The sequence below is a fragment of the Hemiscyllium ocellatum genome, chromosome 20 (assembly GCF_020745735.1).
Source record: "Hemiscyllium ocellatum isolate sHemOce1 chromosome 20, sHemOce1.pat.X.cur, whole genome shotgun sequence".
Taxonomy (NCBI): Eukaryota; Metazoa; Chordata; class Chondrichthyes; order Orectolobiformes; family Hemiscylliidae; genus Hemiscyllium; species Hemiscyllium ocellatum.
The window spans coordinates 29,845,649-29,989,827 of record NC_083420.1 but is presented as its reverse complement, the minus strand read 5'-3'; the positions used below and the strand labels follow the sequence as shown (position 1 = coordinate 29,989,827).

General features: G+C 39.8%; 1 protein-coding gene across 1 annotated transcript; it reads right to left on the bottom strand.

The window, feature by feature from the left end:
• Positions 1-52,217: 52,217 nt before the first annotated feature.
• LOC132825596 (transmembrane protein 114) lies at positions 52,218-141,598 on the bottom strand. The gene is made up of 4 exons (XM_060840977.1): positions 141,415-141,598; positions 141,115-141,195; positions 116,246-116,383; positions 52,218-52,447 (listed from the first exon to the last, which is right to left on the bottom strand). Exons 1-4 carry the CDS (start codon positions 141,596-141,598, stop codon positions 52,218-52,220), a joined length of 633 nt encoding a protein of 210 aa, XP_060696960.1.
• Positions 141,599-144,179: the final 2,581 nt, after the last annotated feature.

Below are 144,179 nucleotides of genomic sequence, written 5' to 3'. Positions count from 1 at the left end.
AGTGAAGGTTGAAGCAAAGTATTTATTCAACAGATGTGCTATTTTCTGGTTTTCCATTATTATTCTACCAGCCACATTCAGTAAAGGGGTCTGTGTTCACTTTGGTCTCTCTCTTTCTTTTTATGTAATTAAAGAAGCTCTTCCCATTCATCTTGATATTACTTGCAAGTTCCACATCCGCATTCTTTTTTCTGTTTTTGTTCATGAAAGAATTCCCTGTTCTGTCCCATATCCTGTCATTTGCACGAGTTGAAATAAACAAAGCCGCAGCCATTTTCTCTTAAGCAGTGTTTTAACTATGACTTGTTTCATTGACCTTTTTCTTTCTACTGGTAGCTTACAACTCTGCATTCACCTGTGTCTCCCTGCCAGTCACTATACTTTCTTACAACTCTGCATGTACCTGTGTCTCCCTGCCAGTCACTGTACTTTCTTACAACTCTGCAACACTTAGTTCCTCTTCTCCTACTATGTTTCGAGTATATAAATGCAGTAATGCATTCAAAACAAGATCTTCAGTGAAATGAACTTAAGATGTCTGCCTACAGTCTGTATGCCTCATGGTGGGGGTCACATAAATAAACAGCCTAGGATAAAGTTAAAAATCATACAACACCAGGTTACCTGATGAAGGGTCAGTGGTCTGAAAGTTAGTACTTCTAAATAAACTCTTCAACTATAACCTGGTGTTGTGTGATTTTTTTTTAACTTTGTCCACCCCAGTCCAACACCGGCACCTCCACATCAGCCTAGGCTAGACGTTTGTACATGATTACCTTGCAATCAAAATGATAGCCAGTTTATAAAACCTTGCATTTCCAACAAAATCAATAATCTGATCACATTACTATTAATCATATTTATTTTGTGAGTTATATTACATAATTTAATCACATTTATCTGCTTAGTTTCAATTCACAATACGGTATCAAAATCATTTAGTTTACAGTTTGGTATCAAGTTAAATATATCTGTTTGTTACAAAGGAGATTCCAGCACTTCCAAAATACTACTGAATCATGCATCTACTTCAAAAATAAATATTTCTTGACAAACTAGTGATAGTCATTGCAGCATTAAAAACTCATTCAGTTATTATGCATTCTTGATCCTTCATTCAGTGTTCTTGCTCTTTCTGATGTATTTTAATCATTTTCCTCTATTTTCCTTTAACTGTCATTACTTTATTCAACCTTTTTTTATTCCTTTCTTATTTGTCCAGCCTGAAGTCCCCTTGTTCATTTGGACTTGTTTTTAACCTCACTATCTACCTGTGGTAACTGAGATGACAAAAACTGTCCTCTTTGAGTTAAATATACTTCCACTGCATCTTTGCAATCCTTTTTGAAAAAAAAGCTCGCTGTTGTAGATCAGGTGTTCTAATGTGTCCTGTAATCTTGAGTTTAAGTTATTCATAATTATGTATCCTAATGAGCATTCTGGATGTCTTCGCCAGTTTTAGTCCTCATTTGCAAGGTTGCTAATTACAGCCTGTAACTTATACAGCTGTTTAATCCTGATAAATCCCTTCTCTAGCCTCGACTGGCAGGTAATGAATTTTGTTTTGGAATCTGAATATTTGATGTTGAATTGCATTATTTATCTTAAAGCTGTGTCAACTTCATTTCCAAGTCTTATTTGAATTTGTTCTACATAGTAATTTGAGGATACAAATATATTATTAAAAGTTTGTTTTTTGCTAATGAAAGTCAATCTCCTTGTTACCAAACATACAAATGTCAAATATATTGATCTGAATGGCCTTACGGTATGATATAGCTAATGTCTTCTGACTGAGTGTGATTATCCTTAATTTCTTCTATGCCAATTTGTAATCTTATTAAATGATGCAGTTGTTCATGGGCTGCTGATGGCTAAGCACAAAATTACAAGTTATTACTCTGCCAAGTCATTTTATCATCAGTTTGCTCTGAGCTCTATGCCAGAAACCAACATCATTAAAACTCCCTGGTTAGCCCATATAGTCTGAGACTATTGATAATTAACTGCTTGATTGAGCTGAAAGGTTTTCCAAACCATTATTGCAATGGTACAGCTTCTGTCAAGAGATAATCAGACCTTCTTTAGTCCTTGGGCAGTGGCCAATTGTACCATTTCTATTCCATCATCAATTTAAATAAAATAAAATGTCTCTCGCTCATCTAAATGATAGCTATAATATACAGTGATTCTGAGTGAACTGTTCTGTGACTTTTCTGTGTAAAAGTTCACCTTTCCCTTGGACTTGATACAAAAAAAATGCGATGGCTGGGCATTTTTAAACATAATTAATGTTTCTTAATAATAAAGAGTTGCAACGTGATAGTCTCAGCTCTGACTAAACACTGCTTCACTCCACTGTTTGGGGTATTTTAATATTTGTGCAGCTGTTGCACATGGTCAATCTGTAGTTGCTAACCACCCTTAACTGTATTTGCCAAAAAATTATATCTTTGTATTAATTCCAGCTGTGGTAAAAAAAACATTTTAATGTGATTTTTCTTTACATTCCATAATGATTTTCATTCTGTGTTAGTTATACTTTAACAGAGTTATTTCTTAATTTGATATGAATGATTTTAATTCTTTCCTTTGATAGAATTTCTTAGTCCAGCTTGGTTCTGCTCATGTTCAGTGGTTGGTATGCACTCTACTTGCAGGGCAGACAGCACACTCATGAAATGACTTCATCATTTGTGGTTTTGTCCATTTATCAAATTCTAACAATGGACCTGGTGGAAAGCATTCTAGAGCTTTGATGGGACATCAATAGCAGAAGGCTTACATTGTACAGCAGAGTGGGAAGGACATTGACCTAGTAGAGGTCAATCCTAGTCTTCTGCTTAATGTCATGCTGCTTTCAGATATAACCATGGAGTCAGCCAGAGACAGAACCAGTTTACTGGGTGTGTGCACAGATATCTTCATAAGTAGTGACCTCCCTAAAGACCACACAATAGATGCTGCTTATGCTATTCTTAGATTTCGTCCTTTATGAGGAGCAAGATAACCAGCAACAATAGCAGTTGCATCCTGATGCTCATAGCCCCATAGCTCCACAGGACAGATGACAGCAATAGACTGAAAGAACACTTGAATAATGTTAAAATCAAGATTCCTAAATGCCTGATCAAAAGAAAAGTCCTGATATCATCAGTTTTTCCAGCACCACATTTTTCAACTCCTGATATCATTATACAATGTCATCTGATGTACACACAGAATTCCTTTACAAAGAATTTGAAATGTCACTTCAGAACTTCTGAGATTGTGGAAAGGAGCAGGAAATGGGATTAATCAGGTGGTAAGTTGGGAACTGGCATCCATGTAACAATGTGATTCCTATTTCAGTTAAGTCATTTGATGGGGAAGAATTATTCATCCACACACAGAAAAGTCAAATGAAACCCAATGCCAGTTCAACTTTGGCTGAAGACAACATTCCACTCTCTGTCTCTGACAGGTTATTTTTGAGTATATCTGGCATAATATGGAGAAATACAAATGTACAAATAAGAATAGGCCATTTGTCATCTCTAGCCTGTCCTGCCATTTGATAAGATCATGGTGGATCTGATTGTGGCCTGAACTTACTTCCCTGTCTACCCTTGTAACTTACAACTCCCCTTGTTAGTCAAAAATCCATCTCAATCAACCTTCAAAATATTCAATGACCCAGCCTCCATTTCTCTCCAGGAAACAGAATTCCACAAACTAACAACCCTCAGATGGAAAAACAATTATTCTTATTTCCACTTAAATGGGAGGCCTCTTCTTTGGAAACTGTGTCCCATAGTTTTAGTCTCTCGCACAAAGGGAAACTGTGGTGAGTGTAATGAGGTCAGCCAGGTGAACCACATAGAATATGAGTTCCCTGATTGGGGCTGTTAATCTGGTCAAATCAGGGAGCACTGGCTGTAAGATTTAAACAGGAGTGCCAGAGGTTCTGCTCATTGAGAACTGGCTCTGAGGGAGCTGGATCAGTGTCAAGGAATTTCCACATGTAAATACTCGAAAGAACACAGGCCCAGTTTGCTCAATCTCTCTTCATTAGACATTCTCACCATCCCAGAACATGTCTGTTGAAGCTTTGATGCACTCCATCTTGGGACAATGTAATCTTCAGAACTTTAATAACTGTTCATGGATGGAATGGATCAACAAAAGATAAACTTACACATGGAAAGAAGCAACCTAAACAACCTGTTTCCTGGAAGAAGAAAGATAACAATTGCTTTGACACTGTATGAGAAATGGTTGCTTTATTGCCACAAAGGATAAGGATTGCCCTGCAGAAGAATGTAAGGAATTAATCCCAGGAAAGGTTTTGATTGAACAGTTAAGGCGAAACATAGCAAGAAACAGGGGAGCTACTTCTGGTAAGAAGGCAAGCTACAGATCTGAGGTCTCCAGAAAGAATAGTCAATGTTGGGGATAAAAGAACCTATTAAATCATCAATAACATCACACCACAGACTTGAAAGAGAGAATACTGTATAAGAATCCAATACCAGAAAAAGTCACTGGCAGAACTTTAAAGATCAACACTACACAAGGACCAAATCCTAGAAATTTCTAGAGAAAGAGACTGTTGGTGAAATCCTGGCCAAGTTCTTTAATTATTCAGGTAAATTAGATAGTTATGCTTAACTTCCTGATTAGCACTGCTGCCTCACAGCACATGGGACATGGGTTTGATTCCAGCCTTGGGTGACTCTTTGTGTGGAATTTGCACTTTCTCGCTGTCTCTATGTGGGTTGCCTCCTTGTGCTCTGGTTTCTTCCCACAATCCAAAGACGTGCAGGTTAGATGAATTGGCCATGCTAGATTGTCCATTGTGTTCAGAGGATTGGTGTGGACCTGTTGGGCCAAAAGGCCTGTTTCCACACTGTCGGGTTTCTATGAAAATAAAAGATGTTACTTTCTTTGCTACAAGCAATAAAATTTAAATTACTGCTTCAGTATTTGATTGACTGTGAGATTTCTTAATTTAGTAGCCAAATTAAGGGTAATTTGTGGTGGTTAACTCACAATGCTCTCTGGCAATAATATCTTCCTTGAAATAACAAGATGAACATTGCAAAATGCACTCCTGGTGTACTCTAACCAAGCTCCTGTACAATTGAACAAGACTTCACTACTCCCGAACTCAAAATGTGGATTGGAGGTTACAATCAGATTAGCCATGATTTAATAATTGGCTGAGTAGGTCCAGGAGGCTGCATGTTCCTTGTTTGTGTTTGTTTGTAAGAGTAAGTTGGGAGAAACTATTTCTACAGGTAAGCATTAACCAAAGCTCATCAATTGAAACAACCAGCCAAGCCACAAGATGGAAAACTAGGAGATATCTCACAAAAATTTGTTAAGGGTCTAGAATGTAGGCCACCTAATGAAAAGAGGTGAAATATAATTTTCGTGCACAACTTTAAAAAGACAATTGAACATGTACTTAAAGAGGAGTAACTTATTGCATTATTGGGGAAAAGAAGAGTTGTGGGACTAAATTGATCAACTCTCTCAAAAAATGGCACAAATACCACAAACAAAATAATCTCTTTCTTGGCTGCCTGATTCTCCACTTGAATTCACCTTTTCATATGTAATGTTACTGTTCATGAACAGCAAAATGCAAAGTAATGAAGACTGCACTTTTTTTAAGAAAGGCTGCAGCACTTCTATACCGAAGTCCTCTGGAGCCCACATATAATACCTTTATACAACATTGCAGCAATTTTCCAGGCAGCTTTACACTGTTTTGGTCTGTGACTTATTCAGTCATATAGCCACCAGAGGGAGACAGCAGCCACAATTGTTCCCAATAATCTCTCCGAATAATTTTTCAGAGCTTTTATAATACACAGAACCTTTACATCTGGAAAGTTATGTCCAATATTATGTGGTTTCTAGCTCTCAATTTTATTTGCAACAGTCTGTTTGAGATATGCACAATATGTAAATCTATTTTTGAAGTTGAAAATATATGAATGTAATTGTTTTTATTACACAAATTAAAGCAGAACAGAACAGTAATATATTCTCATTTTTAATATCATTCACTAAACGTCACATTAATTTATTCTGAAAGCATAAATAACCAGTTTATTTCATAATACAATTAATATTAATTTCACTAAGTGGAAGAAATTGTCTGATTTGAAATGAGCATACACTTCCCAACAGCATTTATACTTCTCTACAATTGCCTGCTTCGACAGTGTGTTAGTAATGGTTCGTGTGTACTTCAAAATGCATGGGAAAATTTTGCATCTAGTGAGCATAGGTCACACAGTAAGTACCATTCCTTAATTATTCCTTAAGAAGTCACAAATACAGTTAAGTTTCTTTTGTGTAGTTACATTTTTTTTCCCAATGATCACAGACAGACAGCAAGATCAATTAAATAGCACAATCGAGGCTTGTAATTAGCTCTTCCATATATGACTTGATATAGGATGATATTCTCTCTGGATAGGCTCAAGGTATAGGAGGGACCAATTTAAACACATTCAAGTAATTAAATATGCATTCATGTAATATTAGGTGTGCGATGTACTTTAACTTGAAGGTTTAACACCCATTTGGCAGGAACATGGCAGCTGCAGTGTTAACATTGCACAGAAGTATTTACTGCTCCATTCCCTCAATCTTACAGTGTTTTATTTGTCTGAGAGATAGGTGGGGACTCCTTGTGAATGCAGATAGGAGTCCTGTAATAATATTAAGTCACACAAGTGCTGCTGGATGAGTGACCAACCAATAAAACTAAATTGCATTGGTCTGTCAGCACAAGTGCAACTTAGACGTTGTGTGTAACAACATCGCTGCGCACAGACAGAATGAGAATCATTGGGAAAATCCCCCCTCAATCCACTCCAGACTTTCAATAGTTTTCTGCACAGATATGGAGGCAAAGCTGAGGGGTGCTGGTATTGGCATTTTCTTTGCAATGCAGTGAGAGCCTGAGAAATGAAGGGCTGTATCTTCATTTGAGGTCGGATTCAGTTGACCATGGAAGCGTAAGGTACTGTCCATCCTTGAAGTTTGGCTTTGTTTGACCCAGTGCCCTTAGTGCTGGTTCAGTTGATAAATTCTGTTTGCACTTCTCTACCAGTAATTTCGAGTGGGCATGATAATGCACTTCCAACTCGTTACTCACACTATACATACACATAGCTATATTCCTGGTTAGAACTGTGACTCACCAGTGAGAAACTTGTGCTTCTCCCTCAGTCTCCAGTTCTGCTCATGTCAGTGAATATCATCAGTTATATCTTTGATTTATTTACAGTAATGCCCTCACTCGACATCTCAGGTGTAATCTCAAATCTGTATCTGGGAAGCAAGGTCATTGGTGTTATGTACTCACAGGAGGTTAGCAGTAGGAATCCTTCCAACTGAATCCATTTCTAAGCTGATTAGGGATCAGAGGTTAGTCTCTACAACAATGTCCTGAATCTATGACATCTAATATGTGCCCATTTGTGGATATTCATTTCTCTCAGCTATACTTTCACATTAATACTTATGAAATAGAATAAAGAATCACTCTTTTGTAATCTTTGTTTGGTACATGTGTTTAAATTGCTGGTTACATATGGCATTATGAATCCAGATCCTGAGGGTGATTCTTTGTATACTGACCCTCTCAGTTCTTGCTGAGTCCCTGGTTTGTTCCTATGGGGCTGAGGAATGGCACCTCCCTCCATTCCTCCTTCACCAAGACTTCCAGAAAATTGGGGATGCCTCAATATACTAAACTATAGGGTACCATTTATTTAATGGTGAGAGTTTCAATGACAGTTTTGACCTGTCCTCATGCTGGGAATGTGTAAGACTTGTTTGTGCATCAAGAAATGCAGACCACTTCAAAACTATCTTTCAACTTTAAATAGACCAGATATCTCAGGGGAACATGAGCAAATGAATGGTTGGGTTCCTGTGCTCCGATGTGCTCAACGGTCCAATCCTCATGCTGACAATGTGAGTGAAGTGGAGGGTATTTGGAGGAGGAGGACTATTGGGGGGAGGAGAGGCTCATCCCACTAGTTAAACAAATTACTCTCCAGCCCAGAAGTTGAAATTCTTGTGCCTTGGGCCAACTCTGGAAACACCAGGGTCCCGAAATTCTGTCAGCAGACCTCAGCAACTCACAATCTCACCAGCCAACTGTTTGGACATTGCAATATGTTGTATAAAGTAACAGCTCTGGAAGAGTTCATGTTTAGCTGCATTATCTCCAACCATTCTGTTGATGTCATACACATTCTATGGAGGGGTTGCAGGGAATTCTATACAAGACGACTTGGGGAACATATGTATTCTATATAGCTGCCAAGGGTCTGAGTAATATTCTTTTATTTAAAAAATATACTTCATTCATAAAAAAAACTTTATATACATACATAGACACAAGAGGAGTTCAATTCTGTACAGTCTTTCCATATGGTGAACAAACCCAAGGCATCTCTTACTTGTACAAGATTATAGTTGCACACATCTTTGACACCAGGAGGGCACAGTAATTGAACAGAACTTCATTGGAGTTTGGCCAAAAGACATTACACAGTGGGCTTTCCTCGCTGCAACTTGGCAGCAGCTGCCCCAGGCTTTAGTGCATCCCTCAGCAAGTAGTCCCGGACCTTCGAATGTACCTGTCTGCAAAACTTAGTCAAGGTCAACTCCTTGCTCTGGAAGACCAACAAATGCCGGGCAGATCAAAGAGTATCTTTCACCAAGATTACCATTCTCCAGTTAATGTTTGTCAATGTACATCCCGGGGAACAGAGTAAATGTGTCAGACTAGTAACACAGTTATACATATTGATACCATGCAATAACCCATCTTATTAACTGGGACCAGTGCCTCTTTTGTACAGACTGTATGGTCATATATCCTCTCCCATTGGTCATTAGACAAATAGACCTGGGAGAATGTATAGACAAAGGAGGATTGGTGGCAGCAATCTACCTCAAACAGCATTTACTTTGAACTAAAAGCTAGCAATTGTCGCAAGATGCCAGTGTTTGAAAATGGCGGAATACCACACAACAAATCGTGATGGCACAGACCCATCCACTCTTTAGACTGAGGGTAGAAAATGGCAGGTGATGCAGGGATCGAGTGACTGGGTGGCTCAAGCAAACATAGTGTGAGGTGCAAAGCTGCTGGATTTCTCTCCCTATGTTTTCTATTTCCATCACTATCAGTTTACTTCTCCACCCCTCTCTGTCACTATCTCTCCATCTCTGAGGGTAGTTGACCAAGTGGTTGCCCTGAGGAATGACCCAGTGAATGGTTGTCACTCATTTTGTTGAGTTGAAACAAGCATAGTGTATGTACATGTTCATTCTGCCTGCAAGGCACAAGACTCTGTGTATTAAAATTTGTAGCTAACCCTAATCATAACCCCATCTTAGTACACACAAGTGTACCACACTGCAAACCTGACTGGCAATCCTAAACTGGTTCTCAATGCAATTCTTCAGACACTCAGGATAATCCAATAAATGCTGTCCAATCATGGAAACAAATCTAATGTTGGCCTATGTCTTGGTAATTTCTTGACCAATCAAACTCAATCTACCCAGTTTAAAATTTAAACAAAGCTTGGCAATTAACTGTCAGTCGCCGTTAGCAGGTACATTCACCATGCCTTGACCATATAGAGTCTACTTCCCAGCCAATTAGCACCCCTCTCATAAAATATACATGTGGTTTCCCTTTACATTGGCAATTTTGCAGATTGTCCTTATAAATATAAGCAACCAGCTTTGACAATATGCATGTTTTTTTTCAGTAATTCTCATTTTGTAATAGTGGACAATCAGCTCAAGTTCTCACCTATATCGTTTCTTCAGTTTTAACCCATTCTAGAGCAGTGCAGAATGGTCCAATGCAACCTGTAATTTATAGGTTACAATGTGCACTCCTGAGTTGGCTGGATCTCAGACAAGTGCGATGATAATGACAGCTGACAGCTTCACTGCCTTTATTGCATAAAATATGGATAAGCCTCTCTGGAATTCATGAGGTGGCTGCCGTAAACAGTATCCCAGAAATATCTAGCAGAAATTATATTCAAAATGGTTGTTTCAAGGTAAAAATGTAAATCCTTTTATTAAAAAAAAGCATAAACAGTCTCCTAGAGAATTTATTTCATTGCAAAATGGGAATATATTTGAACCAAAGTATTTTCTTCATAAAAGTAAGATTGGCGTTACCTGCAGGTGATATTGGAAAACTTAACAGTTTACATAATGTGAACTTCTTGCTCTTTCCAGTTTAGGAACAGCAATAGATTAAATTGACCACAACAAGAAAATATTACTTTCAAGATCATTTTGAAGACTGCAGAAGTTTAGACTTCCAGCAGAGGGCAGACGAACTGTATGTGTCCTGTTATTTTCATGATGTGGAGGAGCCGGTGTTGGACTAGGATGGACAAAGTTAAAAATCACACAGCACCAGGTTACAGACAAACAGGTTTATTTGGAAGCACTAGCTTTCAGAGCGCTGGTCCTTCATCAAGTAGCGGTGGACAGGACCATAAGACAGCTATAAACAACCGTCAAACCTTAAACAGACTCTTGTTCACAGCAGACTGCCCAGCCTTCAGGACAACATCGACCACAACACAGTGCAACCCTGTCATGGCAACCACTGCAAGATGTGGCAGAGAGTCGACATGGATACCACCATTACAAGTGGGGACACTTGTTCGCGGCAGGTACTCATGTGACTCAGCCAACATTGTCTATCTCATACACTGCAGGCAAAGATGCCCCAAGGTATGGTACACTGGTGAGACCAAGCAGACACAACAACAACGGATGAATGGACACCATGCAACAATCACCAGACAGGGGTATTCCCTCCCAGTCGGAGAACACTTCAGTAGTCAGGGACATTTGGCCTTGGATCTTCAGGTGACCATCCTCCAAGGCAGACTTCAGGATACACAACAATGTAGAGTGGACAAGCAGAGGCTGATAGCCAAGCTCAGTACCCATGAGGATTGCCTCAACCGGGATCTCGGGTTCTTGTCACATTACACATGACCCCACTATACTTAATACTCTCTCTCTCTCTCACTCACACACACACACTCACTCACGCAGACCCTCTCTCATACACACATATATATACCCCCACACTCACACTCATGCGCACACCCTCTCACAGGCTTATTCTCCATCACACACACCCTCTATCAAGCATGCATACTCGCAAACACATGCTCCCTCACGCGCACTCACACTCACATGCACATACTCACATGTGACCACTCTCTCTCTCTCTCTCTCTTTCATGCACGCACACACAAATATAAGTCTATGGGGTGAATTTACATTTGCAGAATTATATTTGCAGATACATTCTATTTTGCTCAAAAAAAACACAATCTGCAGAATGTCAATGCAGGCGGTCAATCCATGTAATATTTTATAAATTCCACTTTGGAAGTAGAGCCAGCCTGACTCAAGACTGGGATACAGATAGACTCTGACCTCTCATGTTTAAAGCATCGCATGAGCTGAGATGTCACCTTTTTTTAATAAAACCTTAAGTTATCTCGAGAATGTGACTTAAAAGAAGTTCTGGGATTTACATATTAATGAATCAAAACCTGCAACCCATTCTAAAAAGTAAAAGACTTAAAAGCAATCTAGGTTTGTTCAATATATCATTTCAGTTTCATGACACTGTAATCTTTTGCTATAAATTCTGTATCTTATGAGCCTGCTCCACAGTTACCTGATGAAGGAGCAGCGCTCCAAAAGCTAGTGCTTCCAAATAATCCAGTTGGGCTATAACCTGGTGTTGTGTGATTTTTAACTATTATTTTCAGGCAGACTCTACAATCGAGGTTTACACATTAAGGTTTTGCTTCGCAGCATATGTTCTGTTTTCGAGCAAAAAAATCTATTAGAACAGAACATTTTCCATGATTACTATGATAGCTGGAGATTCAAGAGAGTCAAGAGTAGCTTTTTTTTGTCATTTCTACCAAATACAACTGTTACAGTAAAAATGAGACAGCGTTCCTACCGGACCAAGGTACTACTTGGACAGCACAAACTACATGATCATACACAGGGCAGCATAAAGTGCATGAGAAGTGCAAAACACGCAAGACAGCACAGTAATTCCTGATATGTAAAGACAATAGGCCAAATTGCAGTGTAATAAAAGAATGATAATTAATAAAACATTGTTCTAGCAGCAATTCGAAGTCATGCAAAGAATTTCAGATGGAATAGAGTCTGATGACTTGGGGGAAGAAACCCTTGCACAGTCTGGCCATGAGAGACCGAATGGTCCAGTTTCTTCTGCCAGGTGGCAGGAGGGAGAAGAATTTGAGTGAGATATGTGTGGGATCTTCCACAATGCTCTTAGCCTTTCAGATTCAGCGTGTGGTGAAAATATCTGTAATAGAGGGAAGAGAGACCCCAATGATCTTCTCAGCTGTCCTCACTATCCATTGTAGGGTCTTACGATCCGAGACGTTGCAATTCCCGAACTAGGCAGTGATGCAGCAGCTCAGGGTACTCTCAATGAACAATCTCTCTGTAGAATGTGGTGAGGATGGAGAGTGGAAAGTAGGCTTTCCTCAGCCTACACAGAAAGTAGAGATGCTGCTGGCTTTCTTGGCTATGGAGCTGATGTTGAGGACCAGGTGCGATTCTCCGCCAGGTAGATGCCAAGCAATTTGGTGCTGCTCATGATCTCCATGGGGGAGCTGTTGATGTCCAGCGGATAGTGGTTACTCCGTGTCCTTCTGAAGTCAACAACCATCTCTTTCATTTTGTCCATGTTCAGAGACAGGTTGTTAGCTCTGCACCAGTCCATTAGCTGCTGCACCTCCTGTCTGTATACTGACTCATCGTTCCTGCTAATGAGACCCACTACAGTTTTGTCATTAGGAATGTATTCAGTTGTTCGTGGAAGAATGGGGAAGGGGAGGATAGATTCCATTCAACACAAACAAAGAAGCAGCACAAGAGAGTGAAGGAGTTTCGAGGTCCTTAGACTTCATGTGGTTAAGGGCATCCCTGGTTAAAGCAGGTTATGTCCCATGGTTCCTGGCTATGATGGCCACCTTCATGGCAAATGTGACGTCAAGTCTGGGTTAGAACTATGGCCCCTTGAATATCTGAATCAGGGACCCCTTGACTTTATCTCAGCAATAGGAGTGAGGGAGAACTGGATGCTGTGGTGGAACTAAACATCCATGAATCTCTATTCCAAAAAAATCCAGAAATATTTAAACATAGGAGCCGGAGTAGGCCATTCAGCCCTTTGACCTGGCTCCACCATTCAATATTATCATGGCTGATCCATTATCTCAGTACCCATATTCTCACTCTCTCTCCATACCCCTTGATGCCTTTAATATTTAAGAGCTTATCAATCTCTCTTGAATATACTCAGTGACACAGCTTTATAGCCTTCCGTGCTATCAAATTCCACAGGTGAAGAAATGTTTCTTAATCTCAACCCTAGATGGTCTATTCTGTATCCTGAGACTGTCCTATTCTACATTCCACAAACAGAGAAGACATCCTCTTTGTATCTAGCCTGTCTAGTCCGGTCAAGATTTCGTGTTTTAATCAAATTCCATCTCATTCTTATAAACTCTAGTGCATACAGTCCCAATCAAACTAATTCTTCCTCATAGGGGAGTTCTGCCATTCTCAGTATTCACCAAGTGAGCCTCCACTGCATTCCCTGTATGGCAGGTACATCCTCCCTTAGGTAGGGAGACCAAAACTGCTCACAATACCCATGGCGCACCAGCCTCTTATGTAGTACCTTATTCAAAACCTTCTGAAACATCACATCTATTGGTTCTCCCTCATCTGTTCTGTTAGTTACATTCTCAAAATCTCCAGTGAATTACTTAAGAATGATTTCCCTTCCATAAACCCAAACCAATTTTATTTAATCCTGTTAAGATTTTCCAAGTTTTTTTTATTATCTCTTTACAATAGTCTCTGGCATTTTCCCCATTACTGATTTGACTGAACTGTACCTACCAGGGGCTTCTTCATGCAGCCACTTCCTTCACATCTCATTTTCAGGCTTAAAGTCCAATTAGCGTCAACAAGAATGTTGGCGACCCACAAAAGGTGATTTACGGCATTAATAGGGACAATCTAAATATGTTTCACGAATCAAAGTGGAGGTTGACAGGAGATGTAAAGAAAATGTTTTCAGGGAAAGTTCCAACCTGCTTCACCAACACTCGAATGGCTGGGCTGTTGGGGTCTTAAGGACTCAAAGAAATGAACATAGAACATAGAAAAATACAGCGCAGTACAGGCCCTTCGGCCCTTGATGTTGCGCCGATCCAAGCCCACCTAACCTACACTAGCCCACTTTCCTCCATATGCCTATCCAATGCCCGTTTAAATGCCCATAAAGAGGGAAAATCCACCTCTGTTACTGGCAGGGCATTCTATGAACTCACGACTCGCTGAGTAAAGAATCTACCCCTAACATCTGTCCTATACCTACCACTCCTTAATTTAAAGCTATGCCCCCTCGTAATTTCTGACTCCATACGTGGAAAAATGTTCTCATGGTCAACCCTATCTAAATCCCTAATCATCTTGAACTGTTCCCTTGCAACAGGAAAAAGAAGGTAACCGAAGAAACCAAGGAGTCACTTGTCCACCATGCACACTCAAGGTTACCCTTATGCCATACCATGACTGTTCCTCATAGTTACCGTAACAAAAATGCATTCCATGCATTAAGTGAACATTTCCTTACGCTCAGTCATAGATCTCTGTACTCCTCCTTCCACATGTGTAAGGATTTAGTCCCGCTATCATATTGGGTTTGTTATGCCTTCTCTGCACACACACACACATTCTATATTACCAAAGAATTACAAAACCAAACTGTAGCAGCACTGTGTCAATAAATTTGAGGACTTCCAATAGATGGCAGACTTTAACCAATAATGAAAATCTAACTGGCAGCATTCAAAATACACTGCAGGTTCACAAAAATATAACAAGACCAAAACTGGTTTGTAATTGTCTTTCCGAGTCTTTTGAAACAGACAACTCTGGTTGATCAAATGCCTGCCCGTCTCATGATCTAATCTCCCACTTCCATTTGTCCTGTCAGTCAAACAGCCATTCTTCCCATTTCTAATATTTTCAGGACAAATACGCAAAAATGTTCAAATCAACTAATTTTTGCATGGCCTTCTGAATTTATGCGGCATTGCTCACCAGAGCAAAATGCAAAGGAATCTGAAATAAGCACAGAATTTGCAATAAAGGTTTTACCTATACTTGGGTGAACGTGAGGACTGCAGATGCTGGAGATCAGAGTCGAGTGGTGCTGGAAAAGCACAGCAGGTCAGGCAGCATCCAAAGAACAGGAGAGTCGACGTTTTGGGCAGAAGTCCTTCATCAGGAATTCCAGATGAAGGGTTTTTGCCCGAAACATTGATTTTCCTGCTCCTTGACTGCTGCTCGAGCTGCTGTGCTTTTCCAGCACCACACTCTCAACTTTAACTATACCTGTTCTTTCTCACATAGGCAGCTCTGAGACTTTGGGATGCTACTTATTTAAAAGATTACAATTGGCTTCTATCGATAAATGCACTATTAAGTCATTGTGTGCCCAATTTCCTGTGAGCTTAGCACCATTTGAAACTAATCGAAACCATTTTAAAATGCCTGCACCTCTGGTGCATCTGGCTGCAGTAAGTGCTGGAAGTGGCTGAGCAGCAAGAAAAGAGAATGTGGCCAAACGGTGCAGACAGGATATCCCAAGACTTTCTGAGGCAGCACTGGCGGTCTTGGTGTATCGAAGGAATGAAAGTTTCGATCCACATGTGTGAAAGCGATGAGATCAGATAGCCATTGCTGTCAGTGCAAACTGTGCAGCTTAAGAACATGGACACAAAGCATGAAAACAGTTTAACGGCTTCATGGGAGTGTTCAGGGTTAATGATGGTATCTTCAAATGCCGTATCTCACAAATGCACTGCTTATCTCAAGGAAAACTGAGAAAGTTTAAACTCAGCTGAATGAAGACACTGGAAAGGACTATCAGGTTCTCCAGGTTCAGAGTGAAATTAACCCTATGGAGGTGACAGAGATGCAGATTCTTTCTGAGCTGAGCACTGTAAAGGGCCGTTTTGCCAAGTAATCCCTGTGAGATTAGTGGGATTGCTTTTTATTATGAGTTTAAATTTGTGTAAATGTGAATTGTTTAGTTAATTCTATTTTACCTTTATTTCTTTTGCATTAAAAACTTCTGCTTAATTGTTAAAACCAAATCTGCAATATTGGGTGCTTATGTTTCAGTGAGAAATCACCTCGTTAAAACCAACAAAACTAAAAATGATCTATCAAGCTGGATTTCAGACTAGGATCTGACTTGTCTAGTACTAACATCAATTGGGACCATAACAATTTAGGGCACTTGGGAGTTTTGAATTCACTAGACATATATAAGAGATCTGTGTCTTTCTTTTTAAAGCAGTGGTATTGTGATGAAGTTGTTACACAGAATTGAGGATAACTTTTAATGGTACTAAGAGTTTTCTGAGTTGGCGTATTTGAAAGTCTTGACTCAAGCTAAACTAAGTGAAGATAAATTGAAGGTAGAAGTAAAAGCAGGATCTCATGAGGATGAAATGCTTCGAGTGATTATTCAACCTTTACGTTAGAAGGAGGGAAACCTGAAAATGGATGTCACAATTGGAATTAGCTAAGAGAAAGCTAAAGACTAGAACGGAAAAGACTTGAATTAAAGGAGAGATATAAGCAGACTTTAACATACAAAGGGTAAAGAAAACATGAGCTGAAAAGAGAGAGGAAAGAAAATTTGAGAGAAATGAACAAGAAGATGAAATTAAAAAGAACTCGAACTCTCATGAGATAATGAAATAATTTGGCCATGGAACAGCTTAGAGCAAAGACGATGGAAAATAACTAATTTTATTGTCCAGGATTACATAAAGATCAGTTAACTTTTGCCAGACATGCCTTACATATCAGTTAGTGCAGAAATATTGACACGCATTTTATAAATTCCAGCAACAGTTTTTGAAGAACCATTTAGCAAGATCTTAATAGATTGCATAGCACCACCCTTCAAAAAAAAATGGAAACCAAAACATTTTAACAATTATGGATACTTCCACAATATTTTCTGAGCCAATGACTTTAAGGGAAATTACTGTAGGAGTAGTGGTGGAAAGGTTTGTTTAATTTTTGTACAAGATCTGAATTACTCAAAGGAATACAATCAAAAAAGGCTCAATTTTTATGCTGCAAATATTTACAGAAATGATGACAAGTTTTGGAATTAAACAATTTCCATCTTCTGCTGATCATTGATAATCTCATGGGGCACTGAAAAAATTGTATCAAATTTTAAAGGCCACGATTGGAGCTTATTGCCAAGAATGCACTAAAAATTGAGATAAGGGAATTCCTTTGTTACCATTTGCCATTAAGGAAACTCCTAATAATCCATTTGATTTAGTCTTTTTTGAACTAGTATATTGACATGTTGTAAGGGTACCTTTATAAAATTGATTAAAGAAAATTTGATAAACGACAGCTCAGAGACTGCACTTTCTACCTATACTTCAATGTTCTGAGAGAAATTGACCAAAGCATATGAATTGGCTAAAAAGCATTTTAACTGTACTCAGTGAAGAATGAAAACTTGAGTAAATAAAAAGGTCAAAATTTGAAGTTTTGTTCAAAGAGTTAAAGTGTCACCTATCTCTATAGGATTATTAAAACCAATTTTCCCTGGACCATATTAAATCAAGAAGCAAATTAATAATGTGAATTATGTTGTAAGTACTCCAGAGAGGAGAAAGAATCAACAAGTGAGTCATGTCATCATGTTACATACATATTAAGACAGGGATTATAGCCAGGAGAAAACGTTTATGGCATATAAAGAATTAGGATGTGAAATAAGATCATCAGAACAATTGGATAATGAATCAAGAATTGAAAATTCAAAAGTTGACCCTCCAGCAATTAGATTAGAAAATGTAGAGGTGCCTAATAGATTAGATAGCAGCATTATGTACTTTCTATAAAACACTGCTGAGGTGGCTCACAAAGGAATTTACAAAATTATAACCCAATTTGTGATGCTTCATATCAAGAGAGCAGAAAAAGGCTTTTTTTCTTTAATTTTTGTTTTCTTTACATTTGAGAACTGCCAGCACTTTGAGGATGATGAACACATTAATTTAACTCAAAATTCACGGGTTCTTCAGAACTTGACATGAATGACATCTTACAGCAACACCTGCAAATGGTTTTATTATTCCTTTGAAACATCAGGCCAAATTATCTTGAAAACTTTGAAAACTGCAGTTGTAACTAGAAAAAGCTTCCAACTTAAGTAAACTTTAAATCACTCAGTGGACTAAATGTGTGTTGGTGAGCAACATGTAAGTACATAATCATTCACAGACCTACTTCGAAAAGAACTTCTTCAATTACAATATATTTTTCGAGCCATAAACATACCTGAAGCTGTTTGCACTAATTATGGAACAGAGGTTAGCTTTCCAAAAGGATAGTGAAATATCTCCACGAAGGCCAGTGTCCTGTTACCCTTTATTTACATGTGCCTAATACATGACACTGACCCATCTAGCTCAGTGCAGGCTCCTAGAGTGAACTGAAACTCTGACACTCCTGTTTATATCTGTCAGCCAGGACTCCCTGATTGGGCCAGGTTAACAGCCCCAGTCAGGGAACTCATACTCTATAAGGTCCACCTGGCTAACCTCATTCCAATCACTACAGATACTTTCTCAGAATATGAATATAATTACAGCAATTTGATTCCCCATGTAGTATAGTGCCGATCTCCCCCCCCCCCCCCCCCCCCCCCCCCCGCCACAAATTGAAATTCTTACAAATTGTAGTTTTAAATTAGGCTCCATTTAGAGCCACATTATGTTAAGCTCTTTTAGCACCTTGTTCAATTACTGTGAGTTTCACTAATTATCAGATTTTGAGGTGCCTTGTGCCAGTGGTGAGATGTAAGCTCATGCTTACAATGTTTCATTCCATAGGAACAACTGACTGACATTCTGGATTATGATGATTCTTATTAAAGCTGATGCAAGAAGGTGAAGCTTTTCTTTTAACTTGAAGGCTACCTGCTCTGATGATACAATTCACATAGTGCCAAAAAGGCTTTAAATCAGACTCCAAAAAAAACTTCAACATATCATTTTGGCAATTTTAGGTTCCTGGTGAGAGGTTTTACCCATCACAACTCATTATGCTAATTCAGGCATGAACTATACATCATTTTGCATCCCTTTGAATTCATGCTTGGCTCAGGGAGTTGCTGGTTCTGCTGAGCTGGCATGAAAGACGAGTTGAGATCAGGAGCAGATCAGCCATGGTGGGGTAAGCTTGAGAGGCCAAATTGCTTACACCTGCTCCTATTTCTTGCATTCTCATGAATGCAACAGATTCTTCAATTTCCAACAGACCACCTTTTAAGAAGATAGGAAATGATCAAGAAGATTATGAGATTCTCCCATTAAAAATTATTTTGCCAAATCACAATAGGACCAATTTTATGTTTTTCCTATGTTAGATTTAGAATGAGAAGATCTATCAACCCCATTACTTAAATGAACTTGATTTTTCCATGAAAGAAATCTGTTCAATGAATATACAGAATTAGTTAGCACACAGAGTTAGTAACATGATGATGTAAATGTTTAGTCCTCTGAATCAGTGATTTTCAACCATTGTGCCAAGGTGAGAAGTGTGACCAGGAAACAGCATTGCTGAGTATTGAGGAGATTCTGATCTCCTCGGGAATCTCGGTGTCTATTACTGAAGGCTGTGTCTGCTATCACTGTGCCCCTATCCAATCCGCATGCACAACCCTTTAGAATCAGTGCGCAAAGATTTCTGACTTTAAAATAGTTGAGTTGAGAAGATTTTGAAAACGTGTAAAAGACAGTGTATTTTTGCCAATGGATTTGAAAGGTTAATGTTTTCCCTGCTTCTTCAGCTTGTTGTATGTGCTATGTCGTAAAACATTCCAGTAAGGCCATAACCAGAGTTAATGCACGTGCATGTAATATTTTTGATCAACCAACCTTGCTGAGGAAAGTGGGTGTGCCATTGAATTCTTTGTGTCTTTCTTTTATTATTCATTTGCGGGACTTAGACATCATTAGCTGGCCACCATTAATAGCCCATCCCTAGTTGTCCGTGAGAAGGTGGTGGTGAGCTACATTCTTGAATCATCACAGTCCACTTGCTAAGTTAGTAAAAGTCTCATTAAGTGTAGTCTCATTAAGCTAAGTCTCATTAAAATATATGCCTTGTTACAGAAAATGTTCAGAATTACTATTCTAAATAATCCAAAAATAAACACACACACACACACACACACACACTCTCTCTCTCTCTCTCTCTCACACACACACACACACACACTCTCTCTCTTTAGGTAAACAAGAAGAAATAGATTCCTCTCTACAAGGATGCATAATAAAAAGAAAAATCCTTTATGGACAACAGTTGTTCTCCTTGAAGGCAAAAAAGATAAGGTGTGGAATGTTTTAGAATCTGTTAACCTGGTGGTCATGCATATTTGGTCAAATCACTTAACATGCACAAGTGAGTCTGGGGCCTTGACAATACTAATAATTAGGAACTACAATGTTGAGAAGTTTAGTTGATCACTTTCTTCCAGAAGGACAATCAAGCTTCATTCTGAATTCACCACAAAGGTGTTTCAAAAACAGGAGACACAAGCAAGAAAGTTTGTTCTTAGCAGGCTTTCCCCAACTAACTTGCGAAAGAGAAAATTCAAGTCTGCAAACACTTTCAAACCGGACAGCCATAAAGCCTGTTAATAAAAGAGTCAGATGACTCTCTTGAAGTGAGTTCAAGGAACTGAGACCATGTCACATGTCACATAATGTCCAAAAAGCCTTGATAAAATAGGTACCATGGCTTCTCATTAAAGAGAAGTCCAGGGATTTCAATGTTCCTTTGAACTTAGATCTGCAAAGACATGTTAAATATGAAGGAGTTTTGTAAAAAATAGTACAATCTCAAAATGTTTCCTGTATTGGTGGGTCTTAATTAGTTGCCTCTCCTTTGTAACTCTATGCATTGTCTTGTCCCCTCTCTGCTTTCTTCCATTGTTTAAGATCCCCATACAAGTGTAAGGTTGGCAGCATGACTCACAACTCTAATGCATGGAATGTGTATGTATCTCACTGTTAAGAGGGCACACTGTTAACCATCAGCTGTATGCTGAGGAGCAAGAGGGAGAAAAGCAGGCAGGAGAGGATAAGGAGAAGCAAGAAAAGGAACTGAAAGACAGAATAAAATCAAGCCAGGCATACTCCTGCTGCACTTAGATACATAGAAACTATTTTAAAATACAGAAAACTGCCAATTGTGGCTTTGTCAGCTATAAAAGAGCTCTACTGCCTCATCTTAAATTTCATCTCTTGATCCATAGCCCTGCAGGTTATGATATTTCACATGCAATTCCAAGTTTTTTTTAATTGAGGGGTATATTTTTGCCTTTACTACTTTCTCAAACAATAAGTTCCAATCCTAACCAGCTTCTAAGTGAAAACATTTCTCCTCAGCTTTCTGTCATGCTTCAGCCAATTAATGTGCTGCTTGGTTCATCCAACATCACTGCATCAATTGAATTCTCTCCATTTGATGCAAAGAGACAGCTGAAGACAGTGGACACTGTAAGGGCTGTAATCCTGACAACATTCCAGCAATAAAACCAATAATTTGTGCTTCAGAACTGGCCATGCACCTTAGACAAGCTGTCTCAGCCTAACACTGTCATTGATCTGACGAAGTTGGAAATTGCCTCGGTAGGACCTATATATAAAAAGTGGAACAAATCCAGACTGACTAATTGTCACTGATGAGAAACAAAGTGATGGAAGGGATCACAGACAATGCTATCAATCAGCATTGACATATTGTCTGTTTCACAGTGAACAGATATGAGATAATCATATACTGCACATCATAAGCCTTATCCCTTTGTTTAATGGGCTTTCTAAGTTAGACCACCCATAGGACTGACCTTCCCCAAAATTATCAGGAACCTTATAGCAGGGCCATCTGAGAATCTGGGCCTGCTCCTTTTGAAACCACCATTCTTGATTTGCCATCCAGTTCAGGATAGAGGGTAGCACACAAACTGGCTGGGCCAACTGGAAGGACTGTAAGAAAGGCTGACCAGTAACCCCACTGAGAAAGGTGGGCACTGTTCAAGTACTTCGGCACAGACAGAGAGGTGGCACTATATGATGGAGGCCCTCAGACCTTCTGCCATGAAGCAGCCTCCAATGTATTAGTAACCACCGGCCATGCCAAATGCGCTATCTGTAAAAGGTCTTTGAAGTGCTAAAATACAGGTTAATTGCCTGTTCATTGCTGCAGAGCAGATAGCTGTTGGTACTGGAAATCCTTCTCCAGAAAAAGCACAGGAGCAAAGGAAGTGTCAGGCAGCTGAGCCGGAATGCTGTAATTTAAGTTTCCATTCTCTCCTATCTTCAAAGCTGAGAAAATTCCAGTCATAATTCCCTACCCTGTACGCACAAGATCCCATAATGCCATTTAAAAACGGGCAGCATTCTGTTTAAGTGTCTGGACAATAGGAATTTGCCAAGCCAAAGTCTAAATATGATGAATGGGGTTTGATTCCAAATTCTGACCAGTTATTGTAGGTGGCCATCAAGATTCATCATTAATAAATATTGCTCCCACTTTGCTAGACTGCACAGTGCACAGCCCCGAAATGAATCCAAGACCAGCACATCAGACAGTGTCAGAGGCTCCATATTAACCTTCAAATTGTCCTATACCCCATTCCTTTGCCACACCAATGGGAGATGTATAAATAGAAAACCTGAAACTCATGAAAACATATTAATACTGGACTGATTATTAAATAATACAAGTTTCAACATGGTTTCCAAAATTTTTAAATGTCATCCAGATAAATGTGACAAAAAAGATAAATAATCGGGTAAAGTCAAATGTTCCATGTGTATTTCATTCAACCTGACACAGTAATTTATTATCAGCAAGGCCATCATCAAGTCCAAATTACTGCTTTGCAATGATTAAGAGACTTGTTTTAAATCTGTATGGTTTCCACTTATTTTGGGGATCTCTGTCACATAGACAAATGTGTATATTAAAAGGCCATTACTGCATTTATCAACAAGCAGGTTTGATGTATTGAAGATGCACTTTCTATAAGTCCATTGTGAGGGTGAAATTACATGCAAGGAAAAGCACAAGATGCTTTTCTGGCTGAAGAAGTGACATTACCAATCTGCTTGCTCATCTTAAACATCGTTTATTCCACAAATTATTCCAATTTTGAAAACTACCATGAATTAATTTGCTGTTATAACTAGGTAAACCACGGCACAACTGTTTTCTATCAATACCAATATGCACAGTAACAGACTGAAGACTATTCACTTTATGCAGAAGAAAGCAGTATTAGATTCAGGGACAGTAGACCAAGAGATAAATCACCTAAGATTAATGTTCAAGCTTGTAGCTTACAGGTGAATTTGATGAAGAGATGAATATTTGATATCTGAGCATTGCTCACTGGCTTCTTGTACCATTCCTGCTTTGCCAGCAGCACAGTCAGACCAGTCATTATCCTCCCCAGCCAGATCTGCAGACTGACCATCAAAAGAGACTGAGGATTTGAATATCCTGGATCCCTCCACCAGTCAGGGCCTGCTCCCTCCTGCTGCGGATCATCATGTACACCAAAACAAAATGAAAGAGAAAAATTGAGTGTGTTCACAATTCAGTATGATTGCACCACATAACATGTATAACCATACAGGCCCTGAGCCCTCAGATGGTTGAAACATTGATCCATGTCTTGACACTTCTACACTGACTGTCATCCCTTCAGAACATATCATCCATTCAATGCTGAGATATGCAAACAATCACGCAATGATAGATCAGTATAAAGTTAAAAATCATAACACCAAACAAAGAAGCAGTGCTTCGAAAGCTAGTGCTTCTAAATAAAGCTGTTGGACTATAACCTGGCATTGTGTGATTTTTAACTTTGTCCAGCCAAGTCCAACACCAGCTCCTCCAAATCATAGATCAGTATATTTAGTCTGAGTGATGATCTCATGAATGGTGCCTCTTAGACTTACAGAGTGAAGGAGATAGTTCATCCTCTTCCTGCAACTGAACAGGTTCCTTTTGTGAGGGACACTGGCACTGACCTCCATTGTGACCTTGCTCCATTTTCATCAGGCCTAGTGGGAGGTCTTCGTCCTTCCTCACTGGTGAAGATGATTTCCTTGCTTTTATGGATGACCGGCACCAAGGATATACTGTGGGGCCAGTTTTAGTCTCGTCTAAGACATCTCTGGGGTTTTGGGACTGACTGAAACAAGTCCCAATCTGTGGCTTGCAGTGAGCAAAGGCCTGTCAATGACGTTTAATTATGGCATTGGGGCAAGGCTAGAGGCTTCCTGGTCACTTGACCCATAAGCTTGTCTGATCAACTTGCACAACTCACATGAACAAGAGCTGAAAAGTGCATGATGACATGCTGGATGGAAGTAATGGCCTTTAACACACATGGCACCAATGCGTACAGCCCAAAATGAAAAACACTGCCTTAGCTAAGCACAATCAATCTACAGTAAATTTAATATCAATGATTGCAGTCACTGGACTTCCTGGGCAGAATTTAAATACTATTTCACAAATGACTGATCGTCTGCTGTACACGGTGCAAACTCAAATTGGTTTGAAACAGCCTCCTGCAAAGGTGGTTCGCAATAATTGGCTATTGTATGCTTTGGTGTCAGAACAAGATCTGGCTTCTGAGTTCTGTCATTTTCACATCACCACACAGCTAACACATATTACATTGATGTGAAAGTCTTCGTAAAAATTGAACAGCTGAATTCATTGCAGCTCATGACTGAGAAAGAGCAATGAACTATCACAGTAGAAATGTTAACCATCAGTACAATGAAGGAGATACTATCAAATTGTTTACAATTTCTTTAGAGTGAGTTCACAGGCAGCAGGACTTCAGATAAACTCACGTTTCAGAAGGGGAATAAAAAGTCGGAAATGCTGGAGAAACACAACATGTCTGTTTGGGTCTGTCATGAGAGAATCAGACTTAAACCTTTGAGTTCAACAAAGTTCAGTTCTTCCCTGGAACTGAAGGGCACACTGGTCAAGACATCATTGCAGCAGTTGAATCTAGTGGTGACAAAGGCATGGATAAGGATTTCAGCTGTAGATAGGCTATGGTAGGCTGGAGAAGTACAATGTACCAGAGGTACAAGTGGGGAATCATGGTGATTGAGGCAGTATGGAGCCTGAAGGTCAAATAGAAAAACAAACATTCAGTGTCAGAGAGCTGCCAAAAGAGAGAGACATAGTCAATGGCTAAAGAATGTTTTTTTGGCTTGGTCCAAAGATGACGGCTTTCAGCTTTCCAAAATTTAATTAAAGGAATTTTTTGTTTATCCATCATTAACTCTCGATAAACAACATGACAAATCAGTGACAGCAGAGAACTCAGACTTACCATTGTGCATGTGGAACCTGACTAAGTCGAATGGTGTTGCCAAGTGAGAGCATGTAGACATGAACAGAAACCAAAGAGAGCCAAGAATAGATCCTTGAGAAACTCGAGTGCAAGACTGGGTGAGGAGCTATTATAGGAGATTATCTAACTATGACTATATAGATAGGATTGGAATCAACAAGATTATTTGTGTCTTCTTATTTTACACAATTTCAGAATCAATCAGATAGAACCCGATCAGCCAAAGGTGCTAACGGGCTGCGTGTGGTTTTCTGGCTGAGATGTATAATAGGGGATACAAAGGCTTCTTCAACAGCATCTTCCAAACCTATCAACTCTGCCACCTGGAAGGACAAGGACAGCAGATTCATGGGAGTACCACTTACATGTTCTCCTCTGAGTTACACAATATCCTGAATTTCAGCTCTATCACCATTCCTTCACTCTCACTGGGTCAAAAGTCTATTTCTCCTGTTCCAAGAGTACTGTGTCTACATGACTAGGACTGCAATAGTTCAAGAAGGAAACTAGCCACCACCTTCTCAAAGACAGTTAGGAATGGGATTGCAATGCTGAATGCATCCTTATACTCCAGTCCTCTAGACATAAAGTTCAGTACCAAGAGATGACTATTTCAGTTGCGCATGTGAGAGAGGCATTTGTTCACTTTTAGATTCTATTTTAATAATTTGACAAAAGATAAATTGAATTACTAGGGGTGACTCAAGGCAAAGCAAGCAATCTTTTGTTTGAATTTGACAAGCTTAAAATGGAAAGAACAAAGGAGGCTTTTTTTTGTCTTGATAGAATTTGTTGTGAGCAAGTTTCCCAAGAGTTGATCTGTGAGTGGGTGGGTTAGAAAACGAAGCAGTAAATAGGAGAGAAATGGCAAGTGGGAGGGACAGGGAAGGAAACGGCAAATATAAGGGTAGGAGAGCAAAAGGGTCAGCTAGTGGAAACATTGGGGCAGGAGGACTGGGGAGCAGGAGGGTGTGGGAGGAAGTGGCCAGAAGAAGGGTCAATGAGCAGGTTCCAGGAAAGACAACTATTGACATAGACTTCAAGTCCAAAAACAGATATGAGTAAATTAAGAGTATTACTTCCACCTAATTAATCATGCCAGGGTTGGTTCTTGTCCACTATTATCTTTTGCGTGTGGGTTAAAATTCAGTAAACCTTATTTAACTACCAGAATGTGTGTGTGGCTGTCATAATTAAATGTGTAGCACTTGATGATGTTACAAGGTCTTGTAGGTTCACAGCTTAGAGGCAACAATGCTACCGTGACTTTGCACCAAATGGAATAAGCTGGAATTTATATGCAAATTATAGGAATCTTGTACAGATCTTCAATTTTTCATATCTTTAGTAAAGAAAATACACATCAACATTGGATTCAAGTTCAGAATTTTAGGAAAATATAATTTAGTCATAAATTTAAACAGATTATTTAAGATTAGTGAAATTTAAACAATGAATTAATAGACAGGCATGCCAAGGATATCACAGAATTACAGCACTCTTATAGCACAGAGAGAAACTATTTGACTCTTTGAACCTGTACCAACTCTTCAAATGAGCGTTATTACCTAGAGCCCATCTTCTGCTCGTCAGATCCTTGCCCATTATTTTTCTCCAAGTAATTGTCCAGTGCTGTGTTGAATGCCTCAGTTGAACCTGCCTCCACCACATTTCCATGTAGTGCATTTCATTCTGAAAATACTCTTCCTTCTTTTGAAAATCACTTTAATTCTATGCCCTTTCTTTCTTCTTTCATTTTTACAATTTCATTTCTCCCTGCCCATTTATCCAACCTCTTCTTGATGCCTATCCTCAAAACTGAAGCTTCTCATCTTGGGACCATTCTTTGGCTCACTTCTGCACTTTCTCCAATGTGATCATACCTTTCCTAGAAAGAGACGCATATAACTACATAAAATGAATAATATAAAAATGTATAACATGGATAAATACTGAAAATGCCTCCAAAGATATCATGGGACGCATTGTTGACACACTGAATATCTAAAAGTAAAATAGGTAAAAGCAAATCAGAAGCCTGCTTTACACATATTCCGATTTTTAATTCTGTTCAAGAGTCGATCCCAAATACGGAGGAACTTCGATTATCTAGCATTCGATTATCCGAATTTCAGATTGTCCAGACAAGATCATAAGGTCCTGATGCTTGGCTAAACTGTGTTATCCAGCATTCGATTATCCAAACATTCGATTGTCCGAACAGAATATTCCCTGCCCGTGTCATTCAGATAATCAAGGCTCCTCTGTACTATTAAAAAGAAAGAGGGTAAACTTTGGTCCCTGAAGGAATAAGTGGGATATCGAGTCATTGAGGTCGACAGTGTAAAAACAGGGTTTTCAACTCAACTTGCCCATGCTGCTGAATTTTCACAATTTAAACTAGGCCCATTTCCTGTGCTTGTTTCATACCCCTCCATCCATGTCCCATCTATGTCCCTGTCTAAATGTTTCTTAAATGACAAAATTGTACTCACTTTCACCATTACCTCTGGCAGCCCCTTCTAGCCACTCTCTTTTAATTTAAACAGTACAATAAACTATCCCTGTCCATTCTTTAAAGATACAGCACTCATATGGGGAAAACCATGCCTCTAAAATACATCCAGTTGCAGTCAGCCAAGATTTGAGAAAAGGGAGTGGGGATTTATTCCTGATCTTTCCCTGTCCTTAATAAAAGTCATATCAATTTGAAGCACTGGCCTTATCAACAAGTTACATCCTGCTTGGAGTATCATGTAAGCACATAGGAAACAAATGCTAGCCTTCTGAAAACTGAACAATTGATTGATTTATTGTTGTCACATGTACCAAGATACAGTGAAAAATGTTGTTTTGCGTGCTATACAGGCAGGTTGTACAATACATGGTGCATCAGGGGAGTAGAACAGAGAATGATCCTTGACTTCAGGATAAAATCCTTCAGGGGATACTCTGAAGTGTGTTGTGGTAGTGAAGAGGAAGAGATCGAATGAGAAAGAAGGTCTGAAATTTCCCATGCTTCCCCTGTGCTATTAAACAGTTGGAGGACCTCTTTACCATCCCTGTTTTTTTCACATCTTCAACTGAATAGTGAGTCTCACAGTGAAGATAAAATTGTCGTCAGAGTCTGATTACATCTTTAGCTCTGTTTATTTTATTTCAATTTGATTTCAGTCACATTTGGCTGCCTATTTGGTCATGTTATTTAATATTGGCAGTGTGGACCGTTGTTATTAGTGACTTACATCATTTTGATTGCCTATCCTGACAGTTACTGAGGGTTGATTAGAGAAAAGTTCCTGACTAAAGCAAGGCAATCCTTTTAGGAAATATCAGAAATTGGCCAATTAATATAATTTTACAGAATTAGGTGGTGTGGTGCGGTGATCATGTTCCTACCTCATGGTCAGAAGGTTTAGATACAAGTCCCACTTCAGGATGCAATAACAACAGAGATGTGTCATAACATAGTCAAAAAGATTTATTTTAAAACATTAATAAACTGGTCAATGCAGTAGCAATTGTAAGAACCATGGGGTAATTAGCATAGGGATAACAAGGTGACTAAAGTTTACATCTTGAAGAGATGTATATTGTAAATTTTGGAATAAAAAAAATGAAATATTTTTGTTCCTTGGCGTAACAAGCTTCTCACGATCAATGGGAAGGCTTTGAAGTACCATGAAAAGGAATAATGTTTCTACTTTCAGTTTCAGAGTATTATATATGAAGAATGCTTCTGCAAGGAAATATGTGACGGAAATAACATCAATTGTGAGTGCATAAAACATCATCTTAGTGACAAGAATAAAATGCTTAGATACAAGGATCTGTTAATTAAATATAGAAAGACAATGATTAGAAAACTTACACTTCAAAGTATTTGAGTTTAGTAACGTTAGGGAAACTTGTTTGATGAAAGTATCTTATTAGAACATGACTTTGACAGTTTATGTTAAAGTTCAAGGGTTTCAAGAACAAATATCTTGAAGTCTTATTTGTAAGTGCACCTTTGATGTATAAAGTAGCATGGTTTTTAATACTTATATAGAGGTCTTAAAAGATATAATGATAGAAACTGAAAAGCTACTCTCTGGCATGGTTAGGTCATCTATGCTTTGTACATGAATAAAATCTGTACAGTTTGCTGCACCATTAGATGTCTCTTATTTACTCAAAGTATATCAGAGGGAACCAAAGAAAGAAGCATGGTATATGGATGAAAGGATCTGAAAGAGTTCCTACTGAGGAGTGTCTTAAGGATCACCCCTATGATAATGTCACACAGACCTGTCAGCAGAACAGTTTCAAATCTTGAAGGAGTAAAACCTAACACTCAAGTCACATTCATAATCTCTGCAGCAATCATGGAATCATAGAATCCCTACAGTGTGGAAACAGGCCCTTCGGTCCAACAAGTCCACACCGACCCTCTGAAGAGTAACCCATCCAGACCCATTCCGTTATTACTCTACATTTACCCCTGGCTAATGCACCTAACCTTCACATCCCTGAACACTATGGGCAATTTTCCATGGCCAATCCACCCTAACCTGCACATCTTTGGACTGTGGGAGGAAACCGGAGCACTCAGAGGAACCCCACACAGACACAGAGGGGAGAGAGTGTACTAGAATCTGAACAGCCCTCCCATACAGCCAGGTAAGACTCAATGTTGGATCAAACCAATGAGAAGTCTCAAAACAAGAATGAAATCTGACAGAGTCATCCTCAGGCCTTACAGACAATGTCTATCCTATGAGTGCAATTTGTTCATAATTACTATCACGCAATAAACCAAATCTTGTTTAAGACAAGAACCTATTCTCATTAGATTAGCAAGCAGTTTTCCCCTTCCACAATACACCAAACAAGTCATATAGGTCAATAATATCAAATAAAGCATTGAACTATGAATGTTGGAACTCTGAAACAAAAACAGAAATTGCTTGAGAAACTCAGCAGATTTGGAAGTATCTGCGGAGACAAAGTAGAGTTAACTTTTCGGATCCAGTGACCTTTCTTCAAAACAGTTCCGTATCCTAAAAAAAGATGGTGGCATCAAACCTATCGCAATGAAAGCAAACGTGCATATAGCCTCAAACAATATGGTGGTCAGGGATGATAATTGCTCACACAACATGGTGAGCAATGGTATGGATTCCACTTGGCTACCTACTGCCACATGGTACAGTGGTGAAGGTGGAAGGGCTGATCATTCAAGAACCCGACTGAAAAAAGATTAGATTAGATTCCCTACAGTATGGAAACAGGTCCTTAGGCCCAACAAGTCCATACCAACCCTCTGAAGAGTAACACACCCAGACCCCTACCCTATATTTACCCTTGACTAATACACCTAACACAATGGGCAATTTAGCATGGCCAACTCACCTGGCCTGCGGGAGGAAACTGGAGCAAACCCACACAGACACGGGGAGAATGTGCAAACTTCACACAGACAGTCGCCTGAGGCAAGAATTGAACCTGGGTCCTTGGCGCTGTGAGGCAGCATTGCTAACCACTGAGCCACTGTGCCACCCTGATTGTAGGAAGATTCAACAAGGTAGAATTGAAATCAATGGTAAATCATGGCAGAGCTTATAAGAGACATGCAACAGAAGGAGAGTGTTCAAATTCCCTGGAGCTATTGTTTTATCATACTAAGGCTGTTACAAATTGCATGCGGGCCAATGTTCTACAGGAGCAGTCCCAAGTAACAATTCAAACAGAGAATGAATGAAAATTGAAAGGTGTGTAGATAAGGTTAAAATTCTTGGTGAGCAATGGAAAACATTTTTAAAAATTCAATTCAGAATTGTAAGCTGGGAAAGTGAGACATCGACTATCTCAAACAAAAGAGAATTTAATAATTGCCTGTTGACATTCAATGACAATCCCCAAAATTCCCCACTATCAATACCCTGAGGTTACCAATGACTAGAAGCTGAATGGAGCCAGCCACATAAACACTGTGATTACAAGAACAGGCCTGAAGCAAGGAATTCTACAGCGAATAACATGCCTTCTGTTTCCTCACTGCCTGATCATGATCGATAAGATAGAAGTCAGGTCTATGATGGAATCATTCAGAAGCAACTATGAAAGAAGCATGGACTCTAATTAGAGTCAGAGATGGTAGGAATCAGCCAGAAAAAGCAATGATTATAGCAAGCATTATTGCTAAAGCCACAGGCGTCAGAATTAATTCTGCAAAAATGTTAAGGAACTGGGAATAATTTATTTAGGCTTCTCCAGATTTATCTTTAAGAAGTAAGACTACAACGATGATCTAGAGAAACTATGCAGAAGATAGAAATCCTCCCATTATTCCTCTAACAGCTGAGAATCCTCATTTTGGTTTCAGGAAACAGATAGCTTCCATTTTGAATGGGAAAAAAATGCAGGAAAATCTCTTCAGTAGCTGCAAAATTAAATGCTTTTAAGCTAGGAAATGATCACATTAGGAAGATCTGATATCAGAAATAATATTGCCTGGGACATTTAACTTCAGGGATGAGCCAAATAGAAAACAGAATTGAAGATCATGGAGGGAACATTTTTGAAGTTACAAAATTGCTTTCAAATGGGATACAAAATCAGGATATGAACAAGTAAATATACTTATGAGCACAATTGGGAGTATAACTCATAATGTTATAACTTGTGTAAAAGAAGCAAAAACTTGACTGATGGTCTATAATGTGGGCAAATGTGAGGTTATGTGTTTTGTCAAGAAAAACAGAGGAACTAAGTATTACTTAAATATTATTGACCAAGCATCATAGTTTAAGGATAAGGAGTAAACCTTTTCAGACTGAGATGAGGAGAAATTTCTTCACCCAGAGAGTGGGGAGCCTGTAGAATTCACTGCCACTGAAAGTAACTGAGACAAAAACATTGTGTTTTCAAGAAGGCACTTGTGGTCAAAGGGATTAGGGATATGTGGAGAAGGTAGATTTAGAGTATTGAGCTTGATGGTCAACCATGATCATATTGAATGCAGACCAAGCTCAAGGGGTTGAACGGCCTACTCCTGGTCCTATCTTCCTTGTTTCTATGTTAAACAGAGAAAGACTGCTGAAAGCTGCAACATAGAAATCACAAAATCCCAGCATAGAAGTTCAGCAAGTAAAATGAAAAGCAGGTGGAATATCATCCTTTATTTCAATGTGAGTAAAGTATAAAAATAGGTAAGTCTTGCTAAAACTGTGCCAAGCACTCGTTAGACCACACCTAGAATTTTGTGAACAGTTTTGTCCCCATATCCAAGGAAAGATATCTCACATTAGAGAAAGGCCAGAGAAGGTTCACTGCATTGATTTTGGATATTGAGGGATTTTCTTATGACAAGAGATTGTGTAGGTTGGCCTGTACAGATTGGAGTTTAAGAGGTGACCTTACTGAAACATATCAAACTCTTTGGGAGTTTGACAGCATGAATGCACAGAGATTGTTTCCCCACATGGGACAGTCTAGAACCAGAGGCCATAATTTCAGAGCAAGAATCTGCCCAGTAAGGGCAGAGATGAGGCAGAATTTCATCTCTCAGAAGATGAATTCTTTATCTCAGTGTGCTGCAGAGGTTGGGTCATGAAAGTATATTCAAGGATGAGTTAGACAGACTTTTAATCATTAAGGGAGGAAAGTGGAAGTGAAGACTATCACATCAGCCATGATCCAATTGAACAGCAGAGCAGATTTGCTCTTACATTTTATGGTCTCATGCTAGTCAATAACTACCATCTATTGCTGAACAGAGTTAAGTGTAAGTTGAAATGAATAGCAATGCCTAAGTTCATCGACAATAAAAGACAGATCATAAAAGGGAATATAAAGAATTTCTTGAGTCCTTGAGTTTCTAAGTTGCAAAAAGAGCATGGAAACACCTTACAACTGTATGAGCACTTGCCTATTTGAACTTTACCCGTGATAATAGATTACTAAGGCAACATGTCAATTTTAAATGCACTTGAGTATAAAATATATTTTCACTCTTTATATCAATTAACAAATCCAGTAACATTCATTAACAAATAGTATAGTGCTACTTTCTTCAATTTTTATTTGCTTTTAGGATGCTGTATGTATACCTTCTTGAGCTTTCTTCATTTATTTAAGAGTTTCATGAATAGAACAGTAAATTATTGAAATTCGACTAGAAGTCAATATTTCTTCCTTGTATTAAACAGAATACTCTAAGATGCAACAAGTTATCAATGAAAATCACAAAGCCAAAATATGAAAGTAATTTCTTTCATTGCTCGACGCAATCAGAAATTGAAACACCATCAATCTAAAATTTATTTTAAACATCAAAATAAAATTTTCAAACTGCTATTGATTTATTTTCAACTGTTGGTTCCATCTTGAAACATAAAAACATAAGAAACTATTTGATTTGTCCTTTGCTATCTTTACCTTTATTGAAGATATACCATTGTCACTAATTTCAATTTACCTCTGTTCAGCCATAGTTTGCTTGTTTGTTATTTACAGAGATATATTTCTCAGGAACACTGTTGATCACTATTTTAAATATTTCTCACTGCTACTCTATCTCTTTGTCTTTTTTTTATTGAGCTTTTAAGTTGAAGAATTCCAAAGAAAATTTTGCATAAATAAACTTCCCCATCTCAATCATAAATGACTGTGCCCTTATTCTGGGACTGTGGCCCATTTTCTCCATTAGACAGCTAAGAGAAATTTTTTGATACAGCCACCCCGCAAAGGCTCCAGCTCAGCGGTGTTGAGCTGTGATGTGATAAATAAACAATGACTATTCTTTCCAGCAGGCAAGGAGAATTAACAATTGTTAATAATAATTTTGTGACAGGAACATTGAAGGAACAGTGATATATTTCCACATCAGGATGATGAGCGGCTTGGAGGGAAAGGTGCAGATGGTGATGTTCTCATATATCTGTTGCACTTGTCCTTCCAGATGGAAACGATCATGGTTTGAAAGATGCTGTCTAAGGAAACTTGGTAAATTCCTGCATTGTCTCTTATAAACGGTACACACTTCTGCTAATGGTGCCTCAGTGTTGGAGGGATTGAATGTTTGTAGACGCTGTGCCAATCAAGTGAGCTGCTTTGTTCCGGGTGTTGTCAAATGTATCGAATGTTGTTGGAGCTGCACTCATCCCGGAAAGTGAAGAATATTCCCTTTTGTTTGTAATTTGCGCCTTGTAGATTGTGAGCAATCTTTGGGAGTTAGGAGGTGAGTTAACCATTGCAGGATTCTTAGCCTCTTACCTGCACTTGTTGCCACAGTACTTATCTGATTGGTCTTGTTTGGTTTCTGGTTAGTGATAACCCCAGGATGTTGATAGTGGTGGATTCAGTGATTGTGATATCATTGAATGGGTTTAGGAGCAATGGTTAGATTCTCTCTTGACATTCAAAGGCATAGGACTTTTATCCACTGTAAGGAGCGGGATATTCCTCATCCATGCTTGAGTCTTTGAATTTATATTACATTCAGTTACTGATAAATGAAAGCAATAGCTATTGGTATAATAATCAGGATTGTAGAAGGACCTGCCAAGAGTTAGCACAGGGTTTATTTCAGAACTGTTTTGTTTTGTTCATTCATGAGATGTAGACATTGCTGCTGGGCCAGCATTTAATGCCTATCCTTAGTTGCCTTGAGAAGGTGGTGGTACGCTGCCTTCTTAAAATACTGCAATCCAATGAGGTGTCAACCTGGTGAAGTGACACTCTGGACTGTGTGCATGCTCAATGCAGCTTGCAATAGCCAGAACAGAATGATCCCACAACCAAAATGGAAGATATGCTGACCAGCCACACCTAATTATTGATGAAATTGTTGGTGGAGAATTAAACAACTAACCAGAGGAAAATAATTCATGAACACCACCTGTGAACATCTCAATGGCGGCTGTACTTAGATGGGACTAGGTTTATTTAGGCTATCTGGTCAGCATGGTTAAGTTGGACCGAAGCATCTGTTGCTGTGCTGTACAGCTCTATGACTCTATAACTGAATGTTGAAAATGTTGTCACCCTCCTTTGAGCTTATAGTCAGGAGATAGCTTTGAAGTATCCAGAGGTGAACCATTCATCACTGGGGTCACACTGTTTTTTGCTTTTATTCTCAAAAAGGAAATGATAAACAGGATGAATAATTACTTTACAGCAGTATATACAGTGGAGGAAGAGGATCATATGACAAATATCAAAGGAAATGAATATTTCATTGTGAGACAGAACTTACCAAAATTAACATGAGCAAAATTGCTGTCATGCTGCTATTTAACAAATGGAAAATACATAGGAGGTAGAGGCTGTGAGCTTCTAAGCTGTGGTCCTGGTGGTTGAAGCTTCATGTTGTCAATACAAATGAGTTACCCTTTATATTCACACAGTCAATGGGTAGCAATCCATGAGGTTGGTAGGGCACAGTCAGGTCCACTCTTATGTCTTATGGTCTTATCGGGGAGAATGCTGATAAGTGGAGTTGAAATGCCCATCAGCCATGATTGAATGGCAGAGTGGACTCGATGGGCCGAATGGCCTTAATTCCACTCCTATATCTTATGGTCTTATGGTCTTAGGTCTGCGAGGTTCCTATCCGAGTGCAAAAGATCTTCCCTCCCAACCACGTTCTCTCCCACTGCAGATAATTCCTGAAAAGAACAGAATAAAATTCTGTAAAAGGAGGAGGGATGGGGAGACGAGGTGAGGGGGAGGGGAAGATTTGTATAAATGATGTTGGGAAGTGTGTGTTTTTCTTTAAACTAAATTCTACATGATCTGATAGTATTTTTTCTGGTTCCTTTATCTTTTTGACCTATATTCGTCCATGACTTGCATGTGGTTTCTGTGCTCTGCTTCCTTCAAAGCTTATTTCCTACATCCTGACAATCAAGTAATGATCAGTTATAGGAAAATTGAGTTAAATGTAATAATCCTCTGAATAATCCTGAGCTAAAAGCAAAAAAGAAGCCTGTAAAGGCAACATAACTTCAACACATTAAACATGAAGATTCTTCTTTCGCTGTTAACACCTATGGATATTGATAATAAAAAGTCAAAATGTTGAATGAAAAAATAGAAATGGTCATTTATATCTGAAGATCCACCTTTTGCATTTGTTGTGTCAAAACTATTTGTGGGTGGCACAGTGGTTAGCACTGTTGCCTCACAGCGCCAGAGACCTGGTTTCAATTCCCACCTCAGGTGACTGACTGTGTGGAGTTTGCATGTTCTCCCCGTGTCGACGTGGGTTTCCTCCGGGTGCTCCAGTTTCCTCCCACAGTCCAAAGATGTGCAGGTCAGGTAAATTGCCCGTAGTGTTAGGTAAGGGGTAAATGTAGAGGTATGGATGGGTTGTGCTTCGGCGGGTCGGTGTGGATTTGTTGGGCCGAAGGGCCTGTTTCCAAACTGTAATGTAATCTAATCTAAACTAATTTTCTTAGCATCAATGTCACAATTTGTTTACCACACCATCAATTCCAATTAGAATTAATGTTTGTAAATGTTCCAAATGCCAACTGATGTCATACATTCTTCAATGCTCATAGCTTGAAGTCACAATCAATGAGTTTGGGGTGTGGACATTTCCTGAGGGCACCTTTGTTATACATTCATCAAGACGATAATTAAAAACCCATTTAAATATGCCAACAAGAATCTCGCTGCTCCTACTAAAATTGGACAGCAACGTAGTGGTAACGTTACCGTGCTGGCAACTAGAACCCTAGATTAGTACTCCAATATTGTGAGTTTAAATCGCACTATGAGCTAGAGGAATTTAATTTTGACTAATATTCTGGGATAAAATGCTAGTCTCTCTAATAATGAACATGAAATTACTGGATGGCTCCAGAAACCTATTTTGTTCATGAATGTTCTTCAGAGGAAGAAAGCTATTATTATTAAATCTGGTCTTGATGTAAATTGTCCTCTGGAATGGTTCAATTAGACTTTTCATTGTATCAAAACATTACATGAAGAATAGTACCATTGACATACCAACAGCATGTGGACTGCAGAAGTTCAAGAAGCTGGCTCATCCATTTCTTTTCAAGATCATTAGGATAGTCAATTAAACCTGGTCTTGCTGGCCACACTCACAAACTATAAACAATTGAAAAAATTTACCATGTTGCAGCAGAAGAAACTCTTGGGAAATTCACTTTCCAAGTATATGTGCCAAGAAGTATCTACAGTACTGATGGAGGCGCACTGCTGTATTACTGACCTGCCAACTGATAAAAGATAAGCTGCATCCTCCAGCCAGGCTTGACTTTCCTGTGGAAATAAAGTACTTTTCGAATGATGGTAATGAAATGATAAGGGTGACTGACTTCACAATCATATGGCAAATGATTAATATATTCTTGAACATGAACTTCACAACAGCGTCAACACTACACAACTATTTCTACCAACTTGCAGGCTTACGAGATTTGAGTGATTGGTGTTGGCTTTTTGCGCACTGACCATCAATTTGGAAACATACACAAGTTAAAAGATTTTTCAATCCATGAAAATGTGAAAGTAGGATGTTACCTATCAAGGAGACTTTCCTAATGTGCTGCTGGGACTCCCTGTACCTGATTTAAAGTAAACAGGTGACATACATCAGTTAAAATGCGAGGGAATTCTGAAACCAGATCAAAGTAAACCAGGAAGCCAGCATTCATGATACCCCCAAACCTATAAATGATTTTGTCCACTGTACACAATGCCATGATATGGAAAAATGTCAGCATTAGTAAACTAAATCAAGTCTTCACAAGTGTCCCAAAAATTGAAATTTAAAATACTTACAGAAAGCTTTGTTTAAGAAAACTATACAAATAAATATTCTGCCAAAATCAAATGTAGGTTTCAAGAGAAATGAATAAAGGGAACGGAGCATCTTGAAGCAGACTTGGAAGATAAAATTCAGGTTCCATTTTAAAGGCTTTAGAAATCGTCATCACTGCATCATCTTCTGCTGCAGATTGGTGTCAGCATCACCGACTAATATCCACATTCCACCATATCTATATGGATATCATTAATTAAATTCAGCTTGAGCTGCTGAGATGATGTTCTGATTATGAAAATGTTTACACAGATATGGTCTGAAGATGTGTCTTGAAGATTTCAAATGATGTGGCTGTGACTATTTCAGGAACAAAGAAAAAAGAAAATTACAGCACAGGAACACAGTCTTCAGCCCTCCAAGCCTGTACTAATTCAGATCCTCTATCTAAACCTGTCACCTATTTTCTTAGAGTTTGTATCCCTCTGCTCCCTGCCCATTCATGTATCTGTCTAGATACATCTTAAATGATGCTATCATGCTTGCCTCTACCATCTCTGCTGGCAATACATTCCAGGCACCCACCACCCTCTGTGTAAAGAACTTTCCACATATATCTCCCTTAAACTTTTCCCCTCTCACCTTGGACTTGTGACCCTTAGTAACTGAGTCCTCCATTCTGGGAAAAATCTTCTTGCTATCCACCCTGTCTACGCTTCTCATGATTTTGTAGACATCGATCAGATCCTCTCTCAACCTCCATTTTTCTAATGAAATTAATCCTAATCTACTCAACCTATCTTCATAACTAGCACCCTCCATACCAGGCAACATCCTGATTAACCTCCTCTGCACCATCTCCAAAGCATCCACATCCTTCTAGTAACATGACGACCAGAACTGTACACAGTATTTCAAATGTGGCCAAAACAAAATCCTATACAATTGTAACATGACCTGTCAAGTCTTATACTCAATACCCTGTCCAATGAAGAAAAGCATGCTATATGACTTCTTGACCACACTATCGACCAGCATTGCCACCTTCAATATGCAATGGACCTGAACACACAGATCTCTCTGTACATCAATTCACCCCAGGACTTTTCCATTTACTGTATAGTTCGCTCCAGAATTGGATCTTCTAAAATGCATTTCTCTACCCAAATCTCCAATATATCTATATTCTGCTGTAATCTCTGACAGTCCCCTGCACCATCTGCTACTCCACCAATCTTAGTGTCATCTGCAAACGTGCTCATCAGACCACCTATAACTTCCTCCAGATCATTTATGTATATCACAAACAACAGTGGTCCGAGCATAGATGCTTGTGGAACACCACTACTCATAGTTCTCCATTTCAAAAATCTCTCTTCCATTACTACTCTCTGTCTCCTGTTCCCCAGCCAGTTCTTTAACCATCTAGCTAGTACACCTTGGACCCCATGAGACTTCACCTTCTCCATCAGCCTACCATGATGAACCTTTCAAACGCCTTACTGAAGTCTATGTATATGACATCTACAGCCCTTCCTTCATCAACTTTGCCACATTCTCAAAGAATTCTACTAAGTTGGTAAGACATGACCTTCCCTACACAAAACCATGCTGCCTATCACTGATAAGCCCATTTTCTTCCAAATGTAAATAGATCCTATCCCTCAGTATCTTCTCCCGCAGCTTCCCTACCACTGATATCAGGCTTACTGGTCTATATTACCTGGAGTATCCCTGCTACCCTTTTTTAACAAGGGGACAAAATTAGCAATTCTCCAGGCCTTCGGGACCTCATCTGTGTTCAAGGATGCTGCAAAGATATCTGATAAAACCCCAGCTATTTCCCCTCTCACATCCCTCAGTAACCTGGGATTGATCCCATCTGGACCTGGGGACTTGTCCAACTTAATACCTTTTAGAATATCCAACACTTCCTCCCTCCTTATGCTGACTTGACCGAGAGTAATCAAACATCTATCCCTAACCTCAACACCTGTCATGTCCCTTTCCTCAGTGAATACCGATGCAAAGTACTCATTAAGAATCTCACCCATTTGCTCTGATTCCACACGTAACTTTCCTCCTTTGTCCATGAGTGGGCCAACCCTTTCTCTATTTACTCTCTTGTTCTTTATATACGAATAAAAGTCTTTGGAAGTTTCCTTAACCCTGTTTACTGAAGATATTATAAGAGATTGTAAGAGATAAGATTTATAATCATCTAGCAAGCAACAATTTGATTTCAGATAGTCAACTTGGTTTCGTCAAGGGCAGGTCATGTCTCACAATCCTCATTGAGTTTTTTGAGAAGGTGACCAAGCATGTAGATGAGGGTAGGACAGTTGACACGGTATACATGGACTTCAGTAAAGCCTTTGATAAGGTTCCACATGGTAGGCTGTTGGAGAAAATGCAGACGCATTGGAATTGAGGATAATTTAGTAGTTTGGATTAGAAATTAGCTTTCTGAAAGAAGGCAACGGGTGGTGGTGATGGAAAATATTCAGCTTGGAGTCCAGTTACTAGTGGTGTGCCATAAGGATCTGTTTTGGGACCATTGCTGTTTGTTATTTTTATAAATGACATGGACGCAGGCATAGGTGAATGGATTAGAAAATTTGCAGACGACACTAAAGTCGGTGGAGTAGTGGACAGTTTGGAAGAACGTTACAGATTGCAGGGGGACTTGGATAAAGTACAGAATTGGACTGAGATGTGGCAAATGGAGTTCAATGCAGCTAAATGTGAGATGATGCACTTTGGGAAGAATAACAGGAAGCAGAGTACTGGGTCAATGGAAAGATTCTTGGTAGTATGGATGTGCAGAGGGATCTTGGAGTCCATGTACATAGATCCCTGAAAATTGCCACCCAGGTTGATAGTGCTGTTAAGAAGGCATACGGTGTATTAGGTTTCATTGGTAGAGGGATTGAGTCCTGGAGCCGCAATATCATGCTGCAAATATACAAAACTTTAGTGCGGCCACACTTGGAATATTGTGTACAGTTCTGGTCATCATATTTCGGGAAGGATGTGGAGGCATTGGAAAAGGTGCAGAGGAGATTTACCAGGATATTGCCTGGTCTGGAGGGAATGTCTTATGAGGAAAGGCTTGAGTCTGTTCTCAACGGAAAGAAGAAGGCTAAGAGGGGATTTGATAGAGACTTACAAGATGATTAGATAGGGTAGACAGTGAAAGTCTTTTTCCGAGGATGATGACACCAGCTTGTACGAGGGGGCATAACTACAAATTGAGGGGTAATAGATTTAAGACAGACATCAGAGGCAGGTTCTTTTTGCAGAGAGTGGTAAGAGCATGAAATGCCCTACCTGCTAATGTAGTCAACTCAGCCACATTAGGGAGATTTAAACAATTCTTAGATACGCACATGGATGATGATGGGATAGTGTAAGGGGAACGAGCTGAGAATAGTTCACAGGTCAGCGCAACATTGAGGGCCGAAGGGCCTGTTCTGCGCTGTATTGTTCTATGTTCTATGACTCCTTCTAGCCCTCTTAATTCCTCATTTCAGATTGGTCCTACTTTCCCGATATTCTTCCAAAGCTTCATCTGTTTTCAGTCTCCTAGACTTTTATGTATGCTTCCTTTTTCTTCTTCACTGGTCTCACAATTTCACCTGTCATCCATGGTCCCTAATCTTGCTATTTCTATCCCTCATTTTCACAGGGACATGCCCGTCCTGCACTCTAAACAACCTCTCTTTAAAAGCCTCCAACATATCGAATGTGGATTTACAATCAATTAGCTGCTCCCAATCCATATTCCCCAGCTCCTGCCAAATTTGCTATACTTGGCCTTCCCCCAATTTAGCACTCTTCCTTTACGACCACTCTCATCATTGTCCATGAGTATTCTAAAGTTTACATAATTTTGATCACTATTCCCAAAGTAATCTCTTATTGAAACTTCAACCACCTGGTTGGGCTCATTCCCCAACACCAGGTCCAGTATGGCCACTTCCTGAGTTGGACTATTCACATACTGCTCTGTAAGCCCTCTTGGAAGCTTCTTACAAATTTTGCTCCATCTAGACCTATAACATGAAATGAATCCCAGTCAATGTTGGGAAAATTAAAATCTCCCATCACCACTGCCCTGTTGCTTCTCTATCTTTGCATAATCTGTTTACATATTTGTACCTCAATCTCACACTTGCTGTTGGGAGGGCTGTAGTACAGCCCCAACATTGTTACCGCACCCTTCCTATTTCTGAGCTCTGCCCATATTGCCTCACTGTTCCAGTCCTCCATAGTGCCCTCCTTCAGCACAACTGTGATATCTTCTCTGACCAGTAACATAACCCCTGCACCCCTTTTGCCTCCCACTTTAACCCACCTGAAGCATTTATACCCTGGGATATTTAGTTGCCAATCTTACCCTTCCCTCAATCAAGTCTCAGTAATAGCAATAACATCATATTCCTAGGTATTAATCCAAGCCCTAAATTCATCTGCCTTACCTACTAAACATCTCACATTAAAACAAATGCACCTCAGACCACCTGTCCCTTTATGTTCATCATCTGCTCCCTGCCGACTCTTCCCCTTAGTCACACTGACTTATCTGGGTCCTTACAGACTTTAGGTACTACTCCTTACTGTCTACTAACCTCATTTGACTCCCATTCCCCCTAGTACATCAGTTTAAACCCTCCCCAACAGCATTAGCAAATGCACTCCCAGGACACTGGTTCCAGTCCTGCCCAGGTATAGATCTTCCAATTTTTACTACCACTTCCCCCAGAACCAGTCCCTATGTCCCAAACATCTGAACCCCTCCCTCCTGCACCATCTCTCAAGCCACACATTCATCCGCCTATTCTATCATTTCTACTCTGACTAGCATGTGGCACTGGTAGCTATCCTGACATTACTACCCCTGAGGTCCTACTTTTTAACTCAGCTCGAACTCCCTAAATTCTACTTGTAGGATCTCATCTCATTTATTACCTATATCATTGATGCCTACGTGCACCATGACATCTGGCTGTTCACCCTTCTCCTTTAAATGTCCTGCAGCCAATCCTAGACACCCCTGACCTGTGCACCTGGGAGGCAACACACCATTCGGGAGTCTTGTTTTCAACCACAGAACTGCCTTTCTACTTCCCTTACAATTGAATTCCCTATGACTATAGCCCTTCCACTCTTCTTCTCACTCTCCTGTTCAGCAGAGCTAGCCACAGTGCCATAAACCTGGCTACTGCTGCCTTTCCCTGGTGAGCCATCTCCCCCAACAGTATCCAAAATGGTATACCTGTTTTAGAGGGAGATTACCACAGGGAACACCTGCACTGCTTTCCTGCTCTTTCTCCGCCTTTTGGTCACCCATTCCCTTTCTCCCTCAGCAATCCTAATCTATGTTGTGACCAATTCGCTAACCATGCTATCCACAACCTCCTCAGCATTGCAGATGCTCCAAAATGAGTCCAGAGCCGTCATGCAGTCTAACAAAAGCTGTAGCTGGGCACACCTCCTGTAGGTGAAGGAGGCAGGGACATCAGCCGCATCCCTGAGCTCCCGCATTGACCAAGAGGAGCATAACGTGGGCCTGGGATCTCCTGCCATTTTTACTCTTAAGCTTAACTTAGTCCAACTATAATATCAAATAATAGATAAATGAAATTTTAAAAATTACCAATCACAATACTTACCAGCACATGATAAAAAAGACAAAGAAAAGCCTTACCTTATCAACACACCACAGCATCTTCTCTTTTGGTTAGAAGAGGAGTGCTGCTGGGAGCCACTACCCACGTACTGCTCCTCGGATGCTGCCTGAACTGCTGTGCTTTTCCAGCACCACTAATCCAGAATCTGGTTTCCAGCACCTGCGGTCATTGTTTTGACCAAATATATCAGTTCACGCACCTTCCTAGAGTGTGATTCGACCACCCCACTCAGCTCCTCACTCTCACTGTTCGGGTTGCTACTGCAAAATGGAGGCCTCTGATTCCATGAGACAAGTATTTAAATGGGAAATTTACTTTCCCGGTAGCTCCCTGGTCCTCACTTTCACTGCTCCTGCTCCTGCTGCAAAATGGCAACTTGTTCCATTGTGGGATTATCCTTTGAAAGACAGATCATTTATGTCTATCTTATAATGAAATAATCTTTCTATTTTGCGTGGATGCCTACCACAATTTGGTGTAGCTGGAGGGCACCTGGTTTCTGTCCATTTGAGCCTGTTTTCATAGAACGTACTCAGAGTATCTTTCTCCCTCCACTGCTGCAGTGATTCCTATCACAGACCATTAATTGAGGATATGACAGTGGCGTATTTCCATCATGTAGAATAATGCAATACATTTTTGGATCATTCTTTTTTATTTATTTCTCTTGTAATGTCAGGATCCCACACAAAGCTTGCTTATTCCAGATTGGACAAACAAATGCAACTCTGCTATTTTTATTACAGTTTGTATGATTCCTTCTCAGGAATCCAAGAACCATTTTCACTTTAGATATTATCTGCTGAATGTAGATTGTCCACCATCTCACAAAAGTTCTTCATAAACTCTATATTAGTCTTCCCCAACCAGAGTGATAACCTGATACCTACCCATTACCAACTACTACCACCTTAAATAATACTGCTAACCTCTATCCCCTACTACATTTGGACTGAAATTCTTATCCAGGTCTTTGTCACCTTTAAACTTCATTATTCCAATGTTTCCTGACAATTTTCACTCTTCCAAATCTATAGCAATGCAGTGATTTTTAATTCTGAATTGGCTGAGGAAGTGACTCATTCATGTGTAAGTGGATAATAAATGCTGGCCTTGCCAGCAATGTTCAAGTTCTGTGATCTTTTTAATGTCTGTCCTCCTTAGCAATCACTCTGTCTTCTATCAAACATGCATATCCTACCCTATATCAGATTAACATTATCTTGTTGGAGACAATCTGCAGACACAGTCCCCAAAACTTAGATAGTTGTGATATAAAAACATAGCAATGGACATAGGCTATTCAGCCCACTGACCCTGTCCTGCTAACCAATATGATCATAACTGATTGAAAACATCAATGCTTTTTAACCCGAAACTCTAACCCTGTAATTTATTTGTAATCAGAAATCTATCAATCTCTTTTTTAAACAATTCAAAAATTCCACAGTCCTCTGTAATAGAGAATTCCAAAAGCTCACATCCTCCTGAGTGAAACATCTTCTCCTCATCTCAGATATTCCATCTTATTTTTGATTTGTGCTTCTTAGTTTTAGATTTCGTACCCAGAGCAATCATCTTACTAAGAATATTGTAAGTTACAATTAGATTACTTTTCATTCTTCATATAACTAGAAAATAAAGGCCCGGTTTGCCTAATCTCTCATTTCAAGACAGCCCTAACATCCCAGGAATAAGTCTTGTGAACATTCATTACACTCCCTCTATGACAACAGTATCCTCCCTGAGATGATGAGACACAGAGAGATCCAGGTGTGGTCAGACTAAAGCTCTTATGCAATTGAAGAAAGACTTCACTATTCTTGTACTCAAATCCTCTTGCAATAAAGGCCATTGTTCCACTATCCTTCCCAATAGCTTGTTGGACCTGCATGTTAGCCTTCAGTGACTTACTAACAAGGACACTTACATCCATCTGTATACCTTCTTAACATTTAAGAGGTACTCTGCATATTTGTTTCTCCTACCAAAGTTGATAACCTCACATTTTTCCATATTATATTCCATCTACCATGTTCTTATCCATTCACTTGGTTTGTCCAAATCCTCCTAAAGCCACTTTACATTTTCCTCACAAAACACATTCCCACTTAGTTTTGTGTTATCTGTAAATTTAGAAATATTATATTTGGTTCCCAACACTAAATTGTTGGCATATATTGTGAACAGCTGGAAGCCAATCCAGATCCTTGTGGTACCCTGCTAGTCACAATCTGACAACACAAGAATGACCCATTTACTCCTACCCTCTGTTTTCTGTCTGCTGGTCAATCACCAATCCATGTCAGAACATTATCTCCTATCTCAATTGCTTTAATGTTTCAAATCATCCTCATATGAGGGATTTTAACAAAAGTCTTCATTAAATCTCAATATATTCTGCCTTTTGGTTCTCCTTTATCAATTTTGTTATCAACATCTTCAGAAAACTCCATTAAGCTTGTCTAACATGATTTTCCATTCCATCCATATTCACTATGTCCAATCAGATCAATATTAACCAGGTATCTATTTATCCCTTCCTTTATAATTGGTTCTGTCACTTTCGCTACTACTGATGTAAGGCTAACAGGATTGTAGACCCCTCATGTCTCTCTCCCTCCCTTCTTAAATAGTGGGTGACATTTGCTGCCTTCCAATCTGCAGGAATCATTCTAGAATTGATAGAATTCTGGAAGATAATTATCAATGCATTAACTATCTCCATAGCCATCTCTTTCATGAACATGAGACATGCAAAAGAGGTCCTTGTTTACAACTTGCGTCAGGTTTGCAAAGTTGACCACAAGAAATACCACATGTAAGATTAAAAATGCACCTTATATTTGAAGCTGGAGGAATCTGTAAGTTTGCAATTTGTAGCTGCTGGACCACCAGAATACTCCTACATAATCCCACAATCAATTTGACTTGTCTGACTACCTTTAAAGGAAAGGTAAAAATTATCTCTTTCCACACCAATGCCTAACATTATGTGTATTACCAGAAAGTGTATTGTAGTTGATACTTAGTGATGATACCATTATCTTTACTTTTATCTGTGTTTTTGCCTCCTGCTATGGAAAAAATAATTTTTCTCCTATTTTGGCTTGAGTTTGGCTCACTGTTTTCTACAAAACAAGATTATTGTGAAAACTTAATCACAGCAGTGTTGAGATGGTGATTGATTTTCTAGACTCACAAACAGATGAATACAGAATTATTTATAATACATTGCCTCAAAATCATACTCAGTATGGATAATAACAATAAAAATAACACAGGAAAAATAATTTTAGAAATCTTACTTTGGAAGATTATTTTAAATGGTGCATACCCTCATTATCAGCTGATTATTTCGAAAGTAGACCGTTTGCAAGTTTCATGAATTGGAAACTAGTGATCTTTTAGTTGTGTAGTTATTATAGCATATGAAACATTAAATGTTGAATTTACTTCAGCTATTGGTAACTTTGTAATTCCGGTCATATTATTCAGGTGTATTAATGGTCAAGATTAGCCTATTTGTAGAATATCTCTCTTTGGTGGATCATTAAAATGGATTTAGAGCCTTCTACTTGATTTCAAGCTCAGCTTCAAAGGCATGCATGTTAATTGGTGTTGTTATCTCACGTATCAATTGACAGCATTTCCATAAAGTAAATACTTAATTCTTAAGATGAAACGAAAAGCCAAACACCAATAGATTTAAAGTTGTACGTTTTGAATTTTTTTCCATTTTTATCAGCATGTTCTTCAATGCATATTTAATAGAAAAAAAAATCTGCAATAGAGCCTTATTTGACAATTTGCTTAGTTTTTAATAACAGTCATGGAGATCACAATTCTGATATTAAGTATAACACTTTTACTTTCCTTATTTGGTTTGTTTGTAAAAGAACAAGAGTGCTGAAATTGTTAAAGTAGGTTTTATTCGGTAGTACAAAGTGACTTATTTAATTCCCATTTAATTCGCTTTGCAGCTATTGTTTTGCCAGAGTGCGAAGATGAATGGTAGCATATTATACCATTTGAATTTAATGAAAGTTGAGAATGAATAATTGGAACAATTTAAATTGACATGAGCTGACCGACATCATTAATAGTAATTGTGCCTCCGTCTTGTACTCTATGAAAATCTTGTTTTGACATTAATAAGAGATTAAGTGCAGTGCTTTGATATTATATTTTTAATAAGGTCTGAATAGAGTACAGACACTCTCTAGTTCACAAGATTAAAAACTGACAAGCTGCAGTCTCACAGTTCAATTATATTACCCTACACCGTTACCCTCCTCCTGTGTAACATAATTCCATCTATGCAACCAGCAGGGACATGTATAATTTAATTCTTTGTAGCTTTGCTTGCTTTGTAACTATATCATACCATTCACAACTTGTATTTCCTTTACCTCAATATTAACAAAATATCCATTTTAATATTTTCATGCTATCTATTTTGGACTGGAGATGAGTACTAAGGCTGGCCTATAAAATGAGAATCTGTGTAAAGTAAAAATAACTAGGCCACTGATGACTAATGTTTGGGACATCATCAGCATAACACAATTTGTCATGCCATCAATGCCATGAACACTAAGATTGCTTTGATTCAAACAGTCAAAAGCTCAATCAATGAATAAACCAGGGGATCCTTGCCTTGTAAGTCTCTTCTAAAAGAAAAATGTGCTAATTAGAGTTTTAATAATGTCATTTTTAAAAATGACAATTGTTTAATGTTTTTACTGAAATTGTGGCTAAAAGAGTTTCCACCTAAAGTCAGTCCATTTGTAGATTTGCAGTGATCATACAGTATGGTTGATATCACTGCTTTAAGGATTGGGAAGTGTAAAGTCACATTGTAAGCAAGTGCCAGAATTGTTTCAGCTTGTAGGTTACAATTTCTTGAAGGTGTTTCAGAATCCGTAAAAGTGTTTTGTTCTTTTGAAATCTGAAGCATTAAGTAACCATTAGAAAAGCACTTATAGTCAGCAATGCAATAGATGATCATAAAAGATTTTTATTTAATAATTTGTGCATTAGATAACTTTATACCACACATTTAATTGCAGTGCTTTAAAGGTCAAGTGACAAGGTTGTAACTTCTGTGCATCTGTGAACATCAACCAGATAATAATTATTTTCTTTCTTACTGTTGCCAATCCAGCTACAGTATTTAAAGCTCAAGTACTAATTTATTTCTTCTGTCCTTATTAAAAACTATTTAAATAGACTCATCAAATTTTACCATGTTAATCTGGTTAAATGCTGAGATAAAGATGCAAAATGTATTATGAAAATTTTCAATTTTCAATTTTGAAAGTAATTGTAAAATAGATTTTCATTTCAGTTCTGTGAAGGCAATCAACATGATTTAAGAGCTCAGAAAGTAGTTTGGAACAGTGAACTAAAAGCATAATTCCCAAAAAGTATGTTATTTCAATTAACTGCCCAGAAGGATACCTGTAATGTTAATTGATAAAGTATTTACAAAGTGGAGCTTTCATACAGAGAAGTCAGACCACAGGCCATTAGTGGTTTAACGTCAGTTTTGAAAAACAGCTTCATCGTAGCAGAAAGAAAATCTGTCACATGTGTAGAAATCTCCACACTGTCAGAGTTTATTTCATCGAATGGCCGTGTTGTGACAGTCTGTGTAGAAATTTCCAAGCTGCCAAAACTGAGAAGAGGGTTAGGGCAGCAGAACTAGATGGAAGATTCTAGGCCATCAAAATTGGTAGAAGCTAATTAAATAAGAAATTAAAGAATTAAAGAAGAAGTCATACTTTGCTGAGAAATGATAAGTGATGATAAGATTTTCACAAGCTGCATCATATATTGGGGTTTTTTTGTGTGCAATAAACCTGTATTTTCTGTCTGATGGAACATGAGCAGCCTCATGTGAATATTCAGCGACTAACCAACACAGTAACCAACTGCAGAAATGAAATGTATGATCTATCAAGCCAGGTTTCACTCTGGGATCTGACTTATCCAGTACTACTATCAGCTGAGATCATAACAATACAAAGGTGAAGTTTAGAAAGATTCCAGTCTGGATGATCGACAGGTGGTAAGTTTTCTAAGCTCAGACGTGCAGTGATGAAAAACCAGTCATTTGCATCAGCTTTTAATGCAGTGATGTCAACAGTGTAGGTTCAATTCCCCAAATGGTTGAGGGTACCATCAAGATCCTACTTTATCAACTTCCTCTCTTGCCTGAGGCATGGTGACCCTCCAAGTCATCGCTGCATAATGAGTGAGAAGCGTATGGTCCTCTGGGACGTTGGTAACCTTTCACCCACCAGTGGTCCCCATTAGCAGCTTTTCTTTCTCCCAGCCTCACCATTATCCATTCCTTTATCTTCCCAACTGCTGTTCTCTCACTCTGGGCTCCATCTCCACCTATCATTTACTTCTTCTCCTTGCTCTCCACCCCCATCTTCTGTATATGTACCAACTTTTTTCTAGCTGTAACCAGTTTTGAAGAAGGGTCACTGGACTCAAAATGCTAACATTGCTTTCTCTCCACAGAATCTGCTAGACCTGCTGACTTTTTCTGGCTATTTCTGTTTTTGTTTGTGCTTTCTCTTGATGGTGAATAATCAGGCAACATTCACTGTCAAGGCTAATACATAAATAATGAACATTTGGGCTAGATGTTGAACAGTAACAGGTACATTTGGAACTATCTTCATGTAAAGCATTAATGCCTTCAGGAAGGAAGAGGAAGAATATGAATGCCAAATTTATATACCAAAAATATTTCTCTTCTGGTATTTTTTGTCATGTTATTACTCATTTTGTGGCATTTGGACCCCAAGAGACACATGCCTTAGGCAAGTGGTGAGGTTGAGAAGGTGGGATCTTACTAATAATCTCGGCCGTTATGGCACTTGAACCCAAAATGTTGACATTACCTGACATTCAAAGCTGAGGTCAATTATAGATTCCCCATCACTTCCCCACTGACCTTGGAATATTCAGCACATGTTCATCATCTAAACTGGGTCCTTTTACATGAGGCTGCCAAAGTTCTTTAACAAAAGAACAAAAGTTTATTGTACAAAAGAAAAAAAAGCTATGTATCATACAGTCAATTAAGAATTTAACATTAGCAGCAAAAAGAGTGATTAAATCTTTTCCCAAAAATATCTCAATTACAATTAAATTTTTGTTTGCCTCCAAAACTCTGCAGTCAAAGGGTTAACAGTTAATTCTATAGCTCTGCAACCTGCTGTGGCTGCTTAAAATTTGTACTCAAAGGGAATGAGCTTTCAAAATAGTTCTGAATTATTGGAACCTTATTGGTTAACCAATGTTCCCTATATGCAAACTCCTGATAGAACATATAATTAGGAGGAAGTGAGGACTGCAGATGCTGGAGATCAGAGCTGAAAATGTGTTGCTGGAAAAGCACAGCAGGTCAGGCAGCATCCAAGAAGCAGGAGAATCGACATTTCGGGCATGAGCCCTTCTTAGGGCTCATGCCCGATATGTCGATTCTCCTGCTCCTTGGATGCTGCCTGACCTGCTGTGCTTTTCCAGCAACACATTTTCAGAACATATAATTAGCCCATTAATGTTTTGGAAAGGGATATAGTTTACTCAGTACTAATTGGCAACATTTACTGTTATTCTAGATTGTAGAAATGAAGTTAAACATGAAACATATTTTTACTGCAAAAGCAGAAGACCTTTGCCACTTGACCTGTAATTGTGACAGCTTTCGGCATTGCTATATAATACTGCTATAGTCATCACACACATACCACTGACAGTATTTCTTTGTTACAATATCTGTGAAGGTTACATTTATAGATATTTTGACATTTTTAACAGTTAAGCAAATTAAACATACAGTGACTAAGAGCAGACTGTTTTCATTAAGTATTTCAACCACTAATACTTAATTTCACATTTTTAGTATCGAGAGTCCATTATATATTAACTTAGTGAGAGATGCATATTTGAGCAGCTCCCAGAGTTTTGAAACAATTGCATTATTTCCACTTCGATATAATTTACAGAAACTTAACATAATTGTCTTTGTTTCACCATAACTTTCCTCAAAAGCATGTTAGCTTCATGTTGCTTCTTCCTGTCTCCTTCTCATACTCGTCAATTTGGCAGCTATTATGAATGCAACACCTGTAAAGACCTCAGCAACGAATGAGATCCATGCCAGAGCTAAAGACCATCCAAACCTGATGTTAATATCTTCCAGAATCTTCTTTCCAGAAAGACAAACAGCTGCTTTAAATGCTGCAGCTGAATATCCGATATACACACTGACTCCGCCAAGAGTTACCAGAGCTGAGGTAAACAAAAGACGAGACATTGATTAAATATTAACATACAGAGCATGTTTTACAGATATTTCACAATTATGCATTTCTCTAATATTAGACCTCTAATAATTAGTATTGCAATACAATGTTACATTGTTACTGACAAATTACAATGACATGTTCAACAATCCTTGTTAAGTAATGTGGTAAGAAAGTCTTTACATAGACTGAAATGGATACAAAGAACATAGAACATAGAACATTACAGCGTAGTACAGGCCCTTCAGCCCTCGATGTTGCGTCGACCTGTCATACCGATCTGAAGCCCATCTAACCTACACTATGTCCAAAATACAAGCAAATTGGATTATTTTAAATTGTGAAAACTGTGGTGACATGGGCAAGTTGGACCGAAGAGCCCGTTTCACTACTGTAGACCTCAATGACCCAATGAAATCCACTTGGATGTTTGGCTCACATCAGGGCGGAGGTGGGTGGTCTGATGGAGGAGAACACCCAATATAATTGGTAAAAAGCCTGAACTGGCCTCATAGTTGGCCTCACTATAATATTGGTAGCGTTCTGATCAGGTGTAGCCAGGCAGTTGTCATTTGTCATCCAGCAGATCCACAACTGTTATATCAGAGGGACATTAATTTGGGCAGAGGGGATGACAGGAGAAGTTTCAGTGCAGCCAGAGGTAGTCTTATTCTTCCTGGCCAAAATGAAATACATCATTAGCAAAACTATTTAGTGAGATGTACCTCTTCAAGCAGATAACTTACACACCCAGTAAGGCATCATTACTTTTTACCATACCATTGAGACATATGAAAATATTTTAACAAATGCTGGAAATAAAAGTGATAAAGTAACTAACCTAACACTAATATTTTAGAAAATGCATTGGATAATCCAGAAAATATTACAGGTGCAAGGATAAAGCATGACAAGGAAGAGGTAAGAAAATATATCATAAGAAAAGAGGGTGTTGGCATGAATTGTATGGGAAGCTAGTCTCACAGCTGATAAAGTTACTTCAGTTCTTTGAGAAAACAAACCTTCATTTGCAAAGCTACATCCCTAGATGTAGTATTCAAGCATGTCATTGTAATATAATTTGACACCATGCTAACAAGGTAAAAACTGTGAAATAGGAAGGATTCAAATAAGAGGCAAACTTCAAAATAGAGCAAAGAAGACAGTATGATTATCATAGAAAACACATTAACACTGGTAAGTAGTTCCAAGTAATGGTAGCAGAGGGATTTATTTTTAATTCATCCATAGGATGTGGGTAACACTGCCTGAGCCAGCATTTATTGCCTATCCATAATTTCCCTTGAGAATGTGTTGCTGATCTATCTACTTGAATTGCTGCTCTCTATGGATGTAGGTACACCCATAGAGCTAGTACAGAGTGTTACAGTGCTGTGGGAGAGAAATACAGTTGACATTTTAGGTTGATTACACAACATCAGAAACAGTGACAGAGGAGTAGATGAAAGAACAAAAGTTAGGTCTGTGAGAGGGTGGCGGGAAGGGATGATAGGAGGATGGTCAAGACATAAGAGGATAGAAATTGGACATTAAAGAAACAAAGATTGCTCTGAAGGGTGTGTCAGTGGTGATGAGTTATCAACTTTGGTGTGGTAACCCTTTTGGATCTCAACATGCAAATAAGCAAAGTACTCTCATATTATCACATGAGCTCAAACTGCAGGCTGTGTGCATTGTAGCACTCTAGGCACAGGCACTATATATATAGACGTAGTTTTACTATAAATAAACACACAGAGATCTTCAATTAAAGAAATTCATATGCCTTATTTGTGATACATTTAGAAAGCACAAAAATATGTAGCTGGGATTATGCAAAGGAGATTAAAAAAAATCAGCCTTACAAGCTTTTAGGCCAGGGAGACAAGCCATACACAAAATATCAATCCAAAATCTAGCATCCAGAACAGCAATCCAGAGGTCCCCAAAATACAAAAAAAAGCAGAAACTAATATTTATTCATAAACAAGACAGTCATTTCCATGCAGACAGCTGGTCATTCAAAGTTACTCTAACTTCAGGCTATTTAAAACTTTAATGGCCTTTAGGATTCAGCCCTGCACTGAATTCAGAGAATGCAAGCCAAAATTTAGTCAATCAATATAAATAAAAGTGGACTGCATTCCGAAAATGCACAAAGTCAACCGAATAACTCCTAAAACAACTTCCAAACCAAAAAATAGAGTACAGTGGTGAAAGTATGGAAAGTATGCACAAATTTAAATATAAATTGAAAAGACAGAAGAACAGCAGAAGCACTGATATTAAATCCTCATCATGATTTGGAAAGCCACAGATCTCCTATCGGAGTTAAAACATTTCAAATACAGAAGTTTCCTAGATTAAGCAGTTGCAGCACTGATTAAACATGCCATCAACATATTGATAGTTATTGGCAATGTGAAGTTACATAGAGTCAGTATCTCGGGATTATTGGAAGAGGAGCAGACAGATACTACAAAGATATGAAAAGTCCAAGAAAATTAGTTGCATATAGGAATTGACTTTATAATTCATCACTTAGAATTGATGTCCGACAGGAAAAAGGTACATGTATCAACAGATCAATATGTCAGTGGATCCCATCATGAATTTTTTAGAGGCTGAATATCAAAATGTAATATGGAGCTAGTAATTGCTTCAAAACTTACCAAAGCAATCCAAAATGAGCTCTTGGGAAAAAAAGGTGACAGCATTGATTCAGTGACAGCAAAAACAGGAAATATAAAGTCATTCTCACACAGATAACAGCACCTGTAAGCATGAGGTGCAGCAAACAATATTGACACTGTAGCTTGCTTGCTTTTTGCATCCCCTGGCTACGTGGAAAGTGCAATCATCTCACCCACTGCAAAGCTATGCTGCATTCCACAATCTTTGCAAGGCACGCTGAACAAAAAGCACTGGAAACATCTGTGCAAGAAATCTAGTTCCAAAGATGCACCCAATGGCTACAACAGGGAACAACCAAACAGAAGGCAGGCACAACAGTACAGTGAGAACAGAAAGGAATGCTCCAAAGACCTGAGTAAATGCGAGCCAATATACAAAGTTCACAGCTAGGCATGTTTGAATCAAGACCCAGAGTGGAATAATTTCCAACCAGAGGACAAACTTGCTTTCCACATTGTAAATGTCATACATTGTGCGGACACAGTCAACTGACTGGAAGCTTTTAAGCAAAATACTGCAGATGCAGGAAGTCTGAAGTAAAAACAGGAAGTGCTATAGAAGTTCAACAGGTTTGGCAGCTTCTGTGGAGTGGGAAGTAGAGTTAAAATTTCGAGTCCAGTATGACTAGTCTTCGAAACCTGGTTTTTCTCTCTCCACAGATGCTGCCATCGCTGCTGGGTTTCTTCAGCACTTGCTGTTTTTATAACCATAAGTTTGTGCCACAGTCAACATCACTTGAGCCCAAGAGCAACGAAACAAACTTTCTCTTGTCAACTGTCAAAGCAAAATGACTGGGGGGGGACAGGTCAGTCAGAGGCAGCTGACCAGCTGCAATGATTGGGCAGTATGATGTTGCAGTCATCTTCAATACAAAGTAACCACTCTCATAAAGGATGGAGAACCAAAGTTTCCTTTTGATCTTCTACAGGTTGTTTTTTTTTTAAAAAATCTTTTTTTAAAATTGAATGATATAGCAGACTTGAACGTCTGAATGGTTACAGCTATATTCCTAACAGATAGACATAAGGTTGGCGTGAAAGCCATATGAAATAAAATTTTCTATAACATTAACATCCAGAATGTTAATGTGAATAATGAAATATGTTGAATAAATTTGTAATCATATATATATATATATATATACATATATATACTTTAAAATTAAGTATGTCAGTATAAAGCTTTGATAGTGATACATAGTGCATGTGCTAGAGGTTTAGCTGAGCCCTTTAATTGTGATTTAATTAACTCAGGTTATTTTGAATATCAAGATGTTTTGAATTTCAAACCAATAAATTGAGCATGAGGTACCAGTTACAGTAAGGCTTTGCAGTCACCTGAGTTGTATGATTGCACTGTCTTGTCACTCTATGGGGACAGCACCCTATTAATATTTCCTTAATCAACCACATAAAATAGATCAATATAGTTAAGTTGTAATCGGCAGCTTATTCCCAGCCATGATACTATTGTATAAAATGGAGTGTTGTTGCATAGAGTGGAAAAAACATCAAATCTCATTTTTGCCCAATGTTTTGTTAAGAATCACTGCTTGCTGTTTTTTTATGAACTTGCATTTTTATGTGGAGAGGGTTGCTTAGATATTAAGCCCCAAGTGTTTCAGAGGTCTTTAGATTTTAGATTTATCTCAAGAGGGTTGGAATATAAAAGCACCATTGTGCTACTGAGACTTTATAAAGCTTTGGTTAGGCCCCATTTGGAGTACTGTGCCTAGTTTTGGTCCCCACACCTCAGGAAGGATATACTGGCACTGGAGCATGTCCAGTGGAGATTCACAGGATGATCCCTGGAATGGTAGGTCTAACATATAAGGAACGGCTGAAGATCCTAGGATTGTATTCATTGGAGTTTAGAAGATTAAGGGAAGATCTAATAGAAATTACAAGATAATACATGGCTTGGAAAGGGTGGACGCTAGGAAATTGTTTCCGTTAGGCGAGGAGACTAGGACCCGTGGACACAGCCTTAGAATTAGAAGGGGTAAATTCAGAACAGAAATGCGGAGACATTTCTTCAGCCAGAGAGTGGTGGGCCTGTGGAATTCATTGCCGCAGAGTGCAGTGGAGGCCGGGACACTAAATGTCTTCAAGGCAGAAATTGATAAATTCTTGATGTCACAAGGAATTAAGGGCTACGGGGAGAATGTGGGTAAGTGGAGGTGAAATGCCCATCAGCCATGATTGAATGGCGGAGTGGACTCGATGGGCCGAATGGCCTTACTTCCACTCCTATGTCTTATGATCTTATTACTTACAGTGTGAAAACAGACTCTTTGGCCCAACAAGTCCACACCAACCCTTCGAAGAGCATCCCACCCAGACCCATTCTGTTAACTCTACGGGCAATTTAGCACGGCCAATTCACCTAACCTGCACATTTTTGGACTGTGGGAGGAAACCAGAGCACCCAGAGGTAAGCCCAAGCAGACACGGGGAGAATGTGCAAACTCCACACAGACAGTTGCCTGAGGCGGGAACTGAACCCAGGTCTCCAGCGCTGTGAGGCAGTAGTGCGAAACACTGTGCCACCGTGCCGCCTTTTAAAATTCAGGAAGGAAGATATCATGCAAAGCAAACTGAGACATATGGAAAATAATTATCATCCTCTATGTGTGTACTCTTTTACAAGGAATGACAAGTCAGATCACTTGGGGTTATGTTTAACAATAACATCCAATTCCAAACTCCAAGTCTACTAAAACTACAGAATAGTGAGGTGACAATACGACTCAAACTGCTTTCTTCCCAAGTGAATCAATTCAATAGCAGTGTTGTTCAGTCAGAAATGGGCTGTCTGCATCAAAGGCATGCAATATCGATATCGCATGTCAACACAATAGCCTCAGTGATTATCAATAAGTTCCCCCTTTTCTCTAAATCACAATTAAAGGGCTCAACTAAACCTCTAGCACATGCACTATGTTGGCTGTTTCCCACCACAACTAATTTTATGAAAGTAAACTCAGTTTCTTGGAGCTGGTCCAAAATATCCACATGGGGCTGTCATCTGCATGTGGTTTTATAGGCAGGCAACGCTCCCTACAGTCTGAGGTGAACGTTTTATTTCAGCTTGCTTAATTAAAGCAAAGCTCTGGAGACAAAGGGAGATCACTTCAAATTAATTGCCTTCAATTACTTCAATTATCTGACAACTTCAGGATAATTTCTTTTCAATATTTCATGTTGCTCCATTTGCAGTTAGGCATGACTTCTGCTTTCATTGATTTAATTAACTCAGGTTATTTTGAATATCAAGATGTTTTGAATTTCAAACCAATAAATTGAGCATGAGGTACCAGTTACAGTAAGGCTTTGCAGTCACCTGAGTTGTATGATTGCACTGTCTTGTCACTCTATGGGGACAGCACCCTATTAATATTTCCTTGACTAAAATCGAGACAAGCACAAAAACAGTGACATAAAAGGAAGGGTTTTTTTCATTTATCTTGTCAAAAATAAATAGCCGGTATATACCAAATAATGAAATTTGATTGCTTTTCTCTGCAAAACTTCAAATGCTACATGGCACAAATTCTCAGGAAAATGTCTTTGTGAGCTAGTTATTAACCACAGCTATCACCAATGCATTACCAACATTTATCTTAGAAAATAACAAAGGTTCTTTTAAGGTTATGAAAGAGAATATGCTGAATATATGCAAACAAAGCTACTTTGGCCTCCATTTTAAGCAGCACCAACCTATTTTGAAACAATCACACTTGTGTTTCTTCTAATGTAGCTGAAAAGGGAATTTCAAACTCTGATTGATTTTGCATGCTAAAATATTCATACAATAACTTCAAATCTAAATTGTGATTGATAAAATGTCAGGGTAGATCATGCTTTTTTTATCATTTTGCACCCAATTATCATTCATGGAATATTGTGCTCTGTTTGTTAAAAGCAGTTTCAGCAGCTTTTCTAAAAAAATTGTATCTCAATAAAGAATGATCAGATCTGTCAGCAAATATGAGACATTGGGAAAGAATGCACAATGTAAACAATAGTGAGATTAACATCGCAGGACAGTATTTATATGCAAATTGTACAGCAAGTTCAGACAAAGGGCAGATGCTTGATTAAACACCAATATCTGATGTTGCTCTTCAATTTGTGCTGCTCTGCCACTAGCTTTATAAAAACAGCTTCTTATTCTCTGCCTCACCACTGAAATGCACTGAGTAATCTACTTGTGCAAAATCCAGTCATTTCAACTCCTTTAATCAACCTTTCTACTCTGAACATTAACTGCTATAAATGTGAAGTTTCATGCCTTTAGTTTTTTTATTGTCATTTGAATTACAAAATGAATTAAAATTTTGCATGTACTTTTTATCTCATCTCTTCTGTTCCTTTATTTTTCATTCCTTCAACAATTTTTTTTATTTCCCTCTGCTTATTTCACTTTCTGTCCCAGATTTGACTGAATGCATTTCATATTGCCTTCTCAGTCCTTATACTGATGAGTTCACAACATGACAAACTGACTGATTAAGGAGATTTATGGTTGTTTACCCCATACTTTGTGCTATAGATGTCTTGTATCCTACACAGTAATAGAACGCGCTTACATTTAGAAGGGACACATGGAAATTTTAAGAAAATAACCCACATGGTCAAATCCAATTTAAAGTAGATACCATTGGATTCCACACTATGAAAAAAAATCTGCACTACTACTAACTGTTATGAAGTTGAAGGAGTGTACTACACCTTTAAGAATGAATATTGTTTTGCTTTGAGAGTTTACAAACATCTGTCACATGACAAACGAGCAGTGCACTGGAAAATTGAAAACATGTAACATTTGGCTGTGAAACAGATATCTGAGTTGGTTGCTGCTTTGACAACAATTTGAAATGAACCAACCAGTTTAAATTTTGCTCCAGAATACTAAAACTCAATCAAGTTTGAATTTATTGTTTTTGCCAACATCAAACCAATGAGACGATCAGATGTTGGAAGTATAAAAAAGGCAGCCAGTTTGAAAGTCAGACAGAGTAACTGCAATCAAAACGCTCTCTATCAAAGATATCTTTTCAGGTTAAACATCTTCATAGTAAAAAACATAGATAATGACCCTGGGAGATCTTCAGCTGAAAGAAGACAGATACTGATGACAACAGCGCTGTATGGTTTTGAAATTAAGTTGATATAATTTTAATAAGTGTTTTGTTGGAGCAATATATTATTATAAAGTTGGAGGCAGATAATAAGCAGTAATGAGAAAAGGGACTTAGAGTTGTGAATAGTTGTTGTTTAAGGTTCACTTTTAGAGCTAAAGAGTAAATTGATGTTATTTTCTTTAAATGCTGGAATTTGAGGAATTCTCTGTCACTCATATTTGAACAGATTACGAGGGGAGGTGAGCTTTTCTGGGTGCTTAGTTTAATTAACAGAGGGGTTCACCGCTGTGTCATAACACTAACCTACTCATAAGATAAACTTGCATTTACTTTTACCAAAATAAGATATCCACAAGAAAACGGTATAAAAATCAACTGTTTGTGATTCTAGCAGTTATCTGGAAGTTTTACTGCTGATGTTCTAAGGTTTTCCAGAGTTTGTGAATTAACAAACAAGTATAAACAGTCTATATCAAGGACCAGTTTGTGGAGCATCTGAACTCTGCATGCATTAACCAACAGAACCTTCCGGTTGCCATCAACTTTAATTTTCCCCTCCGACTCCCCTGGCACTGTATCCATCCTTGGCCTCCTGCACTGTCAGAGTGAGGTCAAATGGAAACTGGAGGAACAACACCTTACTTTCACCTGGGAACTTACAACCCAGCAGCCTGTACATCGACTTCATTGGCTTCAAAGTCCCTCCTTCCCCAGCCCTGTACCAAGTCTAGACCCACATCCCCTCCTCCTCACCCCCAATCAGTTCTAATCAGTCCATTTACCTATGTGCTCCACCCTTTTCATTGCCTAATCACAATAACCCCCTTCCTGCACCTACCTATGACCATCCACCTATCCTTCCTCCAGCCCCATCTCCCTCCCTCTATTTACTACCGCGGTCCCATCCCCCTCCCCAGTCCTGACGATAGCCCGACTGATTGACTTTCCTGCTCCTCGGATGCTGTCTGACCTGCTGTGTTCTTCCAGCTTCACATCCTTTGACTCTGACTTGCAGCATCTGCAGTTCTTACTGTCTCCAAGTATAAACACTATCTTGTCTGAAATGCTCACTGACTCTATGATGGGCATCAGGTTGTGACTGCCCAGGACACTGCACCCACCTCTGCACTGAACCTGTCAAAGTTTCAATCTAAAAAAAGGAGTGATTTCAAGGATCCAGACCATTCATCAAAAGGGCCACAAATGTGCCTCTGCAGAATAAGACTTCTTGTCTTATTGGCTTGCTGGCTACTAACCAAACACCAGGTCCCATTTGACGAATAAGAGCAGAAAATCCCAGCTCTGAAGAGGCAAAATAGGTTGCATCAGAAGTTGTAGATCATAGAACAATGCAGCACAGGAATGGGACCCAGCCTACAACATTGTGCTGAACGTTACGCCACATTGAGTTAATCCCTTCTGTCTGCCCTTGGTCCATATTCCTCCAATCCTTGCATATTCATGTGGTTATCCCTTAAACATCTCTATCCTATCTGCCTCCACCACCACCGCTAGCAGCACATTCCATACCCCTACGTCACTTTGTTTAAAAAACGTACCCATCATATCAACTTCAAACTTTCACCTCACCTTAAATGTATGCCCATTATAAAACCTATAAAAGCTATCAGACCACCACCAGAATCATAGGTGATTCAAATTAGTTTACTTACAGCATGGAAAAATGGCCCTTCAGCCCAACAAGTCCACACTGACCCTCCGAAGAGCAATCCACCCAAACCCATTCCCCTACATTTACCCCTTCACCTAACACTAAAGGCAATTTTGCATGGTCAATTCACCTGACCCGCACATTTTTGGGCTGTGGGAGGAAACCAGAGCACCCGGAGGAAATCCACGCAGACACGGGGAGTATGTGCAAACTCCACACAGACAGTTGCCTGGAGAGGGAATTGTACCCGGGTCTCTAGCGCTGTGAGGCAGCAGTGCTAACCATTGTGCCACCGTGCTGCCCATATCTGCCTAAAATTATAGGCAGTATTTCTGAGTGAAAATAATCTTATAACAAGATTACAATAATGGCCATAGAATTGTATCTCCTAGTACTTTTTCAGTTTGCAACTTCCAAGTCATTTCTCTACATTCATCATTAAGAGATTACTGCTGATTTTCTTCAGTCCTTGAATCTGAACCTAATCTGACCACACAAGAGAATAAAGTGTGTTGGCTGCAGTTTTGTGATCTCAGTGAGTCCCCATCTAATTCAGATTACACATGGCTATGACAGTAGAAGTCAAAAGGAGTTCACAATTGCCACAAAAAGTTAAAAAAAAGGTCAAACTTGTGAACTGAAATGGACATTGTCAAAACAAACACCTTGGTAATAATTTCTAAATAAATTTGACAAGATTTGATCCTGTTATTTTTCAGAAATAACTGTAAAAGATATATCCTAAATCTGCCACTTAAATCTACTTTCTCGCTGCTAGCAGAGAAAGCTACATATTTGTTTTTCAAACTTCAGAAGAGCTGCTACATCGTTTTGATAATTCATACAGCTTTGATAGCTCAGGTCATTTTATTTAGAAATCTGAACCAGTTTAATTCAACTTCCATTACAGAGATTTTATTTTTCTCTTTTCCAATTTTCTCACTTGTTATTTTACAAAGGCGGTGACTCATTTTGTTTGTCTTCTATTAAGTGCTGACAGCACTCCAGTATAATACCCAAATGGATATTAACGTGAATGAAAATCAAGCAATTTCCAGCAGATTGGTTGGCAACAAGCAAAATCACAACTGAGAGTGGATGTTTTCCTTCAGCATTTGTGTTGTAATCTGGGATACACACTGCCTGTCTTCTGATGAAACTTCTGGATTTTTGTCTCCAATTATTTCTGTGAAATCAAATGCTTCATGAAAGATGAGCAATCTGACATCCCCAAAGCCTCCCATTGCTAAATTGCCAATTATCTACTTTAAAGATTATGCCTTCATGTTCTGAATTCATTGACCAGAGGAAACAGTCTTGTTGCATCTAAATTTTCAAATACTGCCTTCATTTGAACACATCGATTAGTTTAGCTTTCAACCTACTATTTTCAAGGGAATAGCAGCCACATTGAGGAGTCTTTCCCCAGAACTTAACTCTTTAAACTTTGGCATCATCTGGTAAATTTGCAGTGGATCCCTTTCAAGACTTATGTATTTTTCCTGAGGTTTGATGTCCAAAGCTGAACACAAAATTCCAGAGGTCTGGCCAAGCTTGTGTAGTGGACGCTGAAGGAGATTATCTCAGAGTGCAATGGGACCTTGATCAGATGGGCCAATGGGCCAACTGTGGCAGATGGGGTTTAATTTAGACAAATGTGAGGTGCTGCATTTTGGGAAGGCAAATTAAGGCAGGACTTATATACTTAATGGGGTAAGATCCTGGGAATGTTTCCGAACAAAGAGACTTTGAGGTGCAGGTTCATAAGTAGAGTTGCATGTAGATAGGATAGTGAAGCAGACATTTGGTATGCCTGCTGTGCTTGGTCAGTACATTGAGCACAGGAGTTGGAATGTCATGTTGCAGCTATACAGGACATTGATTAGGCCACTTTGGGAATACTGCATTTAATTCTGGTCTCCTTTCTATAGGAAAGATTTTGTTAAACATAAAAGGGTTCAGAAAAGATTTCCAAGGATTTTGCTGGAGTTGGAGGGTTTGAGCTATAGGGAGAGGCTGAATAGGCTGGGGCTATTTTCCCTGGAGCACTGGAGGCTGAGGGGTGACCTTATAGAGGTTTATAAAATCATGAAGGGCGTGGATAGGGTGAATAGACAAAGTCTTTTTTCCAGGGTACAGGAATCCAAGACCAAAGGATATCGGCTTAAAGTGAGATGGGAAAGATTTAAAAGGGACCCTGTTCATACAGAGTGTGGCGCATGTGTGAAAGTGGTGGAGGCTAGTACAATTACAATATTTAACAGGAATCTAAAAGGTTATATGAATAGGAAGGGATTAGATGTATGTGAGCCAAATGCTGCCAAATGGGAATAGATTAATTTCAGGTATCTGGTAGGTATGGATGAGTTGGACCAAAGAGTTTGTTTCTGTGCTGTACATCTCTCTGGCTCCATAACTTGATTTTCAATCTAACCTCTGAGGAAGATTCCTTTTTTGGTTACTTTTTGGACCTTGGCACTAGCTTTTAACAATTTATGAACACAGAAGATTTATATTATATTGTCCATGAAACTCCTAATCTTTCACCGGGGGTAACTGTGTCAGGATGGGAGGTATAGTCAGGTCTGGTTGTGGGTGGTTAATAGGGTGTTTCGAACAGTGTTAACATGCTCATGGGAGTAGCTGGATCGGGTTGAGTGGATAGTTTGGAACCATTAGGGATATATATATAAGGGATGGTGAAGGTAGTCAGGTTGTCAAGGGTGGACAGGGGATCGGCGGTTAGGTGGATCATGGGTTAAAGGCAAGTTCAATCTGGGGATTAGGACGAGTGGTTGGGCTGTCAGTAATTAGCTGGAAGTTATATTAGAACTTTTCTCTCGAATGTTAATTGGCCAATTATTCTGCCTTGTGCTGTGTAACTGTCCAAAATTAGGAGAAAGTGAGGACTGCAGATGCTGGGGATCAGAGCTTAAAAATGTGTTGCTGGAAAAGCGCAGCAGGTCAGGCAGCATCAAAGGAACAGGAGAATCGACGTTTCGGGCATGAGCCCTTCTTCAGGAATGAGGAGGGTGTGCCAAGCAGGCTAAGATAAAAGGTAGGGAGGAGGGACTTGGGGGAGGGGCGTTGGGAATGCGATAGGTGGAAGGAGGTTAAGGTGAGTGTGATAGGCCGGAGAAGGAGTGGGGACAGAGAGGTCGGGAAGAAGATTGCAGGTCAAGAAGGCGATGCTGAGTCCAAGGGTTGGGACTGAGAAAAGGTGGGGGGAGGGAACATGAGAAAGCTGGAGAAATCTGCATTCATCCCTTGTGGTTGGAGGGTTCCTAGGCGGAAGATGAATCGCTCTTCCTCCAGGCATCGTGTTGCCATGGTCTGGTGATGGAGGAGGCCAAGGACCTGCATGTCCTTGACAGAGTGGGAGGGGGAGTTAAAGTGTTCAGCCACGGGGTGGTTGGGTTGGTTGGTGTGGGTGTCCCAGAGGTGTTCTCTGAAATGTTCCGCAAGTAGGCGGCCTATCTCCCCAATGTATAGGAGGCCACATCAGGTGCAGCGGATGCAGTAAATGATGTGTGTGGAGGTGCAGGTGAATTTCTGCTGGATATTGAAGGATCCCTTGGGGCCTTGGAGGGAAGTGAGGGGGGAGGTGTGGGCGCAAGTTTTGCATTTTTTGCAGTTGGTGGGGGTGTGGATCTGACAAGGGAGTCGCAGAGGGAGTGGTCTTTCCGGAACGCTGATAGGGGTGGAGAGGGAAATATATCCTTGGTGGTGGGGTCCGTTTGGAGGTGCAGAAATGACAAAGGATGATCCTATGTATCTGGAGGTTAGTGGGGTGGTAGGTGAGGACTAGTGGGGTTCTGTCCTGGTGGAGATTGGGGGGGCGGGGTTCAAGGGCAGAGGAGCGGGAAGTGGAGGAGATGCGGTGAAGAGCATCGTCAACCACATCTGAGGGGGAATTGCGGTCTTTGAAGAAGGAGGCCATCTGGGTTGATCAGTATTGGAATTGGTCCTTAGATGCCTTAAAAGATGCCTTCGCCGCATCTGCTCCCAGGAGGACCAATTCCAATACCGAACAACCCAGATGGCTTCCTTCTTCAAAGACTGCAATTTCCCTCCGCCCCCACCCCCTCTCCGGCCTATCACCCTCACCTTAACCTCCTTCCACCTATCACATTCCCAACACCCCTCCCCCAAGTCCCTTCTCCCTACCTTTTATCTTAGCTTGCTTGGCACACCCTCCTCATTCCTGAAGAAAGGTTTATGCCCGAAACGTCGATTCTCCTTCTCCTTTGATGCTGCCTGACCTGCTGCGCTTTTCCAGCAACACATTTTTAAGCAACTGTCCAAAATTACCCGACACTGGCTCAGAGTCAGAGAATTTCACAGACTGCTGCAAGTTCAAAACTCCCTGGGTAATTCTCACAGAGATCAGCATGCTGGGACTTCCACAGTATTCTCGTATAAACATCCAGCCTCCAGCACTCCAGATATGGAAAGATTGCAAGCATCAATCCTTGCTGACTCCCTTCCACCTGCTTAGAGCACACCAGCACCACCAGTGAAATGCTGCCACAAGACATCTTACACGCAGGGTTAGACACCCAGCTCACAGACTGCAAGGGACTGCATGTCAAGGCTGCGCACCTGCATTCTTCACACTCATTCACTTTACCGCTATCTGGATGCTTGCAGTATTCTTATCTTGACTTTTGCACTTTAGCTTCAAGTCCCTCAGCCTTTCCTCATAAGACTTTCCCTCCATTCCAGGCAATATCCTGGTAAATCTCCTCTGAACCCTTTCCAAAGTTTCCACATCCTTCCTATGATGCAGTGACCAAAACTGTACATAATACTCCAAATGTGGCCACACCAGCATTTTGTAGAGCTGCAACATGACCTTGTGGCTCCAAAACTCAATCTCTCTGCCAATAAAAGCTAGCACACTGTATGCCTTCTTCGCAACCCTATCATCCTGGGTGGCAACTTTCAAAGTCCAGGACACCACAATCTCTTTGCTCATCTACATTACCAAGAATCTTACCATTAACCCAGTACTCTCCATTCCTGCTACTCCTTCCAAAGTGAATCACCTCACACTTTTCCGCATTAAACTCCACTTGCCACCTCTCAGCCCAGCTCTGCAGCTTAACTATGTCCCTCTGTAATCTACAACATCCTTCATCACTATCCACAACTCTACCGACCTTAGTGTCAACCACAAATTTACTATCCTATCTATTCCCTCATCCAGGTCATTTATATAAATGACAAACAACAGTGGACCCAAAACAAATCCTTGCAGTACATCACTAGTAACTGAACTCCAGAATGAATATTTACAATCAACCATCACCCTCTGTCTTCTTACAGCTAGCCAATTTCTGATCCAAACCACTAAATCATCCTCAATCCCATGCCTCCTTATTTTCTCCAATAGCCTACCATGGGGAACCTTATCAAATGTCTTACTGAAATTCATACACACCACATCAACCGCTTTACAGTCATCCACTTGTTTCGTCACCTTCACATGCAGCCACAGAGATCCAGGTGATGTTCTGGAGACAGGGTTCGAATTCCACCATGACAGTTGGTGGAGTTTGAATTCAATAAGAATTAAGAATCTGACGACAACTATGAATCCATTGTGCATTGTTAGAAAATCCCATCTGGTTCACTAATGTCCTTTATGGAAGAAACTGTCATCCTTATCTGGTCTGGTCTCCATGTGACTCCAGATCCCACAGCAAAGTGGTTGACTCTCAACTGTCAATCAGAAATGGGCAATGACCATTAGCCCAGTGAGTGACACCCACATCCTGTGCATGAATTTAAAATAAGTGCTCACCAGCCGACTCTCATTTAGATAGGATGCCCCCGGGGATATCAATACGTGAGCTGGTGAGGGGTGCAGGAGACAGCTTTGCTAATGCGTTCTCTAAGGCAGCTTCTTCACTTCCTTGGTGACAGTAGGGAGGGTGGTCTGCCATGGGGTCAATGTGAGAGTTGCACTGCAATGAACAATGAGTCTTACTTGTTTGTTGAGACATGGATTCCTGTGCATCCTTGCAGGACCTACCCAGTCCCCACCAGTGAAGGTCAAGATCCTTTCCTTTAAAGGGATGAGCCAAATGTCAGCCATTTTGGCCTATTTTCTGGACTGTTTTCTCCAATAATAAGAGAAAGGGAATTGTTTGAGATGGCATTGGGTGGCACAGTCTGTTAGTGTGGATACAGATGGGAGAAAGGTGGTGAGCTGTCCTGATTCGATGAGTAGGCCGTGCAGAGGGCGTGCAGGGTCAGTCGTGTAGAGGAGATTGGAGTTTGGTGGGAGCAAGTCAGGGAGTGAGCTGCAGGCAATAGTAAGAATGTAAAGCATAGTGAGGGCAGCAGCTGAGATAGATTAAGTGTTCAGAGGTAGAGAGAAGATAGCAGCACTTACGCTGGAATGAAGGCAGTCATTAACCACTATCCTACACTGCTGGCCATTCCTCAGAACTATCAACCTGGGTGGCAATCTTAGACCACGATGGTACGGTCTGGTGTTGTGGTCTCCTCTGGTGATCCTGGGGGAACAGAACATTCCCCTTCTGCATGATTCTGTCCACTGTGACCTCCTGGCCACAAAGTGAGGCCCCAATTTCCCCTTGTCTGCCAAACCCTGTGCAGCTATACAGGGCAGCTTCAGAATGCCAGCACTTGTCCAGGCTTTTCAAATATGGCACCAGTGTCAAGGATGCCAGTCTGCTCCAAACTGTCTGTGCAGTGGTGAGTAGTTCCAGCTTTGGTGAGTGGGAGAATTGGGTATGCATCAGAAACGAGGGGTACCATGGGGAATGATAGGTGGTTAACTATGCCAGTTTTGGACAGCCTTGCAAGAAATCTTGATGGGTTTTGTACAGATAAACAGGATGAGAATAATACGTTGCCAAAATACGCTAACATTCAGCACAATATCTCTACTACTCAGTCAGGTCCACTCTTTGGATAAAAATATTGTCACAGAATTCACTGTAATGGTGACGGAGACAATGAACATGTCTTAGCCAACACTCCAGTGATATATTGACAATAAAATAATTACTTTATGTCACAGGGAGCGTATAGTAAGGTTGGGGATGATGCTGTCAATGTCTGAGACAATCTGCTCAACAGGGCAACCGGTAGTTTTTGCGCTTAGTGAAACAAAGTTAGTCGCATTCTAAAAAGGTGAGCAATCAAAACCTGAAAATCCCCTGTCTTTTCCTGAGCCCAACTCCACTCCTAAATAGACATATTTAGCAGCAAAGGTTCTGATCTAGTAACTTACAGATAAGTCACAGTAGGTGTGTGTACTGCATTCAATTGATTTGATTAATTTGATCAACGAATCTGTACAAAAAGTGTGTAAATATACAACTTAGTGTTAAGGACAGATTCTCATGCAAATTTGTCTCCCATATTCATGTCAATACTGAGCCACATTTCAACACCAACTGCAATCAGTGCAGCATGGTGGTCCAGTGGTCAGCCCTGCTGCCTCACAGTGCTGGAGACTTGGGTTCAATTCCAGACTTGCGCAACTGCCTGTGTGGAGTTTGCACATTCTTGCCGTGTCTGTGTGAGTTTCCTCCCACAATCCAAAGATGTGCAGGTTAAATGAATTGGCCATGCTATAGTGTTCAGGGATGTGTAAGTTAGGGGAATGGGTCTGGATGGGATAATATTCGGAAGGGTCAATTTGTTGCACATTGTAGGAGGTTCTAAGAATTCCTATTCAGTACACAAGCTCAGTAAATGTTAATAAAGAAATCAGAAGAGATGCTTAGCCACCAAAATACTAAGTAATTCAGAATATATAATCAAAGTTTGAGATTTTAATGAAATTCTCTGAATCAGTAAGATATCAAGGTTACTGTTAAGCCACCTGCTGAGTGATGGAATAGTTTACTAATTATTTTTGCTAAAGTGCCCTCTACAGTCATCTACTTGGATCTGATGATCACATGGTGTTCTCTCAGCAAACCCAACTTTACCATGTCAATATTTTTAATCAATCTGTGAAGACATGCTATAATAGATATTTGGAACAAGGAGAATTTGAATCCAGGTCAGAGGTAGAGAACTACCACTACACCACAAGAGCCCTCGATCTTACCATTTTTTAAACATTTCCAGAAGGTCTATAACACACAGTTAAATACTTTTATCATCACCAAATCACTTGTGGCCAAACTTGCGACTGAATGAGGGCAAAGCTATAATTGTCAGCTGTCCATCATGTTCACTGAGGCTCTCTGTGGCAAAAGTCCTTACAATTTGACGTATCCACAAGTACTCCTAGCAATTTTTCTCCATGCACAATAGAAAGCATCCTATACTATACATTACAATTTAATATGGAAACTGCTCTGCCCAAAATGGCGAGAAGTCATAGAGAGTTGTGAACATAGCCCAGTCCATCACACAAACCATCCTTCTACCAACTGGCTCTGTCTATACTTCCTGTGGCCTCTAGAAAGCAGTCAACATAAGCAAAGACACTTCCCACCCCTGTTATATTCTCTTCCCCTTTCTTCCATTGGGCAGAATTACAAAGGTCTGAAAACATATATCAGCAGATTCAAGAATAACATCTTCCCCACCGTTGTCAGACTTTTGAATGGCCCTCTCATATATTAGTCAATCTTTCTCTGCACATTCTCTGTAGCTGTAACACTGTATTCTGCATTCTGTTCTATTACCCTATGATTTGTCAGATAACACACAAAACAATACTTTTCACTGTATCTCAGTACATGTGATTATAATAAATCAAACCTATGACAAACCAAATCAATTACAGTCATAGCTACTTAAAAACAGATGTCTTTCATCATAAAATCCTGGAATTTCTATTGTATGTTAATAATTAATACTGTACAACAACTTTTACATAAAGATAAAAGAACAGGAGAAAGCCATTCAGCTCCTTGAGCCTGCTCCTACATTTTAGGTAATGGCTGATCATCTATCTCAAAGCCATTTACACAAGGTACCTCCATATTCCTTGATATCATTAGTGCTTATGTATCTATAAATCTGTCTTATGTTTACTCAATGACTGAGCTTCCATTGTTCTGGGTCAGAGAATCCCAGATGTTCACTACTCTCTGAGAGAAGATACTTCTGCTCATCTCAATCTTTTATGGTTTGCTCCTTATTCCAAGCCTATTAGAGAAAACTCCCACTACCCCCACACCCATCCAGAGCAGAGGCAAATCATTCCTGTCTGGTCCTTAAAGAGGTTTGTAAATTTCAATGAGATCAGCTCTCAGTCTGCACAACTTAAGAAAACACAAGCTCGATCCTCTCAGTATCACCATAGAGGTGAAGGTGAAATGTCCACTAAATTCAGAACCATTTAACATGCCCCTGCTTTATTTGCTTATTCCAGCTACTCATTCCCAATGAATAGCTCAGAATAATAGATCCTGATTTAAACACCTGCTGAGTTCAGTTGCATAGCCAAGTGATTGCATAATAGTGTCCCAGAAAAGCACCTGGAAAGGGGAGGGTGGTGAATCTCTTCATTAGGCACACTAGAGCGTTCCTTATCTCATTTGCTAGGCTGCTGGGAAGCCCATTAAGTTGGAGAGCTCAATTTCTGTCAGTCTATTCAGTCAGAGGTTTATTTAGACTAAAACTGAATTAATGCAAGCCACAGGCAAGTCCTCAAAGGCCCCATTTTATGGCACTCAGGAAGTAGTTGGGAATAAAGAGAGGTTAACTTTCCAGCAAGTGCTGGGAAGATCACACTATTCCACATCCATCTCAGACATTGCTGAGAATGCAATTCCAGATGTTTCACCCATACTACCTGGGGAGGGCAAGTTTCACATCAATGACCTTTCAAGAGGAAGAAGAATGCATACAGCTGTTTATTTCTCTAACGTTATTAACAATACGTGGCAATAGACCTTTCCCTCCTCACCACTACTCACAACATTTCCCTATCCTCCTTTACATCCTTCACCACCCAACAAAGGACCAGAATGCTCATTGTAGATACATTCTCATCACTTCTTATTTTTATTCAGGTGTGTTCTCACTTCTTCTGATGAAACATCACTGGCCTGAAATATCTGGAATCCTAGCCCAAACAGACTTGTCATGTTGAATGGTTTGCTGTTTTCAGCTCAGGAAAGCAAAAAAGAATGAAATATCCTGCTCGTTTGTAAAAATGTCAGGAAGCTTTTTCTCTGCACAAGTCCCACCAATAGGTATCATGTTTGCAGACTAAAGGTCTGTTGGGTAAGGAGTTCTGATACACAAGGTCCCACACCCAGGACCACAGGTGGGAAATGGTGGAGCATGAAATCATGGGATTTCTTTTGGCAACGAGCAGTCTTGGTCATGCATTAGATTCCACTTGCAATGTATGGAAAGGTTTGCAATCCCAGCATCAAGTTTCAAATTTTGGGGATGTTGAACAGGTATTCTGCTGGTCATCACTGATGTTTGGGGAGGGAGGAAATGGTAATCAACTCCAAACCCATAGGGCGTCTTGGGTCCTGAGGATAGAACGGGAGTCAGGGATTATGCAGCTGGGGAGGATGTAGACAGTGGTCAGCAGGCATACAGTGGTATCAAATCAGATAGATCAAAAGAGGGGGTTACAGTTTCCCTTGTTGGGGCTGGAGGAGCCATGCCTCTTCCTGGCCATCACGCTGTGCTGTAAAGGTATATACCTCATACATTCAGCCTCCTTCACCTCCTTTCACCAGCCAACATAAATTAAAATTGAATGAGTGTCAAAATGAAAAATTGAACCCTTATTATAATATCCAAATGACTAACTCGGCTTTCTATGAGTGGATTGGTTAACTGCTTCACATCCTAAATATATTAAAACCAGACATAGGTAGTTTTGAAGGCTTAACTTCTGTTTCCGTTTTTTTAAACTTTTATTTCCAAATCAGCCTCTTCCTATCTGGATGAGATTCAACTCATTAACTCTGTGTTTTTCACCACAAATGCTGCCTGTTCTGGTGAAGATTTCTCATAATTTATATTTTATCTCACCTCTTCTTTCATTAAAGCAGTCAGAAATATCATGCTTTTTAAGCTTTCTAGTCCGTGCACGAAACTTCTCGAATGGCTCCTTCCTTGCTCACTTCACACTCTGCCCACCTGCTTTCAATTCAATGTCTCCACATTTTAATTAACTCTTACTTCTTCCCTCTCTCAAACACTTCACAACAAGTAGAAATCCCACTTTCCTTTTTAGGAGACATTCAACTTTCTCTCTCTCTCTCTCTCTCTCTCTCTCTCTCTCTCTCTCTCTCTCTATGCAGGGTAAACCCCACACAACTGGAGAATTCTGGAGAGCATGCTAACAGCAATGCCAGGCATATCTAAAAATGAAGTGTTAAGTTGGTGAAGGTGTAACTCTAAAGCCATATCATTTTTATTTTTCTGTAATTTTGATTGAAGACTGAAATGGGTAAGGAGTTATTTTAAAAATCCAGAATTGTTGAAGGATGGCTGCTTTTATATAAAATTAAACCTTCACTGTAAATACTGCTTATTCAGCTGCTTGATCAGGCAGTAATGAAAATTTGGTTAAAGATGAGCTGGAGCCAAGGAGCGTGTGAGAATTGAGCTTTGCTGGCAACAAGTGGCTGATTGGTCAGTGGACCAGTGACCAGTTATCAATAACAAAGGCTTTTGGCCCGCCAACAACGATGTGTTTGGCTCCCAGATAGCTGAACAGCTTCTGGGTGTGAAGCAGCATTTTGATCAGCACAAGAATCACTTCAGCAGGTTTTGTGGGCAGGGACATCTGAACTGCTGTTCCCTATACCCAAAACACCCATTTTATTTTGTACCTGTCTACATGTGTGCGTGTGGATGGGGCATTTATAAGAGGGTTAGAGATTTAACAATAGAGTTATAAGTCAATGGTTCATAATTGTTTGTGTGTAGTTAGAATCTTATTTGTGATAAATTGCTTTTCTTCTTAAATATGGAAACCTGGTCATTGCTTTCTGTCAACTTGGGACTACAGGACAGGCAAATTGGAGAATTTTGTGTTGTTTTATAAAATCTTTAACTTTTGTCATGACTCCTGGTATAGCGGGACTTGAGTTCCAGACTAGTACATCCCAGTGAGGTGTGATATAATACATGACCTAATGCAAAACAGCAAAAGCATCATGCGATAGGCCGATCTTACAACAAATGGATCAGATCTAAAATCTGCAATATACAGCCATGATTAGTGATAAACAATGAATCAACCTCTTGATTAGATAAAATCCCTATCCCCCTTAATGGATCAATCCAGCACTTAATTACAAAAGCAAACATTGAAATATTTAGAACCATCTTCAGCCACAAGTACCAAGCGAATGAGCCATCTCAACCTCCTGTTGAGCTCTCCAACAATATATGTCAGTCTTCTGTCATTTTTTTTGTGACATATGATATAAAAATGTGGCTGAATGTACCGGACACAACAAATCTTACGGGGCATTACAACATCCCTCCTTAGCGCAGACATGCATTCCAGAATAGGAAGCTGTTCCATTATATCTATAACACAGGTATCTGCCCCAACAATCTGGAAATTTGTCCTGGTATGTCCTGTCTGCAAAGAGAAGGACAAATCCAACCCAGGCAATTAATACCCCATCAACCTCCAGAGGTCAAATTGATTGAAAGCAAGATATCTCCCTGAGGAGAACTAAGATGAGCATGTAGGGGCCCAGCAATAAAAGCATTGCTAGTTAAATCAGATGCTTTAAATGCTGTCAAAGCTATGCTACCAGCATCATTAGGAGTGCAGGTCAATTCACTTCCAGTTTGTGCACACTCTGTGGTCAACCTTGGAGAGCATGATCACATTTAGAAAAGCTGCAGCCAATAAGAGCCCATATTCATCGTGGAAGCTCAATAGCTATCATGCAGACCCTTGGCTCAAAGCTTATGGAGACAGACGTCAGCCTTGGCAAGCCAGTTTTCCATCCGGGATCCACTGATAGTCCCAAAAAAAGATGCTTTCAAGATTTTACCCATGCTCTGCAATTCACTTTCTGTGACATCAATAACATTGCTGAGCCCCATTGCTTACCATTGAGATGGTAGTGGCACAGCTTAAAGAGCAGGATGTCAGTGTCAGTGTGTTTCCTTCCTCACCACTGATTCAATCGTCGTTCCAATTCAAAAATAGGAAGCCAGCAGGGTTCAACTTCATCAGCTATAACCAAAGTGCTACAGCTTACAACGCTCCAGATGTTGAATATCTAATGCAAATCCAGAGAATGCTGAAGAAACAGTCGATCTGACAGCATCAGATTTCTGTCAGGTTTGCTGAGTTTCTCCAGCAATCTTTGTGCTTGTTACAGTTTACTGCTGGACCCTCAGAGTCTCAAATACTCAGAAGTCACCATCTACAAGATCTCAAGAGTTCCTCCAGGAACAAGAGACTTCCACCAGCTTTGCTGGAGCCATGGAATAAATAACAAAGAGTATTATAGCACAGAAACAGGCCCTTTGGCTCTCCAAACCTGTGCTGGCACATTTTGCTTTTCCATACTAGTGGGTGGCACGATGGCACAGTGGTTAGCACTGCTGCCTCACAGCGCCAGAGACCCAGGTTCAGTTCCCACCTCAGGCAACTGTCTGTGTGGAGGTTTGCACATTCTCCCTGTGTCTGCGTGGGTTTCCTCCGGGTGCTCCGGTTTCCTCCAAAAATGTGCAGGTTAGGTGAATTGGCCATGCTAAATTGCCCGTAGTGTTAGGTGAAGGGGTAAATGTAGGGGAATGGGTCTGGGTGGGTTGGTCTTCAGAGGGTCAGTGTGGACTTGTTGGGCTGAAGGGCCTGTTTCCATACTGTAAGTAATCTAATCTAAACAAAACTGTCTTCACTTACAGGATCCATATCCCTCTATTCCCTTCCTGTTCATGTTCGTCCAAGTGCTTCTTGAATGCTGCTATTGTGTCTGTTTCCACCACCTCCTCTGGCAGTGGATTCCAGGCACTCAGCACCCTTTGTGTGAAACATTTGCTTTGCATATTTTTTGCACCTTGAAACTGTGTCCCCTAGTGATTGACCCCTCCACCTTGGGAAAAAAAGCCTCATACTTTCCACTCTATCCATGCTATTCACAATCTTATAAACTTCTGTCAGGTCACCCCTCAACCTCTTACATTTCAGTGAAAACAAACTCAGTCTATCCGACCTTTCTTCATAGCTAAAATCCCCCATAATATCCTGGTAAATCTTTTCTGTACCCTTACCAAAGCATCCACATCCTTCTGGTAATGTGGTGACCAGAATTGTACACAATATTCCAAGTGTAGCCGAACTAAAGTTCTATAAAGCTGCAGCATAACTTACCTGTCCTTGTGCTCAATGCCCCCTCCAATGAAGGCAAGCATGCCACCGGCCTTTTTTACTAAATTATCTACCTGTGCTGCCACCTTCAATGATCTGTAGACCTGCACACCCAGATCCCTCTCCATATCCATGTTGAGGAAGACTTCACAAATCTTTCCAGAAAGACATTAGTTGACCAGGAAATGACCCCAGTCTATTGATTCCTTGCATAATAAAGGTTCCAACATAATATTGTGTTTGGAATTAAAAACAATGCATTTGTTTCATTGGTTAATTTGGTCTATAGCTGGTTTTTATTATAGAAAATGTTCTACATTGTCAGAAAGACAATGTTATAAATATTTGCTGTGTAGTTTTGATGTTCATTAATGCAGATTCAGGAGAATGATGATTGACAACAAAGATGGCTAAAGTCCAGAAGATATTTGAGTGTATTCAGATTGGGGGATTGAGGTGCTCATCAAACATCTTGCTCTTTCAACTGCTCTGTGACTTGCCTAACTTGAGTGCACCCTGTCACAATTTCCTGTGATTCTCTGTCACCTTCATCCAATCCAAATGGATGAAGAAGTTGATGGTAATGAAAATCAGGAGAGATGCATATCACATTCGATATCACCCTTTTTACACCATTGCACAAAGGCAAAAATTCCTCACATAGCATCAATTGGCAAGCTATAGAGTATAAAATGCTGCCATTTCTGCCTGCCCTTAACATCAAAAAGGGAAGAAGAATGAATCTATTTAAGGAAGGTCGTGTGGTACTTATTTTCATTCAACTCTGACAATCATGTCTCAGGCGCAATGCTTTTCTTGTCAGTGATACAGCAGATTAGAAAGACTTCAAAGCCTAATGGTTTTATCAATAATGAAAGTCACGATGAACTAATTTGAGAGGAGCTGTTTGAAGAGTTAGCTGTCAATCATTTAAATAGTCAGATTATTGCCTTCACAATGGACTTTTCAGAAATCAGGCTGTCATTATGTGTAATGATAAGTCAGGATGGTGGATGAAGTTAATCATGAACTCTGAAATAAAGAGGCAGAAATGACGTGACCAGGAAGTAAATGCTAGTTAGTGGAAAAGTTTCAAGTGAATGCTATAAAATCTATACCCATCTACATCAAATCAATATGAATTGCAGTATGTGGGATGCACATTTCAGTGAAACCTTTTGTGTGAAATTTAGACCTTTGAAAAAAGTGATCATATCATGTGGTTCATCTGTTTCGAGTATTGTGAGAGAAGCTTTCAAATATATCTTACATTTAACACGCAAACTGGTCTGACCTTGTCTCGAGCTATGATTTACTTTTTACCTCCAGTAGTTTAACAGCATTTTATCTTTTTGGGAGTGATCATCATTGACAACTCTGATTTACATTAAGAAAGCATTCTCCTGTCATGTTTTTATATTTAACATTTCCTTGCGATAGTCACTGACAAACTTTATGGACAGTCCGCCCTTACATCAAAATAGCTAAATCAGCAAATGTTATTGACTCAGTGGAAGAGAAAAGTGTTCTCTCCGAGTGATTAGACCTTCATATAATCATTGGCTTATCTCCTCATTCACACGAGTGTTGAGATACAATGGAGATGCCCATTTAATGGGGTACCTCAGACAGCTCTCAATCATTACTCACCGCTAGTTAGAATGTGACTCTCTACTCAATGGCTCTATAAGGAATTTGTGCCTACCGCTGTGTGTATATTGTCTTGCCTTTAAATAATAAAAAATTGCTTGACTAGTCCTGGTCATATAATTGGTACCTTTGCAATGAATAGAAAAACAATCTCAAGTGATGTTGATTTCCAGATTGCAAAATTTTAAAATTTAGCAGCTGCCACTGAAGTTGCAGATCATTTACTTGGGACTGACCAATGGATTCACTAAACCATACAGTGAGTGAACAGACAGACCATTAACTTTCGAACAATAGAATCATAAAATGGAAAAAGCATTGAAAGAGGTAACTTCAGTCCATCATGTTTAAATTTGTTGAATACATTAGCTGTCCGATCTAATCTAACTTGACTTGCAGATTATAGCTCTTCCAGTGCGGATTCATGCTTTGTGCATAGGAAATCATGTCTCACAAACTTGATTGAGTTTTTTGAAGAAGTAACAAAGAGGATTGATGAGGGCAGAGTGGTGGATGGGATCTATATGGACTTCAGTAAGGAGTTTGACAAGGTTCCCCATGGGTCACAGGGGTTAGCAAGGTTAGATCTCATGGAATACAGGGAGAACTAGCCATTTGGATACAAAACTGGCTCAAAGGTAGAAGACAGAGGGTGGTGGTGGAGAGTTGTTTTTCTGACTGGAGGCCTGTGACCAGTGGAGTGCCACAAGGATCGATGCTGGGTCGACTACTTTTCGTCATTTATATAAATGATTTGGATGTTAGCATAAGAGGTAGAGTTACTAAGTTTGCAGATGGCTCCAAAATTGGAGATGTAATGGATAGCAAAGAAGATTACCTCGGATTACAACAGGATCTTGATCAGATGGGCCAATGGGCTGAGAAATGGCAGATGGAGTTTAATTTAGACAAATGCAAGGTGCTGCATTTTGGGAAAGCAAATCTAAGCAGGACTTATACACTTAACGGTAAGATCATGGGGAGTGTTGCTGAACAAAGAAACCTTGGAGTGCAGGTTCATAGCTCCTTAAAAGTGGACTCGCAGGTAGATAGGATAGTGAAGAAGGTGTTTGGTATGTTTTTCTTTATTGGTCAGAGTATTGAGTACAGGTGTTGGGAGGTCATTTTGCAGCTGTACAGGTCATTGGTTAGGCCTCTTTTGAAATATTGCATGCAATTCTGGTCTCCTTCCTATCGGAATGATGTTGTGAAACTTGAAAGGGTTCAGAAAAGATTTACAAGGATGTTGCCAGGCTTGGAGGATTTGACCTATAGCGAGAATTGAATAGGCTGGGGCTGTTTTCCCTGGAATGTCAGAGGCTGAGTTGTGACCTTATAGAGGTTTATAAAACTATGAGGGGCATGGATTGGATAAATAGACAAAGTCTCTTCCCTGGGGTGGGGGAGTCCAGAACTAGAGGGCATAGGTTTAGGATGAGAGGGGAGGGATATAAAAGAGACCTAAGGAGCAACTTTTTCACACAGAGTGTGTTACGTATATGGAATGAGCTACCAGAGGAAGTGGTGGAGGCTGGTACAATTGCAACATTTAAAAGGCATCTGGATGGGTATATGAATAGGAAGGGTTTGGAGGGGTGTGGGCCGAGTGCTGGCAGGTGGGACTAAATTGGGTTGGGATATCTGGTCGGCATGGACAGGTTGGACCAAAGGGTCTGTTTCCGTGCTGTATATCTCTATGACTCTATGATTCCATTTTAAATGAGTTGAAGATTTCCGTCTCAGCCACCAAACTGGGCAATGAATTACAAACGCAAATCAAACTCCAGGTGAAAAGATTTTCCCCCATGTCCCCTCTAACCCTTTTGCAAACATCTTCAATCTGTGTCTCCTTGTAACTGACAGACAAGACTTCAAATAAAACCTTTCACCTGAAAGACAGCACTCCCAATAGTGCAATGCTAATGAAATAGGCATTCTAGGCACTGCAAGGGATCCTGAATTCACAATATTTGAATTAAATGGCAAATGTATCATTATTGATCCAAGACAGATAATGATTCACATTCAAGAACAAATTACTTCACATTAAAGAAATATTTGCCTTGAAATAAATTTTAACAATTTAGCCAGAGCAAGGCTAGACATAAAATAACAAAAGAGAAAATCATATATTCACGTTCAATTCCTTTGTTGTGATTAACATTTCTACACTTTTAGTGGCAGCCAAAGGACACATGGCTGGAAGATGGAGGATGTGATTATGGATCGGTAATGGATCGGTTACCCATTATACATTCCAGCGAAATAGCCAACTGGCACAAACTTCTTCATACCTGTTTTGATAACAACAAGGTCAGGAGGGTAGATGAACAAATGGAGCATCGTGGAGTAAGTGGTCCTTCATGTAATGAAATGAAAAGAGTATGGTAGTATCAGGGAACAGTACAATCAATGACATAGATATTGTTTTCGACAACCATGACTAGGCGTTCTGAAGATTTAGTTGTCTGTCCATTACCACGGTTAAGGATATTGTCTTGAGTAAGGGGGAGGAGATCTAAGTGTTATCCATGTAGGTTATTTGTTGTTATCAGCCTGTTCAAAAATGTTATTACAAACTTCTGGGAAAGATGGACTTGATCCTGAGCCTCCCTGCTCAGAGGTAGGGACATTACCACTGTGCCTGAAGAGCCCTAACAGAAACAATGACAAAGACAGAAAGAGAAATTGGGTTTGGCTGGATGTGTTTTACAAGTCCTAATTAGTTAGCAGAAACTCGGTTAGTGTCTGGATTATTATCTGAACCACTTGGAAATTAACACAAAATCAATAGATTAGAAAACTAAACACCTGTCTTCATGAGTGGTGTGGAAGACAAGGGTTTTGTTTTATAGGGTACGAGTACCAGTGCTGAGGAAAGAAAGGAACAGGAAATTCGACGTTTCGGGCCAGAGCCCTTCACCAGGAATGAGGGCTCATTCCTGATGAAGGGCTCTGGCCCGAAACATCGAATTTCCTGTTCCTTGGATGCTGCCTAACCTGCTGTGCTTTAACCAGCAACACATTTTCAGCTCTGATCTCCAGCATCTGCAGACCTCACTTTTTACCTGAGGAAAGAAAGACATGCTTCACAACAATGTGCTCTATTTAAATTGAATGAGGAGCAAAGTGTGATAACCATCCAAGATGCAGAATGGAACAGCAGACAACAGACAATTAGATGGATTCTATAAGGTTTGAGCAATCTAAAAGCCCCCTTCCTCATACCTTAAGAAACATAGATAGAGGCTCTGCTCTATTGGTCTGGCCATTGGTAAAGGTAAGTACAGGTAAAACATCAAGGTTGGTTTAATTTTTTTAATGTTTGTACTAAAACTGTATAAATATTTACTTCTAGGTTAAGGAAGCATCTATTCAAGTTAATATTTCCGGAACTGTGTGCAATCCCTAGCTGTAGTTCAAGATCCGGATCAAATACTGTCAGTATTTAGTGCATACAATCAAAAATTAAAATAAAATAATTCAGGGAAACTTACAGCATGCTTAGCTGTCAAAACACTGGAGACTGCCTCAGGTCACTTGCCAAGTAGGGGCTTATCGCAAGTATGCACTATCAACATCACCTCACTAGTCCTTTATTGGGCCTCATTAGCCGGTCAAATTTTTGTTTCTTTGAAAAAAAATCACAGGAAGACTTGTGTCACTGTATAAGCTAGGAGCAAGTCCTGTGTCATTCTTCACAACTTAATTAAAAATAGGCTTGAATTGTTTCCTTCATGTAAGCTTCAAAGTATAAATAAAACATTTTAAACTGTGGTTTAGAAAGTTAAATATTAGATTAGATTAGATTAGATTAGATTACTAACAGTGTGGAAACAGGCCCTTCGGCCCAACAAGTCCACACCGGCCCGCCGAAGCGCAACCCATCCATACCTCTACATTTACCCCTTACCTAACACTACGGGCAATTTAGCATGGCAAATTCACCTGACCCGCACATCTTTGGACTGTGTGAGGAAACCAGAGCACCCGGAGGAAACCCATGCAGACACAGGGAGAACGTGCAAACTCCACACACTCAGTCGCCTGAGGCGGCTGTTGTTTGAGTACTAATCTCTTGGAGATTATATAAAACAAATTTTAAAAATTCAAAAGCAATGTTAGGATTGTTATTGTTTTTAACTTTATAGACAACTAAACCAATTTGTCTGTCAGTAACATTTCCTTCATATTTCGTTAAGCAAACTATTTGTTTCTGATCCAACATAAATTTCATTTCATCTGTTAGATCTGACTTTACAGCATTCTGAAATTGAATATTTTAATTTTTAAAGTAATTTTGAACAATGTGAACATAACTGCTTGTGAGAAACAACGCTCACTCACTTCAATAGTTTCAGTCCGAGACAAGATCTGAAGCAATCAGTATGTTTATTATACGCTTGCAAGCATGGTGCCTGGAATTGGCACACAGAGTTTAGCCATTTCCTTCCTTTCCCCAACCATATTGATCCTTATGACCTTTTAATTGGGGTTTGTTTTTGTGTTTTTGCGTTTTTGCAAAAGTGGGAAACAGATGCTTATAACTACTGCTTGTACAAACATATCTGGCTTAACCTCCATCCTCACAGCACCTTATCTATTTGTCTGTAACATCTACCATTGTTAGCAGGCACATTTCATTCTTGCATTCACATTTTAGCTAATACAAAAACAATTCTATATTTCCTCCACATAGTTTTCATTCTTATTGACTCAGCTCTTGGTTGAAACAATTATACACTGGTGTGAGTGCATTTACCTTGCATAAGTAATTATAATTGCAGATGTAACACTACTTTACCTATATCCCTCACAGCTTTTGTACTATTTATTGTTTCAATCTATTAAATGAATCCAGCATTAAATGTTCTTCTGCAGAAGGTGGTACCAGATTTTCTGAACAATCCATTTAACAATCATCTGACGCATGATGAAAATGTTTGTTTGATTTAATCGTCTTGCTGCAAAGAAGAGAGAGCTATAAACAATGCTAGTACACACTCTTATGTATCTAGAGCTAGTTATCGTGGAGGTGTATCATATGGATTGCCTTGAATAAATTTAACCTTACTTATACATCATCATAATGTGCTTGCTTTTTCAATGGAATAACCTTGTAAGGTGGCATCTATTTCTCTCAACCTGGAATGAAGGCTGATGGAGGAACAAAACACCATTGGCAAAATTATGTTTTAATTGAAAAACATAAATTTCAATTATTAATTAAGTAACAGCTAATAATAAATGTAACGTAATTAAAATAAATGTAGCCAGGGATAAATGTTTTGCTATTTTCAAGCTTAGGCTACATCATCCAAATTTCAATTACTCAAACATTCAAACATTATCCAAATAAGAAAAGACAGTCAGCCAATAGCTGAGTGAACAACCAATCAAATCTGTCCTTGATCCACATGAGTTGTCATTCATTACAATCTTATTGAATTATTTTGAGCAGGAGGCAATCTTATTCTTCCTGATGTGGTTCATGATCACAAGAATTTGTAATTCATTTATGAGATATGTAAGCCTATCCTTTATTACCCCTTTTATTTGCCCTTGAGATGGTGCCAGCAAGCAGCTGTTTGGTACTGTCGCAGTTCAAGTGCTGAAGGATGTCCCACATGCTGTTAAGTAGTGAGTTCTAGGATTTGACTCAATGATCACGGATGAATGGTTAAATCTTAAATTATTTTGTTATGTCCGAGCTGTGTCAAGGTAATTGGAGGGTTTGAGCAACATCTTCCCTCACTTGCTCTTAAATTCCCTACATCTCCCATATTACTAACCCTGCAAGCCCTCTGAGCTGCCTACTCACTACCTCAGAAAACCTTGCCATCCTTCATCACCTACAACAGCACTAACAGTCATGCCACCCACTTTTACTTCACTCAGTCTCTGCCTTTCTTCCATTCCAGAAGAAAACAGTCCATAGCAGGACAGACAGAGGAGTGTATGGCAGGGTGTTCCCTATATTAGGTTGCTTACTCCATATGAGGAGAGAATCCTGACACTCGCAGAATACTGGGACTGCTCATGAGGAGATGTCAAGTATCATTCTCCATTCCACTGCAATCCTGCTGTCAGTCTCAATCATTGCTAATTACTTCTAACCACCTCTGATGTCTTCTCTCTCTTTGATTTCATAGGTAGAGTTCATACATATACCACCACTGTGGTGAAATACCCAGAAACTCCAGAGGCTTCCTCCTTGACCTCAGACCAACACTCGATTGTCCTAGCCACTAGAACTCAGAATTGAAGACATGATGACAGAGGGATGGAGAACATGAACTTCCTGCAGCGGTTCCTGTCTCATAAAGAGACATGTAGTGCCACGAGTTGAATGAGGAACCACACACAGTGCCCTCTCTGGCCATTCTAGAAGTAGCTGGACACTCCATCATTGAGGAATTGTCTATTACAATCATGACTGAATGTGAAACGAATGCAGAGATTTAATCCAAAATGTTAGTTATGACATGTGGCGAAGGCAAGACTTCATCTCCACAAGGATTGCATGATGGTCACTTCTGAACAGGACAATTGCACTTGGGAAAGATTTTGGTGAGGATTAGGTGAAGATGTTGCTTTTCTTCAGTTAGTTCCCTCACTATCTGCCAATAGCCCAGTCGGAGACACCCAAACATTTAGGATTCACCATTTTTGGCAACAGACTTTAAGGACTCCAATCCAGAGAACATACTGTGTTCTTTCTTTTTCCTTGATCCATAATTCTGATATAAATATTGTATTTACTCTGGTATATACTGCCAGGACTTCTAACCTCCCAACATGCAGCAACAATGAGGCAAACTTAAAGTAAGGAGACCAACTAGCAAATCAGAGTTATCAGATCAACTTCCTTTTGTGGTTTTATCTTTCAAAGTTGCAACAAGCGACTGGCCATAAATATACTGAAGACTTGTCTGAAAAGCTCTTAGTTCAAAATTATGTATCAGATTCATTGTTGTTAACAAGGGGAAAAGGAAAACTTCAATTTACATTTAATTTAACGCATCATCCATCCGGTTGTTACCCAGATTAAAGAAAACTTACAAATATCCGGAACTGAAATTTAAACAGAAAATATTGGTGATTTACAGCCAGTATATCAGCATGAATTTTAAAGAAAGGAACTTGTACTTCACGACATCATTCACATTCTCAGACAATGCAAAATGCTTTATAACCAACAAAGTATTTGTGAAATACAATAATTATTGTTAGGCAAGTGCGAGATAATATAGCAAAGAGATAAATTATTGGATGAGCTGTTTTAGCGTTGTTGGTTGAGGGAATGATATAGAATCTGATTACTGATTCAATGATTACTGCGGAAATACGCATATTCAAATGTTAATCCTATCCTCCCTTACAAATACTGCAAATCTGTTGTAGATTTCTATAACTTCTGTTTTCAATACTGTTTTTAAAGTAGAATGAGACATTTCAGCGTGATTGTAAATTCAAATTGCAAAATAAATTAAATATCCCTATTGCAGAAAAATGGTCAATTCTAAATCTCGTTTTAAAATTGTATTATTTTAGGCATTCAAGTAGACAGCGCATTGTCTGAGCCAGACAATTGCCAACAGCAAATAAATATTTTGTCAGTGGTGGAAGAAGAAAACAAAGAAGAAATTAATCTTTGTTCAAATCATTCCGAAATAAATGTTTCAATCAAAACATCATGTAGTGATGTTTTTAAGTCGCTAAATTGCATATTATTACGTAAAAAAAAGCACACCCCTCATTCTTCAGGAGTAATACTTTATATCTGTAACTTTGTCTCTGTGAACAACAGCAGAAACTTATATATTTGTGCTTATTGAGTACACCAACAAGACGGAACTCCTTTAAATACATAACATGGGCCTACCCTATTATTTTGTAAATTTTAAACTCAGTCACAATATCTACAAGTTCACCTTGACAAATCTCAGCACATTAAGGCAACTGTAAATAATGAAGGAGTTTAATTCACACTACTTCGAAATAGCTACACAGTACTGGAAGCAATTCTGTTATCCAGTTTAATTTTCACCTGGTAAATGTGTCTGTACTCACAGTTCCATGATGATTGCATACTTCAAATTGGATACCATATTCCACTACAAAGCCCAAAATTCTGAAATGCTGTTGCTGTTCCAACAGCTACACTCATGCTGTCAAAGAATATAAGATGAAGAGATAAATACCTAGTTTTGAACTGATCATGGAGGCTGCAAAGAGCAAGAAGAGGTTGTGGTTTTACTTCAGATTTTGTGACACTTCTGTTTAGAGATGCCATTGTCATTTTTCTTCTAATATTGGTTGAGTGAAGAAAGTAAAGAGTTATGTTGAAGTTTCATGCAAGTGGGAGTTTAGTATATATTTTTTAAGGAGCGCCGTCTAGTCAACACGCATGTTACAGCACAATGTCTGTGTCACTAATGAACACATTGGAAAATTGTGCTTCTGCAATGGACGGTGTGTTTGTTTGAGCAGCACTACAACATCAGAGACAATGAAAGGATTCATGGATCATACTTTCCAATAACTCCTGGGTTACTGGAATAAACAGTTATATGTCGGAGCAGGGAGTGTGTCGTCATTTAAGGAAGCTGAAAGAAGATTTGTCTGTCTGATTTTGATATTTCAACAAAGGTGATGACAATAGCAAATATTATTCCTGTAGTGCCTTTATCATAATGAAGCATTTTCAGGTAATTCACAGCAGCATTATAAAACCAGGCATGAAACTGAGCCTCATAAGAAGCTTCTTAATCACACAGTTAAAATCTTGGTCAAAGAAGAATGTGTTAAAGTGTGTCTTAAATGAACAAAGAGAATAAGAGAGTCAAAACAGCTGCAAGGAGAGAATTCCAGAGCTTGGTGCCTAGTCAATTGAAAGTTAAACTAACAATGGTGGTGCAATTATAACTATCATCAAAGTCTCTGATTTTAATTGCTCAATCATTAGTGGCCATGTCTGCAGCCATCCAGACCCTAAGCTCTAGGTCGCTCCCTATAATCTCTCTGAATCTATAATTCTGCTTCTTTATTTAAGATTATGTTCGCACCTACTTCTTTCACCCTGCTTTTGGGCCTTCTGCCCTTAATGTGGATATAATTTTGTTGTGTGAAGTCCCTTAGGCATTTTCTTACTTCAAAGGTGTGAGATAAAAATAACTTGGTGCTCATGGTGCAAACTCTAAGGTTTTTTTATAAAAAGAAAAACAGCTTTCTGAATGAAAGCGGAGGTGTAATTGTGGAGAAAGAAGCTATAGTGTAAATTTTACAGTGCTCGTTATAAAAGAATGCTGCTACGAGAATGTTAGTTTATCAGAGAAGAGACAAAATATGTACCAATGTCAACATGGTATACATTGTGGTCACGTCCACTGAATCACCTGAGATGTCTTGAGTAGCTCACCACCACCAATCCTTCGCATTGATACGAATGTAAGTTATTGATACAAAGTGGGTAAAGATGCCCGCACAAAGTGTTCAGCTGAAGACAGACTCGGTCTTGACCAACAGACTACTTCTTAGTTATCTAATTGTCTCTTTTAAGACATCACACTAGATAATGTATACTGGACTATTGTTTGCTACATGGATTAGAACAGCTGGAACTGACACCAAAACAAATGCACTGGTTAGCTGTCCCAAGAATGGTCTTTTATATCATGATGAGTGGAGTTTATCCTGCAATGTCAGTAAACCGTTTTAGCTACTTACTGCCTTACACAACAAGAAGCATCTGAAACAATCAACAGAAATAACTTTGGAATGGGATTAGTTCTGGAATGGTTTGCAAAGGACTAGTTGGAGCAGATGCCAGGCTGTAACAATACTCCAATTCCCTCCCAAGTTGCATACCATCTTAATTTCTGCCATCCCTTCACCGTCATCTGGAACCCTCGCCCTAAAAGTACTGCGTGTGTTCCTGCACTAAATGGATTACAGTGGAGCAACAAGGAAGCTCACCATAATTTCACCTCAAGTGCAATGAAGGACAGACAAGAAATTTTCACATCTCATGGCGCACTCACAGACTTGACCACTTGTGTGAAGTCATTGAACCTTTTGCAGCACTGCATCAGGCCCTTAGTCTTGAATCCAGATGTTGGTCTCCATGACAATCTACTTACACTGGCTTTAGTGAGAGTGTGTAGCCCCCCCACCCCTGTTGATATATGACATCTCTCTACTTTCCACCTCCTTCATCATAGCCTCCAATGGGGCATCGAGAAAGTTTGACTGCTGCTCTCAACACCATTGTGATATACAAGGTTTCATCATCAGAACCACATCCTGCCAAGAGCCAGGAATTGTTCCCACTGCAATACACTTTTATTTAAGCAATGAAGGCAGATTTTAAGTGGTACTTGACTCTCAGAATACCGGCCCTGTGCTAAGCCAAAACAGAGATAGCACTGACTGGGTATTGAAATAATTTACAACAGAGCAAAGCTGACATGTTGCCTACATTTCATTGGATGGACATAGATCAATCACAGATCACATCTCCCACATTTGTTTGCAAGGCGGCCAATTTTAGCCTGATAAAATCTTAAAGGTAAATGTCTTTTTTTTAGGACATGGTAAAAGTAGGCTTATGCTTTTAAACCAGTTTGCACTCACATTAATTGGTATTCCTGTAGTTGACAGATTTTAAATATTAAAGTTGGCACCTGATACTTATAAGTAGCAGAGCTGAAAATGTGTTGCTGGTTAAAGCACAGCAGGTTCGGCAGCATCCAAGGAACAGGAAATTTGATGTTTCGGGCCAGAGCTCTTCATCAGGAAGGGCTGGCCCGAAACGTCGAATTTCCTGTTCCTTGGATGCTGACTAACCTGCTGTGCTTTAACCAGCAACACATTTTCAGCTCTGATCTCCAGCATCTGCAGACCTCACTTTTTACTTATAAGTAGCACCCTGATTTAAAGTAATTAATGTATTGTAGTACCTTGTTACAGTGCTTATAACCTTTGATGATCTGGGGCAGAGGATAAGACAAGTAAACAAAGTTCTTGACAACTGAAAATCTATGGTTGTAGTATGATTTCAATTACATTCACTAGCTCTTAAAACAGATTTATTTACAGTTAACTAATAAAAAAAGTGTTTATTAAGGCATAAAAGATCCATAATTTATTGATTAAAGAAAATAAAGACTGTAGCCTATCTGTCATTTAAAATTCACATTTGGTGACAGGCAGTACCACATTGAGGAATCACTCTGTGACTATTAAAGCTTGATATCATGGGAAAGCAACCCAGCCAGTCCTGCTCTACTGAAGCATGGTCTCATTGAAAGGTGCAGAGACAGGAAAGAAATTATGTTTCATATTGTCACAGTCTAGCTGGGTGAGCTACCATGTCCGGGGAACTAAAGGAGCTAGATGAAGATAACTTGGGTGGGAAATACCTTCTGAAAATCAATTCTGACTTTGAATTTTAATATTTGGACTATAAAAAGTAATCAAGTTTAAAGATAAATAAGCTACCAAATAACCACCAATCTCTTCTCATACACAATGAACACCCAATGGACACCCAAGAAACTACCAATACAACATGCCAATGGTGAAATTAGATGTCCTCCCTCCACTGCCCATCCCATCCAATTATAAACAAAACTAAAACATCAAACTAAAACTAAAGCATCAAAAGGTTGATTTCTCAGTCACCAATGCATCAGCAGGAAACCCATTTGCTTTTGTAGTTGCACCTCATTTTTATGCAGAAGGCAAACTGCGAGAGATACTGTTTCTTGATAGCTTATTAGTTGGTTGGGTAGAACATGTGACAGCACAGTCATGGGCAGAGCTTGAAACATCAGTAGGTACAGGAAAGAATGTATTTCAAGCACCAGAAAAATGTAATGAACACAACCAACAGAATAAAATGCATAACTCCCAAAAGAATGAATTAATATGAGTCCCTTATATTATTCCAGCCTTCCCTACTTGTGCTAAGCACCCGATTAATCTGCTTTTTACTTGTTCACAGGATGAAGGTGTCACCAGCTATGCCAGCATTTATTGTCCAGAGGGCAGTTAAGAGACCAGGTATGTTTCATTCCCTAAAGGACATTAGTGAACCAGGTGGGTTTTTCATCATTAGACACTTCATTCCAGATTTTTACTGAAATTAATTTTAACCATCTGCCAAAGCAGGATTCAAACCTGGGTCCCCAGAACATTATCTGAATCTCTGGATTAGCAAGTCTCCAGCAATAATAGCACCAGACCATCACCTCTGCTAATGATTTAACAATCTCTGGTTTGAAACCCTGTTCAAGGAAGAGTCAGGCATGCTAATTAACACCAAATTTGTTTTAGGACGTTCCTGATATCCATTAATCATGAGCTAACTATTTATGTTAAACTTCTTCCTCTTTATGTGGATTAAAATTAGAACGGGCAGGCTTTTTGTGACAGGATATAATTTTCTTTAATCTTTTTACATGTATTTACCCATTTACATCTAAGATCAAAATAGCAGTGAATTAAAAATCACCAAGAAGTCAATGTGTTTATTCTGATTCTACTCATTACATGTCTTCTTTCCTCACAATCCATGCATAAATAATTCTTCATAATTGAGCATTGCTTTGATGCTAACTGTTGGAAGCCTAGTTGATCAATGCAAAATCAAAGCCCTGTTTGATCCTGTCTTCAGCACATATTCAAATGTGCATGAAGCAAGAGATGCTAGACAGAGACTGCAGACAGAAAGACTTGAATTTATACAGCAACCTCAAAATTACTCCAAATACTTTACAACCAATTAAATCCTATTGAACAGTACCCATTGATGGAAAATAGTAAACAAGCCAATTTCTGTACAGCATAAACATACCACAGTTGAGAGTATGGTGCTGGAAAAGCACAGCAGGTCAGGCAGCATCTGAGGAGCAGGAGCATCGATATTTCAGGCATTAGCCCTTCATCAGGAATCTCCATGAACATACCACAATGATTCATGCAAAAGACAGAACCTTCAACAGTCCAGCATTTATTCAGTATTATATTGGTGTTGGCCCGGATTTCAAGATAAAGTTTCTGGAGTGGAAATTATACCAACCACCTTTTGATTCACAGGCAAAATACAAAATACCAAACCACATCGGGTGATATGATTTAACGAAAATAGGAAATATTGCAGTAGTAGATGTTCTTCTGAGCTGGGAGTTAAGGCAGAGGCCAGGAATTTTCTTGGCACTGAGTTTCTGACAAAATTCCAGCACACTATGGCATTGGAGCATGAGCCGCTCCGAAGACAATTTGTAACAGGAGCTGAATGCAATTAGTTGTTCTAGGCCTCCCCATGCCCACACCTCCATCTAATGGCTGCCTGAATCTGGATGCCAAGTAATTTCCTGCCATACCCAACTGAAGAGGAATCTTAGAACAACTCCATCTTTGCTGGTTACAATTTACAAGCTGCATATAGATAAACACTAGTCTTCAAAGCAATTAAAATGGCAACACATAACACTGTCCTCTCATTGTGTACCTCAAATTTAAAAGTCATCCCCATCCATACAGGGATCAGTGCTGAGGCCACAATCATTACAATATATATTATTGACTTGGATGAGGAAAATGAATGTACAATAACCAAGTTTGAAGATGGAATGAAAAAGTAGGTGAGATGGCAAGAGCTGAGGATGACCCAGAGAGTCTGCAGAGAGACAGAGGTTAGGTGCGTGCAAAATTTGACAGATGATTTATAATGTGAGGAAATATGAAGGCATGCACTTTGGGAGAATGAACAGATGAGCTGAATATTATTTAGATGGAGGAAGACTGCAGAAAGCTGCAGAATAGAGGGATTTGGGAGTCCTCATCCATGATTCACAAAAAGCGAGTGTCAAAATTCACTAATAAAAGAGAAGGCAAATGGAATGTTGGCCTTTATTTCAAAGGAAATGGAATTTAAAGATAGGTTTACAAGGCACTAGGCAAAAGTGAGGACTGCAGATGCTGGAAACCAGAGTTTAGATCAGAGTGGTGCATGAAAAGCACAGCAGGTCAGGCAGCATCCGAGGATTTGCAAGACACTGGTCAAATGACATTTGGAATACTGTGACCAATATTAAGCTCAGTTTTAGGAAAGATATACTAGCCTTGGAGGCAATCCAAAGAAGATTCATTACACTGATCCCAAGTATGGAGGGACTGTTGTGAGGAGAGGTTGAGTAGATTGGGTCTGCACTCATGGAAAGATAGAACAATGAGAGTCAACCTTATTGAAACATATACGATTCTTAGAGGACTTGACACTATAGATATGGAAAGATCGTTTCGCCTTACGGGAGAATCTTGGACTAAAGAGCATCATCTCAGAATAAGGAGTCAAACAGTTATGACAGAAATGAAGAAGAATTTCTTCTCTCAGTAGGTTGTGAATCTGTGGAATTCTTTACCACAGAAGACGCTTGAAGTTGGGTCATTAAGTATATTCAAGGCTGAGGTAGACAACTTTTTAATTGGTTAGGAAATCAAGGTTAATTAAGAAGAAGCAAGAAAGTGGAATTTAGGATTATCAAATCAGCCATGCTCTCAATGAATGGCACAGCAGACTTGAAAGGCTGCTCCTATATTTTCTGGTCTTATAGTCTTCTCCTTGCATTTGACAGAAAAGGAGAGCAAAAGAAACAACATTATGATCAAAATTAACCCAAAATTCCTCCAGAAAGCTCAAAACACAAATAAACTGGTGAATAAGAGTTTCTGGAACCTACAACAACTTCACAATGCTGTCACAGAGTTACACATCACTGGGTATAAATGCCACAATGCTGCAAAGTTAGTATAGCTCAGTAAAAGTAATGGGAAAAAAAACATATTAAAAAAGACACAGAAAGGACAAGGATGGGATTACTCAAATAAGATAGGTCAGTCATTACCTAATGTAGACATAAGTCAGGGCCTGGTATAAGATTACCATGTATTATACTATAAAGTTATAATAAATGGTGTCACTTTGAAAATAAGCCTGATAATAATCCTTGTCTTGCTTTGTCATTTACTGTCCATCTCAAACACAAAACACACCACGTGGCAGAAAAATACATATAAAAGAAAAATATTTCTTGAGAAAAAGTACTTAATTTTTTTTAAGATAGCATCATTCAGAAGCAGATTTGACAGCTACAGCAATATTGCACCTATGTTCACAGATAAATCAAAGCAACTGCTTCTCATTTAACTTCCATCAAAATGCTATACATCATCTCTTGGTTATGCCTTAACCTACTCTTTGAAATCATCACCAAAAAGCATTAGGCCTGAACTATTAGTTCAGTGATGTTACCACTACACTACCACCTCCCCAGGTGATAGCATTGTCTCTGAAATGCAACAGCCTCTGGGTCACTGAACACAACTCAACATACAACATAACTATGTCTCAGCAAAAAAAAGAGCAAGGGTACAATTATGAATGCTGTGTTCTCTAAAATGTTCTGTCAACTGGCTATAACTGTGTTACTCTTGTTGATAGGTGTGCTGTACTTGTTTTCAATTACTCTTTTAAAACTTTGAATATGCTGAGGCAAACTAAGGGAAGCAGTAATGAAAAACATGCAGGGAAATGACAACAGCAGAAGCAGGATAGTACTGCCATTAAAAGTGTGAAAAAAGATTTGATTGCCCTATTCTTGACCCAGCAGCACAATCCTGAAAGGGAAACAGAAATTGCTGGAGAAATTCAGCAGGTCTAGTATCATCTGTGTATAGAAAGCAGAGTTAACATTTTGGGTCCAGTGATCCTTCTTGAGCAATTTCTGTTTTTGTTTCAGATTTCCAGCATCCATAGTTTTTTTGTTTTACTACAATCCTGAAAGAATTTGAACACTAGATGTTCTCATATCTGCCTCTTTCACAAGATAAGCTCTTCTAACATGTGAGATCAGGACCCTAGACAAATGCTGCCATTTGGAATGCTATACCTTATGGTATCAGTTATGTTTGGGGCTCCAGGAAATAGAAACACCTGCTCCTCATGAATTTGAAGGAGTCATGTGAACTACTGCCAAATAGGTCAACCCCTCCAGAATTGCCATCCCTACTCCCTAACCTGCATCCACCATTCTGTAAGCCTGAATGACCCAGATTTTACATTAGCCCAGATCTATTGAATTACAGGGAAGTGTTTATTTAGTAGTTTCAGCTCTCCACAATAAGAGAATGAGATCCAGCCCATACAATGGATCACATCTCCTACTGGTACCATTGGACAGTCAACCAGGCAGCATTCTTCAGGCATGTGTCAAGGACAGTCTTTACGTATTCTATTTACTGCTCCTGATGTGCAAGCTTGTTGTAAGACATTTGACATTTTTTTATTCACAGAGTGAGTAGCTCAGTTAAATAACTCCAGCAGTAAGTTTTTGTGAGTTTTAAATTAAAGGTTAATCTGCTTGCCCTGAGAGTAATGCAATGCTCACTCACTCACATCTCATGTATGAAAATTATGTAGAAATGAAAATAATAGACTGTTAAATCTCATAATTATCTCAGTTCAGGGCTCATGAGCACAGTAGTAGTGTCACTACCTCTGTGCCAGGACCCCTGTGATGAAATCTAACCTGTTCCAGAGGTGTGCAATAACATTTGTGAACAGGGTGATTAGAAATGACAATATAACTATCTCAGTCTCTTTTGTGACAGGTCTAAAGGTTATTAGATGTTCAGAAAAGTTCAGGAAGCAATTCAGAGAAGTTTCTCAGACTAATACTGAGAACAAGTGTGATTTTCTTATAAAAATAAGGTAGTGTTAGGCTAGGCCTGTATCCTCTTGAGTTTAGAAAAGGCAGAGTTGACTTTATTAAGACCCTCATGGGAGTTGACCAGATGGATGGAGAAAGGATGTTTCCTATTGGGGGAGAATCTAGAACTAGAGGTCACAGTTTAAAAATAAGGGATTACCCATTTAAAACAGAGGTGAGAAAAATAATTCTCACGAGGGCTGTGAGTCTTTGGAATTCCCTACCTCAAAAAGCAATGAATGCCATATTTTTATGGCAGCGGTAAATAGAGTCTAGATTACCAAAGGGATGAAAGATTATCAGGGATATGCAGAATTGTAAAGTTGGGATTAAAATCAGATCAGTCATGATCTTATTGATTGATAGAGCAGACTTCAAAGGCTGAGTGGTCTAGTCTTGTTCCTCGTTTGTATGTTTATATGAATTTGATGCTGTAAAATCATGATGAAGATCCTGTAAACGGAAGGATTCTTATTAGGCTCTGAGGTTATTTTGACATCAAATTTCCAGGAGGTTGTTCAAAATGAGCTAAAGTTGGGAGAGTGTTCTTCGTTAGAATCATTCACTTTTAAGGTATTGTTTGGCTGCTCCGCTCACTTGTAATTATTTTGATCGCTTTCTCTCCTTCCAAAAACATGGTTTTATAAGTTGGCAATAAAATGGTTCGTTCATCATGTGACCTTCACAAATTCAAGGTCCCTTTTCCAACCAAAGCTTGGTATGCATGCTGATTCCAATGAGGTAAGGCAGACTGCCCTTAATATGAAGCATTTGACCAAATATGGAATTTAGGATTCCAAGCAAAATTGGAATCATTAGAATCAGTGGCAAACTTCTTCATGGTTGGAGAATATTCGTGATGATTGCACAATGTTCAGCACCATTTATGAGTCCTCAGACAGGGAATCAGTCCATGTCCAAATCCAGAAAGGACAGGACAATATCAAGTTGATAAATAAGATTCACATCACACAAATGCCAGGCAATACCACCTCAACAAGGAAGAATCTAATCATCTCTCATAGAGTCATAGAGTCATACAGATGTACACCATGGAAACAGACCCTTTGGTCCAACCTTTCCATGCCGACCAGATATCCCAACCTAATCTAGTCCCACCCAGCCCATACCCCTCCAAACCCTTCCTATTCATATACCCATCCAAATGCCTCTTAAATGTTGCAATTGTACCAGCCTCCACCACTTCATCTGGCAGCTCATTCCAAATACGTACCACCCTCTGTGTGAAAAAGTTGCCCTTTAGGTCTCTTTTATATCTTTCCCCTCTCACCCTAAACCTATGCCCTCTATTTCTGGACTCCCCGACCCCAGGGAAAAGACTTTGCCTATTTACCCTATCCATGCCCCTCATAATTTTGTAAACCTCTCTGATTGAGACATATAAGATTATTAAAGGATTGGACACTCTGGAGGCAGGCACTCTGGTTTCCGCCGATGGGTGAGTGCTGAACCAGAGGACACAGCTTAAAAATACGGGGTAGACCATTTAGGACAGAGATGAGGAGAAACTTCTTCACCCAGAGAGTGGTGGCTGTGTGGAATGCTCTGCCCCACAGGGCAGTGGAGGCCCAGTCTCTGGATTCATTTAAGAAAGAGTTGGATAGAGCTCTCAAGGATAGTGCGATCAAGGGTTATGGAGATAAGGCAGGAACAGGATACTGATTAAGGATGATCAACCATGATCATATTGAATGGTGGTGCAGGCTCAAAGGGCAGAATGGCCTACTCCTGCACCTATTGTCTATTGTCTATTGTCCTTGACATTCAGTGTTATTAGTAAAATCCCACAGTTTCAACATCAAATGAAATATCATTGACAGGAAACGGGACTGTGAATGAATTTTCAAATTAGGTCTGAATGTCCATCTTCCATTAGTTATTTGAGAAACTTAGCACTGTCTTCAGGCTCAAAACACCAAATGTCATTTGATAGCCAATTTGTGTCGAGTTTTTACAGTACCAACAAAAAGTTCACAAAATGCTAGGCATAACACATAGAATACCCAACAGTTAAAATCTACCCCCGAAAGCATTCAAGGAGTGATTAGTAACAGTCTCATAAAAAAAGACATTTGCAGAAGAAATCAATTCTTTTGTTCAATAAGAGAATCTCATCGTGACTAAGCTGCAAGCTATGGATTTTGGAAAAGAAAGTTTCTTTGTAACATGAAAACAAATAAATGAAAATATATTTATAAAGGCCAGTTTACCAACTCATAATGCTAGAAGGTGCGGCATAGTGGCTCAGTAGTTAGCACTGTTGCCTCACAGCACTAGGGACCTGGATTCGATTCCGGCCTCGGGCAACAATCTGTGTGGAGTTTGCACATTCTCCCTGTGTCTGCATGGGTTTCCTCCGGGTGCTCCAGTTTCCTCCCACAATCTAAAGATGTGCAGATAAGGTGAATTGGCCATGTTAAATTGCCCGTAGTGTTATGTACATTAGTGAGAGGGAAATGGGTCTAGGTGGGTTACTCTTCGGAGGATTGGTGTGAACTTGTTGGGCTGAAGGGCCTGTTTTTACACTGTAGGGAATCTAATCTAATCTAAACACAAGTTATGCATTTCTATATGGGATGTCCTGCGCATAACTTTAGAAAATGACCAGGAACCCCCCCCTCCCCCCCCTCCACATAATGACATTGTATTTGTTCTTTTTTGGGGTTGGGGGTGAAGTGGGATACGAGGTTATACAGTTCTCCCAACAAATGTAAAATAGATGCACAAACAACCTCCAGAAACATTCATCCCCCAACCTTTTATATTAGACTGATTCAATGTGAGTAGTAAATAACCTCTAGCTAATTGGATAAATCAGAGTGTAATCATTTGAGGTTTACTCTTGAGGATTTATGATCAAATATAATTGGAACATGATAATGTGAGAAAAATATTTACTCCTCTGGACCCCAGAGCAGAATTTGAGGAAATTGTTCCCTTCTTCTGCTCCATATTTTATCTTAACCTATCCATTCTTTTGGTGATGATCGTATGTTTTATTATTCATTGACTTCCGTAAAATTGAACACCTTAATACGCACCACATGCACTCTTCTGTGGAACGATCACCGGACTGAAACTTTAACTTTGATTTCTCTTCCCAGATGCTGCCAGACCTGCTAAGCTTTTCCAACAACTTCTGTTTTGTTTCTGATTTACAGCATCTGCAGTTCTTTCAGTTTTTGTTACAGACAATATATAATTGCAATCAGCATTGAAATATTATGTCTATCTCTCTTTTGATCTTCAATGGAATAGTGAAAATCATATTTCATTCAATTCTTCAAAGAATTTTCAATTTGCCACCCGCCAGGCTAGAATTGATGTTGTGGATCCACTGACCATTAGTGAAAGCAAGCAGTTTTCAATTGCGTTGATTTTTATTGAAATGAGTATTGGCTCATTTCTTCAGCAAGAGCATAACAGGTGCAGCAGTTTCCTACAGAATACCAATTCCCTAATCATTAACTCCATAAGTTCCATGTCTGCCCAAGAATTGAATATTGCATCCATATCTTGGACGTTCTTAAATAAAACTTAATTTTGATTCTTAGATATGATACAAGTTTGTTTTGTCAACTAATAGAATATCCAATTTTCTCCATTGCAACCTTTCTTGTGTCTCTCTCGTTTGGTCTCAACTTCTCCGAAGCTCCTGCCATTATTCCTTCAATGTTCCAAATACACAATGCTACTTTCTAACTTACATCTGTACTGTGTTTAAATTATAACTCATTGCACTGTCTCACTTCTGCATTTTTTTTTTACCAAGATCTAGTTATGTGGAGCTCCTTAACACCCTAGGAGTCTGTAAAGTTTGCAATTACTTAGTCATGGTGGGTAGAATTTTAGTATAATAAAATCAAAGTATTGCTGATGGTGGAGATCTGACCTAAAAACAGAAAGTGCTGGAGACACTGAGAAGGTTTGGCAGCATCTATGGTGAGAGGAACAGTTTTAACATTTTGAATCAAATATGACTCCTCACTGGAACCCATAATGTTATGCTCCCCTGCTGGCAGACTTGACAGTAGGAGGGGACAAAGTTATAAATTTCTTGGTCATCATTCGCACCCTATTTAGCCACTCCACAATTCAACAATGTGACCAGTGACAGCTGGGCCAACCTCCCCTCCCTTGCCCAGGTGAAACACTTCAGTGACTAACTAATGATGATTTAAGAGTCATTTCCCACCCAACCCTAATTTTTAAGCTGGCAAGGAGAGTTCAGCAGCTGGGATAATGCCTTGAATAGGGTACTCTCAGGCCTTGAAGAGTCAGAGTATGGCCTTCCAACATCAGGTACCTCCTACAACCTCTGCCCATTACAAGTGATCCTACCTCTCCAACAACATTGTAAAACCACATCCTCATCGCCACTCCCAGCTGCAGACTCACCTCCCCTCCCCACCTTACACACCTACTTGGTCCTGGAATCCAGGATCTGGATTTTCTCTCCATTATAGGGATAGACAAGTCTCACTCCTTCATAATTATTATGAAGTTCAGACAGCTTTTTAAAGAGTCATTGTTCATGGTGCCACAAAGACGTCGTGGACAAAAGTCTGTGTGAGCGAACCTTTTGAAAGATAATTACAAAAGGTTCATTTCACACTCCCTATACCAGGCTATGGCTCGTCATGACTGTGGCTCCTTATGGACTATCTGTGTCCACTCCCATGACTCCTCATGCCCCATATGCCTGTCTATTCTCCCCTAAACCTAATGAAAGTTTTCCTCCAACAGAACTTTTCATTTGATGTAGCAATGCTAATGTTATCCATTGTCACTTAGGAAACTGAGTGTGATATTGTGATATTGAAGAATCCAACAGATATTTATGATAGCTAACTATATACAAATATAGCTAAGTGTCTGGATTAATATTAAGCTGTCATGTTACAACAGAGGAGCATGCATCACCTGGAGAATCATGCTTCAAGTTTTCCAAAGTAAGATGACTTTTACATCCTCAGGTCACATGTTACAATGTTGTACCAGCATCACAAGTGAATACTGACTGTGAGTACATTATACACGACACCATCCATCCCCTATGATTCTTCATGCCAATGGAACCCATTCAAATCCAGCCCTACCACCCCTCATGAACCTATCCCATGCCAGACCATAGTATGTCTGTGCACATTTGCTCACTATACACTGCATGGAAGCAGCAAGTGCTATAGTGGCAGTTGGATGTGTAAAAAGATAAATTGATAAATTTTCACCAGTTGAAAACAAAACTGGTTTTCACTACAGTCTAATTAAATGTCAACCAACCAAACCTTTACAGCATCAAAAGCTGGAACTGCAAGAATATTAAACCTTGCATAAATAAACATTGGAAATTGACAGCAGGTATCAGAGCCAGAGTTGTCTAGCAAGCAAGTGCTCAGATGTTTTAACAGCATATTGGGCTCTCAGCCAAACCTCATTGTGGGATGCTCGAGAAGCCTCAAATTTGATGGAAAACGTAGCTTAGCATGGGGTATCTGAGAGGCCATAGGAGGTGGGTGTGGGTTTATCAGCTGGCATGATTGTGATCCAGATTGTGGGTGGAAGGGCATGGATCAAGTGTGAGGGATGAGGGCTGAAAGGCCTTTCTGTTGGATTACAAAGGGGACAAAGTCCCACAAAACTGAGGGGAGCCTTAAACTTCCTGCCTGTGCACCTAGCAACGCTTGTGGACATGCTTGAAGGGCTTTCCTCAGTTAGCCGATTGGATTGCAGCCACATCTTCACCTAGGAAAATACCATCCATGTGAGCACCTCCTCCCCGGGTTGATAGGCCAAGCCAGAATCTTCCCAATTCCAACTCCCTAGTTCAAGAATGAAAGTCCAGGCCCAGGACCTAAACTCTGGAGACTGCTCATCGTCCGAGTGTGGCCTTTGGCATTTCAATAAAGTTGGTGAGCAGGTCTCTGAGGTGGAGGGAAGTCCGATCACCATCCAGTTAGATGGCATTTTCTAATGACTCTTTGGGCTGTGGACTATGGAAAATTCCTGGTCCAATGTTTCAAAATATGCTTTTTAACCTACATGGTGTTTTGCAGCATGGGTCTCAATTATTGACTAAAAGCAAAGCACTGCACATGTTGGAAATATGAAATAAAAACAAAAAGTTCTGGAGAATCTCAGCAGGTCCAAAGAGTCATTATTTGCTCAAAATGTTAAGACTGTATCTTTCTCCACATCTGTTCGGTTCTTTAAAAACATACCTATATGGCTGAACAAATAGATTACCAAAAAGCATATTTTGAATTGCAAAAAGACTGTTCAGGCAAACACAATCTAAGAAAACACCAATTTCAAATAGTACCAATGATTAGGTAAATATATTAAATACAAATATTCCAGCCTAAATGAGAAATAAATACATTTTCATTTTGCTTTGAAGCCCAGGGGGATATGTACTAAACTTCAGATCCTTCAGATAAAATATGCTTTTTGAATATACATTTGGTAATTCATTTGTTCAGTCATATAGGTACATTTTTAAAGACCTAAACACATGCGGCTGTTTAGTAACCTTAATTTTCAGTTTGTAAACACAGGTCTCTGCTACCCTGCTGCTATTTTATAGGAGGGGCTAGTTACTATGGCAACCATGTGATTACATCTCTTGTTTGTGTCCAAGGGGAAATAAAAGTAAAGGAGTATAATCTCAGAGTTGCTTAAGGCATGCAGTAAAGGAACTAACAATAGAGAAAATGAGATCAAATGAAAGCAATTGAATTTTTTTTGCTCTTGGTGGGCTGCATCACATAATTCAGAACCAGGTTCTGCGCCTTTCCAGTAACACATTTTCAGCTCTGATCTCCAGCATCTGCAGTCCTCACTTTCTCCTATGAACCACAGAGCAAAAGTGGAAGTTGTAGAAGGATCGTGATCAATGACATTCTAGAAAATAATTAATTCCTTTCTTAAAAGATAATTTCCTCCTGCAACACAGACAGATACAACAGGATGACATCTTTGTTATGTCACAAGGGTCAATATGGAAATCGTGATGCATTTGTGTGCTCATCGGGATACAGGGAAGGAACTAAAATTAGGGGCACACATTAAAAGTAAAAAAGTTTCCCATTCATGATGGAGATAGGTAGAATTTCTCCTCAGAGTGTTTGGAATTCTCTCCCCCATTGAGCAGTGGAGGCTGGACCATTAAATATAGTCAAGACTGAGACAGACAGATATTTGATTGACAAAGGTTCAGCAAGGGGCTGGATTAGAGTGGTGCTGGAAAAGCACAGCAGTTCAGGCAGCATCCGAGGAGTGGTAAAATCGATGTTTCGGGCAAAAGCCCTTCATCAAGAATACAGGCAGAGAGCCTGAAGAGTGGAGAGATAAGTGAGAGGAGGGTGGGGGAGGGGAAAAAGTAGCATACAGTACAATAGGTGAGTGGGGGTGGGGATGAAGGTGATAGGTTAGGGAGGAGGGTGGAGTGGTTAGGTGGAAAAAAAGATAGGCAGGTAGGACAAGTCATGGGGCCAGTGCTGAGCTGGAAGTTTGGAACTGGGGTGAGGTGGGGGAAGGGGAATGAGGAAACTGTTGAAGTCTACATTGATGCCCTGGGGTTGAAGTGTTCCAAGGTGGAAGATGAGGCGTTCTTCCTCCAGGCATCTGGTGGTGAAGGAGCGGCGGTGAAGAAGGCCCAGGACCTCAATGTCCTCGGCAGAGTGGGAGGGGGAGTTGAAATGTTGGGCCACAGGGCGGTGTGGTTGATTGGTGCGGGTGTCCCAGAGATGTTCCCTAAGTGCTCTGCTAGGAGGCATCCAGTCTCCCCAGTGTAGAGGAGCAACAGATACAATAAATGATATTGGTGGATGTGCAGGTAAAACTTTGATGGATGTGGAAGGCTGCTTTGGGGCCTTGGATGGAGGTGAGGGAGGAGGTGTGGGTGCAGGTTTTGTAATTCCTGCGGTGGCAGGGGAAGGTGCCAGTATGGGAGGGTAGGTTGTAGGGGGGCGTGGACCTGACCAGGTAGTCACGGAGGGAATGGTCTTTGAGGAAGGCGGAAAGGGGTGGGGAGGGAAATATATCCCTGGTGGTGGGGTCCGTTTGGAGGTGGCGGAAATGTCGGCAGATGATTTGGTTTATGCGAAGGTTGGCAGGGTGGAAGGTGAGCACCAGGGACGTTCTGTCCTTGTTACGGTTGAAGGGGTGGGGTCTAAGCGTGGAGGTGCGGGATGTAGACGAGATGCATTGGAGAGCATCTTTAACCACATGGGAAGGGAAATTGTGATCTCGAAAGAAGGAGGCCATCTGGTGTGTTCTGTGGTGGAACTGGTCCTCCTGGGAGCAGATACGGCAGAGGCAGAGGAATTGGGAATATGGGATGGCTGTTTTGCAGTAGGTAGGGTGGGAAGAGATGTAATCCAGGTAGCTGTGGGAGTCGGTGGGTTGTAAAAAATGTCGGTGTCAAGTCAGTTGTCATTAATGGAGATGGAGAGATCCAGGAAGGGGAGGGAGGTGTCAGAGATGGTCCAGGTAAATTTCCTGTTCCTTGGATGCTGCCTGACCTGCTGTGCTTTAACCAGCAACACATTTTCAGCTCTGATCTCCAGCATCTGCAGACCTCACTTTTTACAGGTAAATTTAAGGTCAGGGTGGAATGTGTTGGTGAAGTTGGTAAATTTCTCAACCTCCTCGCAGGAGCACGAGGTGGCGTCAATGCAGTCATCAATGTAGCTGAGGAAGATGTGGGGCGTGGTGCCGGTGTAATTATGGAAGATGGACTGTTCTATGTAGCCAACAAAGAGACAGGCATAGCTGGGGCCCATACGGGTGCCCATCGCTACCCCTTTGGTCTGGAGGAAGTGGGAGGATTCGAAGGAGAAATTGTTAAGGGTGAGGACCAGTTCGGCCAGACGAATGAGAATGTCGATGGAAGGGTATTGTTGGGGACAGCGGGAGAGGAAGAAACGGAGGGCTTGGAGGCCCTGGTCATGGCGGATGGAGGTGTAGAGGGATTGGATATCCATGGTGAAGATGAGGCGTTGGGGGCCAGGGAAACAGAAGTCTTGGAGGACGTGGGGGGCGTGGTTCTGCAAGTCAGGGAAACATAGAAATATGGAGTTTTGATCACAATCAGTTCCGCTGAAGTGTCTTACTGGATAGTGAAGCAGTCTTGGTGGGCCAAATGGCTTTCTTCCACTCATATTGCTCATGATCTTATTATTGTTTTGGTCCTCAATTGGTTAGAGTGCTTTTAGAATAGGGGTTTTGGTGCAATCACATGTACATTGCAGCTGCCTGATGGAGAACCATAACTTACTGATGCCATCACAGACCTGCTGCTGCATAATACATTCCAGAGGAAAGTGATCCTACTTGCCACCAAAGAGCAACAAGGTAAATTATTAATGGTGAAGATGGCAGTATAACATGCTGTGGCCTCAACTACTCACAGAATGGTTTGCAAATAAGGCAAAGTTTCAGATCAGTTGATCAGTTACGGTACAAGTATCCATTGTTATATTATTTGGACCAGCTGGTAAAGTCAACAAAGCTTCTTTTCCCCTTTCACCTCACAATATCTTACAGCAGAATCTATATTTATCACGCATGTCCATTCTATGGCAGGGAATAGTTTGCTGAAACAAATTATACCTGCACCTCTCATCACACTCACTTCCTAAGAGGTTTCACTACCAAATGATAGTCCATTCAGCAAGGAGAAGACAGAACCAAGCAGTTAACACACTGGCAGATGATTTCATGAATATCTCAGATAACTACAAACAGAATCTTGGTGAGAAAGTTACAAAAATCACAAGATCAGCAGAAATGAGATTCTGAATTTAAAGACAAAGGGGCTGATTCTCGAACTAAGCTTTGAATGGCAAGGCAAAAATCTCTTGAATAAACAGCAAGTGTGATCCGTGCTGCCTTCCAGACTAATCTGATTCATAAATGCAAAATGCAAGCAGAAAGTTGCACACAGGTTCAAACAATGTGTGAATCTTCAAGGGGCAATTGCATTAATGAGGCACTTATGCAGTACATGTTGAGGTGATCTGTAATCTGAAATGCATGCAATGTCCACCTGTGTGGGATACAAATCCTGGACCGCAGGCAATCTTGACCATGTGAGTGGTCATTGCAGATTGAAAATGGTCATCTCTGTAAAGTAAAAATAATGACAGGAGACCTTTAAAGAAGCACCCGTGGGCCCACCACAATCCACAAAGATAATCCAAGATTTCATAAACTGCACAAGGGCATTAAGCAGGTTTCCTCTCACTTAGAATTGTAAGTCTTTCTAACAAGCTCTTAAATGCAATGCTGCCTTTCTTGTGTGGTGCGAGAGATGGTTTGGGGCTGGTGGAAACAAGGTAACAGTAAAGATACAGCGCTCACAATCTTATATATGGATGTGTATTGTGCTGCATTCATTGCAATAAGGTCCCTTTGTCAAAGGTGCAAACAGAGGCATTCCATGGCCTTTTTGTTGGAATCTTCCATGTCCCACTGTCTGGAGGATTATTCTAAACAGTTACTTATGAGTGATGTGAATACTGACTATTCACATTATTAAGGCCTGGTGTGTCCACTGCATTGGTTCTTTGGAACAATGAACAGTGAATCTTCCCACAGCAGGGGTCATTGTCACTGTTGATGTGGCACAACAAAGGTGCAGAGAAATGGAAGATAACTATATGTATCAGGAAGCCCAGAACCAGCAGCAACCTTCAGTAGATGCCAAACAACTTCCACATGAAGAGATCAGAGCTGAAGTTCCCCTCAGAATGCACAGGAAGAACAGGAAGCCCAGAGACTATTGTCCATAATGTCATTCTCTCCAGATGAGTGAGGCACAATGTCAGCAGTTGATGAGGATGTCCTGGGACATTGTCAAAAAACTAGACCATCATCTGGAGTAGAACTGTGATCTGAAGAGGTGAGTGGCCATTAACAAGATAGCTGAACTAAATCTTCATGCAACTGTTTGCTCCCAAGGATTGATGGGCACTTGCGTGGAATCTCCCAATCCTCAACCCACAAATGCATCAATGCTGTTACCGATGCAATTTGTGAAAGATCACCACTCATCATCTCATTCCCTCATAAAGAAGTCAGCACTGCAAGCTAGGCTTTAGTCTTTGCCAACATAGCTGCCCTCTCCCATGTGCAGGTCACTTTGGACTGCACACACATCACACTGACTGTATCATATCATGAATAGAAAATTCCACCCATTATTGTACAGATCACCTGTGACGATCAGAGAAACATTTATGAAGTTCAAGGTATGTTGAGACCTGCCATGATGGCTGTATCCTTGAGAATTCTTAGTTTTCTGTTTCTTTTCTAGGACCAGATGCCTTACAAAGATGGTTACTGGGAAATACTCTCTGCCACCATGGCTGATGACTCCATTGTGAAATCCCTTGATTGAGGCCTACTCTGGATTCAGTGCAGCCCATTCTTTGACCAGAGCAGAGAATATGCCTGCTGAAGGTGGAATTCCACTGGTTGGATCAATCTGAGGACCCAAACCCAATGTATCACATAATCCTAACACTGTGATGATCTCCACAACTGAAGCAGGCAAAGAGAGGATGTGGTGGATTCTGCAAAGTCACTGGATCAAAATCCTAAAATCCCTTCCTACTGTGATAGTGTACCACATAACATGGACTGCTGCTGTTCTAGAAGCTGCCTCACCACCACTTTCTGAAGGATGGGCTGTCTTTATCAGTGACATTTGAAGATCAAACAAAAGTATTATTGGCATCAGCCAAGAGAAATTAAGATTGATTTTTAAAAACTCCTAATATCTAAATAAATAGTTTAAATTGGTGATTATATTACAGGAAAATGGCTCAGATCATAAAATCTAAATGGAATTTGGCTGAATTAAAAGACTAATATCATTAGTTATCATGGAAAATCCTTCCATTTTTTTTTCCATTTGTGATTCTAGATTTAATGGGTTCTGATTAAGGTCATTAACCTGAAATATTTTTTAAAAATTAATTTTGTGGGATGTGGGCATCACTGGCCAGTGGTATGTATTTTCTACATGATGCACTGCAGAAATTCACCAAAGATCCTCAGACAGCACCTTCCAAACCTACAGTGACTTCCATCTAGAAGGACAAGGGCAGCAGTTATATGGGAACATCACCACTTTCAAGTTCCCCAGCAAGCTACTCACCTTCCTGACTTGGAAATACATTACCATTCCTTCACCGTCACTGGGTCAAAATCCTGGAATTCCCTCCCTCACTGCATTCTGGGTCAACTCACAGCAGGTGGACTGCAGCGATTCAAGAAGGCCGCTCATCACCACCTTCTCAAGGACAACTAGGGATGGGCAATAAATGCTGGCCAGCCAGCAATGCCCACCTCCCACAAAATGAGTTTTAAAGAATATTTCAGATCACTGACCGTGATTAGAGCCCAGTGAATCTGGAATGAAACAAATTTCAACACATTGTAAAGAATGTGTTGAAAAGAAAACAGAACAAAAGTACTTACTGAAATATAACACTAGCTCAGCAAAAGGAATTTAAAAAGCTACAAAAAAATGATTTCTCACCCTATGACTAGACCACATGGATTCAAAGCACATTCATAAGTTGTCAATAAAGAGGGTTGTAAACTTGTTAGAATTGCTCTGTCAAAATTACTTGTTGAGTTTCTTATTGAAATACAGATCAATTCTATTTACAAGCCAAGCATTTAATCAAACACATTGTTTTCATGGATGCATATCCCGTGGTGCTATTCATGCATTTGGCATCGATTTACCATTTCATCTAGTGAGAAGTGCTCATCATGTCACAGTTGACAATAGTCAAACTGATCTCTCACATCTTGTTGCGTACATTTGTGGTGCCACACTACCAGAAGGATGGGCAGGCTTTGGAAAGGGAATGGAAAAGCTTTACAAGGATGTTGCCTGGCTTGAAGGGTATGAGCTATGAGGAGAGATTAGACAAACTAGGTTTGTTTCATTTGAACGTTGGGGGCGACCTGATAGAGGTTTTATAGAACAATGAGAGGCATGGATGATCGCAATTTTTTGCCCCAGGGAAGAGATGTCAATTACTAGGAGACATAGGCTTCAATAAAAGGGGGAAAGTCTAAAGGAGATGTAAGAGACATTTTTTTTACATAGTGAGTGGTATGCCTGGAATGCACAGCCAGAGGAACTGGTAGAAGCAGGTATAATGGCAGTGCTTAAGAGGCAACTTGACAGATACATGAATAGGCAGGGAATTCATTCATTCTTTGGCAGTCCCTTACAGAAGAGGACTCTCTTCCACTCTCAGGGTCCATAGATGGCTATACAGACTGATGCAGCCACCGCAGGTTCTGTTACACAGCCAGCAGGCGGTAGTCACAGGAAGGGGTGGGTGGAGTGTTGGTGTGCCAGCGCACTCCTTTCACGGTATTCACCTGGCTTACTCTTTTTCCCAATGGCAAGTCTCAAGGTGCTGAATGCCTTCCCGGATGCTCCTCCTCCACTTTGGACGGTCTTGGGTCAATGATTCCCAGGTGTCTGTGGGAATTTCACACTTCACTAGTGAGGCCTTCAGGGTGTCCCTGAAGCACAATCTCTGTCCACCTGACGTTCACCTGCTGTTTTGAAGCTGGGAACGGAGCATCTGCTTGGGGAGTCTTGTGTCGGTCATGTGGACAATTCACAGCCAATCAAGGGCGGTCAGTGTCTCAATGATGGGGATGTTGGCAGGAAATAGAGAGATATGAACCACGTGGAGGCAAAATGTTTTTAGTTGAGAAAGGTATCATGTGTTGGTGGGCTGGAAGACCTGTTCCTGTGTGGTACTATTCTTTGTTCTCTTTGCTTTTTGTATTTATTGTGACTCTCAGCCATTCTCCTGGCTGCATAAGCTCAGTGACACTCTTGGAAATAAGAAGATGTAAACAGAGATTTAATTGTCTAAAAACTGGAAATGCATATGTATAGAGTTTTAAAGTTATGTTCTCTAAAGATTCTGTGCACTGTTCCAGAACCATGCATTTCTGCAACTACATTTGGTTTCCAATCTGTAATATCCTCTCTGGGTATCATGTACATGCAGGCTATTTCCTGGAGATCTCATGGAGATGTACAGCTGTGACCCACAAAATATTATCAAGTACAGATGTTTGGTGTATATTCCAAATCAACAGCTGATCAGTTCTATGTTTGACTGCCTGGCCTCACTTAAATGCCACTTCCCTATTGGCAATGTCTCTAAAGAAGAGTCAGAGCACCAGCCAATAGACAGAAAGAGATTCTTATGGGAGAAATTCCAAGTCAAGGGAGGCACAACTTTACTTTAGAGGCAGCGAGAGCATTGTTTTACCCCCTGTCCTCACAAAGGGATGTTTTAATTAACCTATAGTGCAGTTCTGAAGAATAGCCCAATCAGATTTGGCACATTAACTTTGTCCACTGATGCTGCCAGACATGCTGAGTTTCTCAGCACTTTGTTTTTACTTCACATTTCTAGTATCCTCCATATTTTTCTTTTCATGGCCTGAAGGGCCTTTTCTGTTCTCAGACTAGTTAATGACCTGCTTCAGTCTCCCCCACTGACAATCCACAACAGCCTCTCTGTGCACTATTTCACAACTTGGACATTGCTGTGTGTAAAGAATGTATTCCACTTTAAAAACTCAATATAATTACATTTCCAGTCTCCATACGATTAAAAAACTGCTCACAGCTTCTCCTGAGGAGAATAAACTTGTCAGTAATTCTTCCATAAAAATTGCTGATGTGGTTTCTTGTTATAAAACTGATTAATGATATTTACAAAGCCTGGAATTCAATCAAATATATGCTTTATAGAACCTTATTCTGTGAAACTACTCATATATTTCTACAGATTTATCTCTCTTTCTGAGATATTATTAAATAATGCATTTAGAGATGTTATTAAACACTTGTGGAGCAGATGGAACTTGAACCTGGGCTCCTCACTCAGATGTAGGAATGCTACCAATATACTAGAAGAGCTCTAATGATCTCTCTTTGAGGATATTTTCCAATCAATCTGTTGAGAGATGTTATTACAAATCTTTAAAACAGATGGGACTTGAATCCAGACTTCCTCGCTCAAAGGTAAAGATACTACCGCTGAGCTACAGATAGTTATGTCTCTCTAACCTGTTTTTTTTTGTAAACCACTAATCCACACCAGTAGTCACCCACGTAGCCATTTACATTATGGAATCACGGAATTCCTACAGCGTGAAAGCAGGCCATTCAGCCCATCAAATCCACACTAACCCTCTGAAAACCCCACCCATCCTGGTAATCCTATATTTCCCATGACTAATTCGCTTGGCCTGCACATCCCTGGACACAATGGGCAATTTAGCATGGCCAATTAACCTAACCTGCACATCTTTGGACTGAGGGAGGAAATTGGAGCACCCAGAGGAAAACCCATGTAGACACAGGGATATTATACAAACTCCACACAGACAGTTGCCCACAAGTGGAATCGAACCCACCTCCCTGGCACAGTAAGGCAGTATCAGTAACCGCTGAGCTACCTTGCTGCCTGGTGCATTTTTTTAAAATGCACAGCCTGTTCAGGACAATGCAAGCCATCAAAACTGAAGTGATGGGGCGGGGAGTGGGCATAGGGCAAGGGGCAGGGACTAAATTAAAATGGAGTTAGAGGGGCAAAAGTACTGTATCCCCTGAAGTTCCCATCTCTGCCTTCTCCAATGATACCCGACTTATTTCCCTTGATGGTCTTTGACTGCATTGGGTTCAATAGATCCCTAATTTACATAACTTTACTACACCTGCTTTTGACGACTGTCTCAGCTGCCTATAAAATGCTGCAGACTGGAAATAATTGGAATTAGGGTAAGTACTTAACCTACTTATTTGTAACCACTGATAACTCTTCATCTGCTTCCACAACTTAACTGAGCACATTAAAACCTTCAATAAGACCACATTTGGCCTTCATTAAAACAGTGTTAATAAGTTACCATTCCATATTGGACTGATACCCGGAATTCCAGCATTAAATTACAAGGAAAAATTACCAATTTCTGACATTTCTCAAGCCAGTTCTGTCATTAAGTGCAATGAAGGCTGATCTTCACCTAACTCCATACACTTTAATGTAACAAAATCTCAGTTTCAAAATTAATAATTGATCTGGGAGTGTTTCCTTGTTTCATTCCTTAAAGATCTGGCTGTAACTATTAAACAACAGTCCTGGTCTTAGTTTCTGCAACTTGTAGATATAGAGTAACTAGAGAGAAACTATCTGTTCCCCTTAATATCTTGGAAAACCTGAATCAAATCAGATTTAAACTTCTGAATTCCAGGGAATTAAACCTTAAATTAGTAATCCATCCTTGTAATGTAATGCTGAAAGTCCCAGTATATCATTCCAGTAAGTTTATACTGCAATCAAACCAAGGGGTATATTATTTCCAAAGTATGCTGCCCAAATGGGCAGCATGGTGGCACAGCAGTTAGCGCTGCTGCCTCACAGCGCCAGAGACCCAGATTCAATTCCCGCCTCAGGCAACTGTCTGTGTGGTGTTTGCACATTCTCTCCGTGTCTGCTCCAGTTTCCTCCAGGTGCTCCGGTTTCCTCCCACAGTCCAAAAATGTGCAGGTTAGGTGAATTGGCCATGCTAAATTGCCCATAGTGTTAGGGTATGGGTGAATAGCTCTTCAAAGAGCCTGCTTCCACACTGTAAGTAATCTAATCTAATCTAAACATGCAACAGTGTATAGTGAACTGAGAGAAATGTTACCTACTCCAGCCTGAAAGGAGTTCACACAGATATGCTCACAGTCTCCATTGATTATTTGTTGTGTTATTGCAAAGCAACACTGATTAAGTAACATGGATTCAGTTCATTTGAAATCTAATCCAGGTTTATTTAAAATCATATGCTACAACTTGCTCTTCCAGGTGATAATGTATGCAGCCTCTTTCTATTCTTGACACTACATGATAGACAATTATGAGGGTTCAGCCTCGTCCTTAGCTCTTTAGCTCAATATTAATGAAGTAGGATGCACTAGTCATCATTAAAGCTACTTAACCTCTTTACGAGGCTTCAGTTCTGCCTGCAACATTCAGTAAATGACCATGTGCAGTTTCTGGGTATAGCAATGACATTGAAGCACAGTTTTTGCTAAAGTTGAGGGAGAAGAAATACTCCCTCTAGACATTAAATTGGTAAGGCTACTTGCTGAGAGACTTCCTCTTCAGGCAGCTAATTCTGTTGTGCTTCATCTCTGTTCATTCTGCCTGTCATGCAACAAGAATGCAAACCGCACCCATGTCTGGGAGTAAGTGATCGGAACTGGATCCTCGAAGATCTTCAAATTGTGCCACAATATTTGTGTAAGCTTCAGTAACTTTAATAAGCAGTAAAAGTCACTGGGCATTTTTATAAGCTCAGCAACAGCTGACAGAAATCAGTTAGCTATTGACCTGAAAGTAGATCATGAACTCTATAAATCACAGTTGCGGAAGCATCCTTGCAGCTGCTGAATGCATGTTCAGTTTTGAGAAGTTAAAAGCATCAGCTGTAATGTTCAGATCAAAAATCAAAACACTGATATCAAATCATGCAGAATTGATGTCATCATCTGCCTGCTCTGCATACTTCCAGTGCACACACACCCTACGCATATTAATGACCAAGCTGGCATCCGGTACAGCTAACAATGGAGTTGTACCATTTTAGACCCAATTTGACATATAGTACCAAATGTATGGGCACTATGCAAATCACCATTGCATTCCATGTTTACTTTGGTCTGTTTTTTCACACAAGAACACAAATAAAAATTAAACAATTTAAGTTTTTATTCAATTTTTAATTTGGTTTTGTATGTCAGTTTGATATCTCCAAATATACAGACATTTTTAAAGTTGAATACATAATGTAAAATATTTCAAAGAGTCAATAATAAATCATTTATAAGTTAATCTCTAATGTTGAGATAAATTATGCATATTCATCAATATTTTTCTTCAAAGGAGTCAGAATAGAATCATGAAAAATATTTGGCCTGACCTTTACACCATACAGTGTATGCGTATTAGAGATCCTCCTTACCACGGCATTAATATCTTGAGCAATCTTGCACATACAGGAACTGACACTGTATTGGTGTAAATTAGCAACATCTATGAATGATTTACACTATACAGAGAGGCCTGGTTTAATTGGACTTAACTAGAACATTCTTCCATCAGGTCCCAGTCCTATGTGTTATGACATCATCCAACATCACTGTTGATACAGTCTAACTACTAGAACATCAGTATTAATCCAAAATACTATGCTCACCACCAAACCATATTAATATCCCTGACCAGCTTGCGGGTGGATCCAGTGCATTCTTGCCACAATTGTAATTTATAGTCCTGTTGGATAGTACTGGTGGTCTTCTTTCTTCTATCCCTTTATCAGTGCTGCCTGAGATCTTTTAGAAATTGTTCACAGATCACATACTGTCTCTGATGCCTTGTATTAATGTTCATTATTCTGGCAGCAGTCGCCTATGCCTTCATTCTGCAGATTTTCTCTAATCCAGTTGCATTTACCTCACCACAGCTTCTTCAATCATTAAATAATACATAGAAAATCAACATTCCTTCTGCAATCCTTTTGTGTCTGTCTTCTCTGCAAGTTTGCCTTCCATAGTACTGAACTCATATAAGCTGCTTCCTCAGTAGCTATGGGTTGGCTGGTGAAAAACTGCTGATCTAAATGGAGAAGCCTCCAATTGAATTTTGAGGGCAAATTTGAACAGCTCTGGATCTCGAGCTGCTATTACGGCACTTAAACCAGTGTCAGGTTTCCTCACTTTAGCCTGGACTATAGCAGTCTGGGATATCTGATGACTTGCTGTACCTGCATATTAACTTTTTGTGATTCATTGTATCAATCTATTGAACACACATGAATCCTGAACTACACGGATTCCTAGTTTCCCAACACCTCCGAGTTAGAATGTTCATATGCAAACTGAAATCTTACTGACATTTTGCTGATCTCTCTGGAAGATCCTCTTCTGGTTAATGTTCCTTCTGCCGCATGCTTTTCTTCTTCATACCCTTTCAGCTTGTTATGTGAAGCTGACAATGACAAAACTCTTGGGCACTGCTTTACTGTTTCAAACCACTTGCTGCATGAAAATATATTTTTAATGTTGTTATTGCTTTTTTTCTTAACTGATTACATTAAATCTGTGCCCTTTTCAATCACCACAAGTAGTCCCTGCGGTAGCAAATTCCATATTTTAACCAATTTCCTTCTGAAAGCCTGACTAGATTTGTAATAGACAGGCAGGAGGCTAAAGGCTGGAAGAACACAGCAAGCCAGGCAGCATCAGGAGGTGGAGAAGTCGACCTTTTGGGTGTAACCCTTCCTCAGGACCTTCTTCGACACTAAATCTATAAACAAGTGGAGATAGCTTCTTCACCCATCAGACACTTTCATTATTTTAAAGGCATCTATTAGGTCATGCCTCAGACTTCTATTTTCTTGAAATGTGCCTCTACCTATTCAATATTTCCTGACAGGTATAACATCTCAGTTCTGTTATCCTTCTCGTTAATGGAGATTCCTATCCTGCTGGTATCATGTCATCTGTGAAATGCAGTTTCTCAGAGTTCAATTATTATAGCAGTTCTGACCTAACTGCAATTTCTTACACCATTGTATTTATAAAAATGAAGTTATACATGTTACATAGAATTTTGTGCAGTCACTCCACGGACAGACGTTGCTCAGAATTTTCTGAAAATGTGTTTTGGCACTAATGTGCAGAATTTATCATAACATTTATACCAGAAGGATTAATTCTTCATTGACTACTACCAAATCTATACTTTCTTGTCCTCTTTTACTAACGATGGCGGTGAATTATCATGATGTGTTGACCATTTAATCTCCACAGGGACCCACAAAAACAGGCATGAACAGTACTGGTGCCATTTTTATGGCATTTTCACTGCTTTTCTGCAAAATGAATGGCAAAAGCGAACAGCTCCACTGTGTTCTGTCAAACTTGAAGTGCAGTGACTTTAATATTGAACGCCCCAGAACCATACTGGAAATGGCCTCAGGTAGTCCCCTGCATTTACTTCATTAAAAATCACACAGCACCAGGTTATAGTCCAACAGGTTTAATTGGAAGCACACCAGCTTTCGGAGCGACGCTCATTCATCAGGCGGTCGCTCCGAAAGCTAGTGTGCTTCCAATAAAACCTGTTGGACTATAACCTGGTGTTGTGTGATTTTTAACTTTGTACACCCCAGTCCAACACCGGCATCTCCAAATCATGCATATATTTAGACAACGTAGATCAGAGCAAACAATCACCCTGCTGAAAAGAGGCAGGCTGCTGATTAACACATTTAAATTGGGCTACTACACATCGTTAGGATCCTGATTTAAAATGTTTCCTTGAGTTTGGAAGTTCAGCAGTGAATTAGTAGTGAGAATTATCACTTGCCCCCAGCTAACACATCCTGCACTCTTTCAGTGGATCAAGAGGAGCAGGAATGTTGGGCTTTTCAAGTAAGTTAGCAGCCTCTGGCAGATTTATTTTTTATCCTTCTGTCGCAAGCTTTTCTTCTTCATACTCTTTCAGCTTATTAGGTGAAGCTGACAAAGACACAGGTCCAAATGTTGGGCACTGCTTTACTGTTTCAAACCACTTGCTGCATGAAAAAAGATAACTTTAACATCACTATTGCATTAAATCTGTGCCCTTGCCCCAGCACCCCCTTTCTTTTGATTATATCATAATTGTAAATTTCCCTCTCCTTTCCAATTGCCAACTTCTTACCTAATCCTAATTATTCACAGGAAATTCCTTACCTTCCCTGTTGCCAAACTCAGTAATAACTCAATTTCCACCTAAATACCTTGACTGAACCTGCCTCTACCACTCTCAGGCAGTGCGACCACTCATTGCATTAACAGGTTTTTCTGCATGTCTCCTTTGCTTCTTCTGTCAATTAAATCTGTGTCCTCTTCAGGATAATGCCATGGGGAAATGACTAAATGACAGTGAAAGCAGTGTCAAAGTTGAAAGGGAATAGTGGTTGAGCAAATCAACAGTTATAAGTGAACGATGGTTAATGTAGCAACAAATGTTGCGCAGTCAGGAATTGGAAAGTGCAGTTTTAAGAGACTTGAAGGTAAATTTTCTCCAGAAAACCACACAGAAGGTTGGAAAAGCTAAAGAATTGTGGGTAATGAGGGTTATTAAGAAGTGGTCAGAATTATCTTCGTCAATGATTGAGACAACAATATTAGTGAGTCCACTGAAGACTGAGGAGCTGAAATAGGTTTAGAGAGGACAAAGCAAGCCGACATGGAGTTTGTAGTCACAGAAGATGAGGAGTTACTCTATACAAAGTCTATTAGAGGATATTTCAGGGACAATTATTGAAAAGGAGGTGGAGAGAACAAGCACAATCAAATGAAACAAAAAAAGGAAACGATAACACAATTCTTAAGTTGGCCTTACCTCCAAATAGGAAAAGAGTTCCAGTCAACAACAGTAACGCATAGGCTCGTGCTAAAATGCTAATAAATCCGGTCATTCCTCCAAAAATCATCAAGATGAGACTGAGTGGAAGTAGAACTACAAATGTTCCATGCATATCTGTAACAATAAAAGAAAACATTTTCCCACCAGGCAAGTATGTTTAAGACATAGAAGATAACTACTTGATCCACTGCATCAACACTGTCCTTTCGAACAGCAGTTAGTCCAACCCCCCTACTCTTTCCCTATGGCACTGCAATTTCTTTCTCCTTTAAGGATTTATTCAATTTCTCCTGAAAGCTGCTGTTGAATGTGGATTCCTGGACTTTTGATTGTTAAGCAAGACAGGCTGAAGTTTCTGAAGCCAACCTACATGTCAGTATTGTTTATCTTTCCCTGTGTCACATATATTTGTGATTTCCTAGGCCAGAATGAAATCATCACCGCCCTCCAGTGCTTTTTTTCTCTTGTGACTTAGCAATGTGGTTGCCACTTCAATAACACCCTTGGACATGCAGAAAATGAGAAACTACTCAGGTCACAGAGTGCACACAACAACTGAACCAGCAAGACTTGAAACAAGAAGAAAGCAAAAAGAAGGAAAATTGTTACTACAATTGAGAAGGCTAGATTAGTCAATGATTTAAAATGATTGAGAAAAAAGGAATGGATGATGAAAAAATGTTGAATACAATAGTGAGAACAGAAACATGAAAGGTAGTGATTTCAGATCAAAAATAAAACCCAGAATCGCAGCATTATTGCAGTGCAAATTGAATCTATTCAGTTCAAGGTGTCTGCACCAATCTCTAACTCAGCACCATTCTCCTGCCTTTTCCCTGCACCCTCTATTTAAATTATCATACACTGCCCTCTTGCATGGCTCAATTGAACCTGCCTCCACCTCACTTCCAAGCAGTGCGTTCCAGACATGAACTAAAACAGAAATTGCTTGACAAATTCAGGTCTGACAATACCTGTGGAGGGAAAGCAGAGTTAACATTTCAAGTCTGGTGTCATTTCTTCAAATAGGAACTGCTCACTCTGTGAAAAAAATGTCATCTCACATTTACTTCTTTTGCAAAATACTTTAAACCTGTGCTCACTGGTTCACAATTCATATATAAATGGGAAAGTTGCTGTCACTATGATTAAAGTTAATCTGCTCAAGAATATCGTACATAATAGGTTTCAACTAGGATAAGACCTACTGCCCATTAAGGTTTCTTGTTCAACTACATCTGCTGGAAGGCTGTTCCAATCTTAGTTAAAAAATAGTCTTTCTATATTACTGCTTTCTTTTGATGTCTTTAATTTGTAAATACAATCCCTTGTAGATGTTTACACTTGGCAGAGAAAAGAGATGTTTTGTTGATAGCTTGGGTTAGAATCAAACCTAAATCCCAGAGATGAAAGGATGGATCAGAATTTCTTCAAAGTAGCTTACCTCATTACTGTACCTTTGTTGCCATTGTTCTCTACAGGAATTACAACAATGATGTATTTAGTGGAATGGCAGCTTGACTGACTTAGAAACTCCTGTTCAACCTTTACAACGATAATCTAGGTTGAACTTTGGGCCTGCAGACTGCAAAGTAGAAACAGTGCGCAGCTCTTTTATTTCAGTTTCAAATAACATCACTGTAATACTTCCCTGTCATTTGTAGTGAATTTTGAGTAAGCAACCACCATCTTTACCTCATCAGTTTCAGGAGTTAGGCAAGGTGAATGTTTAATGTCTACTCCCAGTTACTCTGATACAAATTGAATGCTTGTTGGGCCACTTCAGAAGGAAGATAAGAGGTAACTGCATTGTTGTGGCACTGAATTCACATTTGGCCCAGATCAGACAAAAACAGTGCACATCCTTCCCTAGTGAAAATTAAATAATCAGGTTCTTATGGCAATCTGATAGCTTAATGGCTGTGCTTTTACTGACACCAGCTTATAAGCGTTCACTTTGTTTTTAAGCTGAATGCAATTCTGAAACCACCACCATTAATTTGTGTTTGATATGTTTTTAAAATTTTTTTTGTTTGAAATTTTGGATGCTCAAGTTTCAAATCGGCATTATACATAGCCGAAGTAATTTAATTGCAACTATACTATCTTGTTGAGATCAGAAGACCATTGAAACAGAAACAAGGCATTTGGTCTCATTTAATTAGATCATGGCTGAAAAAAATTACATTTACATACTTTTAATCCTCATCCCTTGTTACTGTTGCAAATATCCTTTAGACAAGTGCTGCAGTCCTCTTCTGAATTAATTAAAAACAGTGTTTAAGAGTAAGGTATAGATGGGTTCAGGGTGGGGTTTTGGGGAGGTGTAATAATGGGTACCAAACTCAGAATATATTCTGACATATTGAAATACCAAAATGGGTCAGTAGTTTAATGGATAGAAATCCTACATCTGAGTTAGAAGCTCCAAGTTCAACTCCCACTCAAGGTCGTGCTAGCCATGAGAGGTGTGGTCATGCTGCAATTTAACAATCTGTTAATTAGCCTGCTTATTCTTCATGAAAATTTCAACCCTTGAAACTGCTGCTATTCTGCAAGCTCAAGGAAGTAGAACCTCTGTCTGTATACCCTGTTGTGAAGGAACTGTCTCTGAACTCCCCCTCCTGCAGTTTGCCTTGCTTCTCCCCTCACTGCAAAAACCTACTCCACAGCATGTTGCTGCTACAGATTATCCTACATTTAATTTAATTCTCCAACTATGGCCCACATGACATCACTCATACTAACCTTGAGTTTCAATATATTCAAAATGATCAAAATTGTGTTTCAACACAAGATCTTTCAACACTCATTTTCACCAATTACAACAGTCCAAATCTAAATGCTCTTTACTATTAAACTCTTTTCAAGGCATCAGCAGCAAGTTTGAAGTCTGTGAGGAGTTAAATTCATCCAGAGCTCTCACATTCTAAAGCCATAACCTACACCTTATTGACCATGATAGTTCAACAATGTGGCTTATCACAAGCTTTGTAAGGGAATTTGAGATGGGCATTAAATACTGATCTTGACAGCAAGGCTCACATCCCATGAATCTCTTTCAAGTTGATCATAAAGTGTGAAAACTGTCATTTAATTTCAATGGGTTTCTGATTTAGCTTTTTCCCTTGGCATTATGCTGCTGACCCAGATGCCAAACTAATTTTACTGCCTGACAAGGGACCAGTGGTTTTTCTCTGTGTACATTTAAGCGAAAGGAGGATTTTTTAAAACCATAATCTTCTTGTAAAGTCAAAAGCTCAAGTGTTCCTGCCCTTTAATTCCAGGAGGGTCTGTATTGTTTACTATCTTTGTGGTACTTTCAAAAGCACTTTATAGATAAAATGTACTTGCAAAACTGTGAAAAATGAGAAGCAGTAGAGATCCAAACAGACTAAGGAGTCCAGGTTTCTGGACATTAAAATATCATGGACAGGTACAAAATTAATCAAAAAACTCCCTTATATTTGGACGATAGATTAAAAGGGGTCATAAAGCACTGGTTAGACTGATGTTCTGCCTTCAGTTCTGTTTACCTACATAAAAGGTAAAGTTACCAAAGCCCTGCCAGACAATGAAACTGCTCTCTCATTAGAGCAAGAGACAAGTGGACTTGGTTTAACCTGAGAGTCACCATGACTCAGGTGAGGTGGGAGGGTGAGAAGTAGAATTCTTCACCATAATGTTAGCCTGTGTTGGTGCCACTTTACATTGTAAACCAACTGTCCAGCCAAATGAGCTAACACCAAAGTCTGCATAGATCACACATGCAAAACAGATCCAGGTGGCTGAAGAGCAGGAAGTTATGAACATTCATTAGAAGAGTACTGTTAGAGTGAGGCATCTCAGGGCTCAATGCTGGAAAGGTGACTCTTTCTAAATTTCATAAAAGATCTAAATTTAGAAATTCAGAGCAAATAATCAGACTTGCAAATGATACTAAATTGGAAAGATCTGTCGAACTGGAAACCACTCAGAGAACTGAATTACAACACACAAATCTAAAGAATAATGTCAGATGATCTTTAACATGGACAAGTGTAAAGTACTATGTGAGACTGTTTCATGTTAAATGAGAGTGTGAATGTTAGTGATGGAAAATAGAAGAGCTAATTATTTTTGGTATTCATCAGATAATTCCAGATCAGATGTAGCGTGAGTCAGATGTAGAATGTAATTGCCCTCACTTAGCTTTGCCAGTTTTATTTTCATTGATGTGTTCATTAAAATCCAGTTTGCGTCATTTATCAAAAGTGAATTAGAATTGTGGGAAGTAATGTACTGTTTATCCACAGCTAATAAAAACTGGGTCAAGGTGGTTCAGTTCCTAAAAAAACATTGTTTTCACCACTGATTTCTAGTTAGCTGATTTCCTAAATTTGAAAGTATAGTCACCTTCTTTTAATTATCTGTTACCACAGGTTTACTATTCAAGATTATTGATTGGAATCTCATATTACATTAGTTCCTTCAGACACTTTCTTTATAGCTCCATTAACATTGGAATGAGGTCAGTCAGGTGGCTGTTGTAGAATATGAGTTCCCTGACTGGGGCTGTTAATATGGCCCAATCAGGGAGTCCTGGTTGACAGATATAAACAAGAGTATCAGGCATTCTGCTCCCTAGGACGCAGCTTTCTGCTAATTGGACTAGTGTGTACTTTGCATGCGTAAATAAAGGGTGCTTGGTGATGGGATACTAGTCTTCGTGGTGTTGCATTATGAAGTAAAATCACATTAGGTTATGTAGTTTGTTCTCATAGTCCAGATGTAGAACTTACTTCATTCCTTCAAGTGATTGTTTTAGAATGACTTAAAAGGTGTTCGAACTTTGTCAAAGCTGGTTTGCAATATTAATGGCAATTGTACAGACCATGACCTTCAAATTCAGAGGGCACCAAAGAGATATATGTCACTTGTCGATTGTTACAATTGGAAATCCAGGAGAAAAAACTGATTTTGACATTTCAAACTTCTGATACTTAAATGCCAGTTTTTGAAGTTTCCTTTATATTCCCCTCTGCCCTTTCAAATGCATCAATGTCTCAGATATTATTCTAAGTACAGTATTATTGTTCTTTACAGCCATCTATCATATTACTAATAACTACTTATGAGGCAATATTAGACATGGGACAATCACAGGTTGCACTGAAATTCAACGTTCAGCTGAAAGACAAAGTAAATACCTTCGGTTCTTGTTCCACAATCATCTTGAATCACAAAATTATTTAGCATTAGCATAGCAGAGGAGACTTTAATTACTTGGACACAAGGAACAGTGTGAATTTCAATCACTTCTCTGTGATCAACATACGGTTGAATACATATCATTTTCCATAAATAAAAATATTACATTCCCAAAGCAATCAGTTTACTACATTTTCATTATAAGATTAATTTAAATTTGATGTCAATTAATGTTATTCAGTTTAGCATTTACTTGCAATATGAACTTCTCAATTACTTGTAAAGGTCAATCTTTGTTTATAACCAACCGTCAAGTGATTTCTGCATCATTGAGGCACAGTAGTCATCATCCCAGTCATGTATACGTTACTGTTCTGGGTCAGTCAAGTTCCTATCATTTAGTGAGTTGTCACTCCCATTCAAACAATAGTCTATAGTTTTGCTGTCAAGATGGATACGCAGAATTGGGAAACTCCTGGTTCATCACACATATCTCAAGAAAAGAATTTGTCTCGTGATGTGACCTTTGCTCCTAGAAGTGCAGGTGTGGGATCCTTTGTAAATGGGGATGGGACTTCTGGATCCAGGGCCACTTTACCATTTTTAAAGATCCCTGGAGTCTCCATGAATCCGTAAGAACTAGGCCAGTGGAGGGAACTCTACAAAGCAGTATACTACCAATCGGATCTCACATGCAGCACAAACACACCAGAAATGCACAGGTGTCTTGCCTGAAATTTGCCATCCATAGTTTTATTAGTAAGTACATTGTTGGTAAGCTGATGATAATTTTTCAATAAACTGTCAGCTGCATGTGAAACCTTATAAGGTGACATGGGGTCCATAAATCTTTGTCTATTATTTTTCAATAATGTCTATCAGAGAAAACGTGCTAGGAAAACTACTGAACCTAGTATGAAGAAAATGTGCTTATAGCTATCAATAAAAAGTTCTTGCAGGTGGTTCCATGGACTCCAGTGGCAGCACCTTGAGAGTTTACAAAGAGTTAAACCCAAACACAAAGCAAAATATGATGGCAGTCGTGGTGCCGGCAAAAAAGGTGAAAAGAAACATTCAAAGCAGCAACTAAAGTGAATCATATGCCTAGAAGACACAGCAAACATTTTCCAAGATTCACCAATGAGTAGTGGGACAGTCACAGTCACAGATGCAGAAGCAGGATGGAAGCCAACCTACCACCATCACAGGAAATCAGGAAACATACCAAGCCCAGGAATGAGAGGACTGGGAAAGATTTACCAGGAACAAAGCTGATTCAGAATTACATAAGAAAAACCAGAAGACCACAATGACATATTACTTTCAGCAATGGAAATGATCATTAATGAGAGTACGGCACTATACGACAAGGCATTACAGACATTCGATGCTAATCTTAGTTTGAAAATGATTAATTTTTGAATTATTGAAGTAACAAATGCCAAAAAGATTGGGGAAAGCATGGATCTGGTAATCAATGGACTTTATAAACAGGCACATGAATGTTGATGGCAGAACTGAGTCACAACTAGATTGCGTTGATGTGGCAAATGAGACATGTTGTCAGATCATTTATTTGTCAGAGAAGATTTAATATTAGAAAATACAATCCAGATTGTTAGCTAACTGGAACTTTGAAGGTTTAACCGCGTTTTAGTTTGTGAGGAAACAGATGGGCAATGGATAAAATTGAGCAAGGTGATTCAGTTTGTAGGCCGCAAAAAAGAAAACAAGATACACAAATGAGAGGAATATCCAGCACTAGAGCATAGTGCCACAACTGTGAGAAAAATGGTCATGACATAGTCATAGAGTCATAAAGGTGTACAGCATGGAAACAGACCCTTCAGTCCAACTCATCCATCCCGACCGGATATCCCAACCCAATCTAGTCCCACCTGCCAGCACCTGCCCTATATCCCTCCAAACCCTTCCTATTCATATACCCATCCAGATGTCTTTTTAATGTTGCAATTTTTCCAGCCTCCACCACTTCCTCTGGCAGCTCATTCCACACACATATCACCCTCTGTGTGAAAAAGTTGCCCTTTAGGTCTGTTTTACATCTTTCCCCTCTCACCCTAAACCTATGCCCTCTATTCTGGACTCCCCGACCCCAGGGAAGAAACTTTGTCTATTTACCCTAATTATGTCCTTAATGATTTTATAAACTTCTATAAAGTCATCCCTCAGCCTCTGACCCTCCAAGGAAAACAGCCCCAGTCTATTCAACCTTTCCCTATAGCTCAAATCCTCCAACCCTGGCAACATCCTTTTAAATCTTTTCTGAACCCTTTCAAGTTCCACAACATCCTTCTGATAGGAAGGAGACCAGAATTGCATGCAATATTCCAAAAGTGGCCTAACCAATGTCCTGTACAGTCGCAACATGACCTCCCAAATCCTGTACTCAATACTGTAACCAATAAAGAAAAGTATACCAAATGCCTTCTTCACTATCCTAGCTACCTGCGACTCCATTTTCAAGGAGCTATAAACCTGCATTCGAAGGTCTCTTTGTTCAGCAACACTCTCTAGGACCTTACCATTAAGTGTATAAGTCCTGCTAAGATTTGCTTTCCCAAAATGCAGCACCTCGCATTTATCTAAATTAAACTCCATCTGCCATTTCTCAGCCCATTCACCCAGCTGATCAAGATGCTGTTTTAAACTGAAGTAACCTTCTTTGCTGACCACTACACCTCCAATTTTGGTGTCATCAGCAAGCTTACTAACTATACCTCTTATGCTCATATCCAAATCATTTATGTAAATGACAAAAAGTAGTGGCACTCTACTGGTCACAGGCCTCTAGTCTGAAAAACAACCATCTACCACCACCCTTTGAGCCAGTTCTGTATCCAAATGGCTAGTTCTCCCTGTATTCTATGAGATCTGACCTTGCTAACCAGTCTCCCCTGGGAAACCTTGTCGAATGCCTTACTGAAGTCCATATAGATCACGTCCGCTGCTCTGGCCTCATCAATCCTCTTTGTTACTTCTTTAAAAAACTCAATCAAGTTTGTGAGACATGATTTATCTCGCACAAAGTCATGTTGACTATCCTTAATCAGTCCTTGCTTGTACATGTACATCCTGTCTCTCAAGATTCCCTTCAACAATTGTCCCACCACCGATGTCAGGCTCACTGATCTATAGTTCCCTGGCTTGTCCTTAACATCCGTTTTAAACAGTGTCATCACGTTAGCCAATCTCCAGTCTTCTGGCACCTCACCTGTGACTATCAATGATACAAATATCTCAATAAGAGGCCTAGCAATCCCTTTCCTAGCTTCCCATAGAGTCTTGGGATACACCTGATCAGGTCCTGGGGATTTATTCACTTTTATGTGTTTCAAGACATCCAGCACTTCCTCCTCTATAATATGGACATTTTTCAAGATGTCACCATCTATTTCTCTACATTCTATATCTTCCATGTCCTTTTCCACAGTAAACTCTGATGCAAAACACTCATTTAGTATCTCCCCACCTCCTGTGGCTCCACACAAAGGCTGATTTGCTGATTTGTGAGGGGCCCTATTCTCTCCCAAGTTACCCTTTTGTCCTTAATGTATTTGTAAAAACCTTTCAGATTCTCCTTACTCTATTTCCCAAAGCTATCTCAAGTCCCCTTTTTGCCCCCCTTTTGCCCTTTTGATTTTCCTCTTAAACATACTCCTACTGCCTTTATACTCTTCTAAGGATTCATTCGATCAATCTTTTCCATACCTGACATATGAGTCCTTCTTTTTCTCATCCAAACCCTCAATTTCTTTAGTCATCCAGCATTCCCTACACCTACCAGCCTTTCCTTTCACCCTAACAGGAGTATACTATCTCTGAACTCTCGTTATCTCAGTTCTGAAGGCTTCCCTTTTTCCAGCTGTCCCTTTACCTTGAATATCTGCCCCCAATCAGGTTTGAAAGTTCTTGCCCAATACCATCAAAATTAGCCTTCATCCAATTTAGAACTTCAACTTTTAGATCTGGTCTATCCTTTTCCAGCACTATTTTAAAACTAATACAATTATGGTCACTGGCCTGAAAATGCTCCCTTACTGACAACTCAGTCACCTGCTCTGCCTTATTTCCTAAGAGTAGGTCAGATTTTGCACCTTCTCTAGTAGTCACATTCACATATATAATCAGAAAATTTTCTTGTGCACACTTAACTGCAGATTTAAGGAACAAACAAGATTTAAAGAACAGACAACACAGAAACGAAGGGGAAAATACATCAAGCAGCAGCAGATTCAAGATATGGAAAGTTCATAAGATCAGCAAAAAAATCTTTTGGGGCAAAATTGATAACAATCACTGAAGTGTCAATTGGGAAAATTCAATGGAGGAGCTGTTTATTTCAATATGGTCAATAGAAACAGATTAAATTCTGGCTATCCTCATGAAGATGCAAGGAGATTACAAGTTTCTGGGGGATCATTTTTGAAAGTAAAATGCCAGCTTGCTGCAAAGCTCAGGTATAAAGGAAGCAAAATCTTTTTATGTCACTCAGAAGCAAATATGTTCACTGCTAAGCAGAGAGCCATCTTTGAGACTGGGACTAATCTATGTGCTTCAAGAGATTACAGATACAGATCAAGCAAATTAAACATCAATTGAGTTCCCAGGATTGTTCTCAAGTTTGGGAAATTAAAGACAAAGCATCACAATACTATAAGGGATGACATTAAACCATTCTACTTACACATATTGACAGCAGCCTCATCCACTCTTGGACAATGTTAAAGGGAATAGAACATATGCCATGATGAGGAATAATTTCACCAGTTGTTAGGCCAACAAACTGGTGTTCACGTCTGGTGACAGTCAAAAAGCAAAGGTTCAAAAATAATCTGTGTGAACTTAACTCAAGACAACTAAAGCTATGGAACATGAGATTCAACCAATGACTTCAGTCACTGAAAGTCTAGCAAAACAAATCAAGAGTACTATATTCACTTGGATGTTAATAGTATAATTTGTCAATTACTTCTTGATGAAGACTCCAGAAAATTAACCATATTCACAACAGCCTTTGGACATGATTGTCTTAAAAGATTCCCGTGGGAATCATTCCAAAAATGATTCAGATTACAATGTCCAATACCTTGAGAGGCATTAATGGGTAAACGGACAACATGCTAAAACATAAAAAACATGTTCAGTGAGTTCGGACAATGTTCTTGAACTTTTCTGAAGAATTTCAAGTCAAAGACCTCTTCATATTACTAATTTCTCATTGAAGGTGTCAAACAAGAGCTGCTGGTCAGGTATTGATTACTCAGTATAGGAAACAATTGTGAACTACATCCCTTGTCCCATCAACAGCCATGAAAAAAGTAAACTGTCTACACAAGATTACATGGTAGACGTGCAGAAGGCTGGATGAACATAGCAAGCTAGGCAGCATCAGGAGGTGAAGAAGTCGACATTTCGGGTTACACCTCCTGATGCTGCCTGGTTTGCTGTAATCTTCCAGCCTCTTGCTTGACTACCTTGGATTCCAGCATCTGCAATTTTTTTTGTCTCTACACAAGATTACATGACAGACAGTAACGATTCAAGAGAATTTATTCAACACATGGCATTCCAGACATTGTGGCATCAATATATGGTCCACAATTTCCAAATGAGCAGTTTAAGAGAGTCACGTGAGACTACAAATTCATTCATGTTACTAGTGCACATCACTGTCCTCAACAAAATAGAGAAGTTGAGGAAGAAGTGCAAGTAATAATGCATGACTGAGAAAGAACAAAGTTTTAAATCTTGCATTTAGTTGTTTGGTATTCTTCAAAGTTGGTGTCACACAGATTCTTGAACTATTAAGTTACCGATCTTCACCATTATAGAATGGGTTATCACAGTAGGTGACCTATCACTGTGATATGGGCTTTTGCCTCCAACAGGGTATTTGTACCTAATGAGGCAAAATGTATGCTTGCTCACATAATGTGAGAACTATTCATGGATACTGTAAGTACTGAAATTGAATGGATGTTTATAACAGCTCCCAGTTTAAATGTAACTTCCCATTATAGGCACGTCAGTACCTGTGCGAATATGAAGTGATTCAAACACAAACACTAGCACACTTCCATCAGCATGTCATGCATCAAGTGGCTCCACTTATGATGGAGACCAAAGCATTTATACCCTCAGATAACATGTTGTCATAGGGTGATTATATCTTGAGCATGTCTTTTACAGGTATGGTGCATGCTAGCTGTGAAGTGTAATACAACAGTCAGTTGTTGACAGGCAGGAGATTGAGAACACAACTCCTATCTCTGTCTCACAAATAATAGCCTGACATCACCGAAAATACCTACAACAAAACGAAACCAGTTTTAACAACAACAATGCTGAAAATTAGTTGCTGGAAAAGCACAGCAGGTCAGGCAGCATCCAAGAAGCAGGAGAATCAACGTTTTGGGCATGAGCCCTTCTTCAGGAATTGTAGAGGGAGGAAGAGAGCTTCTTCAAGGAAGGCATCCTTGCAAGAGGATTCACAATAGGTTAAAATCTTCTAGGAGACAGTGAGGACTGCAGATGCTGGAGATCAGAGCTGAAAATGTGTTGCTGGAAAAGCGCAGCAGGTCAGGCAGCATCCAAGAAGCAGGAGACATAGCAGCATCCAAGGAGCAGGAGCAGCATCCTGCTCCTTGGATGCTGCCTGAGCTGCTGCGCTTTTCCAGCAACACATTTTCAGCTCTGATCTCCAGCATCTGCAGTCCTCACTTTCTCCTTAACAACAACAATACTTGGAAGGCAATGTTCTGAATCATCATTTTGAAGTATGCACCTTTTACAAGTTTTACTGGAGTTCCTTCAGGAAGAGGGGCAACAGTACAACCAGATTTGAAACTTTAAATGAAGGTACAGAGCACAACAATTATTGGTACAGAATAGAGGTGAGAGATCAACAAAGAGAAGAAATGATCATAAAAAACACCACAACTGAGATCATATATAATCAGAATAGATCATGGGATCATAAGGAGAAATTATGTTATGAAAATGATAAACATGAACTATTGATATTCAGCTTCCATTATCAGATTTAAATCCTGGAGACATTCATACGCTTAAAGTGACTGTAATGAAAGGGCAAATAAGGGCCTAAAATGTCTCTTATGATTATCTGATCACAGACTGAAGTATGTTTTAAGAAACCAGTGAGAGGTATACAAATAAAATAACTGCAGATGCTGGAGATCTGAAACATACAAAAACAGAAATTGCTGGAGAAACTCAGCAGGTATGGCAACATTTATGGAGAGAAAACAGAGTTAACACTTAATGGAAAGAGTAACCTCAGCATGGAGCACCAGAAGTGATACGTAACCAACAGCCTGCTTGCTCTGAGCAAATCTCTGTAGACCCCATCTGTCAACTTAAACAGCATGCAAAAGGCCCACCTTGGCTGCTCAACACTTCCTACAAAGTGCAATAAAATGCTTCTTGGACCATGTAAGTGAGCCCTGAGAGGAAAGAAAGACAAAGAGGAGATATGAGTGAGAATTCTGTTTGGGGTTCTCTCATTCCTCCTTCTTACTTCTGATCCCACTTCTTAATCAAAGTCTTGGACACTACCTCCTGTCTCAGTGGTACAGTCGGCCTCTGCATATGCAGGTTGGCAATTACAGGAACATTTACAGATTTCAAAATCCAAAGGATATCAACCAAAGCAGAAGCACCATGTTGCAGGAATAGGAAATGAAAGAAAAAGACACCTTTGTCTCACTAGGGAAATAACTTGAGTGTTTAAATGTTTATTATATAGTCATTTTTTATTGTCAATCTTAATAGACTGTAACTTTTACTTTAGTACTCAATTATCACAACAGTTATTGCCTAGTACTTGCCAAATGTCTATCAGTCTACAAAAGTTAAGAAAAAGGTGTGAAGTGAGAGAAATATACTGTTGACTGTGGGAAGACACAATGACACACTGGTGTGCTAGGTGGTTGTGCAGCCTTACACCAATAGGAGGCTGCCTCTGTCAGACTGTCCAATATAGACCCGGGTTCAATTCCCGCCTCAGGCGACTGACTGTGTGGAGTTTGCACGTTCTCCCCGTGTCTGCGTGGGTTTCCTCCGGGTGCTCCAGTTTCCTCCTACAGTACAAAGATGTGCGGGTCAGGTGAATTGGCCATGCTAAAGTGCCTGTAGTGTTAGATAATGGGTAAATGTAGAGGTATGGGTGGTTTGCGCTTCGGTGGGTCGTTGTGGACTTGTTGGGCCGAAGGGCCTGTTTCCACACTGTAAGTAATCTAACCTAATCTAATCCCTGGCAGCTAGATTTGTGGTTATTTGTGCTTTTATTACATCAGGCTGCTCCTCCTTCAAACACACCTTCCTCCACATGTAGCTCCAATCATCTCTTTTGATCTGTTTTCCACCACATACAGCTCATCAATATCATTCTGGAGATTCTGGTTGGTGCATACTAAGGGGCAACCCTGGGATATGACGAGATACCTGAATTACAGCTTTAACATCCCAGCGACTTTCTTAATGACTGCTTTTGTGCTATTGTTGTATCTAACCTGTGCAAAAGTGGTTGGACCCCTCACAGGTATCATCAGCCACGTCCTTAGAGGAAAGGCCTGCTTCCAGGAAGCTTTTTGCGGCTTCTGCTGGAAGGTACACATATCTATGGGAGACTTGACTGGTGCGGAATAAATGCACCGTGGCAGTTCCCTGGCTATCTTGCAAGGATAGACATGATAATGATATTTTTCTGTGTTTACATAACATTAATGGAGCGGAATGCCAAGAAAATCTGACCCTCCTGAGACATTGCTGCTCAGTCCAGAAAGCTGATCTGCTGGCTGTAAACTCTGTGTTGGGGTTCACATTGCCTGCTCAACCTGGAGATCTATGGCTATTCCGTTCTGTCCTGTGGAGCAGCAGATGGATATGGAGAGAGGCAGCCATTGTACCTAGTGCTGTTGCTCCTGTTCCTGGAGATGTTATTGCTGCTGATCATTGCTGCTGTCCAACACAGAGTGTTCTAGACACAGCTGTGAAGGCTGGCTGCTGAGGAGTGTAGATCAAAGTCAAAAGGAAAATACCAAGGTAATAGACGTGACCTCCACGTTATTGGAAATCACTTCCAACGCACTGAAAGCATACACACAGAACAAGTGCTCTGAGGAAAAAAGCCTTTCAGTTTGCAGCTGTCACATTTACAGGCTTTCCAGCCCACTGACCTCTCAACCCCATCAATGGTACTGTCGCCTTAGCTTGTTCGAACTAATGCATGTTCAGATAGCCTGCGATTACCGGTTCCTTGGCAATTAAATTCAGAATCCAAAGGTAAAGATGCAATCGATTGCCTTGGAGCAATTATTAATTGCAGACTCGTCTGCCCCATAGAAATTTCCCATGTGTTAATAAATATGCATGTTTTAAACACAGAAGTTAGTGAGACCATGCACATTTCTAGCACTTTCTGTCTTTGTGGCTTATTTCACAACCACGGTTCGGAGCCAACCACGTCTGCAAAAAACAAGTTTTCCTCGGATTTGATCAACACCAAATTCAACTGTAAAAAAAAACAGCCAACATGTGCCGTTTCCACAGCGGGGACACTGATACGGTTATGACCAGTCCCCAGGCAAACGTCCCAACTTGTGATGCTGTAAGAACATAGAACAATACAGCACAGAACAGGCCCTTCGGCCCACAATGTTGTGCCGAACATTTGTCCTAGCTTAAGTACCTATCCATGTACCTATCCAATTGCCACTTAAAGGTCACCAATGATTCTGACTCTGCCACTCCCACAAGCAGCGCATTCCATGCCCCCACCACTCGCTGGGTAAAGGACCTACCCCTGACATCCCCCATACTTTCCACCCTTCACCTTAAATTTATGTTCCCTTGAAGCACTCTGTTGTACCCGGGGAAAACGTCTCTGACTGTCTACTCTATCTATTCCCTAATCATCTTATAAACCTCTACCAAGTCACCCCTCATCCTTCACCGTTCCAATGAGAAAAGGCCTAGCACTCTCAACCTATCATCGTACGACCTATTCTCCATTCCAGGCAACATCCTGGTGAATCTCCTCTGCACCCTCTCCAAAGCTTCCACATCTTTCCTAAAATGAGGTGACCAGAACTGCACACAGTACTCCAAATGTGGCCCTTTTAAGGTCCTGTACAGCTGCAACATCACCTCACGACTCTTGAATTCAATCCCTCTGCTAATGAATGCTAATACACCATGGGCCTTCTTACAAGCTCTATCCACCTGAGTGGAAACTTTCAAAAAGCTATGAACATAGACCCCAAGATCCCTCTGCTCCTCCACCTTACTAAGAACCCTACCGTTAACCCTGTAATCCACATTCTTATTTGTCCTTCCAAAATGGACAACCTCACACTTGACAGGGTTGAACTCCATCTGCCACTCCTCAGCCCAGCTCTGCATCATATCTAAGTCCCTTTGCAGCCGACAACAGCCCTCCTCACTATCCACAACTCCACCAATCTTCGTATCGCCTGCAAATTTACTGACCCCCCCTTCGACTCCCTCTTCCAAGTCATTAATAAAAATTACAAACAGCAGAGGACCCAGAACTGATCCCTGTGGAACCCCACTTGTAACTGGGCTCCAGGCTGAATATTTACCATCTACCACCACTCTCTGACTTCGACCGGTTAGCCAGTTCTCTATCTAACTGGCCAAATTTCCCACTATCCCATGCCGCCTGACTTTCCGCATAAGGCCACCATGGGGAACCTTATCAAATGCCTTACTAAAATCCATGGACACTACATCCACTGCTCTACCCTCATCCACATGCTTCGCCACCTCCTCAAAGAATTCAATAAGACTTGTAAGGCAAGACCTACTCCTCACAAATCCATGCTGGCTGTCCCTAATCAAGCAGTGTCTTTCGAGATACTCATAAATCCTATCCCTCAGTACCCTTTCCCTTTTTAGAACAGGGGCACAACATTCGCCACTCTCCAGTTCCCTAGTACCACCCCCGTTGACAGTGAAGACGAAAAGATCATTGCCAACGGCTCTGCAATTTCCTCTCTTGCTTCCCACATAATCGTAGGATATATCCCGTCAGGCCTGGGGGACTTGTCTATCCTCAAGTTTTTCAAAATGCCCAACATCTTCCTTACTAACAAGTATCACCTCTAGCTTACCAGTCCGTTTCATACTCTCCTCTTCAACAATACGGTCCTTCTCATTTGTAAATACTGAAGAAAAGTACTCATTCAAGACCTCTCCTATCTCTTCTGACTCAATACACAGTCTCCCACTACTGTCCTTGATCGGACCTACCCTCGCTCTCGTCATTCTCATGTTTCTCACATACGCATAAAAGGCCTTGGGGTTATCCTTGATCCTACCAGCCAAAGATTTTTTTAAGTCCACATTTAGCCCACATCTTTTAGATTCCAGGTGAGGTGGGGTAAACTGGCTCCATTTCTTTTTCACCTGTCCTCTCAGTTGGTCACAACAAGGTTAATGTGGATGAATTTATGTTTTAAAAAAAGATATTTGACCAGGCTTTATTTAGTTAACAAAAGAGCGAGTGTATTAGCTATAAATCAGAAGAAGAAATAATAGTGCTACACACATTGACATGGAATAGGAATAAGAAGTGAGTCCAAAAAATGTTTAAAAACTGATACATTGACCAGCCTCAGCTTTGCTGTTGAATAGTAAATAGTTGATCATTTACCACCGTTTCGGTGGATGTTACAGATTGGATTGGCATTGGTAGTTGAACAGTCAAGTTTGAGATTCTTGGTTTCGCAGACTGAATGCAATTCCTTTGTTCTGGCTCTTCTGTCAGGGGCTGGCTGGCTGACTACACTCAGAGTGACAGTCTTTTTCCCTTTATCTCCATTGCAGCAGTGTTTAATGGCCTTTCCCAAAGCTGTGATTTTCCCAGCTTTGCACACACAGTCCATTAACACACAGAGATCAGGATTGAAGCTCGTTTTAACCCCTTTTTTTGTATATGCCTGGAAGGGAAGAACACAAACAAGTCTGCAGGAGATGGCGCCCACCTGAGAGGGAGTTGGGTAGTCAGCTCTTGTTACCTCTTCTTTTATTTAAACTTTCTGTCTGAAATTTCCCTCACTCTGTAAATGTTTCATAGGTCCACACAGGATCCCATCAAACAATCGCTGCATTTACATCTGCGGTCAATGTTCGACTATTGCAGTCCTCTTTTTGAAAACACAAGTTGGAATTGACAGTTTAGTATGTCCATAGGTGATCTGGAGTTAGGATTTGTGGTCATGATGGTTACAGATCATTCCCTCGTGTGCACCATGGTCAGGATGCAATTCTTAAAGCTCTTTCATTTAAAGGAGAAATGCTGTCCTCATCCTGCCTACCCAGATAAAATCCAAAGACAGCTGGATATATATTGAATGATGAAGTTAGGGAGTTACAGAGATAGTATTGGAGAGTGCGACGAGCTGGCTAGCTCTTTCAGGAACCAGTACAGATACGATGGGTCAAATGGTCTCCTTCTTCACTGTAAAGATTCTGTGATTTGAGCTTATCAACTCTATTAGAACAAGCACTCTCCGGCATTCTCAGGCTGAGTACAGAAGCAAAAAGGTATACAATTTGAGACATAATTTATAAAAGTATACTCTCAACAACTGGCTGTTTCGAAGCTAACATCACTCCAGTGGAACCTGTTAGAGAATTTAAGTGATCTACTCTTATTATTTACAAGAGAAATCCAAGGGAGAAGACTGACTGCATCAAATTCCACTTAAACCCAAAATCCAATAGACTACTAGGAGCTTTGTAGCAAGGATTACTGGTTGTAATCTTGTCAGATGATTTAGATATCCTCCAACACAGGGAAAGCTAGAGGCATTTATGAAGGGATTAAAAAGGCAACTGCTCATCAGTCAACTCCATTGAAAACAGAGACAGGGAGTTCATCACTGATATTAATAAACAGGAAAATGAATAGAATATTGCCTTGAATTGTATCCTAGTATAGACAGCCTGCCTAACACAGCTGGATATTGAACCCACAGAGGAGAAATTAAGTAAGACTGTTAAGTCAATTGCCATGGGCAAAGCTCCAGATATTGATGCTATGTTACCTGAATTCATCAAGAATAGGAAACTAGCATCTCTGCAACATCTACATGAACTTCCCTGATTCTGATGAAGGAGGGGGCGATACCTCAGGATATATTTGAAGCAAAGGTTGTGAAGCTTGTACAAGAACAATGATAATTATAGATTGCACTGGAGAAATTAATGGGACTATTAGTTGATAAGACTCCCAGAGAGTTGAATTAAATGGCTATGGAGATGGTTGATGCATTGCTGATCATCTTCCAAAGTCCATTGATTCTGAAATGATTCCTGCAGATTAGAAGCTGGCAAAATGTCACTCCACTATTCAAGAAAGAGAGAAAATAGGGAACTACAGACCTGTCAGCCTGATATCAGTAGCAGGGTAAGTGCTGGAATCTGCCATAAAAGATGTGATAATGGGAATGGGAACCTAAGCAGGGAGACAGAGAAAGGGGAAACAAGATAGAAACAAACAACAGAAATGTAAGGAGCAAATGTTGCATGCAAAACAAAATGAAAGAAATACAATTTGGACCATAGTGTACAATATGGCAACGGTGAGTAACAAGGTCGCACAATAAGATTAATGAATTTGAAGACAAGTAGATATAAACAGTTATGCTATAATAGCAGTTAGAGAAAGATGGCTACAGGGTGACCAAAGAAGGAACTGAACATCCATGAGTATTCATTACTTAGCAAAGACATATAAAAATGGAAAGGATGTTGGGTATCATTGTTAGTAAAGGAGTAATAAATACAAAGGTGAGGAAGGATATTGGTTGAGAAATTCATGGCATGCAATCTGTGTGGGTGGAGATAGGAAACGCCAAGAGACAGAAAATGTTGTTGCAGCTTGTTTATAGGCTCCCAAATAGTAGTGAAGAAGGAAAGACATTATCGCCCATAATTACAGTTATATTTCCATTACACGGAGATTAGTGTAATGAGAGTACAACTGTATTCATTCCTGATGAAGGGCTTATGCCAGAAACATCAATTCTCCTGCTTCTCTGATGCCTCCTGACCTGTTGTGCTTTTCCAGCACCACACTCTGATCTCTAGCATTTGCAGTCTGCACTTCCTCCACAAATGTAATTATGGTCACTTTAATTTACAAAATGATTGGACAAGCCAAACCAGCAATCATCTTGTGGAGGTGGACTTCTTGGAGTATGTATATGATGATGATTTTTTGACCAATATATGGAGGAACCAATCAGAGAGCAGGCTATTCAAGACTGGGTATAGTGCAATGAGAAATGATGAATTAACAATATTGTTATGTGGGTCCCTTGGGAAATAACAAATATAATATGATAGAATCCATCTTTGAGATGGATATCAAAGTAGTCAAACCTGAAAAAAGAGTCCTGGACCTAAATAAAGAGAACCATGAAGGTATGAGGCACTAATTAGCAAGAATGGATTGGGGAACCTTCTCAAAGGGTTAATGGTGGAAATGCAACGGCTAATATTTAAAGAATATGCATACAACAATTATTTATTCCTGTCTGGTACAAAATATAAAGCAGGTAGGTTGCTCCATCATAATGCATAAAATAAATTAGGGATAGTGTTAAATCCAAAGGGAAGTCACATAAAATTGCCAGAAATACAGCAATTTTGAGAACTGGGAGTATTTTAGAATTTAATAAAGAGGATGAAACATTTGATCAAGAGTAGGAAAACAGAGAATGAGGTAAAAATTGCAAGGAATATAAAAACTGACTGTAAAAGATCCAATAAATATGTGATGAGGAAAAATAATAGTAAAGACAGATGTTAGTCCCTTGCAGTCAGAAGGCAGAAACATTATGATGATGAACAAAGAAAGGGCAGAGGAATTAAGTGCATATCTTGGTTTGGTTTTCACAAAAGGGTGCACAATAATCTCCCAGAAATGTTCTTGAACCATGCCAAATGAGATAGTGGGACTGAAGGAAATCAGTATTAGTAAGAAATCGGTCAAGGGAAATTAATGGGATTAAAGACTGGCAAATCACCAAGGCCTGCTAATCTACCTCCCAATATAATGAAGGAAGTGGTCCTGGAAATATTGGATACATTGGTGATCTTCCTAAATTCTATAGATTCTTGGGCAGTTCCTATGGATTGTAGGGTAGCAAATGTCCACCACTATTTAAAAAGGGAGGGAGAGAAAACAGCGAATTACAAACCATTTGCCTAACATTGGGAGTGGGGAAAATTCTACATTCTATTATTAAGGATGCAATAAAAGAACACGTAGAGAGCATTAAGAGGACTGGACAAAGCCTCAATGGCTTTATGAAAGACAAATCATGCTTACAAGCATATAACTCGTAGACTAGACAGGGGAGAGAATCTGGTAGGTTAAAAACAATGACTGCAGATGCTGGAAACCAGATTCTGGATTAATGGTGCTGGAAGAGCACAGCAGTTCAGGCAGCATCCAAAGTGCAGCGAAATCAATGTTTCAGGCCTGATGAAAGGCTTTTGCCCGAAACGTCGATTTCGCTCCACTTTGGATGCTGCCTGAACTGCTGTGCTCTTCCAGCACCATTAATCCAGAAAGGGGAGAGAATCACAGAATATGTTGTATTTGTGTTTTCAGAAGGCCTTTAATAAGGCACCAAATAGTGATCAAATAACAGAATATATTCAAGGAAAAGATAGGTTTTGTTTACACATTAAAAACATTGAGGAGTAAGGGGAGAAAACAAGAATATGAAATTGAGATAGAAGACGGAGGATCAGTTATGATCATATTGAATGACAGAGAAAGCTTGAAGGGCTGAATGGCCTACTCCTGCTCTTAGTTTCTACATTTCTACATAAACAGACTGTTGGACAAAATGTTCTGATTGGCATAGCAAATATAGATTCACGAATGGAAAACCATGTTTGACAAACTTGGAGTTTTTTTTAAGGATGTTACTTACAAACATGATAAAGAAACTGAGGAGACAAGATATATTTGGATTTTCAGAAGACCTTTGATAAAGTCACCCCACAGAAGGTTGATTATCAAAATTAAAGCATATTATTTTGGAGGTAATATACTAACATGGATTAAGGATTGGCAAAAAATTGGACATGGGGGCAAATGTAATTTTTTTCCAGATTTGCAGATAATACAAAGCTAAGCAGGAATGCATGAAAGATGTGAGGAAGATGTAAAGCAATTTCAGGAGGATTTGGACTGGCTCAGTAAATGGGAAAATATATGGCATATGGAATATTATGTGGAAAATGTGAGGTTATCACATTGATAAGAAGAACAGATGTTTAAAGTATTCCTTAAATGGTGATAAGTTGGAACATGTAGGTACGCAAAGCGACATGGGGTCCCCAGCAATAAATCATTGAAGGCGCAGGTGCAGCAAGCTATTAGAAGGCTAATAGAACGTTAACCTTTATTGGGAGAGGATTTGAGTTCAGGGGTAGTAAGGTCTTGCTTCCTTAGTAAGACTGTACCGGGAATATTGTGTACAATTTTAGTTTCTTACCTGACAAAAGATACTATTGCCTTTGAAGGCGAACAATGAAGGCTCACTAGACTTGTTTTTGGGAAAACAGAACTTTCCTATGAAGAGAAACTGAGTATGTAGTTTATTTAACCTCTCTGGGATTTCAAAGAATGAAAGGTGATCTCATTAAAACCTACAAAATACTTAAAGGGACAAACAGGGTAGATGCAGGTAAGATGTTTCCCTAGATTGGGGAGTATAGAACCATGTACATAATTTATATTTAAGACCAAGACAAGAAGATTTTATTTTTCTTACAGGGTTGAGAGTATTTAGAATTGTCTTCCCCTTAGGATTGGGAAAGCCTAATGTTTGAGTACAGCTTTGAACGTAGAGATTGGTGGTTTTCTATAACTGCCAATTACATAAGGTTTAGAGATAGTGTAGTAAAAGGCATTGAAGTGTTCGAATAGTCATGTCATAGTAAATGGAAGAGCAGACTTAATGGGCTGAATGGCCTACTGTTTACCTATATTCCTTTGCTATAATGATTGATGTCAAATCTGATCAGGCCATGCTCTATGAGGTATAATCTGGTAGAGTGTAAGGTAATGATTAAAATATGTTGAAATAACATTAACCATAGAAGAAAGAAGTACTTCATAAAACTAGAATAAAGCTGACCACCTCCATTCACTTATTTCTTTATTTTAGGTTTAATTTAAACTTCAACACTTTGAATGGTCCACCAAAGTCACCAAAGTTCATAGGACACCATGAGTCAAGTAAATTAGGAAAACAAAGACTTTATGTAACTTATGCTTTATAAATTGTTAGGAGAATATAACTGTGAAGAAGGTAAAATCCAGATTTGGAAAATAATGAGCCTGATTATAACATAATGAGAATGTAGGAAGGAAGATGCCAGCATTGATAGAATCGAGAAAGGCATGCTTGAGAGAGAGATTGAAGGCTACAGGTGAAAAATAATCATGTGTAACCTGGAAAGGTTTGATTTGTAATCTCTGAACAATGTGAAGGAACTTATCAAACAACTAAATTCAAGACAGACAGGTTTGGAAATAAAAAGCATCATGTTATAAGAGACAAAATCTATTTTAAAATATATTCAAAAGACTTGTGCTATCCCAAAAATAATTTTTGTTATTGGTTTCAACTTCTTTAGTCTATTGCATTGCACATGAATTTTCAACTAGTAACTCTTTTTTAAAAGATTAACAGTGAATGAAAATGTACACGTCACAATACACTAGTATTGCTTAGAACAAACTGATAGATGTTTGGTCTCAGCATATTATTGTGGTCATAATCACAAACAGATTGTGTATATTACATAAAATATTTTACATAGTCAGATGCTCCACTGATATATTAGTATGAACATTGTGGGCGGCACGGTGGCACGGTGGTTAGCACTGCTGCCTCACAGTGCCTGAGACCCGGGTTCAATTCCCGACTCAGGCGACTGACTGTGTGGAGTTTGCACGTTCTCCCCGTGTCTGCGTGGGTTTCCTCCGGGTGCTCCGGTTTCCTCCCACAGTCACAAAGATGTGCGGGTCAGGTGAATTGGCCATGCTAAATTGCCCGTAGTGTTAGGTAAGGGGTGAAATGTACGGGTATGGGTGGGTTGCGCTTCAGCGGGTCAGTGTGGACTTGTTGGGCCGAAGGGCCTGTTTCCACACTGTAAGTAATCTAATCTACATTCCCTATAAGAAGTGAACTGTTAAAATGGTAAAGTTAACTTACAAATCTACCATGATCACTTTTTTGCCAAATGGGAACACTGAATGAAAATAATTACCATTCAACCAGAGGAGTAGAATAAAGAAAGAAAGAATTGTGGGTGCTGCAGAGCTGAAACAAAGACATAAATTGCTGGAGAAGAGTTCTGATGGAGAATCGCCAGCCTCAAGATGCTAATTCTGCTTTCTCTCCACAGATGCTGCCAGACCTGTTGGGTTTTTTCTGCAATTTCAGGTAGCGGTGTCTGGTCAAATTTCTTTTTAAAAGTAATTTCAGGGTGGTACAGTGGCTTAGTGATTAGCACTGCTGCCTCATAGCACCAGGGACCTGGGTTTGATTCCTATCTTGGGCGACTGTGCGGAGTTTGCATATTCTCCCTGTGTCTGTGTGGGTTTTCTCCAGGTGCTCTGGTTTCCTCCCACAGTCCAAGGATGTGCAGGTTAGGTGGATTGGCCATAGTGTTAGGTGCATTAGTCAGGGGTAAATATAGAGTGGACGGAATGGGTCTGGGTGGGTTACTCTTTGGGGGGGGGTGGTGGTCGGTGTAGACTTGTTGGGCTGGAGGGCCTGTTTCCATCCTGTAGGAAATCTAATCTAATCAAGCAGACTGCAAGGGTCATTTTCCACTTGGTAAATAATCAAATAGCCCCTTTAAGATGATTATGATATTTTCTTTACATTTGAACCAGATAGTGAGCTTCAATTCCAGTGGACTAGCTTAGCCCAAAGTCGTGTACAGTTCCTATATGAAGCTGGATTGGTCTGGTATTGTAAGATGCTGGCGAGAGTACTGTACATCTGAGTTGCTGCAAGCGCCCATTCCATTCCACAATGGAGCTCGCAGCTCCCGAGTCCAGTTTGTGCGATTGAACAGTCTTGCACAGGGGTTAACCTGTTGCACCATCCTTCCAAATGTTATCCTTCCCAGTAAAAATTAATCTTTGTTCTGATCAGCATCTTGAGGTTTACTTTTCACGTAAACCCCAATCAGCCAGCAAAATTTTACACATTCTTTTTCCGGACAGCCATTTGCAAATGTCTTCAATTTCCTTCATAAACCTTTAAAAAAAAGCACCTTCCCATCTTCTGTTTACTTCTGCCCACTTACGCTGTCAGAGAAACGTTAACTATTTTTCTCCAGCTTTGTACAGCACTTCATGTTTAACGTCACCCATAGAGGACATAATCAAGCACTTTAAATATCTATCACAATTCCATACTTTGTGTTGAAAGATTTGGTTGATTACTCTGTGCATTGCGGCAATTGACGACAACAGGTTGTATCACACATTGTTCTAAAAGAACACTAAGAAGCTGCAGCAGAGAACACATGACAAGACTTACTTAGCAGTTGTCTTTGCGAGGCTGTGAAGTTTGTGTCTCCTTGCCAGAACGGATTAATTAAGTGAAAACATTTGCTTTCAACTGTAAACAAAAACACAAGGTAAAGATGCATGTTAAACTCGATGCCAGACAGAAAGCAGATTGCACAAGGAAAAGCATTCAAATCAATATTATTCTGCAGTCGTCGGTAGTTTGATGAATTAGTGTAAATATTTCTTATATTACCAATATTTGTTTAAAAATCTAAACAAGAAAGCACTTGAAATTTCCCCAGAATTTAAGCTGCCGTGATAGTCTTACATTTGCAGGTTCTCCAAAGCCCAGAATGGGAACTGAGGTGGTCGGACGAATTGGAGGAGGTTTGCAGTTTGGAGGCATCGATAATGTACCAGAAATCTGTCCCAATTGCTACCACCAGGAACACGAAGCTTATCGCCCCAGTCAAAGCAACGGACACAGAGAGCACGCCAAACGTTAACTTCATCCCGGAGAATGAGCAATCAGCAGGACACCTCACTCCGTCCTTACTCCACTCTCTGGGTCGATTTCCCAGGGAGCCTACAATGATGCTACTCCTGCCTCATGCTTGCTTCAGGTGAGATAATAGCGATGTTTCTGTTCCGGGTGCTCCTCGTCTCTCTCTCTCTCTCTGTCTCTTTCTCCTTCTGTTATGTGCCACGGCGTAAAGGTGAGATGTGTATCCGGACGTAACTCAGTAAAATTGTGGTTATGTAGATGTGTGCATGTGTATCCATCTCTCAGATATGAATTCAGTCACATTTACTTGCATTGCTGTTCGTGAAGATCCGACATAATTGACTCCGAAAAGCCCTAAAATACTCCAAAGCGAAGATCTTTGCAGTAGTGTTTTCAGTTTTGTCTGCCTGAGGGAGAGAGGGTACACGAGGGGCTTTGCAGATACTTCTCATCTTATGTTTGACAGCAGTGCTTCACAGTGAGATCCTGCTTAAAATGTTTCTGCAGTCTCCTAGTGTAAAGATAACGCAGCACTTCCATTATAGAGATGTAGAAAGGAAAAAACTGTGAAATGTCCAAACTAAAAAGAGAAAATGTTAACAATGCACACACAACAGGTGGCCTGGGGATGAAGGAGTCGTTTGAAGATTGATTGCAAGTTATAATGGAGGACATGTTAGCACTTCAGTTGAATTCAGAAATAAAAGGGTGCAATCTCATTTAAACAAATGTAAATGCACCACATTGTATTTTCACATCATAAATAAATCTTTGATATTTACTTAGTTTCAATAATTTTAAACTATATTCAGAATTTTAACAGAGGCATCTGAGTCCCAACACAATACTTCATATTAGGCAGTTAATCTTCGAGATGCTCATTAATTAGTGCAAAGAGCTCTGACTTCTTATTTGGGTAAAAAGAAATATCATTCAATAAAAAGAGGTTCACTCTGTAATCGGAAAAGTTGTTAGGACTGTTATTTAAAACTGGGCAGGTAAAGTTAAATGAAAATACAGCAGGCTGTACAATTTGAATGCAGTCAGAGAAAGCAAAACTTCACTGCAGGCAGTCCATATCTACAAAGTGGAGAAGCTGTCACATAATGGCTGCCGTGTGTACCATCTACAAGATGCATGCACCTTATAGATGGCACATGTTGGAAGTACAAGAGCAGCAGATGTATGGAAATGCCCCCAAAAGCAAGTTCTCCCAAGCCACAGACCATCTCGATTTGGAACTACAAGGCAGTTCATTCACTGTCATAAGGTCAAAATTCAGTTTTTGAAGTTCTGGAACTCTCTCCCTGTCAGTACTGAGGGTGTTCCAACATCAGATAGACTGCATCAGTTCAAGAAAGTGACTCACCAGCATCTTCTCAAGATAATAGACAATAGACAATAGGTGCAGGAGTAGGCCATTCTGCCCTTCGAGCCAGCACCATCAGTCAATATGATCATGGCTGATCATCCTCAATCAGTATCCTGTTCCTGCCTTATCCCTATAACCCTTGATTCCACTATCCTTAAGAGCTCTATCCAACTCTTTCTTGAAAATATCCAGAGACTTGACCTCCACAGCCTTCTGGGGCAGAGCATTCCATACACCCACTACTCTCTGGGTGAAGAAGTTTCTCCTCAACTCTGTTCTAAGTGGCCTATCCCTTATTTTTAAACTGTGACCTCTGGTTCGGGACTCACCCATCAGCGGAAACATGCTTTCTGCCTCCAGAGTGTCCAATCCTTTAATAAACTTATATGTCTCAATCAGATCCCCCTCAGCCTTCTAAACTCAAGGGTATACAAGCCCAGTTGCTCCAATCTTTCAGCATAAGATAGTTCTGCCATTCCGGGAATTGACCTCGTGAACCTATGCTGCACTCCCTCAATAGCCAGAATGTCTTTCCTCAAATTTGGAGACCAAAACTGCGCACCAGGGCCCTGTACAGCTGCAGAAGGACCTCTTTGCTTCTATACTCAATTCCTCTTGTTATGAAGGCCAGCATGCTATTAGCTTTTTTCACTGCCTGCTGTACCTGCATGCTTGCTTTCATTGACTGATGTACAAGAACACCTAGATCTCATTGTACTGCCCCTTTACCTAACTTGACTCCATTTAGGTAGTAATCTGCCTTCCTGTTCTTGCCACCGAAGTGGATAACCACACATTTATCCACATTAAACTGCATCTGCCATGCATCCGTCCACTCACCTAGCCTGTCCAGGTCACCCTGTAATCTCCTAACATCCTCCCCACATTTCAACCTGCCCCCCAGCTTTGTGTCATCAGCAAATTTGCTAATATTACTTTTAATACCGTCATCTATATCATTAATGTACATTGTAAAATGCTGCTGTCCCAGCACTGATCCCTGCGGCACACCACTGGTCACCGCCTGCCATTCCGAAAGGGAGTTTATCACTACTCTTTGTTTCCTGTCAGCCAGCAACCAATTTTCAATCCATGACAGTATTTTGTCCCTAATATCATGTGCCCTAATTTTGCTCACTAACCTCCTATGTGGGACTTTATCAAAGTTCATGTTTACTACATCTACTGGATCTCTCTTGTCCATCTTCAGAGTTAC

Bases quoted from the DNA above. Each gene is read 5' to 3' on its own strand.
- LOC132825596 (XM_060840977.1), bottom strand. From the start codon at position 141,598: ATGAAGTTAACGTTTGGCGTGCTCTCTGTGTCCGTTGCTTTGACTGGG. The intron at 141,196-141,414 runs GTAAGACTATCA...TTTTGTTTACAG, and splicing joins GCTTTGGAGAACCTGCAAAT to TTGAAAGCAAATGTTTTCAC. The intron at 116,384-141,114 runs GTAAGTCTTGTC...TTATTGTTACAG, and splicing joins CTCGCAAAGACAACTGCTAA to ATATGCATGGAACATTTGTA.